Source organism: Triticum aestivum, chromosome 5A (assembly GCF_018294505.1).
Source record: "Triticum aestivum cultivar Chinese Spring chromosome 5A, IWGSC CS RefSeq v2.1, whole genome shotgun sequence".
NCBI lineage: Eukaryota > Viridiplantae > Streptophyta > Magnoliopsida > Poales > Poaceae > Triticum > Triticum aestivum.
The window spans coordinates 436,182,949-436,318,096 of NC_057806.1; the positions used below are offsets into that span (position 1 = coordinate 436,182,949).

At 44.8% G+C, this 135,148-nt stretch overlaps 4 protein-coding genes and 2 pseudogenes across 6 annotated transcripts; 2 read left to right on the forward strand and 4 right to left on the reverse strand.

The window, feature by feature from the left end:
- Positions 1 to 40,236: 40,236 nt before the first annotated feature.
- LOC123103800 (transcription initiation factor TFIID subunit 10) lies at positions 40,237 to 44,989 on the forward strand. 2 transcript variants are annotated; one of them, XM_044525479.1, is made up of 7 exons: positions 40,237 to 40,568; positions 40,893 to 41,098; positions 41,171 to 41,235; positions 41,637 to 41,699; positions 41,842 to 41,899; positions 42,007 to 42,057; positions 44,708 to 44,989. In XM_044525479.1, exons 2-7 carry the CDS (start codon positions 40,964 to 40,966, stop codon positions 44,786 to 44,788), a joined length of 453 nt encoding a protein of 150 aa, XP_044381414.1. In that variant the 5' UTR covers positions 40,237 to 40,568; positions 40,893 to 40,963; the 3' UTR covers positions 44,789 to 44,989. The 2 variants fall into 2 exon arrangements, with proteins under 2 accessions (XP_044381414.1, XP_044381415.1); XM_044525480.1 differs by having other exon boundaries at positions 40,928 to 41,098.
- A 7,411-nt stretch (positions 44,990 to 52,400) lies between these two features.
- Positions 52,401 to 53,698, forward strand: LOC123107082 (transcription factor MYB36). The gene is made up of 2 exons (XM_044529086.1): positions 52,401 to 52,644; positions 52,756 to 53,698. The coding sequence occupies exons 1-2, from the start codon at positions 52,509 to 52,511 to the stop codon at positions 53,547 to 53,549; spliced, it is 930 nt and encodes a 309-aa protein (XP_044385021.1). The 5' UTR covers positions 52,401 to 52,508; the 3' UTR covers positions 53,550 to 53,698.
- A 237-nt stretch (positions 53,699 to 53,935) lies between these two features.
- On the reverse strand, positions 53,936 to 60,288 carry LOC123103801 (glutamate receptor 2.9-like; annotated as a pseudogene).
- A 1,713-nt stretch (positions 60,289 to 62,001) lies between these two features.
- Positions 62,002 to 66,002, reverse strand: LOC123101351 (glutamate receptor 2.8-like; annotated as a pseudogene).
- On the reverse strand, positions 65,989 to 71,521 carry LOC123103803 (glutamate receptor 2.9). Of its 2 annotated transcripts, none has more exons than XM_044525482.1 (4): positions 71,159 to 71,521; positions 69,081 to 70,378; positions 67,506 to 68,213; positions 65,989 to 66,861 (listed from the first exon to the last, which is right to left on the reverse strand). In XM_044525482.1, exons 1-4 carry the CDS (start codon positions 71,478 to 71,480, stop codon positions 66,247 to 66,249), a joined length of 2,943 nt encoding a protein of 980 aa, XP_044381417.1. In that variant the 5' UTR covers positions 71,481 to 71,521; the 3' UTR covers positions 65,989 to 66,246. The 2 variants fall into 2 exon arrangements, with proteins under 2 accessions (XP_044381417.1, XP_044381418.1); XM_044525483.1 differs by lacking the exon at positions 71,159 to 71,521 and adding an exon at positions 70,824 to 71,003.
- A 1,802-nt stretch (positions 71,522 to 73,323) lies between these two features.
- Positions 73,324 to 89,597, reverse strand: LOC123101352 (protein AUXIN RESPONSE 4). Its single transcript, XM_044522844.1, has 3 exons — positions 89,379 to 89,597; positions 74,833 to 76,104; positions 73,324 to 73,978 (listed from the first exon to the last, which is right to left on the reverse strand). Exons 1-3 carry the CDS (start codon positions 89,595 to 89,597, stop codon positions 73,835 to 73,837), a joined length of 1,635 nt encoding a protein of 544 aa, XP_044378779.1. The 3' UTR covers positions 73,324 to 73,834.
- Between the last annotated feature and the right edge of the window lie 45,551 nt (positions 89,598 to 135,148).

Genomic DNA, 135,148 nt, shown 5'->3' on the forward strand with positions numbered 1-135,148 from the left:
TTTATTTTAGAATTTTGGTGTTCCAGATCTTGCGCTAGCTACAGATTACTACAGACTGTTCTGTTTTTGACAGATTCTGTTTTTCGTGTGTTGTTTGCTTATTTTGATGAATCTATGGCTAGTAAAATAGTTTATAATCCATAGATAAGTTGGAATACAGTAGGTATAACACCAATATAAATAAAGAATTAGTTCATTGCAGTACCTTGAAGTGGTCTTTTGTTTTCTTTCGCTAACGGAGCTCACGAGATTTTCTACTTTAAGTTTTGTGTTGTGAAGTTTTCAAGTTTTGGGTAAAGATTTGATGGATTATGGAACAAGAAGTGGCAAGAGCCTAAGCTTGGGGATGCCCATGGAACCCCCATGATAATCTAAGGACACCTAAAAGCCAAAGCTTGGGGATGCCCCGGAAGGCATCCCCTCTTTCATCTACTTCTATCGGTAACTTTACTTGGAGCTATATTTTTATTCACCACATGATATGCGTTTTGCTTGGAGCGTATTTTATGATTTGAGTCTTTGCTTATTAGTTTACCACAATCATCCTTGCTGTACACACCTTTTGAGAGAGCCATACATGATTTGGAATTTGATAGAATACTCTATGTGCTTCACTTATATCTTTTGAGCTTTATAGTTTTGCTCTAGTGCTTCACTTATATCTTTTAGAGCACGGTGGTGGATTTGTTTTATAGAAACTATTGATCTCTCATCATATCATGCTTCACTTAGATTATTTTGAGAGTCTTAATAGCATGGTAATTTGCTTAAAATCCTAATATGCTTGGTATGCAAGATTAATAATAAAACTTTCGTATGAGTGTGTTGAATACTAAGAAAAGTTTGATGCTTGATGATTGTTTTGAGATATGGAGGTAATAATATCAAAGTCATGCTAGTTGAGTAGTTGTGAAATTGAGAAGTACTTGTGTTGAAGTTTGCAAGTCCCGTAGCATGCACGTATGGTAAATGTTATGCAACAAATTTGAAGCATGAGGTGTTATTTGATTGTCTTCCTTATGAGTGGCGGTCGGGGACGAGCGATGGTCTTTTCCTACCAATCTATCACCCTAGGAGCATGCGCGTAGTGCCGAGTTTTTTGATGACTTGTAGATTTTTGCAATAAGTATGTGAGTTCTTTATGACTAATGTTGAGTCCATGGATTATACGCACTCTCACCCTTCCATCCTTGCTAGCCTCTTCGGTACCGTGCATTGCCCTTTCTCACATTGAGAGTTGGCGCAAACTTCGCCGGTGCATACAAACCCCGTGATATGATACACTCTTTCACACATAAACCTCCTTATATCTTCCTCAAAACAGCCACCATACCTACCTATTATGGCATTTCCATAGCCATTCCGAGATATATTGCCATGCAACTTTCCACCATTCCGTTCATCATGACACATTCATCATTGTCATATTGCTTAGCATGATCATGTAGTTGACATAGTATTTGTGGCAAAGCCACCGTTCATAATTATTTCATACATGTAACTCTTGGTCCATTGTATATCCCGGTACACCGCCGGAGGCATTCATATAGAGTCATCTTTGTTCTAGTATCGAGTTGTAATCATTGAGTTGTAAATAAATAGAAGTGTGATGATCATCATTATTAGAGCATTGTCCCAAGTGAGGTATAAAAAAAGAAAGGCCAAAAAAAGAGAAGGCCCAAAAAAGGCCATAAAAAAGAGAAGGCCCAAAAAATGAGAGAAAAAGAGAGAAGGGACAATGTTACTATCCTTTTACCACACTTGTGCTTCAAAGTAGCACCATGATCTTCATAGTAGAGAGTCTCTCATATTATCACTTTCATATACTAGTGGGAATTTTTCATTATAGAACTTGGCTTGTATATTCCAACAATGGGCCTCCTCAAGTGCCCTAGGTCTTCGTGAGGAAGCAAGTTGGATGCACACCCACTAGTTTCTTTTGTTGAGCTTTCATACATTTATAGCTCTAGTGCATACGTTGCATGGCAATCCCTACTCCTTGCATTAACATCAATCGGTGGGCATCTCCATAGCCCATTGATTAGCCTCGTTGATGTGAGACTTTCTCCTTTTTTGTCTTCTCCACATAACCCCCCTCATTATATTATATTCCACCCATAGTGCTATGTCCATGGCTCGCGCTCATATATTGCATGAAAGTTTATAGGTTTGAGATTACTAAAGTATGAAACAATTGCTTGGCTTGTCATCGGGGTTGTGCATGATGAGAGCATTCTTGTGTGATGAAAATGAAACATGACTAAACTATATGATTTTGTAGGGATGAACTTTCTTTGGCCATGTTATTTTGAGAAGACATAATTGCTTAGTTAGTATGCTTGAAGTATTATCATTTTTATGTCAATATGAACTTTTGTCTTGAATCTTTCGGATCTGAATATTCATACCACAATTAAGAATAATTACATTAAAATTATGCCAAGTAGCAGTCCGCATCAAAAATTCTGTATTTATCATTTACCTACTCGAGGACGAGCAGGAATTAAGCTTGGGCATGCTTAATACGTCTCCAATGTAGCTATAATTTTTGATTGCTCCATGCTATATTATCTACTGTTTTAGACATTATTGGGCTTTATTTTCCACTTTTATATTATTTTTGGGACTAACCTATTGACCGGAGGCCCAGCCCAGGATTGCTGTTTTTGCCTGTCTTAGGGTTTCGAAGAAAAGGAATATCAAACGGAGTCCAAACGGAATGAAACCTTCAGAAACGTGATTTTCTCATCAGATAAGATCCAGGAGACTTGGACCCTCCGTCAAGAAAGCCACGAGGTGGTCACGAGGGTGGAGGGCGCCCCCCCCCCTAGGGCGCGCCCCCTGCCTCGTGGGCCCCTTGAAGCTCCACCGACGTACTTTTTCCTCCTATATATATATATATATATATATATATCCATGTATCCCCAAACGATCGGGGACGGAGCCAAAAACCTAATTCCACCACCGCAACTTTCTGTATCCACGAGATCCCATCTTGGGGCCTGTTCCGGAGCTCCGCTGGAGAGGGCATCGATCACGGAGGGCTTCTACATCATCATCCAAGCCCCTCCGATGAAGTGTGAGTAGTTTACTTCAGACCTACGAGTCCATAGCTAGTAGCTAGATGGCTTCTTCTCACTTTTTGGATCTCAATACAATGTTCTCCCCCTCTCTCGTGGAGATCTATTCGATGTAATCTTCTTTTTGCGGTGTGTTTGTTGAGACCGATGAATTGTGGGTTTATGGTCAAGTCTATCTATGAATAATATTTGAATCTTCTCTGAATTCTTTTATGTATGATTGGTTATCTTTGCAAGTCTCTTCGAATTATCAGTTTGGTTTGGCCTACTAGATTGGTTTTTCTTGCCATGGGAGAAGTGCTTAGCTTTGGGTTCAATCTTGCAGTGTCCTTTCCCGGTGACAGAAGGGGCAGGAAGGCACATATTGTATTGTTGCCATCGAGGATAACAAGATGGGGTTTTTATCATATTGCATGAAACTATCCCTCTACATCATGTCATCTTGCTTAAGGTGTTGCTCTGTTTTTAACTTAATACTCTAGATGCATGCTGGATAGCGGTCGATGAGTGGAGTAATAGTAGTAGATGCAGAATCGTTTCGGTCTACTTGTCTCGGACGTGATGCCTATATACATGATCATACCTAGATATTCTCATAACTATGCTCAATCTGTCAATTGCTCAACAGTAATTTGTTCACCCACCGTAGAATACTTATGCTCTTGAGAGAAGCCACTAGTGAAACCTATGGCCCCCGGGTCTCTTTCTCATCATATCAATCTCCATCACTTTATTATTGCTTTGCTTTTACTTTGCTTTTACTTTTTACTTTGCATCTCTACACCAAAAATACCAAAAATATTATTTATCATCTCTATCAGATCTCACTTTTGTAAGTGACCGTGAAGGGATTGACAACCCCTAAGCGTGTTGGTTGCGTTGAGCTATTGTTTTTGTGTAGGTACGAGGGACTCAAGCGTAGCCTCCTACTGGATTGATACCTTGGTTATCAAAAACTGAGGGAAATACTTACGCTACTTTGCTGGATCATCCCTTCCTCTTCGGGGAAATCCAACACAGTGCTCAAGAGGTAGCAGAGCACCAGCCGTAGTAGTACTCTTTGCTTTGTTTAATTAAGAGCGCCGGTCTTTAATTTGTTAGAGTAATGTTTGGGTCAGCTAGCTTTGTTTAATTGCTGAACTTGCTCGATTAAGAAGTGTGGGTGTGTTGTAGTCTCCTTTGTGTACCCAAATTATGCAATGACATGGATGACCACTGTAACCAGGGAAATTCAAAACAATTTTTTTGACGTTCAAACTCATCACACACGGGTTAAGCTATCTGAATCGTTTGTGATGTTCACATATCGTACACAGTTCTGAATAAGGGACTGTGTCTGATGACACTTTGCGCGCTAGTTTTTTCGCTGAAGCGATTCCAAATTTTTGGCTTCCGTGGAAATATCTACCTCCCCGCCCCCTCCCCCTTACCAAAAGCCACATTTTCCCTGTTTCGGCCTTCCTTTCCAAGTTGAAACCTTCACTCCTTGTTTGCAGCGCCGCCTCCTTCCCAGTGACCCTCCTCCATGCTGCTTGGCCTCGCCTATCCAGGCAGGTAATCCACACCCGACCCCCATCATCCTTCTCCTTCCACATCCCACATGCCCCGAACGCCGGTGCGACACCTTCCACCCAAATCACCAACCCCTCCACCAAATAAGTGCCGCCCTAAGCCATGGTGCGCATAGTATAGCCAGGATCCCAAGGACCATTTGGCAGTGGAGAAGCAAATCACGGCCGTACGCACGGATGAGGTCACGATGGCTGCCATTCGTGTCGACCCCCAGATATTGGAGGAGCACCTCGCCATCGAGGCCACCCTCGAAGCCTCACGCGCCGACGACGCGACGCGGTTGGCTGTTTGGTTCAATTATGCAATGTGATGTTCAATTATTGTGGGTGCATTCTTTGATTGTATACCTTGTGAGAAATAAATCTAATTTGGTTGTACTAAATACATGAGAAACAAATACAATTTCTATATTTCCAAGTTGTTAAGCATGCTTGGTTTGGTTAACTGTCTGATCTTCTATTAGGAGTATGTTATATTGTGCAATGTGGTGCTCAGTTAACGTTTGGTTCATTTGTTGTGGTGTTTAGTTAACTGTTTTGTTTGGTTCAATTCTGCATGCGATGTTCAATAGTTGTGGGTGCATTCTGTTATTATATACCATGTGAGGAATAAATTGAATTTGGCTGTAGTAAATACATGAGAAACAAATACAATTGCTATATTTCCAAGTTGTTAAGCATGCCTGGTTTGGTTAACTGACTGATCTTCTATTAGTAGTATGTTATATTATGCAATGTGGTGCTTAGTTAATGTTTGGTTCATTTGTTGTGGTGTTTAGTTAATTTCTTGGTTCAATTCTGCAATGTGATGTCCAATTGTCGTGGGTAGAATTTTGTATTATTGTGCATGTGAGGAATAAATCAAATTTGGCTGCACTTAATACATGAGAAACATATACAAGTGCTATATTCTCTAGTTCTTAATCATGCTTGGTTTGGATAAATGGGTTTTCCATGTGGCTTGAATTAATTTGATGAATCTGCAATGTGCTTATTTTTCATCAACATATTTTACTGATAGATGCGAACCCTCACTTAACCTGATGACTAACTACCTTATATGTGTTGAAGGGAAACAATGGGATGCACTGAGATTTACAATCGAGGTTAACACGTGCATGGTCCGTTGTCTAATAGCACATTATTGTGCAATTGCAGGAACCATTCTAATATTTAGGTTTTTAACAATTTGGTCTTGCACATGTAGGTCCTGTTGTCAGAGGTTTTGACCCACTGTTCGACCCTTTTTGCATATGGGGAAATGAGTTGTCCATGAATATCAGTCAAGTCAAGAAACTCAGAAAGATTGTTAGGATAAAGAAATTAGCGACAAAAAAACAAGATCTTTGTCTGCAAATGAAGAAGACATCAGTTTACTACATGATGGTACTAACTAGTATACCTTGCCTTTTGTATTCTTTTACCCCATTTCCAATATAGAGAAGATATTTATGCACATCCTTGTTTTCAGGCCTTTCCAAAGCAGTTCACTGATGATTACCTCTCAAACCACATGTATGGTCAGGAGGCGAGGAAGGTATTCATACAACACACACGGTTCAATATTAAAGTGTTCCTGAAGAGGGCGAAGGATGGACGGTCAATCATCCACAGGCACTGGCCTAAAGTTAAAAAGACCTTCAACATCAATGAAGGCTCAATATTCGCCTTCTACTTCAATGGTTTTCGAGATGAGATACACATGTCTATGTATCATCTATGATGCTAATTTCGAAAGGTTATAGATGTTGCATGTGAAACTTGGTGCTGGTGTAGTTCTGTAATGGGGTAGATGAGTGCTGAAGCTATATGATGTTGTACTCTGATATATTTCAATTATGAAAATGAAATATATTGTGTGCTTAATATGAAATGTCAATTAGATTAATAAATGGATTATTAATAATCAGATAATTAGCCTGCTGATTGTGTTTTTCTATTGCAAACGGTTATTGAGAAAACACCGTGTGCGATGCATTCAATAACGCACGCAGTTTCTAGGAATAAACCGTGTTAGATTAATAGACATCCTCTTAAAAACTGTTTGCGTTAGGCCACCTGGCGCAAATGTTTACTACATAAAAACTATGAGTGATGGATAGCCCTTGACACATAGTTTCTTCTAGGCATCGTGTGTGATGCATTCAATAACGCAAACGATAAAATTATTAATACCATGTGCAATGGAAACGATATCACAAACGATTTAACAGGGAAAATTGTGTGTGATGTACTACCGAACAAAAATGTTTTCCTTGGAGCGACTGTGTGGGATGTATATACGAACGGAAATGTTTAGCGGTGACTGATTATGTGGGATGTACTTACGACCAGAAATGATTTCGCCTGTATAATTGTATTTTTTAGCACTATTGTACGTATTTTCTGTATTTGAGTGCTTGCCGGTCTCACACGACCTCATTTTGTCGAGCGTGTGTGCCAGGAGGGCATATCCCTGACGGTTTCTGGGTTGTGTGGGAAGGACCCCCTATCGCCCACACTCACTAGGCGACGGTTCCAAATGCCATCATGGAAAGGGGTTAAAACCGTTTGTATAGCACCTCGTTGTACTAGTGATTAATAAACATTTATCATGATATAAGAAAATATAAATAACAACTTTATTATTGCCTCTAGGGCCTATTTCCTTCACAAACTAGCTTTCACCCGTTGTATGTGAACGTAGAGCTTATCGCAACTGATCATCATGTGGTGTCTCGGCACGACGAAATGTAGCAATGGTGCATACTCAGGGAGAACACTTATACCTTGAAATTTAGTGAGGGATCATCTTATAATGCTACCTCGTACTAAACAAAATAAGATGCATAAAGGATAAACATCACATGCAATCAAAATATGTGACATGATATGGCCATCATCATCTTGTGCCTTTGATCTCCATCTCCAAAGCACCGTCATGATCTCCATCGTCACCGGCTTGACACCTTGATCTCCATCGTAGCATCATTGTCGTATCGCCAACTATTGCTTCCACGACTATCGCTACCGCTTAGTGATAAAGTAAAGCAATTACATGGCGATTGCATTTCATACAATAAAGCGACAACCATAAGGCTCCTTCCAGTTGCCGATAACTTCTAAAAAACATGATCATCTCATACAACAATTTATATCTCATCACGTCTTGACAATATCACATCACCACATGCCCTGCAAAAACAAGTTAGACGTCCTCTACTTTGTTGTTGCAAGTTTTACGTGGCTGCTACGGGCTTCCAGCAAGAACTGTTCTTACCTACGCATCAAAACCACAACGATTTTTCGTCAAGTGTGCTATTTTAACCTTCAACAAGGACCGGCCGTAGTCAAACTCGATTCAACTAAAGTTGGAGAAACATACACCCGCTAGCCACATGTGTGTGAAGCACGTCGGTAGAACCAGTCTCATGAACGCGGTCATGTAATGTCGGTCTGGGCCGCTTCATCCAACAATACAACCGAATCAAAGTAAGACGTTGGTGGTAAGCAGTATGACTATTATCGCCCACAACTCTTTGTGTTCTACTCATGCATACCATCTACACATAGACCTGGCTCTGATACCACTGTTGAGGGACGTAGTAATTCAAAAAAATTCCTACAATCACGCAAGATCTATCTAGGAGAAGCAAAGCAACGAGACGGAGAGTGTGTCCATGTACCCTCATAGACCGAAAGCGGAAGCGTTATGTAACACGGTTGATGTAGTCGAACATCTTCACGATCCAACCGATCCAAGTACCGAACGTACGGCACCTCCGTATTCAGCACACGTTCAGCACGATGACGTCCCTCGAGCTCTTGATCTAGTAGAAGGACGAAGGAGAGTTCCATCACCACGACAGCGTGATGACGATGTTGGTGATGTGATCCGCGCAGGGCTTCGCCTAAGCACTACGACAATATGACCGAGGTGGTAAACTATGGAGGAGGGCACCGCACACGGCTAAGACAAATCTTGATGTGCCTTTGGGGTGCTCCCCGCCCTCGTATATAAAGGGGGGAGGAGGAGGCCGGTGGCCTAGGAGGGGCGCGCCAAGGGGGAGGGGAGAGTCCTACTTGGAGTCCTAGTCCAAGTAGGATTCGCCCTCCCCCCCCCCCACACACCTTTTCCTTCCAACAGAGGAGGAAAGGAGGGGAAGAGGCGAAGAGGAAAAGGGGGGCCGCGCCCCTCCCCTTCCTATTTGGACTCCACTTGGGGGCGTCTCTCGCTTGTGGGTTGTCCCCTCTTCTCTCCCATGGCCCATGAGGCCCATGATTTCCCCAAGGGGGTTCCGGTAACCCCTCAGCACTCCGATAAAATACCCGGATCACTCAGAACCATTCTGATGTCCGAATATAACCTTTCAATATATGAATCTTTACCTCTCGATCATTTCGAGACTCCTCGTCATGTCCGTGATCTCATCCGGGACTCCGAACAAACTTCGGTCACCAAAACACATAACTCATAATACAAATCGTCATTGAACGTTAAGCGTGCGGACCCTACGGGTTCGAGAACTATGTAGACATGACCGAAACACATCTCCGGTCAATAACCAATAGCGGAACCTGGATGCTCATATCGGCTCCTTCATATTCTACGAAGATCTTTATCGGTCAAACCACATATCAACATACGTTATTCCCTTTGTCATCGGTATGTTACTTGCTCGAGATTGGATCGTCGGTATCATCATACCTAGTTCAATCTCATTACCGGCAAGTCTCTTTACTCGTTCTGTAATGCATCAGCCCGCAACTAACTCATTAGTCACATTGCTTGCAAGGCTTATAGTGATGTGCATTACCGAGAGGGCCCAGAGATACCTCTCCGATACTCGGAGTGACAAATCCTAATCTCGATCTATGCCAACTCAACAAACACCATTGGAGACACCTGCAGAGCATATTTATAATCGCCCAGTTACGTTGTGACGTTTGATAGCACACAAAGTGTTCCTCCGGTATTCGGGAGTTGCATAATCTCATAGTCAGAGGAATATGTATAAGTCATGAAGAAAGCAACAACAATAAAACTAAATGATCATAATGCTAAGCTAATGGATGGGTCTTGTCCATCACATCATTCTCTAATGATGTGATCCCGTTCATCAAATGACAACACATGTCTATGGTCAGGAAACTTAACCATCTTTGATTAACGAGCTAGTCAAGTAAAGGCATACTAGGGACACTTTGTTTTGTTTATGTATTCACACATGCACTAAGCTTCCGGTTAATACAATTCTAGCATGAATAATAAACATTTATCATGATATAAGGAAATATAAATAACAACTTTATTATTTCCTCTAGGGCATATTTCCTTCAGATAAATGTTCTAGCAATTCAAACACCGTCTTTTCCCTCCGTGACACCATTTTGTCTTTCAAATCATAATGAAAAAATAGGGTACACCACAAACAGTTTACTAGAAAGAATCGTGTGCGATGCGATATAAAATATCTTGGTGCACCCTCTTGTATGGCTTACACTGGAAGCTTCATCGTCTATAGTCCACCGCCCGCGCTTCAACCATACTACACAGCAGTTTCTCGCGGCACCGAGTGAAAAATTTTGGCAACCGCGGAAATATCTAGCAACCCGCCCCCTTCCCCGACCAAATTCCACATTTCCATTGTTCCTCCTTCAATTCCTCTGCTTACTTGTAGCGTCGCCTCCTCACCGGCAACCCTTCTTCTGGTTGCGCGGCCTCGTCGATATAGTCCGGTAATCCACACCCCATCCCCATCCTCCCCCTCCTTCTCCATCTCACATGCCACGACTAATGATGTAACACCTTCCCCCAAATCACTGCCCTGTCTTCCATATAACTGCCATCCACAGCCATTTTGCACGCAGTATAGCGAGGAGCTCAGGAGCATCTAGCAGTGGAGAAGCAAATCACGGCCGCACACGCGGATGAGGTCGTGATGGCTACCATGCATGCCGACTACCAGATCTTGGAGGAGCACCTCGCCTTTGTGGCCACCATCGACGCCGCCACGGGATTGGCTAATTTAAAATACATTTGGTGGTATTTTCTCGAGGCCACTGATACGTCTCCGTCGTATCTATAATTTTTTATTGTTCCATGCCAATATTATACAACTTTTACATACTTTTGGCAACATTTGTTATGATTTATTTGACTAATATATTGATCCAGTGCCTAGTGCCAGTTTCTGTTTTTTGCATGTTTTTTGCTTCGTAGAATATCCATATCAAATGAAGTCCAAACACAATAAAAATTTACGGAGAATTATTTTTGAATATTTGTGATTTTTGGGAGGTGGAATCAACGCAAATGGGGGCCCACATCTCCCAAGATACACCAGGGTGCGCCCCAGGCCCCAGACGCGCCCAGGTGTCTTGTGCCCTCCTCGTACATCGTTTGGATCTCTACTTCGGGCACGGGGAAACTTATATCTGGAAAAAAAATTGTGTTAAACTCTCGGCGCAATCGTAGCTACGGATCTCTGGATATTTAAGAAACGGTTTTCGACAAGATCTGGGGGAGCGCAAAACAGAAGAGAACATAGTGGGAGATTCAATCTCGGAGGGGCTCCCGCCCCTCCGCCACAATGGAGCCCATGGAAAAGAGGGGAAACCCTCCTCCCATCTAGGGCGGAGGCCAAGGAAGAATAAGAAGGAGGGGGCTCTCTCCCCCTCTATCCCGGTGGCGCCAGAACGCCGCCGGGGCAATCATCGTGTGATGACGATCTACTCCAACAACTCCATCATATTCACCAACATCTTCATCACCTTCCCCCATCTATATTCAGCGGTCCACTCTCTCGCAACCCTCTGTATCCTCTACTTGAACATGGTGCTTTATGCTTCATACTATTATCCAATGATATGTTCCCACCCTATGATATCTGAGTAGATGTGTGTTGTCCTATCGGTAATTGGTGAAGTGCTATGGTTGGTTTAATTTGCTTGTGGTTATGTTGTTGTACTTTGGTGCCCATCATATAAGCGCACGTGTGGATCACATCATAGGGTTAGTTGTATGTTGATAGGACTATGCATTGGAGGGCAAGGGTGACAGAAGCTTCAGCCTAAACATAGAAATTGATACATACGAGATTGAAGGGGGACCAATATATCTTAATGCTATGGTTGGGTGTTTTACCTTAATGAATGTTAGTAGTTGAGGATGCTTGCTAATAGTTCCAATCATAAGTGCATAGAATTCCAAATAAGGGACGACATGCTAGCAGTGGTCTCTCCTACATAAAAGCTTGTTATCGGTCTAGTAACATAGTCAATTGTTAACGGACAATTCCGCAAATCCTACCAACACTAATCCACACTTATTTTACTAAACTTAATTGTTTCTTTATTTAAACAACACCTAACTTTAATTTTTCATGTTCTTTATTATCTTGCAAACTTATCCACACCTACAAAATACTTCTAGTTTTATTCTTCACTACTAGGAAAAGGCCTACTAATGGCGCACCTAATTTGGCCATTAATGGCGCATTAGTGGTGTGCCATTAGTAGCACGCCATTAGTATATTTTACTAATGGCGCACCACAGATGCGACATTAGTATATACAAGAGTGCGCCATTAGTATGCCTCCCAGGGGGCCATGTATACCCAGGTGCTTTGGCATACTAATGGCGCACGACAGCAAGATGCACCATTAGTAACTTCGGCATACTAATGGTGCACTGTTTAATGATGCGCCATTAGTATCCTTTGGCATACTAATGGCACACTATGATGTGATGCGCCATTAGTATGAATATTAGGTTTTTTTATTTTTTAATTTTCTGTTTTTTGCACAGGTTACAAAATGTATAATTAGACAAAATATAGACAGCACACATCAACAACAGATTCATCGAATACAATAGAAGATTAGACTCTGAATACAATTCATCATTTTAGTCTCCGAATACAAGTCATCATATTAGTCTCCGAATTGAAAAGACCGAACAAAGATAGAACATTATATTACAAGTCTCGAGACCGTGAGTTTGTCTTCACATTACAAGTCGATATCGATCATCTAAACTACCATCACATAGAAGAGAGCTGCGGTCATCACGATGAGCATCATCACGATGAAACTCGTCTTCATCCGGTTCCTCCAACGCTCCCTCCCCTCTCCCGCTAGATAGCGGGCGTATCTAGATTTGGCCTCGGCCCTAGTGGCGTACCCTTTGTAACTGTTACCGCTGAATCGGTGAACCTATCTCCGACACTCCTCCCAGTCGTCGTAGACTCCGGGAACCTTACCATTGTACACGACATACCACGGCATCACTATGCAGTAGCCAAACAAAATGTTAGTACCAATTCACAGACAATACATAAGCAATATATAAGTATGCAACAGAACGATCGGAAGAGAAAAGCAAGACATTAATAGCATCGATTACATCTTAAGTTAAACGACTCTCGAAACCAAAGAGACATACTACAAGTTCATTAAATTTTAATTACAACATGAGCCAATCGATGTTTCAGAACTAGACACAGCATCACTGCTTTCGACTCGACTCAAGGGACCGGAGCGTGGATGAAGCCGCCGTCTATCGTGGGAGTCATGAAAGAACGGGCGTTGTCAGCCTGCATTTGTAGGATTGTGTCGATGTCACTGTTGGACGGTTGATTTCTGAGGTAGAACTGCCCCGCGGTACGAAGGACATCTTGATGGATGATTTCTGCAAACTCCGACTGGATGCGAAAGAATTCTTGTCTGATGTCCGCGTCCTGGATTGCCGACACGCTCGCGGCCTAATCTTTGAGTCTACTCGGTAGCAGAAGTTGATGATGGTCCCGTACGATCGCCCGCATGTGATGGATGGCGTAGTAGGCACCCTTCTGACCGCCAGGCGGCTGCTTGACGCAGCAGAACGTCGTATTGTGGGAGAACACGTGCTTGCCGTACTTACGAATAGGCCTGGTGAAGGTGCCTCCAGATTTGACGTAGCCGGGGAGAACATCATCAAGAACCTTCTTGACATTTGTGTAGTCTACGTTCGACTGACGGTCCGGGTCGAAATACGTGGCCATGGAATATTTGGGGCTTAGGAGGATGAGCGTGCAACGTGTGTCACTACAGAAAACACGGAATGTTAAAAGAAAAACGATCGAAATCTAAGAATTCATATGTTACGGGGCGGTTGAGGGGAGGACTTACTCGGGAAAGTAAGGCACGAGGAAGTTATCCTTATCTTGGTTTGCCAGAATGATGCCTTCGAGGTAAGAACTCGCGACTTGCCGGTCCCCAGCGCTGCCCAAGATCTTGGCACGCATGTAGAAGGGTTCGACTATCACGATGCCCGGGGTCTTGTCGCGAATGATCTGCATCTCCATACTCAGCGAAAATAGCCGAATGAAGGTGTAGTGCAGTAGATGAAGGTTCAACATAGCGTGGATGTCATCAAACCGCAGGACGATCGTACCCCCGATGGAGTTATCCACAAAGCCCTTGCCCTCTGGCACCTTGGCCGCGAAAACCGGGTATGCCACATCCTTCTCTCCGAGACGCCGCTTCTCCAAAGAAAGAACACTGTCATGCAGACTCCGCATAGCACCGGTTGCAGCATCGAGCATATTTCTCGGTAGCATCGGCCTACCCGCCACATGCACCCTCCTCGAGATATCCTCAGGTGAAGGTGGCCCGTCCTGAGCACGGATCGTACTCGGTGCCGGCTGGCCCGCACCCTTGTTAGTCTTTCTTTTGCGTGCCTTCTTCTTCTCCTGTAATGGGACCGAGTTCTGCTCACAAACCGCCTTCTTGAGTGTGTTGGGGCTGATCATATTTCGCACCTCGCCTATCTGAGGCTCGGTGAAGTCGGCAGCTGGAGGCGTCTCCTGAGAGCTGAACTGCAGACGACGCCTGTTGCAACTTGGCTTCTCCGTGGTACCAGCTAGATCGCGCACGTCTTTTGTTGGGTTGGGTTCTTGAGAAGGAGGCCCCATGAAGTCGCCACCGTACCCATGATCGGCAAAGTACTGATCGACGTTGGCAAATGTATCGTCGTCATCGTCGTTCTGATCCTGTGCCATATGCATGTTTGGATCCAGTGGCATAGGGATGTCCGGCACCATTGCGGCGGTCTTGCCATGGGGCCGACTTGGCGCCGGCATGACTGGCGGTGTTGTCTTTGGGGTGGTGTCCCCCGCCCCCAAACGAATCTGGCTCTTCGGCCAAAGCAGGGGCCAGCTCAGGCAAGCGCTGAGGTTCATCATCGTCGGCCCTGACGGGTCGAATCAGAGGTAACAACTCGTCGCAGCCTGGCAGCACCCGAACCAGTTGAACCCTAAACAAGTTGGGTGGCATCTGGGTACCGTGGAACAAGGGGTTGCCCAGTTGAACGATTTTTCCCTTGGCGACATCGACCAACTCATTGTTCACGAAGTGCAGGAGAGTGCACGGAACGTCGGTGGCGCCCTGCGAAAACATGTAGGGCGTCAGGGATGCCCAGTCAAAGGCAAGGAGATGAAGTCCCCGGCCGAGAGAGGCTTAATTAGTTACCGTGATGATGGCGTCGAGCTCGGCTAATGTCGAGGCACCGCCAACGGCGGGCGTGCAGTTAACGGAGGGGCCGCTTGCTGCAGAGGTGCCGGCCGACGTACACCCGGGTGCATTAAGCTCCTGTGCCGGCGTCGGAGACACCAATGCCGCCTCCGCCGGAGACACCAATGGCCCCGCCATCGCGTTCTGCGAGTTGCTGGTCGTGAAGCTAGGAATCGGGGGCGGCCCCTGTTGGCCGCCCGCAATCCACGCACTAATCCCTTGGATCAAGGTAGGCACAATGGCGGTGATCGTCGCTCCGAGTTGTTGTTGCACTTGCTCTTCGACAATCTCCGGAATCCACGCCACATGTGCCCTGAGTTCTTGAACCTCGCGCGCCTAGCTTTCCGAGCTGGTCTTTTTCTCCTTTCGCCCACCAGTGTTATAGTATGACGACCATTTTGTCGACAAGCCTTTGCCGGCCACACGACCAGCTGACGTCAGCTTACTGAGCTTATCCTTGTTCTTCATTACATTCAACGCCCTATTTAGAGTGGTGTCCCAAGGGATGCTCTTAGTCGACCCCGCGCTACTGCTTTCAGTCGCCTGCGGAAGGAATGTGAACCATTTAGAAATTTGGCTTCATTAATTAGAATGCAACCATATGGAGCTAATTACGCGGGGGTGTATTCCTTACCAGAACAAGCTCAAGCGCCCTGGTCTTCGGATCCGTGGTAAGCTCCTTTGTTTTCGGGTCCTTCTTGTACCGGGCCCTGACAAAGTTCCTGGTCTGCTTGTCACCATATTTATCGAAGAGGGGCGGTAGGCCTTGCTCGGCATGGTCCGCCTCCTCCTTGTCCCATATAGGCTCCGCCACTCTGTAACCGCCGGGACCGAGTGTGTGTTCCCCTAAGTTCAGCTATCGCATTTCTTTCCCCCACTTACTTGATTCAGAGCTTGCGGTGCTCGAGCAATTGATCTTGAAGTCGTTGTAGTCATCTTCGGTGATCGAAGGATTTTTCTCCTTGATCTTCTCATAACTCTCACCTTTCTCGATCATTCTCTTCACATTGCTTTTGCAAGTAGACAGGGCCGTGCTCATCTTCGTGAGGGCAGCATTGTTCACTTTATTCCCTTTGAGGCTTGTGTTTTCAAATTCAGCGGGGAACTTGTATCGTTCGTGCAGCTTCGTGAAGAGGAGGTTGCGCAAATTCCCTCGGTCAGGATGCCTGAGGTTCTCGGTATTGATCGAGACGGTGCTCCGAAGAATGCACCCGAGCTGAAGCGAGTACCCCTTGACTATTCGTTCGGGCGCCGTTGGATTCCCGTTGGAGTCCACTTCAGTAACTTCCTCCTTGAGGGTGCGGAGCACGGTCGGGCGCTGGTCCTTCCGTTGCCTCTTCGGTTGGCTGCCATCAGTGCGTGCGCCGCCATCATCAGTGGTGGTATCCTCGGCGGCACCATCAGTGGTGGCATCAGTGGGGTCATCCTCGGCGGTACCATCAGTGGTCTCAGGATCGGTGGGGAAGGCGGCATCCTCATACAAGTGAGGTTGTTCCTCCATCTCCTGGGACAGCTCCCAGAATTTCTTGCCGCCCGAACCCCCGGCCTCATCGTTGTTGGCCATGTTTCTCTATAAATAGGAACAAAGTTTGGTCAAAAAGTTGGTTATTGTCAAGGAACAAGATCATGGTCTCATCATTTAGGGTTTGTCGACACCGAGGCATCCTAAAAGCTAAGCTTTTATCATTGAGGGTTTTTCGACGCCGAGGCACCCTAAAAGCCTAAGCTTTCATCATTTCGGTTTTTATTGACACTGAGGCACCCTAAAAGCCATGCATTAGTCACAAGTATGCCGGGGCACTTGATCCTACTTAATTAACTACTAAGATACCCCGGCCCATGCATTAGTCACAAGTACCCCATATGTCCTATTTTTAGCAAAGTCATGCTAAAATTCACGGAAAATTTCAGCATGACCTTTGCTGAAAATAGGACATATGGAGTACCCGAATTTGCCGGAACGGAAGTTAATCGACATTCCAGCAAACTCAAGGGCCTCTCGGGTGGACAAGGCAAAAAAGGACACGATGGTCGGAGACATGACCTTTGCCTAACAGTTCTGAACTCCTGCCAAAACTGAACACAACATTGCATAACAATTCCGAACTTTTGCCAAAGCATCTTGCCATGGCACAAAGTCCATGACCCAGAACAGGAGACATCTGAAACTATACAACTATACAAGCCTACACTAGCCTACACTAGTATTACCACAGTATATATATATTGCTGTGAACAATCAGGCCAAAGCACATCCAAAGCACAATATGCAGGACAGATAGGCCATCAATATTTCCTCTATGCAAATACAATGGTAGCATCCAGAGGGCAACAACCTTGTACTACTACTTGACACAATCAGCACATCCATATCAAAATTAGTTCTAGCATATATAAGCAGTACCACAGAGCAAATTCATAGGAAAACATCATACATTAGCAGCAGTTCATAGCAAAACTAGATGAATGTTTGGCCTCTTGATAAAAATCAGCTAGGTTTGCTTGGAATCAAAAAGCCCCAAAGTAGAACCCTCAGCATTATTAGATAGAACCAACAATTGAACCAACAAAGCCCCAAAGTAGAACCCTTAGCAAGATGGAAACGAGGCCGTGATCAGTGCTCTGCAATTATGGAAATGGCAGGGGAAAACAGAACCTCCAATTCAGCCTATTATAACAACACCAAGACTTGGAGAAGCAAAAATATTGGTCAAATTCTCCAAACAGAACCTCCAATCCTACTTAAAATATTGGTCAAATTCGAAGATCCCACCCATCTCTCTACGAACAGCAAGAACTTGGAGAAGCAAAAAGCTTTTCCTAGAGCCAAGACCCAAGAACGCACAAAGAAATACTTTTGACCAAGAACGACAGCCAGACGCGCGACTTGGAGAACCCGATGACAGGGAAACCTGCGCTTCTTGCGCAAAGAAAGCAAATTAGCAACAAAACCCCGGGCTCCTGTTGCCACCAACAAGAGCAGATGCGAGTACGAAATTCAATAACTACACCAATTGGAAAGGAGGCCAATGCTACAGCCCCCCTACACCAATTTTTTTAACCGCAAGAAATTTGTTTAACCAGGTCCTTGTGTTGATCTTAGTCCCACACCTTAAAGTCCATAGTATAAGAATATTGTAGGAATCCAATATGACCAATGCAAATTAAAATAATTACTAATGGTTGCTAAAAATAAAAGTTTGGAATCCTTTAATTCCCCTTTTCTCCTTCCATTAATCATATAATTACGATGTACATGTGTGCAAGTAAATATACCTGTCAATATATACACTGTGATGGTTATAGAGTGATTGTTGAAAGGGGAAAAATGGCTGAAACCAGAAAAAAAACAATAAGCCACATGTCACATAGGTGCTACCAAGTTTAAAATGCCGTCTAAATATTTGCACTTGAGACCAGGTGCCAAGTTTATGTATACACAAGTTAAATATGTATTATTTCCGTCTCAAAATATAAAACACTTTTGTAAGCTAGTTTAGCTTATAAAATGTCTTATATAAAACACAAGCACTACTAATATGTTTGCAGCTTCATAGATGTCTGCTGAACAAACATCAATTAAAACATTTTTGTTTCGTTTGCCCACGGTACTGTACTCGATTGTCTCCTGAGCATGAAACAACGAAGCCACATAGCAATGTCTGCTGCATTGTGTATCTCACGAATCCGAGGCTGCAAAATTTGATGATCTATCGGTTGCATAAACGAGCAAAACGATCAGCCCCCCTACTACGATCCGAACCAGTCAAGAGGGGGAGAGGGGGAGAGGGGGAGAGGGGGAGAGGAGGAGGGGGAGCTCACGGGGGCCGTAGGGATAGGGCAGTGGGGCGCGGGGAGGATGTCGGGGACGAGGTCCGGGTGGTGGTGGTGCTCCGGTGACGGTGGTGTGGACGGGGCGGCGTCCGGGCGGCAGGGTCGCGTCGAGGCGGCGGGGCAGCGTCGAGGTGGAGGGGCAGCGTCGAGGCGGCGGGGCAGCGGCGTCTGGGCGGGGTCGAGGCGGCGTCGGGGCGGCGCCGGGGCGGCGGGGCAGCATCGAGGAGGCGGGGCAGCGGCGAAGGGGATCGAGGGCGAGGGCGAGGGAGAGAGAGGGGATAGGTTAATTTGGGTCGGGGAGGAAATATGGATGGGGGCGGCACAATACTAATGGCGCACCACACCTCGGTGCGCCATAAGTACATCCATACTAATGGCGCACCTCACCGTGGTGCGCCATTAGTAGTTTTTTTTCTTATAGCAATGGCACAATACTAATGGCGCACCACCCCTCGGTGCGCCATAAGTACATCCATACTAATGGCGCACCTTACCGTGGTGCGCCATTAGTATTTTTTTATAAGACAGTAATAATTTTTTAAACTTGTTTAAATCATAACAGTAATATTTTTTTATAAGACAGTTACAGTAATATTTTTTTTATAAGACCGTGGAGCGGGGGAGGGTGCGCGGGGTGCGGGGGGTCGGCGGCGGCGGTTGAGTAGGGGAGGGGTGCGGGGGGTCGGCGACGGCGGTTGAGTAGGGGAATCGAGGGTGCGGGGGGTCGGCAGCGGCGGCCGATGGACCGGGGGGTGCTCGGCGGCGAGGGGGACCGGATCTGGCGAGGTGGGATAGCGATCAAGATGGAGGGGGATCGAGATCGAGTGTCCATGAAATTTAAAAATATTCATGATAGTTCAAAAAGTGCCCATGAAATACAATCGAGAAATGAAGGCTACGATTTAAATACAATCGATCTTAGCTAGCTATTTGTTCACAATCTTCTTGCCCTTCTTTTTCGCAAATGGAGTTCTTCTGTGGAACGGACGTCCTTTAGGTAGGGTGGTCCTGCTTCTTCTTGTGGTGTATGCTGCTACTTCATCATCATCGTCATGTTCGATCCTCGGGTCGCCGTACTTGTCGAAGTCTTGCTCATTGGCTACTCCATCCATTCCGATGATCTTCCTTTTGCCTCTCCTCACGACAACACGACTGTGCTTTGACGGGTCGGTAATGAAGAAGCATTGGTCCACTTGGGAAGCCAGTACCCATGGCTCATTTTTCGCGGTGACGTTTGCGCCCGCGGTCTTGGATTTGGCTTCGGGTATAACCATGGTGGTGAAATACCAGTCTTCTTTTAGGACGCTTTTGGCCCATCTGACACGGAACATCGGTACCTTCTCTCCAGCGTAGCTCAGCTCCCAGATCTCCTCGATCCTTCCGTAGTATCTGTCCTTGTCATTACCGGTGTAGGATTCCATCGTTACCCCGGAGTTCTGATAACCATCGCTCTTCATGTCCTTGTCCTCGGTGTAGAATGTGTAGCCGTTGATATCGTACGCCTCATAGGTCATCAGGTTGTGCTCGGCGCCTTGTGACAAGGCGAATATGAGTTGTTCTTCCGCGGAAGAATCCTCATGTAAAGGGTACGACAGAAGCTTCTGCTTGAACCAACGCGTGAAACATGAGTTGTGCTCTTTGAGTATATCTCCGTCCATCCTCCGTTGGCCTCGGTCATTGTACGTCTTCTTAATAAAGGTTTTGTGCTCTACCACCCAAGGATCGACCACGTCTATGTGTTGTAGCGCAACTAGGTTTGCTCTTTCAAAGTCGGCGAGTCGACCCTTGAAGTCGACATGCATTTCGCGGCAACCCTCACGGTGACCCCATCCAGCGAGCCTGCCGAGGTGCCTGTTGACGGGCAGACCAACAGGGTTCTCGATGCCTAGATAATTCGTGCAGTAGGAGATGCACTCTTCGGTCAGAAAGCCCCTGGCTATGCTTCCCTCTAGAGGTGACATGTTGTGAACGTATCCTTTGATGACACCATTCATCCTTTCGAACGGCATCATGTTGTGCAGGAACGTCGGCCCGAGTTGGATGATATCGTCCACGATATGGACCAGCAGATGCACCATAACGTCAAAGAATGCGGGCGGGAAGTACATCTCAAGCTCGCATAGTATCACCACGATCTCTTCCTGTAGCCTTCTGAGTTGCCTCACGCCAACAGACTTCCGAGAGATGACATCGAAAAAGTTGCATAGGCCAAATAGGGTTTCACGGACGTGCGCGTCCATGATCCCATGGATTGCAACTGGAAGTATCTGCGTCATCAGCACGTGACAGTCGTGAGACTTCATCCCGCTAAACTTCAGCTTCGCTGGGTCTAGGTATCTGCTTATCTTCCCCGCGTAACCGTAAGGAAGTTTTACTCTACGAGGCAGGTGAAAAACTGCTCGATCTCCTCCTGACTTAGAGTGAAGCATGCGGGAGGGTAGTCATTTCCGGTCTTCTTGGCCTTCTTGCCTTTGTGATGACTTTCCGTGTCCTGCTTCGCCTCATCATCATCATCATCATCATATATAGCGTGAAGCTCCTGCCTGATGCCCATTGATTTCAAGTCTGCCCTTGCTTTCGGCCCATCTTTGGTCCTCTCTGGCATGTTGAGCAGGGTACCAAGCAGACTCTCGCACACGTTCTTCGTGATATGCATGACATCAAGGCTGTGAGGCACATGGTGGATCTTCCAGTACGGCAAGTCCCAGAAAACAGACCTCGTTTTCCATACCTTCAGCAGCGGCTCTGGTGCCTTTCGCTTCTTTCCTGGCTCTGGCGCCTTTTGCTTCTTTCCCGGCAGTGGGCAGTCTTTCCAATTTTTCAACAGCTCGTCTATTTCCTCGCCGCTCCTCGTACGCGGGCGTCCTCGGGGTTCGGTTTCACCATCGAACAGATCCTTGCGTTTTCTCCACGGGTCATCGTCGCGAAGCCACCTTCGCTGTCCCATGAACACGGTTTTCAAAGACCCGGGATCTCTATCTAGCTGGCGATACGTTGTGTCATCCATGCACCTGACGCATCCAGAAAATCCGTGGACCACCTGCCCCGCGACATATCCGTAACCGAGATAGTCATGCACCGTCGTGAGCAGTGCGGCTCTCATAGGGAAATATTCTTTCTCTGCGGCGTCCCACGTATTGGCTGGCGTTTTCCACAGCGTGTCAAGCTCCTCTTTCAGCAGCCCCAGATACAGATTGATGTCGTTCCCTGGTTGTTTCGGTCCTTCAATTAGCATACTCATGTCAGTGTACTTCCTCTTCATGCACAACCAGGGGGAAGGTTGTACATCCACACAAACACAGGCCAGGTGCTATGTGTGCTTCTCTGGCTGCCAAACGGATTGATTCCATCGGTGCTCGCGCCCAGCACAATGTTCCTTGGATCGTTCCCAAATTCTGGGTCTTCGAAGTTCATCGCTTGCCATTGGCTCGCATCCTTAGGGTGACTCAGCATCTTGTCTTTTTTATCTATCTCCGGATCATTTGCGTCATCTTCTCGCTTCTTCTCCTCCCTATCCGCGTGCCAACGCAGGAGCTTTGCTACCTTAGGGTCCGCGAAATTCAGCTGCAGACGAGGAGTGATCGGAAAGTACCACACCACTTTTCGAGGAGTTTTCTTCCTCTTCTTGTATCGAGTGACGCCGCACACCGGACATATGGTAGACTCCGCGTGCTCGTCCCGATAAATGATGCAATTGTTCATGCACACATGGTATTTCACGTGCGGTAAATCCAGAGGACACACGATTTTCTTCGCCTGCTCCAAACTGGTCGGGCACTTGTTCCCCTTGGGAAGACGTTCGTGCCAGAATGACATGTTCTCGTCGAAGCATGCGTCGGTCATTTTGTGTTTTACCTTCATCTCCAGAGCCATGAGCGTTACTTTCAGGCGGGTATCCTCAGGCCTGCATCCTTCATACAATGGAGTAATCGCGTCTAACTCAAGTTGATTCATCTTGGCTTTCTCTCGGGCGGCAGCTCTTGCGTTATCCGTCTGCTTGAGAAGCAGCTCTTGAATATGAGGGTCCTGCACCCAGCCCATCGATGGTCCAGCGTCGTCTGCTCCGCCGGCATCATCATCTTCATGATCATGCCCGTCGTCTGCTCCGGCATCTTCCTCATCATCATGTCCTGCATCTTCTACATGATGACTGTGTACAGCATCACCGTCGTGATCATCTCCTGGGGATTCTTTGTCTTCTCGCCCGCCCGAGCCATGGTGGTTGTCTTGCTGCCCTTCCTTATTTCTTGCCCGGCCCCCATGGACGACTTCGTAGTCATCTTCATCACCTTGCCACCGATAGCCATCCATGAAACCACGCAAGAGCAGGTGGTCCCGCACTTGCCCGGATTCCGGGTCCGCAATAAGGCTCTTTAGCTTGCATCTTCGACACGGACATCTTATCTCCGTCTCGTTCTTTTGAAGCATCTCGGCCTTCGCGGACCTCAAAAACCTATTCACGATGCCTTCGGTCATCATGCGGACCATGGTCGCCTGCGGGGTAGAGCAAAACGATATTTTAGAACCAAGAAAAAATTTGGCATGACTTTCCCTAAAAATAGAACCAAAAAGAATGCTTAATGCCAAAATTCTCGCCGAAACGGAAATGAATCAACATTCCGGCAAAATATTGGCAACTATCGAATTTCAAATACCGGTACACCTCCAAACACAAACACATATGCAACACCACAAACATATGCAACACCACGAATATACATAGATCTAGCTAGGCCATAAAAAGTGCATGTGCACATTGTTGTAGGGAGAACAACATAAATATAGCTTCCCCCCTTACTTACCTATCAAAACAAGGTAATTTAACCACTTAAATTGAATGAATCTATGGTGGAAATGAGGTGAAAAAGAGGAGGCACCCGAGACAAGGAGGAGGTGGAGAGAATGAAGTGGGGAGAAAGTGAGTGTGGGTAGGAGAGGCTGTCCAAAATATCTTGTTGCTGCCCACTTACTAATGGCGCACCAACTCTAAATGCGCCATTAGTAATTCAGGTTACTAATGGCGCACCTCCGGACGGTGCGCCATTAGTAGTTTTGCAAAAAAAAATACTAATGGCGCACTGTCCCACAGTGCGCCATTACTAGTTTAAACTAGTAATGGCGTACGGTGGAACAGTGCGCCATTACTAGTTTTGCAAAAAAGGGAATAAAAAATATAATAAAAAAATAACATTAGTGGCGCACTTTCTGGCAGGTGCGCCATTACTAGTTACACAACTAGTAATGGCGCACTGTGTCTGGATGCGCCATTAGTATGTTTGGACAGGCGCATTAGTTAAAAAAAATTGATACTAATGGCGCACCCGGGGCCAGGTGCACCATTAGTAGTTTCAACTCTAGTGGCGTATCAGAAGGTGGTGCGCCATTAGTATATACTAATGGCACACCGCTTGTCTGGTGTGCCATTAGTGTCAATCCCATCTATAGCCCTTTTTCTAGTAGTGCTTGTTCTAGGTAAAACAAACGTTAAGTGTGTGTAGAGTTATATCGGTGGTCGATAGAACTTGAGGAAATATGTGTTCTGCCTTTAGCTCCTCGTTGGGTTCGACACTCTTATTTATCAAAAAAGGCTACAAACGATCCCCTATATATACTTATGGGTTATCAGCCACTGCCGGTGCTGTAATGTTAACATGCAATCTGATCTTCTGAAATGTAGTGTTCAGTTAACAGTTTGCTCCAACAATTGCTGCATTTCCTAGTAGTTATCAAGCATTCTTGGTTTGGTTAATTGTCTTATCTTCTAGTATATGTTCAATTCTACACTCTGATGTTCATTTGTTGTGGGTATAGTTTTGTATTGTTATGCATGTGAGAAATAAATTGAGTTTAGTTGTACTAAATACACGAGAAACATATACAATTGCACTATTTCCAAGTTGTTTAGCAAGGTATGTGTTGTCCTTGGGTCTTGGTAGTGTTGTAGAGGTCTTCGCGTTGGTGTGTAGTGGCTTGGCTGCTCTGTGAGTTGCCTCATCACCATTGGCATGAGGCTGGTCTAGGTCGAGCATGTATTGTAGTACGCATGGTGGGTGTATTTTGTGGATGTGGTTGCTAATCCTTGTGATTGGCGTTGTATCCGGCTTCTTTGCCTCTTCTTCTATCAATGTATGATACGCATGCTTGCGTGTATTCTAGAAAAAAGTTGTTTAGCATATTTGGTTTGGTTAACTGACTTTTTCCATGCGTCTCGAGTTAATCTGTTAGATCTACAATTTGTCTATTTTTATTAACATATTCCACAGATAGTAGACCTGGCCATGGGATACCCGGCCCGACCTTGTCCACGAGCCGGCCCTGGGCCTGAGATTTCAGCTCGACGCCCGGGCCGGGCCGGGCTCAGGCCCGACAAATTTGCAATTTAAGGAAGGGCCTGACCCGACGGCCCGAGGCCCGGCAGGCTTTTGCTCTGATGGGCCGGGCCTGGGCCTGATATTTAGGCCCGACGTCCGACCGTCGGGCTTTTGCTCTGATGGGCCGGCCTGGGCCTGATATTTAGGCCCGACGCCCGGGCTGGGCCCGAGCCCAGGTTTTTTGCAACGGGCTTTATTTGGCCCGGCCCGACATTTGGCCAGGTATAACTGATAGTATGCCAACTCTCAGATATCTTGATCAGAATCGGCCTTATACTACTACCGTTACCATTGCTACTGTTACTAGTTCTACCTAAACTATCATAGTATTGTGCTACTAATATTTTGCTACAGGGAAATAATTTATCATATGTGGTTGAATTGACAACTTACTACTAAGGCTTATAAATATTCTTTAGTCCCCTTGTGTCGAATCAATAAATTTGGATGAAATACTACCCTCAAAAACTGTTGCAATCCCCTATACTACTTATGGGTCATTAATGCACCGTCCTGTGCGAGCCGAGGCACCGGCCGCAATGGTTTCCATGAGCTCAGCTTGCACTCAAGCTGCACACACAGCACACAACACTTGCAATACCCGCACACGCCCCACATGCTCTCTGCTTCACATGCACGCATCGCCGGCTCGCTCCCGTGGCTGCTCTGTGTGACAGCCACAACCAAAGCCTTGTATTGATTCTGTTCGGTCGAGCTCCACGTTCATCAGAACATAGCAGCTAGTCTGCTGGCTAACAACTCATGCGCACATCCCGGCTCGACTAACTATTCATATAAAAAATTATATTCCCTTTTTTGGGAGCAGCCAAAAAATCTGGTTTTTGAAAAATATTGGGAACGCTGGATTTTTTCACCCAGATTTTTCAAATGGATTTTGAATTCAAAAAACATGAATATTAAAATACATTGGATTTAACCCTCTATGCACAAGAAATACTTGTTATAATGATGTAGTTCGAACCCTATTTAACATTACAATGTCGCTTAATTTAAAAAAATTGGGGCGGTAACTTCAAAATTCAGAGGTACCGGAAATTCTGTTACCGGTATTTCTATGAAAAGTATTTTTTAAATAAGCTTGAATATAGCAAAAAAATGATTATTCAGCGAAGAGGGAATCAAACTCGTGACGTGAGAATAGTAGACCGCACGCCGAACTAAGCCAAGAGATGGGTTTTTGTATTGTATGCAGTATGAACCCTATTTAACATTAGTCTTTCGTTTAATTAAAAAAAATGGGGCGATAATAGAAAAATTGAGGTCACCGGAAATTCTAGTTACCAGTATTTCAGACCGAGGAAAAAAACCCTGATTCATATACTATATTTATATATTAACTAATAAATGATTTATTTGTTTGAAATTCTTTTTGCAGGCATCATGGCGAGGGATTCCATCATCGTCTTTGGTCTCTCTCCCAGCCGATAGGAGGAGCATCGATGGGCGACATTCTCTAGGCAGTGGAAGAGATATTTTTAGCAACCATCTCTTCCTCGTCTTTGGTCACTTCCTGTGAAGATCTAATCATCAGCTTGACCACAGAAAACTCATAGATTAAAAAGCATACATAGCTATAAAATTATACATAAATAAATTTTGTAAAATACTCAAACATATTCAATGAATAATTTGATTATAAACCCATAATTTATCGGAATCTAACAAACACATTATAAAAGTTTACATCAGATTGATATCAGATGAGATCATTGTATTGAAGATCAAGAGAGAAAGAGAAAGCCATCTAGCTACTGCTATGAACCCGTAGGTCCCATGGGAACAACTCACACATCATCATGGAGGCAGAAAAGGTTGATGAAGATTGCTTCCCAAATGGTTTGCCCCTCCGACAGAGTACCGACAAAGGCCTCAAGATGAGATCGCTTCTGAAGAGAGGCCTGCGACGGTGGAAGAATTGTTCAGGACCTCTCCTGGGGGTTTCTGGATATATGAGATTTTATAACCCTAGAATTAGGTCAAATGGACGCAGAGGGGCCCACAAGGCACGCCCCTGCCTTGTGGCTCCCTTGTCCAGTGGTCTAGTGGTTAGCGCGCGTCGCGGTTCACATTGGCGTCTAGAGTTCGAGCTAACGGGCGCTTAAAACGCTGAATAGGAGCTCTTGTTGGGTTGACGTGCGCGTGCCTGAGTGTAGCCTATGTTTGCCCTATATTTGGGCTGGATATAAGAGACGCTAGACAGTCCGGACATTTAAGGCTGGTTTAAGATGCTCGATTGGGTCGTTCTTTTATCGGTCAGTGACCGGTGCGCCCGCCCACGCATTTGAGGTCGGTTTAAGATGTGGGGTGTGTATAGATAGATGGGAAGACCTATATGAAGCTCTTTCCGTCAAGTTGTCAGGTCTTCGCATAGAGCGTCCAGTTGGCGGGCTTTCTGGGCCGTTTTCCCTTTCAAGTGTAGCGACAGGATGCGAACAAAAGGTACCCAAACAGGGCATCAAACCCAGGATCTCGTGCTGAGAGAGAAGGCGATACAACCATCTAAGCCAGCGAGCTTTAGTGATTATAAGACAACACAAACTATTAAGAGCCAGACACCAACGCAGATTCAATAAAATTCTGAAATTACGAACATATTTTTTCTAAGGCAGCTCAACTCATTAAATGCTGAATTTTTTTTCTAAAAATCATGAACACTTTTTTTAAATGGGAACATATTTTGTATTCCAAAACAAAATTCAGAAAAGCAAACATTTTTCAAAATCCTAAAGAAAATTTGAAAACATGAACAACTTTTTAAACTTGTGAATAATTTTTGAAACGGGAACACTTTTTGAAACTCCTTCAAAATGGAAACATGAACATTTTTAAAAATGTTTAAACATTTTTTAAAATTTCAAATAATTTCTAAATAACATTCCGAACAATTTTTGAAAAACACAAGCAAAATTTGGAAATACAAACATTTTTTCAAATTTGGAACAATTTTGAAACGTGAACAAGTTTCTAAAATCCTGTAAAAATGAAAATGCAAACATTTTTGAAAATTTGTGAATTATTTTTGAAAGCAGGAACATTTTTTGAGATTCCGAACAATTTTTGAAAAAGTTATGAACAGTTTGAAGGAAAACATACCGAACAAAATTTGAAAATGTCCATTTTTAAATATTTTTTGAACTCCTGAAATAATGGAACTTTCGTGAACAATACTTGAAACGTGAATATTTACTGAAATTTGTGAACGTTTATAATGGGAATATTTTTTGAAATTCTGAACTTTTTGTAAAATATTTTTTTTGAAAATCTTAGAAATTTATCAGATTTATAAACAAAACAATAAAACACAACAATTTTTAGAAAATTGGAAAAGAATGAAAATTGAAAATTAAGATGAAAAGAAAGAAAAGAAAAAAAATGTAATAGAAACAAGAGAAAATTAAACAGAAAAAGGAAAATGGAGAGAAAATAAAAACAGGAAAACGAAAACGAAAAAAAACAGATCAAGGAAAAAAATGGTTTAGGAACCTTCGAGAAGTTTCCCCAAACTAGAAAAGTTCCCAAAACCGGGGACGTTGAAACGCTTAAACAGGCTGGTCCAGCAAGAAACAGAACAACGACAGCGTCGAATAGGAGATTTCCTAGATAGATGACCTAAAAAGAGAATAGTCATTCCCGCATAGGCCGAGAAAGAAGACAATAGTCATTCCTAGATAGATGACCTAAAAAGACAATGATGCTGGATGATGTAATTAAGCTGGCACTTGAGAGTGCGGCCACCGAACAGACAACACAGCTGCGGCTCCTCATCGTTTGCACCCACAAAGCTGCTGGTAATTAAGGTCCCCTAGCGCTCTGTGGGTCGATTGATTTGTAGGATTCGTATTCGTAGGATTTTTTAATGGTTTCTTAGCTCTCTATTTGTGAGAAAATTTCTATCAATTTGTGATTCAAATTCTTGTGCTTCTCCAATCTTGGGCAGGCATTGCCGCAGTAGGAGGAGCGCGAAGGAAGGCGTCTGGCACGTGGTTGTGGTGGCCGTGAAGGCTGGAGAAGAGGTGGATGGGTTCTCACCAAGTTTCTGTGGCTCACACGGTGTTCATTCGACTCTCTAGAATAACTAGAAGATGAGTAAGCATGACTTCTACGTCAAAGGTTGAATCTTTCAGGGCGTGTCTACTTACTAATTTGATTTGATAATTCAACCTAGGAAACTGCCGATAGGGTGTGAATGAAGTTGTTAATATGATTTCTTTCGTGTGTGTGCTACTGATAGATCTCTAAACTTGCATTTCTCTATTATGTTTGTCTATGAGAGCTGTTGCGGTGGATAAGGCTGACATTTTTCGATGTAAACTTCAGATTCAGCTTACAACATGGCAAGGGATAACCTTGATTTCTACATGAGTTACATCTTGTACTAGTAATGTATCATGTCGTGTTCCTGGACTACCAACATTTCAGAATGATAAGCATTATGCATCAGATTTTTCTCTGCATGACAACTAAAATGGTAATTGCTTGACTAAATGATTAAAGGCGTAAATTGATTAGACAACATGGCATTTGTTCTAATTTCTTAATCATATAGTTCACATCAATATTTTGAAGCTGCAGTATATTGGTTTTTAAGCTTGCCACTAACTGCCCCTACACATGTACATGCTAAATTTGTAGCATTCTTACCTTACAATAAAAGGAATCAGATAAAAAAACTAGATGTAACAAAGTAAATTTTCCTAACACGTATGACTTTCAAATTTATATTTGAGCTCATTGCCAGTTCAAATACCTTTCTTTTGATGTTATTAGTGATGTAATAAATTGCTATTTTTTCCATTTTATACATCATTGCAATTTTAAAAAAAAATTGGTTGACACTGCTTCGGAGATTCATTAGGTCTCCAATGTAATTTGACATTGTTATGATGGAATAGCTTCGTTCTCCAGTCTTCACAACTGAGTTTTGTTTTCAGTCAGTCATATGTTACTTTAGGAGAATTCGGTAGCATACTTGCAAAGAGAATGCTTTCTCTGAACTTTGTACCTAACCAATCTGTTAGAACATAGCCCTATGTTACTTTAGGGCAATTCACAGTGTAGTATACCTACAAGTGCATGCTTTCTCTGAACTTTGTAGCTGAACCGTCTGTTAGCACATAGCCCTATGTTACTTTAGGACAATTCACACAGTAATATAACTGCAAGCATAGTATTTCAGTTATTTTCCTGCGAAACATACATCAGACTTAATGCAGATCGACCAGCTAAAAGTTTATTTTTATGATATGTTTATTGCTTGGTGATTCCAGTTGAATTGAAGGTTGAGAATTGCTTTGCAGCTTGTGTGGCTGATGTACAACACTTACACTGGAAAAAAAATTAATCGGAGGTGCTTCTGTTTATTTATTCTCTAATGATCTAATCATTTAACGTGTATGCTTTTTCTTGTCAACAAGCAGGTACTTCTTTCAGCAACTACTTTCGAAGGTATGCTACTGCCATTTCATGGTACACTTTTCTTTTGAAAATTGTCTAAGGAAACCAATGCAAAAACAATTGTGCATGAACTGATGCTAGAAATGCAAGAAAGATGTCCCCGTGATCTTAAACCGTAAAGGGCCCTCTTGGATGAGAGTCCAACATCTCGAGGTAAAGATTGCAACTTTGGATACTCAAAGGTGCTAATAGTTATGTTATGTATAATGGATCGCTAGAATTGACCTTTCCCTTTTATGCTCTTCAATATATCATATAGGGCTATCTTGCTCTTGCTTTTCATACACTCATTTAGTAGAACATAATCATATATTTTGTTGCTTAACGACAACGACATTCATTGAACGGTCCACAACTCTGAATGGAAACTGAGTAAGGACATTGAATATTATCACAACCAATATACTTATTTGTTCTACTCTTCCGAACTTTTTTTTTGAAACGGAGACAAAAGTTTTGCCTCATCTCATTAATAAAGAAAAGGGGTAACAAGGTCTCAAGAGGGTCATTACTCCTCGACAAATGAAAAACAAAAGCCTACTCTTGCGTCATCAAATATCCCATGTGTTTTGCCCCGGCCAGAACCCAATTTCTAGACTCCGCCTTGTTACGATCGACCACAATGGTCGGCATCGTTGCTTTTTTGGAACACGCTCGCATTCCTCTCGTTCCACAGCTCCCATGATACAATCATACAAGCATTATAAGAGAGGACACGGCTCTTCTGAACTGGAATACCCTAATTGCTAATAGTTTAATTTAGATGACACCTGAACCCGTGTAAGTCATGTTTGTTGCCGTGTAATTTTTTATACACTTAAAGTTAATCATATAGGTGTAAAATAGTTGCTTCATTGAATTAAAGTTGTCTGCTTACGAGAGATACAAAACAACCCGGTTCTATGACCATGAATAATGTGGGAAGTTTCACTTTATCTGATGAAAAAATCAACATGCTTGAGAAGTAAAGATGGGTATTTTTTAAAAGGAAGATTCTATGACATGCATTTAAATTCTAAGTTGCCATACTCTGCCTTGACCTGCACAATAACACTGCTAATATATGTACTCTGCCTTGGCATCCACAATAACATTGCCTTGATGTACTATTTAGAAGGAATACACAAAATTACATTTGCTCAGAGAATAATTTTAATTGCCTTCTTAATCAATATTTTAGTGGCACAGTATGCCTAACTCCAGAAAGAATGTACCATTGTGAACGCTTATACTTGAATTTTATATTTAATCATTTTTCCTCAAAGTGCATTGAACACCCCTATATCTTTCTTCAAGTGATGGGTATCACTGGACTTCGACAATTACATTTCTGATATGGTATTTTGACTGTCATTATTTGATAATTTATATATTGTTACATGTTGTAAAATGCCCATAACTGTAGTGTTGGCACTCTGCTCGCCTGTACGGTCATGCCTGGATCAGTATTGTCCGCATCCCACCATGATGTGGCTCTGCATGCCAAGGGCGGTGCGCGGCGTGGTTGGACAGGGTACAACAGGGTACAGATTCTTGACGGTGATGAAAAGACGAAGGAGAGCGTAAAGATGTTGGTGCTGGTATTCGTCGTGATGATGCAAATGACAGTATAGTGGCATCTGATGTGATTGAGTACACTTTGTAGCCGGTTAAGAGGACAAACGAAAGAGTTGGATGCAGCTGAAGCTAAACAAGTATTACCGGAGCTACCTTCACATTGTCGGGAGCCTAAATTAGAGGACCTATTCATTCATTCGTTATCTTGATTTTGTGACTGTTCAGCAAGTTTCTTGGGTTATCTTTTTATGAGCAAGGTTTGGGGGTTTTGTGTCCTTTAACACAAGTTGCATTGCATTATGAAATGAATGGGTATACCTATTATTGTTTATGTGATCAGCAGAATTTTCACAAATACTATGTACGATCTTAACAATGGATGAAAATCAGTTTTAGTTGACACAATATTTGAAGTTATGATAAAGGGTCTCTCTAGATCTTAGTCGAGTGAGACTTCGTGAAGTCTCAGTCAGATGACATCATTCAACAATAGCCCAGCCCATTTTTAATTTCTCATTTAGTCTGCTATTTTTTTAGTGTTGTTGGGCCGGCCCTACTATGCGTCTAATGCCTTTGTCTTTTTCCGGTTGCTCTGTGCTTTTCGGCGAGTGATTTTTTTGACTCTATCGAGAGTTTCTGTTTTCTGGAGATGCTGCTCGTTCTGGCACACTCGTCGGCCCAGTAGCTAGTAAGTTTGCATGATTTTCCTTCCATCCGTTTTTTGTTGTTTTTGTTTGTTTTTCTGTTTTTCCTCTTGTCTGTTAAATGTCTATTTCCTTTGAAAAATTAGTTATCGGCTCACTGTAAAAAAGAAATGGAAGCAGTTTGTTTACATTTATCACGATATTTTGGAAAACATGCTTGTTTATTCTTAAAATTATCCATCATGTGATGGAAAAAATGTTCCTAAAAAACATCATGTATTTTAAAAAATGTTCACCATGTGCTTAGAAAAGAAAAAATAACTCAAAATACAACAAGGAAATAAAATAAGCATAAAATATAAAATATGATAAATAATAATAGTAGTAGTAGTAGTAGTAGTAGTAGTAGTAGTAACAACAACATGTAGTTATAGCCGTGGCGACACTGTGTTTAGTGAAAAGATATGCAAATGCCCTCTCCTGACAAAAACATCACTCAGTTGCAGTCGCGTTGAAGACATGCAATCCCAGTCCCCTCCGACAAAACAAAGGTCCCTAATTGCGACCAAGTTAAAAGACATGCAGTTGCGTGCCTAGTGTGGACATGCAATTGCCCCCCTCTCTCTCTCGATGTCGCCCCCTCCGACAAAACAAAGGCCCCCCAATTGCGACCAAGTTAAAATACATTAAGTTGCATGCCTAGTGTGGGACATGCAACTGGCCCTCTCCCCATACAACACAAAATGAAAGTCGAGTTACGACCAAGTTATAAGACATGCAATTGCGACCATGCTAGAAAGAAATGTAGTTGCGTGCTTGTAGTTGAGCATGCAACTGGAACTCCTCTCTCTTGACGCAGCCACCTACGACAAAACAAAGGTCCCTAGTTGCGACCAAGTTAGAAGACATGATGTTGCGTGCCTGTTGTGGGACATGCAACCGGCGCCTCCCCCCGTACAACAAAAATGGAAGTCGAGTTGCAAACAAAGTTATAAATACATGCAGTTGCGACCATGTTGGTAGACATGCAGTTGCGTGCCTAGTGTGGGACATGCAACTGACCCTTTCTCTCTCTCTCTCTCTCTCTCTCTCTCTCTCTCTCTCTCTCTCTCTCTCGACGCTGCCCCCTCCGACAAAACAAATGTCTCCCTAGTTGCGACCATGCTGGAAGACATGCAGTTGCGTGCCTAGTGTGGGATATGCAACTGGCCTCCTCTCTCGATGCCGTCCCCTACGACAAAACAAATGTCCCCAGTTGCGACCAATTTAGAAGACATGAAGTTGTGTGTCTAGTGTGGACATGCAACTGGCCCCCCTCTCTCTCTCTCGACGCCACTCCCTCTGACAAAACAAAGGTCCCCCAGTTGCGACCATGTTAGAAGACATGCAGTTGCATACCTAGTGTGGGACATGCAAATAGCCCCTCTCCCCGTACAAAAAAGAATGAAAGTCGAGTTGCGACCAAGTTATAAGACATGCAATTCCGACCATGCTGGAAAGACATGCGGTTGCGTGCGTATAGTTGATCATGCAACTAAGCCCCTCTCTCTCGACGCCACCCCTTCGACAAAACAAAAGTCCCCCAGTTGCGACCAAGTTAGAAATACATGCAGTTGCGTGCCTGTTGTGGGGCATGCAACTATCCCATCTTCCCGTACAATAAAAATGAAAGTCGAGTTGCAACCAAGTTATAAGACATGCAATTGCGACCATGCTGGAATACATGCAGTTGCGTGCCTAGTGTGAGACATGCAACTGGGCCCCTCTCTCTCGACGCCGTTCGCTCCGACAAAACAAAGGTCCCCAGTTGAGACCAAGTTAGAACGACATGCAATTACGTGCCTGTTGTGGGGCATGCAACTGACCCCTCTCGTTGTACAACAAAACTGAAAGTCGAGTTGCAACCAAGTTATAAGACATGCAATTGCGACCATATTGGAAGACATGCAGTTGCGTGCCTAGTGTTGAGACATGCAACTGGCCCCCTCTTTCTCGACACCGTCCCCTCCGACAAAACAAAGGTCCCCAGTTGCAACTATGCTGAAAGACATGCAGTTACGTGCCTAGTGTGGGACATGCAGTAGGGCCCCCCTCTCTCGGCGCCACCCCCTGCGAGAAAACAAAGGTCCCCAAGTTGCTCTTCTCTCCTTTAATATGATCCTTGTTTTTTGAGAAAATGAGCTCCGCTGTCAGAATCAGATACAACAAACAAAATTGGTTTTTTCTTAATCCTTGGTAAAAACAAAAAATTAAATGCAAAAGAAGGAAATAAATTGTATATAATTTTTAAAAAATAAGAAAAACCACAAAGTAGTTGTGAGATCGGGTGCTTGATTTGTGTTAGCGGGCATGGCAAAAAACGGCGGTGTTATAGTGCTCGTGTGACATTCCGACCAAGCAAATAAGACTAGTTGCAAACCATGTTGGTTAAAAAAGTCCCTTCGTAAAAAGTACTGGAAAACAAAACCCCTATGAAAAGGAAAAAAAAGCATAGTAATTCTTAAACAAAACGATTGTGCAAAACAAACTCTAAACGATTGTCCAGCATTTCCTTAAAAAACCCTTAAAAATGAACAACACATATATGCATTGTTATTTTCGTTTCAGAACATCATCTCTCAATTGTTTCTCTCGTTTGTGGGAGCATTTTGAAAAAATAATGAAACTACAAAACACAATAAATGCATATAAAAAAGAAGATATAAAGACAGCCTGAAACATAGATGCTTCATCATGGTCATCATGGGGGGAAAGAAAAAAAAAAGATTTAAAACATGGATAGAAAATACACATAGTTTTCCCATGAAAAGCATAACAAACATAGAGTGGCATTAAATATCAACACATAACGACGGTTCTTGAGATACGAGTTAACTAACAAAGAGTTTAACATAGCGTAAAAAAAGGCTCGTCGGGTCTTGACATATCATAGATGTACTGTCTTTCGTTCCCCTGGTCAAAGAGTGCCTAGCCTAGAATCTTGATCCCGAGCAAGACATCAACACCGCCGGTCATGCTCTCCTTGAAGCCAATGAGAATTGCTGAATTGACCGCAAGGCCTCTGCTAGCTGCGAACTCCTTCCACTTCTTGCTGTCCAACACAATGCAACCGTAATCAGAAGTGTCAAGTGTGGTATGGGATTTTTTCTGAATTTTCCACCATCAACATAAACACCCACAACACCCTGTTCCTCAAATGGCACAGCAACAACAACTTTCTTGGGGATTTTCTGTGCGCCACAAAAAAGTTTAACAAAAAGAAAAATTAAAAAGCAATTTCAGATTAAAACTAGCAACAAAAAGTAAAACCCTTTCCATATTTAATAGATTTTAAAAAAGGTTTAAGTTATAGTTAAACTAATAAAAACAAAATTTAAAACAAATTTCAGAACTAACAGTTTCGTTAATGCAGTAAATCCAGTTTCAGGATTGACACAGAAACAAAAGTGCACTGTTCCCCTTGACACATGACTAGATTAATTTTTGCTATCATGCTAGGAAAAGTGCACTGTTCCACTAAAGTGTTCAGAAAATAAAAAGTCATAGCATGAATTAATAAAAGTGTTGACTAGTACTTTTGCTGAATGCTAGACCAGAATATTCTCAGCTAAAAAAACCCTAAAAAAAGAACAAACTTCTCTAGAAAAGTACCTACAAGCATAGAAAATGGTGGTGCTACTAGTTCTAGGAAAAAAAATCTATTATAGCTACTTGGCTTTACTACTAATTCTATAAAAAGAATCTTAACTCGATATACTCCCTCCTTTCCGGTTTATAAGGCTTATCTCAAAATTTTAGTTTTTCCATTTTATAAGGCTCAATTTAGTTGTTTCCCATCACATGTTCAGACTTCAATGTGCATTAACTCATTGCATGCAAGTGTTAAGAGAAAACTGACCAATACATGCACTTTATGCATGCATGCATTGCAATTAATGCATTCGTAAACATAATTTTTTGAGAAAAACAAGAGCATTAATTGGGTGCTTTTGCAAACTACAAAAAATATTCCACTACTCATCATCTACCTTGGTTGGTGAGATTTTTGAATTGAGCCTTATAAACCAGAAAGGAGGGAGTAACCTCCTAAGAAGAAACTTACAAAAAACAAATTGAAAAAATAAATAAAAAAAACAAGTGCCACACAAGTAAATGGGTTGGGATTAAAAAAATCTGAGAAACGAGACGCCACATACACTGCTGGTAAAAAAATGGGTCCACTGAAAAAGATTCATCATGCTCTACTTTCCATGGGCATGATTTCAACTTCTACTGAGACACAAAAAAGATTTAGTAACAAAAAAACAAACTCCTAGTAGAAAAAAATAGTCTCAGTAACCATCCAACACCTTTGTCCATGAAAAAACATAGTTTTAGTAACTCTAGATTACTGTAATCAAAATTCAGCATACATCTTAATACACACGAACACAAAAAAATTATATAATCTAATAAAAAAAGAGCTACACACTGGGGGGCAATTCTCTTACTTGAAACTACTAAACCAATAGTACTTGATACAAAACAAAAAAACCTGGAACCCATACAAGCCCAATCAGATCTATGATGTGCCATGAAAAAAAAAGCAAGTAAGCTTGTGGATGACTCACCTGGCTAGCAGCATCGGCCATCCCTGCAGGAGCGCTCGGATCTGTCCGTCAGGGAACAACTGCAGGAGCAACGAGCACTTCTTTGGATTTGGGGAGAGGGAGAATGGAGAGAGATGAAATGACTGCAGTTAACTGACCCCTCCCCTCCTCATATTTACCACGGTAGCATCTTCCCCTTCCCCTCTTAATTACCACGGTGCCTGCTTCCCTTCCCTCCCAGCGGCCCGATAAAAAAAACAAATTAAAACAAACAAACAAAAAAGCCCGCCCCGCACAAACGCTCACGCGCGGCCACGCTGCGACAAGCAAAATGAAACGGGCCGGCCCGCGCCTTACACGGGCCAAAAAGAGGGACAAAGCGCCCCAACGCGAATCTTCCCGCGAACATAGATCGGACGACTGGCAGGTCGACTAAGACTTCGCAACGAAGTCTTAGTCGACTGATTTTTAGCAGATTCGTATGATAAAACTATACAACATTCAATGTATTTTTATAAATTTGTCTGATTGTTATCATTTACTTCCTCCGTTGCTAAATATTTGTCTTTTTAGGCATTTCAAATGAACACAACATACGGATGCATGTAGACATATTTAGAGTATAGATTTACTCATTTTGCTCCGTATGTAATCATTTGTTAAAATATCTAGAAAGACAAATATTTAGAAACGGAGGGAGTATATTAAAGACAATAGTCAGGGCATCTCCGGCCGCCCAGGAAGGCCTCCCCAAGCGTTTTTTCACGCAGGCGCCAAAAAAACGGCCCAGTCGCGCCCTCAGGAGCTCGATTTTCGCCGGCCTGGGCCGAAAACAGCGTCGGTGGACTCAGGCCGAACCCGGCGCGCTGGGGCGCCCGGGGGCGCCGGGGCGAACTGTTTTAGCGCGAAATAGCCGCGGGCCCGCCGCGTCAGCGACACGGCGCCTCGTCTTCCCCCAACGGCCTCGATTCCCGCGGGGAATCAATGGCAAGGCTGCATCCGGTCAGCCTTGTCATTGATTCCTTCACGGGCGGCGCGTCACGGGACGACGCGCCGACGCCTCCCCTCCCTCGCACGCGTACACATGGGTGCGGCGCGGCTATATAGCCGGTGGCCTACACTCGCCTGTGCCCACACCAGCCCCACCCCTCGTCGCCGCCCAGCTCCTCCCTCTCCCTACCTCTCCCGAGCGCCGCCGCCCAGCCCCTTCCTCTATCTCTCTACCTCTCCCGAGCCCGTCGCCATGGCGGAACGCTACCCCGGAGACGAGGCAGCCGCCAACGGCTTCGGCCGCCGTTCGCTCCGCGAACAGGAGTCCTGGCTCCTGTTCCAGGCGAACACCCCGGCGCCGCCTGACATGCGCGCCGGGCCGACGGGGTGGAGGCTCAGCGCCGGGGGAGTGCCCATTCCCCCGTTGCCCGACGCCGTGGCGAAGCCGAAGTACTTCGCCGAGGAAGTCGAGGTCGTGCGCGCCTCCCTCACCGACGCCCAACTCTCCCTCCCCCAGTACGTCGCCGACAACCACGCGGCTTGGGCGGCGTATTTCGAGCGCCGCCAGCAGCAGCGCTTGGCGTCCACCAACGGCGCGCCGGTAGTCGGCGGCCGGCAGAACAGCGAGGGGCGCCACCTATGGTGGGGCGTCCCTGGCCGCACACTCGAGGGCGTGCTGACGTACCTCGAGGGCGGCAATGACCCGCCGTTGGCGTACCCGGCGAGGGCGGCCGCCCCGGCGCAGCACCCACGCGCCGGGCCATGGGCGCCAAGGAGGTTTGGGTCCTCCTCCTCTTCTTCCTCCTCCCGATCTTCATCGCACTCCTTCGGCACTCCGGCCCTGCTCGGCGTCAAGGCCGAGCCCGCGGCGGAGCCGCCGCTCGGCCGGCGCACTCGCAGTGTCAGCATCGTCATCAACGAGGGCGGCCGGCGCGCCTACTCGTCGGCTCCTCCTCCGCGCTTCGTCAAGCCAAAGACGGAGCCGGGGCTCGCGCCGGTGAAGAAGGAGCCGGCCGCGCCGATGACGACGGAGCTCGATGACGACGACGCGGCCCTGGAATGGGCGCGCAGGGACTCCATAGCGATGGGGAAGGAGCGCCTAGAGAAGGCGAAGGAGCGTCAGCGCGCCGCCCTGCTTCGCTTCACGGAGTATCGACGCGGCCGCGACGAAGGCGGAGTCGTCGTCATCTGCAACAGCGACGACGACGACGATGCGCCGCCACCAGTCCGCCATGGCGACGCCGGGCAGGGGTCCAGCAGGGGTGCCCGTGTCAAGGAGGAGAAGGCCGCCGACGACGACGGCGGCGACGGCGGCGACTTCAGCCAATTTTTCCTTTAGATTAGTTTATGTATATGTGCTATGTAATAAAAATCCGCGAACTTCGCCGAAATGTGCCGAAATTTATCGTGTTTAGCCGAAATTTATCATGTTTGGCCAAATTTTATCGTGTTTAAGCCAAACTTCGCCGAACTTCTTTTATTTTAAAATATGCCTGGAGCGGCCTTGGGACCTGCAGCTGGGGACCAACTCGTCCCCAGGTCCAATTTTTACGCCGGCTCACCCCTAGCTGCAATTTTAGGCGCTTCCGGGGGGCCAACGGCTGGAGATGCCCTCGTTCCTGCATAGGCCGAGAAAAAACTCACCGCAGCTAGCCCCTACCGCCGAGACACATCGAGCCAGCCGCTCGCTTCCCATCCCGACCTCCCGTCTCCCCGCTCGCCGGACGCCCAGAGCCGCAGCCTCTCCGTCCCGCCCGCTCGGCGTTTGGGGCTCGGCAGCAGCCGCGCCACCGCAACTGTGCGGGCCGTGCCCCTGCCTCTGGCCGCCAGGCGCCCCTGCAAGCCGGCGCACGCCGCCCACTCCGCACACCGGCTCTCGGCCGGCAGGCAGCAGCAAGCCAGCAACCATCCTTATTGATTTGAGGTACCAGTTCAGCTCGTCCACTGCCCATTCGGCCATTCCCCAATTTTGGATTTAGGGTTTGCTCTTCCCTGTGCTACCCACCATCCAGTACGTAATTTGTGTTCAGTTATGTCATTGTATGAATTCATGATTGATAGAAAGTAAATTAGTTAGAACGTTTATAAGCCTTCTTTGGTGCAAAACTGAGACTCAATTGAGAATTTTAGTATGCTTGTAAGACCATATTGATCTATTTCTATGTGGTATTGGTAGTTAGTTAGAACGTCCACATGTCATATTTATTGTCAATGTTTTTTAGGAAAATCCCCTGTTTTCAAATTCTAGATCTGCCACTGTCGTCACTCCTCTTCACCACTCAGACCCAGCATAGCAGCAAGGAAGCGGACGGGAGGGTGATGGGAAGCAACAACCCCGGCGGCGCAGGCGGAGGGATGGCTCCGGGCATGGGAGCGGGCAGCAGCGACGGGCGGCACGATGACGAGGCCGTACTCACTGAGTTCCTCTCCTCCCTCATGGACTACAACCCCATGGTATGCCGCCGCTGCCTGCCCTAATCCCCTTTTGTTATGCTGAGTTCCGTGTTTGACTCGGTGGCGTGGCAGATTCCGGACGAGCTCGTGGAGCACTACCTCGGCCGCAGCGGCTTCCACTGCCCTGACCTACGCCTGTGAGTATTCCTTACACCTCCAATTCCTCTCCCGAGAAGACTTCATGTCTGAATCGGTAGTTACGCTGAGACCCCCTTTGTTTGGGTGCTCTGTGGTGGTTTGCTTTATTTATAACATGTTTGGGTACCATGCTGAATCAGTTGTGGGTTCATGTTTGGGTGCTCTGTGGCGGTTTGCTTTATTTATAAAGCGGGGCGAAAGCCTTTTTCGGTAATCTCAAACTGAAGTTTGCTAAGCATAGTGATATATGGAGCCACAGAGAGGTTTTTTAGCACGTTGTTGTTTTAGTCTGAAAGAAATTGCTAAGCATAGTCTGAGAGAAATCTTCAACTCAGGTGATTATTTGTCCACATGAATGACATGTTTTTTTTGTTTTCTTTCCTAATTTTGTGGTATGCAGTACAAGGTTGGTTGCTATAGCTACTCAAAAGTTCATTTCAGACGTCGCAAGTGACTCCCTTCAGTACGTGAACCCACAACTGCACTAGTTTGTTTTTTCACCTCAATGCAATTCGTCTATTGGTGTCAGCATGACATAACATATAGCAATTGTAGTATATCTTTCACACCAATTTGATATTGCACTATCCTTTCCCTTGAATTAGGCATTGCAAAGCCAGGGTTGCAGCACCTATCAAAGACAACAAGAGCAAACAACCGAAGGTGAATTTACTTCTTAATTAAAAATTCCATGTTACTTCTACCATGAAACCTGGCATGCCATTCTTACTTCTTATGGCTTACTGATGACATGCTTTATTGTACTTCAGGATAGACGTCTTGTATTGACAATGGATGATCTTTCAAAAGCCCTGCGTGAGGTAAACCATTTTTCTATTACATCTGAGTTTTTGTTTTATTTTTATATGAAACAGCACACCATTTACTTCTTTATTTCTCATGTTTGAAGCCCACATTATTTTGTTTGAACGCAGAATAACACTCAGCCAGTTACATTCTTAGTTGAATCCCTGCACTGATAAATCCGTTGAAAGGCTTTAGTTGATCCTTGTAGACCAAGCGGATTGCTTGATGCGGGTTTTTTCTAAGAGGCAAAACCAAATTCATATGGATTCAGTTTTACATGTGCCAAGCTTCTCACAGCTCACCAAAGTTCATACTAACAAACTGACCAATCGGTGGCAGCTAGGAACATCTTACCAGCATACCAGTACAAAGGCACCTTACATGAAATCAGCATTTAAGCTCCTGACACTTACATGTCTAATTGACAAACGATTTCCTACAGTTTTGCCTTCTAACCATGTTTTGGAGGCCATACTGGTGGCAGCTCCTTAACATTGAGTTATAGGGTCTGTATATGTAGAAAGAACGAACCACACAGACATCTACTATTATGGATATTGCACATGCTCCAAAGCAGCCAAAGCATACAAGGGTATGAAGAGATAACAATAAATATATATATCATGTTCTCTGTCCTGAACAGATGGACTCAATTGTTTATTTCCGCCCTAATTAGAAAAGCAGTTAAAAGAAAGGGAATCTGAGTGATACTACAAAGGTTTAAATCATGTCCATCTCCCAAGTAACACGGGGAATGGCGCAATCACTAAAGATGACATGAGCAGAAAAAGCAGTCTACACATGTCTAATCTAACCACCATTTTCTTATCATCTTTAGTGAGAATGCTCATGCTTATGAAAACCCGCCAAACCATTATTTTCAAGCAATTGCTCATTTGTCGGACGAAGTTGCAAACTTAAAATGGTATTATCCAATTTTCTACAAGCATATATTCGCCAAAGTATATCTTCTGTGCACACCTTCGTGGGTTGCTAGTTCTTTGGTAATCAAGTTCTAGTTATGTTCAGTTGCATGCAAGTAGTCAGGTAATCTTCAGGTTATCAATATACCTTCAACCCAAACCTCACATAACAGGGCATTCTGCTCATGCCTGCTCAAGATGTTAGACATGGAAATATCTTCCAGCCACTTGTCAGACATCCTCCTGAAAATTTTAGCTTGATATTAAAAACTCTAATTTCCACCAGACATGCTGTTGCAAGTGCAACATGCCTCTGATTGGAGAAATTCATTGTTATTCTCTCTCTCAACAACGCCTGCTGCAGCAGCTCATCATTGTTAGTGAATGCTACCAAGCATTTAGGCTCTTAAAATCTTTATCCTGTTTCGGCTTAGCTGACCCACTAGTCCACAAACAGCACCCTAGTCTGGTGATCTGATACATTTTAAAGAAAAGGCATTTATGACTCGCAAATACTAAAATACCATACCGATACAGGTCATCAATATACTCATACTTTGTCACAAACATGACCTGTTTAGGCTAAAACCCCAGTTATTTGGTGGTTATCACTGACGCATACCATGCTAAAATCCACCGCATTCATGTATCATATGTTTGCAACTGTTGTCTGTACAAAGAACAAGGTGGTGCACCAGCCTGTGCTACTGAGAAATGTGCACCACAGAGCACTGTTCTAAAAGATGTCCGACTAGTGGAACACACTCTCACCTCACATGTTCAGCCTACGTAGGTAGCCGACTAGTAGGTGAGGAGACTCTAGCCTCTAGGTGCCACCCCAACCCCCACTGAGTGCCTAACACCTTTAGGCCTCATTTGATTGCACGGGATCCCTCCGGGATCCCAGACTTTATCCCTGGGCACAAAAAAACCCACGAGACACATTAACCCTGGAAATCTATATGGCCATCTGGTGGCCAACTAGATGGGGTTTTCCCCGGCCCAGTCCGCGTCATATCCCAGGGAAGATTCCCACGTCTCGGTACATCCGGCAAAAATTCCTCGTCTTTTGCCCGAGTCGGACGCCTCCACCTTCCCTTCCACATGAGTCTGCTTAGTTTCCCTCTCTCTAGTGCCGGCGCCGCCGCTGCTGTTCTGTGTACATGTGTCTGCTTCTCTCTTAATTGACCTCCACCACGTCTTCAGTGTTGTTCCACGGGAGGGTTCCACTTCCGATGTCTTCCCCGACAAATTTTCCGTGATGAAGTGTTCCAGATCCGGCGATGAACCAGAGAATGTGAGGGAGGTTTCGCCAGAGCAGCAACAATGCAGTAGACTACAACGAACTCGAACATGGCGACGGCGAGCCGCGCCATCTTGTTGGAGATGCTGAAGCAGGCTCCTCGCATGCTGACGCTTTGCCAGTTGTTGAGGGCGAGCTGCCCCAGTTCATGGCACCTTCTCTTTTTTTCTTAATTTTTTTGGCGAAGTATTCGCTGTAGTACGGAGTAGGGGTCTCCCCCCTCTGCCAAACGATGACAGGGAATGGATCTTCGATGTGGTTTTCTCCCCCTAGGTTATTGAATGACCAGAAAAAATCTAATGACCAGAAAAAATCTCACCCGCACTTTGTTTGCCCTGGGTGTTATTTCCCCAACGACCAAGCCTAGAGTTTCTGTGTACGTGCGAGCATATGCTTCATTTTCTTTTGATTTTATGCTTTTGTACAAATTTCTTGCAGCATGGTGTTAACCTGAAACATCCGGAGTATTTTGCGGACAGCCCATCAGCAGGGATGGGCCCTTCAACAAGAGAGGAATAGAATCAATCACTTCCCGTACCAGGACATGCCCTTACAACTTTATGTACCGTTGCAGCCATCGTGTATTATGGACCAGCAGTGTGTGGTTGCCACCATTTTGATGCGTATGTATAGTATTGCTGATCATGTTCTCCAAGTCACCACCTATGTTGGATTTGATTGCATCTTGAAACTGTCGATTACATGAAATTGGCTTTGTGTAGCAGGTAAGTTTGATTCCTGATGGTTGGCTAGTATGGCACCCATGGAAACTGGAGATCAGATAGACCTAGCTTCTCTTCAGCATCTAATTGCAAGAACATAAGTCAAAATTGCATACTGTGTCCTATAAAAGAAGTCATATTCAGGATGCCATCTGAATTTCGAGATACAACGCTCCATGAAAAGCATCAATAAAATATGGCAACACACTGAAAGGAACAAGGCATATTTTGTTGTTGACTTCTTATCCAGAAGCAACTATTGCATCAACTGTCACCTCCATATTGCCATGACAAAGACTGTCTAATTGTAAAACAAATTGCGTGCGTTTAAATGAAAATTATCGCTGCAAGGATACAATCCAAGCACCGGCTCTTTTGGAGGGTTTCCAAGTTTATATAGTTCTTATTCATCAATCATTGAATGATTGATTAGTGTGTACTTGTCATGGCTAAGCTATTGGACGTACACTTGATTTGTCAGTTTGTCCATACAACAGCACCTCCAACACTTCAAAGGTCGCCTCATACTTCTATCAATCGTTCATACATGGTTGACCTTGAGTTGTTAATTCGTCAAGCAGGAAGCAAATTTCTTACTGTTTCAACAAGTAAAATTATCCTATTCATATATTCAGAAAAAATAGTACTAGTGTTTTCAGTGCAGCTGGATTTTTGAAAGCGACCAGCCCTAATATCATAATTAGGCCACCAGCCAACTATCATGCATTATTACAAAGCCAACATATTTTATATGCTGGTCACGCCCCGGTTTCATTTACAATTTCTACTGAATCAAGTCATTGATGGTTATCGCTTGTGTGGACTTAAAAAAGTAGATAAATTCTTGACTTAATCGCGGGTATTTCTGCATCTGATGATACAGAGGAGACTTAACAAAAGATGGCCGGCGCAATGATATCATTTAAGACATCAATAACATGGTAACTTACGTGTACTATATAAGGTATTATAATTGTTTGAATACAAAACAAATTCACTAATCACGTCATGATTTGACACAACAAAACAAAAGGAGCCATGTCATGTTTTGTAGCTTTGCGAGGTCAGAAGGAAAAAAGATCAGTTGGTTTAACCTCAAGTGTCACGTCGGAATGAGTTAAAACACTTAGATCCTCATGGTTAACCTCTTAAGAAATTACCCTGATTAAGATGCATGCATGAACACTGACCATCTAACAGTATTGTATTCAACAAGAGGCTAGCAAGTGGATTAAGAGCTTTTGACTTTACTGTCATATTCATCACTTGGCAAGAGATGATGACATGGCCTTATGCCATGAAGTCATGCATGAAGGTGCAGCAGCCTCTGCACGCGAGCACTTTCCTTGTCCGCGTGCTAATCAAGCCATTGTTAAAATATATGTCAAATTTATGTGTACAAGTTGTGCTGTAGTTGGACATGTAATTAACGGAGGGTTAGCTGTTTGAGTCGGAAAGGTGTAATTTAGAACTATTATACAAGGTCACTGCGAGTAGGCAAAATAGACTAGACATCATAAGTTACAGGTTGAGATAGAGATCATGAGAGGGACGGTCCGGGCGTCCGTGGATCATGTGATTTGCTATATGGAGAGGTGCGCTTATAATCATACCTCAGGGATGTAACCATACATGTTGGTGAACCTTGTTAACAAGTATCGACGTCCGTTGCTCGTGCTGTGTGATTGCTTGTCCTCGATGGATCCACGTACACCTCGACTATTCTAACATCCATGACGGCATGATGATGAGAGGACGGAAACTAATCAAATAACCGAAACTAATCAGACGCCGATCCATGGATCCATGCGGAGACAAGACAAGGAGAGGAAAACACCCACATCCGCAGCCACTTTAGCTAGCCACCCTGTGATACGATCCATGCATCGGCTTGGCCAAGTCGTTGCCGCTTTGCTCGATCGCTTTGGAGTAAACAACACGGCGCGCGGGAAGGCGGATCGCTCGCGGTCCGGCCACATTCCTTTGTGGAAAGAAGATTTCCAGCAATGATCCCCGCCTTTCTCCGGCGCCACTTTCATTCTTTCAAGCCCGGGAACCGGACCAGGTCAATGTGGGCGTGGCTCCTTTTGTGCCGGCCGGGGCCGGCATCGGGGAAAAGCGCAGGGTGTTCTCATCTGGTGTTTGTTGTGGTTGTTGCCTTTCATTTGGTGTGGAAGTACCGGTACTGCCACCTCCACCTGCATTCTAGATCCTCCTTTTTGCCCTCCAAAGTGTTATGATTATCGGGTTGCTAAATCTCAGTTGACAAGTCTCAGTTGAGTCTACATCCGTGAGATCTTACGTGAAGATCTGTGCAAAAGTTTTTTTTTCTTTTTATTTATATGTTTTGTCACTTGACTGAGACTTTATTAAGTCCCACTGATATCTAGCCACATCGTATGATTATTATCCGGCTCTGGTGTCTTCTCGAGAGATTTCACCCCTTGTGTCCCACAATAGGACACATCATGCATGCATCCCCTTTCACCACTTGGGGAGCCATTCAACTCACAACGGGAAAACATGCATCCTGTTGTGAGTGGAATGAGGATTTACTTTTACCACAACAAGAATTCGTCATATATACCCAAAAGAAATCACCATATATAACAAGCAAGCGTCCTACTCTGTGACACGCATGCTTGCTACTAGCGATTGGCATAGTGGAAACTATGCATGTTTGCTACAACTTTCATGCATGTTGACTTGGATTTGATTGGCATAGTGGAAATTATGCAAAGCTGTCAATGACAGCGATTACAACACTTTGGTGACACATTTGTCACGGCGTATTACTTGGGTTAGTATCGTTGGAGAAAGTGATACTAGCTAGTGTTCTCTAAAAAGAAAAGAGGAGAAAGTGATAGTGATCTTGTCCGATCCTCTCATTTCTAAAGGGGAAAACAACTTGAGAAAGTTTTCACATGCATGGCCAATAATCAGGTCTGCACTAGTACATGTGATGTACCAACTATGCGGACAGAAGCGTACTAAAAATCCCGTAAACTTTTTTCTCTATTTAATTTTCCAGTATCTTCCCTTCCTGTTTATATACCCCTACAACTCCTATGGACGAGAGCTCCTAGCGGAGGGTTCCCTGCCGCCTCCCGCCGCCGCTGGATCTGCCTTGCCTCCCGTGGCCTTACGGCCATGGGTGCGTGGTGGATCTTGGTCCTTGCCGGTGGGAAGGCCCCTCCTTCGTTTTTAGATGTCTTTTCAAGTCTGTTTAGGGTTCGTGTCCTGCCCAGAACGACGAGGCGGTGGCGGTTTTCTGAAGATGAAATAAGGTTCTCCCGTCCAGCCCCCGTTCCGATGATGCATCAAGCATCGTTGGAGGGCATGTGGAGGTGTGTCTCTGTCGGATCTCGCGAGATTCGGTTGACGTTTCTCTTCGGTGGATCTCCTTGGATCCGGTCTTTCTCCTTTTGCGTTCGTGTGTCTACATGTTGGATCTTTTTGATCTACGCTTCTCTTTATCAGTGACGGTTGCTGTTCTGGTGCGCTGGTTCTTTGAGGCCTTAGCAGGATGATTTCCTGACTGTTTACTACAACAAGGTATGCCCGGCTATGTGAGAGAGGGGTGATGACGACTGCGCGCCTTCGGCTGGTTCTAGTTATTGTAGTCATCACTGGATGGTCTACGAATTTGGATGTAATTTTTTCTTACTTCTTATTTTCTTTGTAGTGCCATAATGTTTGATGAATACATCGAAAGCAAAAAAGTAAAATAAAATAATATAGCTGGTATACGTGCAAACATCTATCTGTGCTACAACATCATGTCTGGCATATTTTCAGTGTCAGTATAAAGTTGACACTGGTTTAGTATAAAGTTGTAACTTTGTAACCAATGTCAATTAATATCAGCTAATATCAACTGTACACTAAACTAGTGGCAATCAATATGGATTGGAGGGAGCGCATACTTTTGTAAAAATCACATCAGAAAATATGATAATGGACAAGAAGTGCTCGTTAGCTGGATCGACCGTACCGGCGAAGAACAACGGGGTGTGAAACCTCAGCTCAACGGAATATAAATCGTTACGCCACGAGCCACCAGATTAACAACGCAGATTGATCGAGCTCTATCCATAGCCTGGCCGGTAATGGCCGCCGGCTCCACTAAGCACGTACTTTGCGACTATATACCTCCCCGACGTCCCGTCGTCGTCGTCGGCGAAACGGTCAAAATCAACAGGGAAAAGAGGTCGTCGACGCCGCAGCAACTTTGTGCGCCGGACGACGTTTTCTCACCGCATCTTCCGCGGCGAGTATCTTTTGCCGATCAGGGGAAGGTTTTCGCCGGACTTTCGTTTAGCACAAGGGAGAAAGAAGAAAGCGATTCCAGGGCTCGTTGAAACTTGGCGTGCGTGCCGAAATATTCTTGCTTATACACTTGAGAAATTAATAAAATATTCTCTCTGCTGAGTTCGCCACTGCAAATGATGAGAAAAAAAAACATTGTCTCCCAATCATAATCATAGGGATTGGCGTACGGACGTGTATCATGATGCGTGTATCATGATGTCTCCCAATCATAGGGATTAATTTGGTTTTGGTTATTAGACGCGTCGTCGATAATATAATTTTATACTGTTGTCGATGCGTTATTGGCGTACGGACGCAGCTGACTTTTGCTCGATGCCTGTACGTACGCTGTTTGGCATGGGAAATGCTACTCTATTAGTTTTCTTAATACTCCGTAGTTAATAGCTGATCCCAGCACCGGCCTTATGTTTTTTTCTAGAAAAATGATGGTAGACTATGTAATGTAATCCAAATTGTTTCCAGATGTGGGCGTTCGTACCACTTGGTAAGGTGTGGGGTATTTGTTTTACTCAAAACTACTGCCCACATGAGGAATGGCCTCTTTGGTCGTCAGAACAAATATATACTCCCTCCATTTCAAAAATAGTGGGTCCATGCTTTTTGAGGTCCAATTTTGACCATAAATTTAACCAACGAGACCAGCTGCGGCGGAAGAAAAAAATTATAGGGAAAATTTGTTGCCACTCTAGTTTTTGCCAATTTTTCTTATGCCATTCTAGATTTTGACATTTCATTTTTGCCACTCATAGCTTTTGATAATTATCATAATTGCCATTCTATGGCAAAAGCAAAATAATTTTATTTCATTTTTGCCACTCTCAGCTTTTGAAATGTATCACAATTGCCACTCTGAAAATTTTGGTTTTGCCATGAAAATGGCAATTATGAAAATTGTCAAAAACTAAGAGTGGCAAAAGTGAAATGTCAAAATCTAGAGTGGCATAAGGAAAATTGGCAAATTTTAGAGTGGCAAAAACAATTTTTTGCCAAAATTATATAATTGAAAACTTCTTTCGAATACGAATTCACTGATATAATTTTTGCTACCGCCGCAATCGGTCTTGGTAGTTGAATTTACGGTCAAAGTTGAAGCACGTGGATAGATGAAGCACTACATTATGGAATGGAGGGAGTACCTCATGATGATTCCGTGTTGTTGTGAAGTCCTTCCGGTGTGGGTGGTTCTCATCAACGACAACTCGCGAAAGTTAAAAGGGTTATGGTTTTACTGTCTTGCAGAGCCCTTTACGTAAAGCCACAATTCCTATCCAAATGAATCAACCTTTTAAAGAAAAAGAGAACACTTGCAGACATGCAAATACAGTTGTTACACAAACAAGTGTCTGAGAAGAACATTCAAACAGGGGGTGTTTGTAAATCTAATCTGGCCGCATTGCCAAGATTAGTATTTTCGTCTCGCGCCGCTAAAAGGGCCACATACTAATTAATGTAGAAAGTCTTTGGTATGATTTATCTACCAAACCTTTAATCTAATTTGCTATTTTTCTTCATTCTTTAGTTTACCTCAACGAGGGCTTTAAACCAAGATCACATTGTATTATGTTTCCATGAAATTTGTTATGTCACCACCAACTACCATCTTATAGCTAGTATGTCGTCCAGTGGCGGAGCTATGTTGTAAACTACAGGGGCCATGGCCCCCCCAGCTTTTGTAAAATATGTGAAGGAAATTTTTTTTGGAGAGAAAGATGAGGACAAGAAGAGTTTTTTGGCCCCCTCAAATGTCCACATTTATGTTTGGCCCCCCCAAAAGAAGTTGCCTAGCTCCGCCAGTGATGTCGTCCATCATATTTTCAGTAATATAAACGGTTACCACCCTAACAGTATGATGTCCACTAGTTAAAAATTCATGTGTGATTAGGCATTTCATTGCTATGCAAGTCCAGAGAGTGAGTACTAAAGAGACATCAGCAAATAAGAGATTATATCGTACCATAGAAGTATTATCATACAAGTGTTACATGGGTGGAGAGTGTCGTGCAACAACCAAGCGATTATATTCTGGTAACCAGATGGCCAGTACATTGCGTAGTTTACAAACCCAAACCAACGAATAAACTGCTTGGACAACTAACTGGTTCACCGATCGGACTACCGACTCTGCCGGTTTTCCATTGATGAAAGAAAACAGCATTTTAAGCTAATTTTCTTAAGAAGAGACATTAAATCCCGGGAATGCATTAATATTGAATGCAGTCCATCAACAAATCAAAAAAGCTGTCAATCAATGTTTATTTCGAATACTAATTTAATTTGCCATTCTTGAACTTTATCTTAAAACCCTTCACTGGAAAATCTCGCAAAAAAACCTTCACTGGAGAGAAGCTACATTGGAAACAAAATTTCTGTTTCCTAAAAGACATTTCCTTTTTTTCCCATGTTCAAGTTAGTTGAGTTATTATTTATAAAACTAATAATCGTGTACGTGCAATGCACGTTAATATTAGGCAATTTTTTCTCTAAGAGGATATTAGGCACTTGAGAGACCAAAAATTTGTGGTATTGAGTTGGGAGAGCAAAAAATAGAGTTTTTCCTTGAGTGGCAGCCTGGTGCGCCAGAGGTCGCCGACTAACTATGCCTATAGTTGAAAAAAAAACATTCCCCCCCTTAGAAAATATGTGCATGAAAACTGAATTTTTTGGACCCCGATAAATCTGAACGTTCAACTAAAACTTGCCACCTGCGTCAACTAATAAGTTGCCATGAAAAACTTTCGGGTTGCCATTTAAAATCCAAATATTCGGGATTAATCTTTCCGGTTTTTTTAATATAAAACATACATAGATCTTTTAGCCTTTTCCTAATCATGTGTTACAGTTTTGTTAGGGGTAAGACCCTTGTAAAAGACTAGAAAACCACTTTGTTCCGACTTACGACGGTACTTAATTTGGCCGGCGAAAAAAAATGAAGCACATGAGATGCAGAAGTCAAGAGCACAGTACAGTACAGTACTACTGGTACTTTCTCCTCCCACGTCGTGAGGGCTAGATCCTATGCCCTCGCTATAAAATGCCCGGTCCTCGCGGCACAACCTCACCAGCCATCCATCGCCGTCGGCTCAGTCACTCCGCTGCTAGCTGGAGGTGCTCTAGCCGGAGGTGAACCGAACTGGAGGCGGCCGGCGGCCAGAGCGGAAGAGATCCAGCTCGAGCTGGGCGTCGAGATGGGCAGGGCGCCGTGCTGCGACAAGGCGAGCGTGAAGAAGGGCCCGTGGGCGGCGGAGGAGGACGCCGTGCTCAGGGCCTACGTCGCCGAGCACGGCACCGCCGGCAACTGGATTGCGCTCCCCCGCAAGATCGGTACGTACCTACTGCCGTGCTTCCCGGCCGCGGCCTATATATCCCTTTCTGTCACCGGGGCGATCAAGGGTTAGGTATGATATGAACTGAACACGTTGATGCTGGGTGCAGGGCTCAACAGGTGCGGCAAGAGCTGCCGGCTGCGGTGGCTCAACTACCTCCGCCCCAACATCCGGCACGGCGGCTTCACCGGCGAGGAGGACCGGCTCATCTGCAGCCTCTACGCCAGCATCGGGAGCAGGTGGTCCACCATCGCCGCGCAGCTGCCGGGGAGGACGGACAACGACGTCAAGAACTACTGGAACACCAAGCTCAAGAGGCGCCTGCTCGGCGGCGGCCGCCGCCCCATCAGGTACGCGCTGCCGCTGCCGCAGCAGCCGCGCCTCCTCCTCATGAGCCCCACGGGTGGCGGCGCCGCCTCGACGGCGCTGGAGCGGATGCAGCTAAGCGTGCAGCGGCGCCACGTCGGCCTCCAAGACACGCCGGGGCTCCCCTTCTACAGCAACCTCTGGCCAGCCCAGCAGTCTGTACTCTCTCCTGCCGCTGGCTACTCCGGGTTCTGGTCTCATATCCAAACCAGTACCTACCCGGGCCGCGTTAACGTGCAAGATCATCAGCGCGCCTGGGGCAGCGGCGGCACCACGCCGCTGTCCACGAGTTCCACCGGCGAGACAGCGGTGGGCGTAGGGAGCTCGAGCTCGACACCGGCAGCGAGCTCCGTGACTTTCGACGGAGACATGGAGGACGAGATCGAGATGCTGCTCCAGCAGATAGGGTGCTTGGAGGAGGAAGACAGCCGCCTGCTGATCGGCGGCGAGGCGGGCAGCGCTGGTTCTTGGAGCTCCTGCTCTACCCCAGGAGTGGACTCAGTGTTCCAGGGCTATGTACAAGGGCACGGGCAGTAGAATTATATGCATTTCAGACCTGAATATGATCCGCATACCATAGTCTATAGGCATGTAAATATGTATGCTAGCTTCTTTTTTCAAGATCTGGATTGATACGAGTGTATCGTAAATGCAGAACAAATATACAGTATACATATGGGATATCAGTTGATTGCCCTCATCCATGAAACTCATGCTCACCGCATCAGTTTAAAGCCAGGGGATGCTTCTTTGGCTAAGCTGCCTGTCCATAGGGGATGCTTCGTTTCATTCCTATCACAGAGGTACTGATAGTTAAGTACCTCATCAGTTACCATCACCAAGCACGCATGCGGTGACAATGGTAGAAAGATCGACAAAAAGTTCAAGAGGTAACAACTAAAGCGTGCAGCAGCTCCATTGCAAGATTAAAAGTTCAACAGCTTGCATACATATCTAAGTACACATTGCATTCCATATGTGATATGTAACATATCTGAAAAACAGCATCAGGTGGCACCTTATAATACAGATCTGGATGCCAAATTAAATGTTCTTGCATCAGTCTATCTATGTGTTAAAAGACCTAAACAATAAAGAATTGCGACCATCAGTAGCTAAAACGTTAACCGTGTAGTATTACACGCTTATCTGTCCCGGGCATTTTCAGCTCCCACAGCGAGACAAACAAGGCACTGATCAATCATGCCCCCTCTCGGGAGGAGCCAGGCTGCATGCGTACAACTACAAACAAAGGTGGTTTTGCTCTTCACACTCGTGATCCTTGTCCTTCTGGCGGGCTTCCTGTATTACCAACATCTGCCACTGGCCTCATCATTATTTGGAGTGTATTATTCTTGCGGAAGAGCTTGGACCAAATGGCGGCAAGCCATCTGCTGAATACACCTTTATCGGTTATGAGAGCATGCAGGATTAATGCCAGGATTGAACATGCTCCGGAGATGCTGAACAACCCCTGAAAGCTGTGCAACGTAAGGCTGCTCGAAGTTTGGGAGTCATCTTTGTCGGGGCATGACTTATCACCATACAAGTCTTTCTGAAGCTCAGCCATTTTGCCACTCGATGCGAGCTTCAGTATGCCCCTCGTGATATCAGCTGTGAGTGGAGAGCCTAGAGGGAACGCCTGCACAAATGAGGATCGGAAAAGGCATCAGCGGTGAAATAAAAGCCTGGTATAACACTGATATCCAGTTATATAAACATTTATACCAGCCCAGGATAACTAACGGTGAGGCAGTTATAATAGTCATTCATGCAAGCAGCTTGGTAAAGTGAGGCAATCATATGGATCATACTTGACGAACTTCAGACAGTTTAGTCTAATACAAAGATAAAATTCAAGCAAACCAGTTGAAAACCTGATCAAGTAGATTTATCATGTTATTTAATACTTCAAGGAGCAAGAAAGCATTCTATTTCCCAACATAAAACCAATAATATTTCCACCACTTTCCGCACAAACATGATGATGCAGTTTAGGTTCCTGACGAACAAATTTAATCTTGCATTCGTCCTTTAGCATGTGCACATCCGACAAGTTCAGAAATTTCAAAGTACAATTCATAGATTGGCTGAAACTATAATCTTAATAAAAAAATTACTCTGATTTTTTGTTTGTTTGAGAGATATTTTGATGGTATGTGAAATTACAAATATAGAAATTTGAGCTACTAGGACGATCCTACTAGAAAATAGCGGTGGAAACTGATTCATCATATAGGATTTAACAGTGCCAGAAATGTGCTACTGTACAACCAGCTGGAAAGATGGTACTCACATAACCAAATCCATCGAACCTGTAGATTGGTCCTGTCATAGTGTAGTTGTGGCAATATTTTGAAAGGAACAACTTAAGGTATGGTATCTCATCAACAATGACGGCAACTTTTCCAGTTGACAAGGCGTCATTGTATTCCTCGGCAGAGTTGAGCGCAATCATCTTTGATTCATCAATTTTCAAACTTTTCAAAAGCCCAGGCAAGAATGAATCATTGAGGTAGCCGACATAGCTCCCTTTCCTGATAACCTCATCTAAATTGGTAACTGCTGGTTGAAGTTGTTCCACTGTGAGAATTGAGCTTAAACTTGCAGTATAACTCTGCTGCACTATCAGCACCACAAAAAGCCAAACAACTACAACAATTCTTGACAAGTTGTTCTTAATCTTCTCCCTGTGTGCAAATACAAGTGTTGAAAAGGAAAAGTAGAAGACTGATCCAATTTGATTAGCTGGGGTACCTTTGAAATCTTCGTGATTCTCAATACACCAGACTACAAAACCAGTGAAAACAACAAAGGCCCCAGTTCCTAACCAAAGGTCAGCTGTCAGAGGCTTTAGGAATGTCCATGCAGTTTTCTGTCTCCGGTCCAGGACCGGAACCAGCATGCGCACCCCTGACTCTGTATAGGGAAGAGTAAAGTCCACATATAAAGAGCGGTTGGCCAAGATTGTTACATCACCTACCACTGCATCGAATCCCTGTCAGGAACAGATATAATGTGGGTTGAGAAACTTTCGAGCACAAGGGTATATGGATCTACAAGTTTATGCAATAGAAATATATATAGTTAGGCTAAACAATTATTCATCATAATTCAAAAGCATTTGTCTCACAAATTAAGAGGGGTGCTGATTATTCTATTGGTTATGTTTTCTTTACTGCATGCACTTGTGTCATGTCCGAGAGAAAAATAATCCGTACAAGGAGGAATTATATGCTTCTTTCTGATTGGAGCTTGTAATTAAAAAATTAGTACTCCCTCCGATCCATACTAACTGTCGCTGATTTTGTACAACTTGGTATAAATCAGCGACAATTAATATGGATCGGAGGGACTAGTTGATGAAGTAAAAACCCAGGAAACTGCGCTCTGCTTGGAACATTCAAATAAAACCACCACGCATAATGATGCAGATCTGTTTCAAATGTACGCATTTACGCCAATAAGTTCCCTAGAAGAGAAGGCAAATGCTTTTAAGACCTCTCATGTAACTTAAGTGTACAAAAGAAGGAACCTGACCCAATGCGATATAATATCAGTAAAATTGGCACGGTACACTGATATTTGATGCACATGGACTAAACACATTGTATGGTAGGCTCTCTCTAACAAGTACCCAGATGTGATCATACATGTTTGCACACTAAAGACGAATAATTGATTGGGAGTAAACTATTAGTTTTGTATACTTGAGAAAACAACAAGAAAAACACAAAGTGAATAGTTATTTCTGATCTTCTCAATTATTATTTCCAAGCTTTAGCTGCCCTGTCTAGGAGAGATTGTGTCGAAGCACAAAACAGAGCAAAGAGAAGACAGAAGAGTACATACCTTAAGATAAAGCTTGTAGATAAGTTCATCATATGTTCCATTACTATTTCCGTGCCCGTCATCAAATCCATGGTAGTCATATAGTACTTGGTAAGGTAAATTATCAACTACTTCATCAAAAACTTTGATGCAGAACCCTTTTTGGCCTTCGGGGCCATTTTCATATCTTACAAGTTGGCCAAACCCAGGATTTGCAGGTACACCTATTTGGAGTCTTTTATTCCTCGGCAACAGCCAGCCTCTAGGCACAGTTTCATGATCTCCTCCTGGCCATATGATGGTGTTAATATCAGACTTCATATTTAGACTACCAGAGATGCCAAATTCTGGAGTCCAAAACCCGACTTCTCTTCTCTCCTGACCAACAATGTTGATTATCATATAATATGATGATGCTAACTGTGTGTTTTCAATACGAAATTTCCCGCTCATGCCCGAAAAGTTGACCTTCAGTAGTGCACCTCGCAGTTTTTCAGCAGCCTTTGAAGTATCTATTCTGTCAAAGTCAGTGGACCCATTCTTTGTTACAGACGGCCCAAAGTCTAAATTCACATATGTAGCATTCTCTGCTGCTGATGCTAACGCCCATATGGTATCATAAGCATAGAGACCGGACACTGTGGGTTCACTTAACGAGGTGCCTGGATTTTCTAATCGGTACTTGCTGTGCCATTTCTGTGCAAAGTTTTGAAGTTTCAGTATCTTGAACATGAGGTTTCACCCCAAGAACTCCTTGCATCACATCTAGAGCGGGAGAACCAACCACATCAAAGATATCTGTCAAGCCGTACGCGGTGATCCAGACAAATCCCTGGCCCATCATCCCTTCGTCCTTAGCAAGCTGGAAAAACTTGAGGGCTAGCGCATGCGACATACGCACAATAAATACACTTGTCCAATTGTGTCTTAAGCTTGAGATAGCTGCCTTCATAGCATCCTCTGTAGCTGAAGGATGGATCTTGCACCTGTAAGAGACACGCGTGTCAACTTGTTTGAGGGCATCAACGAGGTCGGGAATGAACTTGGTATTAGTATCATCGTCCTCAAAGACAGGGACGACTTCTCTCCAATTGTGTTTCTGAACAAGCGAGGCGATAGCTTCTGCTTGAGAGGAGTCGTTCCATGCGGTCCGGATGAAGTATGGAGTTAGTCCGGCTCGTGACGGGCAATCTGCGGAGAACGAAATGATCGGAACCGATGATTTGTTCCCGAGCCGCGCAAGAAATTTAGCCTGAGTCGACGTCTGCGGCCCAACGATCGCTTGCACGCCCACATTTTTCAGTAGATCAACACCTGCAGTGCTGATATTGCTTAGAAAGAGATTTCACAGCAGTGGCTCTCGTTCATAATACATGATTAATAAATTTGTTGCAAATCCGCGGTGGAAAAGAACACGCAATGCAGGATTTACCCTCACTAACGGCGCACTAATAATAATCAAAAGTTGGAGAGAGCTCGGTTGGCTAAACGGCTCTAATGTTGCAAGTGTTCAAACGCCGAACTCCAATGTCTGCCATCCACCGCATGGGTACGATTTGGAACATCAAGAAGGCCTTCGAATTGGGATTCAAGGGCTACAGCGCTTTCTAAATCGATTGGAGATGGAGGTCGGGAGAAGAAAGAGTAGAGTACCGTAACTGTGCGCCGCCGGGGGTGGAATCAGGACGAGAAGGAGGCAGGAGCCCCGGGCGAGACTAGCAGCGGAGCTCGGACCGCCGGCGGGATGGGGAGAGAATACTAGAAAAATGCAACGGCTGAGGCGAGCGCCGCCGCCGGACTTGCAGTCGACGGGTAAGATAGGTTTTTTTTTTTTTTTGAGAGAGAGAGAGACAAGGGTCGGATAGCTCTCTAGGCCAGATTGTGGGGTGAATCTCTAAGCGCTGAACACACGCAGAAGATTTGGCCCATATCCAGCCCATAACACCAAGGCAGTCAGAAGTTTCCTTTTCTTGCGGGGAGGGGGAGCCACCAGAGCAACTCTAGCAACCCTAAAAAAAATAGAGCAACCCCAGCGAAAACGCGTCCCGCAAAAATAGTATACAAGTTTCTCTAAAATGAATTTATGGCACCACACGGTATGGGGCGAAACAAATTCCGTAAACCCTAATTTTTGTTCTCCTTTTTCTTCCCACGCTTGTTCCCCGGATAGCACACATGGATGAAATCGAACTCTGGTCGACCGAAACGCACGCATGCAGCTATTGGCCGGCTGTAACACACACACATGCCGCCAGTGGCCCCGTGCTAGGCCGCTTGCTCCGGCGATGCTTTGGCCGGCAGCTGTCGAGCTCCTCCGCCTGCTTGCTACTCGCGCGGTGTCAGCCAAGCTAGGTCGCTTGCTCCGGCATTGACCGATTTACGGTTTCCCTTCAAAACAACCCGCAAACCTCCAAATATGAGGTATATAGGGAATAATACATGGGGACATGTAATTTTTTTATAGGATCTATACGATGCTTTTTCAGTTTAAATGTTTGACCATTTTTACGGGATTTATTAATCTACTCCCTCTGTAAAAAAAAATATAAGTGACCTACACGCTGTTATATTTCTTACACAGGGAGTACTAGATGCTCTAACAGCGGTATATGGTTTCACTTGAGGGAGTGAACCAAGACTCGATTGAGATCGGTAGACTAGATGAAGGGACTAAACATGGAGAAACATTTGCGTGCACAAAGCATAGGTCTAATCGTTGACCGCGTCCAATCTTTTGGGATATGAAACTACTCACGTCTCACTTAAAAAAAAAACATGGGTCCTAGCTAGGTACAGTGCTTTTGCTTTGATCCAATGAGAAAACAGCAACAAATACATACAAATGGTGGCGAAACACAAGGGAAACCTAGGCTAGGCATGAGCTTAATTAGCCAAATCTCCCCAGGTACTAGCAGCAGCTAGCTTAGTTGATGTTCGATCGGGTTGAGCAGGGAGGCGCGGCGCGCACGCACGTACCTGCGGCAGCGGCGTCGACAGCGTTGGGGCCGGTGTCCCTGAGGTGGAGCTTCAGCCTGGTGAGGTACCGGGCATGGCTATCGTCGGCGTAGAAGTCGTCGAGGGCCAGCTCCATGCACGTCCAGCTCATGTTCCCCACCCATGTCGACCTGTCCAGGATCACCCCCACGTCCACCGTCCGCTGCGCCGCGGCACCGGAAGCAGCGCCGACGAGAAGCACGAGAGCGAGGAGGAGGCCGTGGCGGCGGCGGAGGACCTGGAGAAGCGTCGTCGTCGCTGCCTTCATGGATCGATGGCGTGCTCGGGTTAGTTATCCAGGGTCGTCCGTCTACGCCCCAGTCAAGATTTTCTCAAGTCTCAATCAGTTAAGAAAAGCCTATTTTTAGTTTGAGGAAAAACTCATGATATATTTCAAAAAAGTGCAAATTGTAACTTTTTAAAACATAATTGTTTCTGGTCTTTTTGATATAACACGCTAGTAGAAATATACTGTAATAGGTAATTCACACGTTGCACCAAAGGTGATGAAATAATCCGGTGTGGCTGCAGCGGCACAGAAGCCGCGTGGGCGTTCAAATTAAGTTTGCTGACCCGACCAGTAGTCCGCCCCCTCTCCTCCATCCAACACCGGATGACTGCAATGGTTGACCGTGAATTAATAGTCAGCCTTTTCTGCAGCAGCATCAGCAATCAACCACACACGGAGTATATTTATAAAATTTTCATTTTTGTTGTAATGTATTACTCCCTCTGTTACGGAATATATGACGTTTAAACAGTTCAATTTAAGCTGCTTAAACATCATATATTTCATAACAGAGTGAGTACAAACTTAGAAGAAGAAATCAAGGGACAAAAATGCTGCGGAATTGATAATTGCCTAGGGTCCGCCCTGAGTGGCACGTGAATTTTCTCTTTCGGGGCGGACTACTCAATAACTAAATTTCTGTGACTTGATAGAGGAACAATAATCCTACACACACGAAGCCATTACGGGCTTTTACTTAATTTCCTTCTAACTAATCTATCAGCCCCTCTGATTTTCAGTGGGGGTGGGGCCCATCCTCCTCTTGTATCCAATCCCAATCGTCCACACCAGCTAGTCCGTGAACCCCGTAATAGATCCCTCTGTGAGTGTAGCATTGCTCGTAGAGGAAAGTATGGAACTAAATTTGGGACAGAGATCCCACGGCTTAACTGGCGGTCAGCCAGCCGTTGGATCAAGGGGGGGGGGGGGGGGGGGGGGGGGGGGCTCACATCGAATACTATAGCGCAGAACACTGTACAGGGGACTGTAGACCGAACATTGTAGAACTGCCACTGTTCACGCAGATCTGGCCGTTGATTCTGGCTCGGACGGTGTGGAAAGGGGGGCCAGTCACCGTACTGTTCATCGGTGCCTTGCTCACAGCAAGGCACTGGATCTCATTCCCTAAATTTGTACTCCCTCCATTCCTAAATATAAGTTGTTGTAGAGATTCCACTATGAACCACATACGGATGTATATAGATACATTTTAGAGTGTAGGGGGGGGAGGGGGCTCACACCGAATACTGTAGCGCAGAACACTGTACGGGGGACTGTAGACCGAACACTGTAGGTGGGGTACTGTAGACCGAATATTGTAGAACTGCCACTGTTCATGCAGATCTGGCCGTTGATTCTGGCTCGGACGGTGTGGAGAAGGGGGCCAGTCACCGTACTGTTCATCGGTGCCTTGCTCACAGCAAGGCACTGGATCTCATTCCCTAAATTTGTACTCCCTCCATTCCTAAATATAAGTTGTTGTAGAGATTTCACTATGAACCACATACAGATGTATATAGATGCATTTTAGAGTGTAGATTCATTCATTTTGCTCCGTATGTAGTCCATAGTAAAATCTCTACAAAGACTTATATTTAGAAACGGAGGAAGTAATATTTACAACATCAAATATTTTCAATTAATTTGAAACAAAAGGGATAAGTACAATGATACGACAATACGAATCCACCTAAAAGAAAACTCCCCACAACTAATTTCTTCTTCTTACAGGTTAGCAAAAGAAAAACTTTGTACAAAGTCTTTAATACGTGTTCACAGGGCATCAAGTAATAGTTCTCGTTTGTTGTTTACTACAAGGGATATACTTCCATCCGTCCCATAGTGTAAGACGTATTTTGACACTAGTGGAAGTATTTTGGACTATGGCAGTTTGAAGTAGTTGCTCAGTCTTTCTTTCCATAGACGTTAGCCGGTTAGCGTGACGAGCATGATCTACCTCCTCCGCCGGCGACCGGCTCGATCTCACTGGTTGTCTGGGTTGCCATCTCAACAGACCCCTCGTTGGTGTGTGGCGCACAGGGCAGTCTACCGACGATGCTCACATGGTCCGAGGTATGAGGGGAGGCAACCGCTCCCACATCATTCTGGTTCCGACCGGGCATAGTTTCACTGCAGACCTTTCTGTCAAAAAAAGAGCCTGACCTTCCACGGCGGGCGTGACATGATCTGCGGGAGGGGTAACCAGTAGCCCTCCTTATGGAAGAAAGCAAGGTGGATGGTGAGGCAAATGAGCGAGGTGGCGCCGGTGATGACAAACAGGCTTCGGAAGCTGCTGAAGTTGAGATGGTTCGTCGTGAACGGTCCGCCGCCCTGTGACCTGTGGTCATCCTGGTCGCCGAGCCACTTGCGCTCGATCCTGTTCATCTCGCCGCTCTCGGTGAGGTTCAGGATCGCCTGCGACATGTCTTTCACGTACGGTGACCCCCTGGGGAACGCGAACGCGAAGCCGCCGGTCATGTTGGGTTGGCCAGTCACGGTGAAGTTGTCCCGGTAGGTCTGGAGGAAGATGTTGAGGTAAGGCGTCTCGTCAATGACGGTGCCGATGCTGCCGTTCAACAGTGCCTCTTGAAAGCTCTCCGCCTGCGGGAGCCCAGACTGGTTTATGACTTGCGGTGTCAAGGAGTTGTTGAGGATCCCCACCTTCTCCGTGCCTAGCAACAGCGTGCGGTAGTCCACGATGGTTGGCCCGATCTGCGGCACCGTGAGCAGGGAGGTGAGGCTGGCGGTGTAGCTGGACTGCAGGAGGAGCACCACGAAGACCCACACTACCACGACCAGCCTCGATAGGTTGCTTTTAACCTTCTCGTTGTGGGTGAAGACGAGGGTGGAGAAGCCAAAGTAGAGCATGGTGCCCGCTTGGCTCGACTGCGTCCCGCCGAACCTCTCATTGTCACGGCGCTCGATGGCCCAGACCACGAAACCGGTGAAGATGAAGAAGGCGGCGCTGACGAGCCAGAGGTCATAGCGAAGCGGCTTGAGGAAGACCCACGTCCACTTGTTGCTGCTCCGTTGGTCGTGTAGCGGTACAATCATGGTGATCGACGTGGCGATGAAAGGCATCGTGAAGTCCACGTGCTCCGACCGCTTCGCCGTGATGGTCATGTCCGCCACACCAGCGCGTCGTATGTCTGCAGCAAAGGGCAAGGCCACAAAGGTTTATTTATCCAAATTTTGCTCAACTGAAATACTTTGGTATGTATAAACACATGAATAGTGTGTAACCAAGTACGTAATGTATGAAGAGAAGCCCAAAGGTAGACCCTCTATAAGCATTGCTATTTCGCCTGTAACTGGGAATTCAGGGGCCGACTATACATAGGATGCCTAAAAACTAGGGTCAGTCGAATTTCGAACCGATGAATTGAAATCCAACGGCTGGCATTCATCTTTCTCCCCAACGGCCTACTCCCTCCGTTCCAAATTACTCGTCGCAGAAATGGATGTATCTAGAACTAAAATACATCTAGATACATCCATACCTGCGACAAGTAATTCAGAACGAAGGGAGTAGGTTATTGTTCATCTTCATTCACGTCATATTGATATGCGCTAGGTCAGGCCTCGATCGAGTGGTTGGAAAAACACACTGCAGATTGACCGGTTTTCTTTTTTGCGAATGAGGTTGTCTGGTCTATGGTATACGATTATAGCCAACTTGGTAAGGATGACGCTCTCCTCTCAATTCATAGTGATGAACTGGCTATGAATATTGAGGAAAAGAACAACAGTCTTGCTAAGTCTCAGTTGATTGAGACTTTGTTAAGTCTCAGTCGATGTTAGGATCTTGGATCTTACTTTAAGAGGGAAAAACTTTATTTAAAAAAAGAAGAAGACATGATTAGACTTGATGAGGTGGCTTAGTTTGAAACTTTGAATTGATAGATTAATGCAAAATGTAAATGATTTGCAAAAAAAATGCAAAATGCAAATGAATGCATGCATGACTTGAAGAAAAACGACATGCATGATTTGACGAGGAGGCATGGTTTGCGATGGAAGAAATGACTTACCCCATTGTTAAGTGTTAACCGCCTGGGCCAAGTGGTCGTAGGGCATGGGGTCCGCCTTCACGTAGTCGAACGGCAGAGCGTACGGAAGCAGCCGCACCGCCGCCTCGAACGCCTCGATCACGAACCCGCCGGCCGTTGTCCGGTTCGTCACCGGGTCCACGTCAATGTGCATGATCGCCCGATAGCTGCGCGGGATCCTCCCCGGCACCGCCACCCGCAGCTTCGCGGCGCTCGTCGGCTGCGCCCACCCACTTGGCCGGACCGTCGACTCTCCCGGCCAGATGAACGGCGAGAGCTCGCCGCCCGCTTTGCTGGAACCGCGACCGACATGCCGGCTCAGCCCGTGCCGCGGCGTCCAGAACCCGATGCCCTTGGCTTTCCCATCGTCGATGTTTAACACGCGGAACGCCGGCACCGCGAGCTCGCCGTCGATGAGCTCAAACCTGCCGCCGAGGCCCTCGAACGTCGTGTCGTTGATAGCTCGGAGGAGCTTCTCGCCCGATCTTGACTTGCGGAGCCCGGAGATGTCGGTGGGGCCGCCCTTGCCGCCCACCAGCCCCGGCGGCGATGATAGGTCGCCGGAGCTGAGTCGCTCTGCCGCGGACGCGACGGCCCATGCGGCGTCGTACGCCCACACGGCGTAGCAGCCCACCACGGCGTGCTCCGGCTCGTCCTGCGGATGGTCACGCATGTACCGGCGCACCCACCGCCTCTTGACCTCGCGCAGCCGCGGCGTGGTCGGCACGTAGGGCGCGAGCCCGATGACGCCCTGCGGCGGGTCGACGAAGCCGACGAGGCCCGTGAGCCTGTCGGTGATGATCCACGCGTAGCCGGCGCCCGTCATGCCGGCCTCCGCGGCGGCGGCGAACACCTTCTTCGCGAGCCCGGGGCGCGTGTGCAGCACAAAGACGCGCGTCTGCTCGGACTCCATGTGGTACAGCTCCGCGGCGATGGCGTCGTGGGCCGCCCCTTCCGGGAGCGCGCAGCGGTAGGGGACCTCGGCGCGCGCGTCGGCGAGGGCGTCCACGAGGAAGGGCACGAAGGCGGCGCCGTAGTCGTCGTCCTGGTAGATGGGCACGACGCGGCGCCACCCGAAGTGCGTGGCGAGCGCGGCGACGGCGCCGGCCTGCGCCGCGTCGCTCAGCGCGGCGCGGACGAAGAAGCCCGCCGAGGCGGGCGACACCGACGGGCTGGTGGCCGAGAAGGAGACGACGGGGACCTCGGCCCGCGTGGCGAGGTCGGCGACGAAGGCCGCCTCGACGGACGACTGCGGGCCGAGGATGGCGCGCGCTCCCTGGCTCGTCATCAGCTGCAGCGCTGCACGCGACACGAAGGCAACCAATCACGACCATGCACCGATGCACGTGACGTCAAATGAAACGAGCCGCCGAAGAGGCTGTCGGTCATACATACCGGCGGACGCGGCGACGACGACGTCCCCGCCGGAGTCGCGCTGCAGGATCCGAACCCGAGCGGAGGAGTTGGGGAAGGCGGCGTAGAAGTCCTCGAGGGCCATGGGGATGGTGGTTCTGGCGACCTTGCCGACCGGCGTGCGAATTTGATTTGTCGCGTGCGGGTTTGACCTCCCTACTGTTTGCAGAACCGCGCGCGCGCGAGAACGTGCGGGTTTTGCATTCGTTTCAGTAGTTTCTTTCCTCAAGGTACATGTGTGTGTGGGAATCAGAGACAAATGTGACGTCTCATCAGCTCATCAGTTACTGTCAGCAAAAGCAAGCAGTGACAGTGCCAGAATGCTCGTTGCATATTTTTGTATACTTTGCATTTGATAAAAACAAAACAAGTAAAACCAGTACTGGAAAACAGCATCAGGTGGCACAACGTCATTCGATAATTTCTTCGAATTTGAGGGGGGTGAGAAAACCAGCATACAGGCTAGCACTTTACAGTTTTTTCAGAAACCACACGCATCAGAACCGCTTGATCCTCGCAGCTACCAACAATCGCCAATGTGGCAATGCACATCAAGCATTGCGTTTCAAAAGAGATAAACTGCAAACATGTACAGACAGCTAAATGAATAACTAAATCCCAGCGATCAGTAAGCTATGCACTCGTCAAGTACAGTAGTTCATTCCATGCTAATCTGTCTCCTGCGGATCGAGCTCCCACTCCGAGACAAGGAAGCTGCTCTATTTTGCCCCCTCTCAGAATGCATGTAAGCAAACGACAGCGGTTCCGTGTCCTGAACTGAGAGCTCCCTGCCTGGTGTTCCTTCCCCTTCTGGTGGGCTTCCTGTGTCCGTGTCTGACATGTGCTCGACGATGTGACTAGGTATGCGTATGCTTAGTGGGGTCTCAACCGCACTACCAGCATTTTCCGCTGCGGCTTCATCTTTATCTGGAGTGTTAGAAGGACTGTCGTCCCCGTGGAAGAGCTTGGAGAGAATGGCAGGCCATCTGCGCCATGGACTCTGACTGCCGTCACTGTTGAATTCGTGTCGGTTGTTATAAATGGTTATGACAGCGTGCAGGATTAATGCCAGCACTGAAGATGCTCCGCTGATGATGAACAGCCCCTGGAAGCTCTGCAATGTAAGGCTGCTTGAAGTCTGGGAGTCATCTTTGTCGGGGCATGAAGTCTCGCCATACAAGTCTTTCTGCATCTTAACCATTCGGTCATCCGATGCGAATTTCAGTATTCCCCTCGAAATATCAGGTGTGAGTGGCGAGCCTCGAGGGAATGCCTGCAGAGTTAGCACACGATGAGGATCAGAAAAGGCTTCAGTGGTGATATAGTACAAGTCTGGCAAAATGCTGAGCCAGTCATATTATTATTAATTTAAACCAGCCCAAAATAACCGGAGGCAGTTATCTTAATCACTCATGCAAGCCCTTGGTAAGGTGAGACAATCATATTGATCATAATATTCCATCGTTCTGAATGAACTTCAGAAAGTCTAATATAAGGATAAGGTTTAACCGTTTAAGTAAACTAGATGAAAACCTGATCAAGTAGATAGACTTATCACGTTACTGGATACTTGAATAAGCAAGCAAGTCTTGTAGTTCCCAATAGATAACCATAGAATCAGCACTACTTCCCCAGAACATGATCGCGCATTTTAGATTCTTGACAAAACAAGTATAATCTTGCAGTTGTCCTTTAGGCTTTAGCATGTTCACATACGAAAAATTTAGGAATCTCGAAGTACAACTCAAACATGAGCTGAAACTGTAATCTTAATCAAAAGTTTAAACTGATGGTATATTAATATGCAAATTTGAGTTACTAGCAGGATCCTGCAACAACTTAGCATCGAAAATTGATTCAGCATATAGGATTTGACCGTATTAAAAATGGGCTACTGACTGGAAAAATGGCACTCACATAACCAAATCCATCAAACTTGTAGGTTGGTCCAACCATAGTGTACTTCTGGCAATACTTTGAGAGGAACACCTTAAGGTATGGTATCTCATCAACAATGACGGCAACTTTTCCACTTGATAACGCTTCATCGTATTCCACAGGGGAGTCAAAGGCAATCATCTTTGATTCATCAATTTTCAACCTTTTCAAAAGCCCAGGCAAGAAAGAATCATTGAGGTAGCCAACATTGCCCCCATTTCTGACAACTTCTTCTAAATTTGTGACTGTTGGCTGAAGTTGCTCCACCGTAAGGATCGAGCTTAAGCTTGCAGTATAACTCTGCTGCACTATTAGCACAACGAAAAGCCAAACAACTATTGCAATTCTTGAGAAGTTGTTCAGGATCTGCTCCCTGTGAGCAAATACTAGTGTTGAGAAGGAGAAGTAGAAGACTGATCCGATTTGACTGGCTGGGGAACCTCGGAAGTCTTGATTTATTCTATGCTCAATACTCCAGACTACAAAACCTGTGAAGACAAAGAAGGCCCCAGTTCCTAACCATAGGTCAGCTGTCAAAGGCCTGAGGAATGTCCATGCAGTCTTCTGTCGCCGGTCCTGGACTGGAACCAGCATGCGTACCCCTGATTCTGTGTAAGGAAGAGTGAAGTCCACATACGAAGAACGGTTGGCCAAGATTGTTATATCACCTACGACTGCATCATAATTCTGCCACCAACATATAAAAAGTAAGTGGGAAACTTCGAAGTACAGGCTATACGGCTTTACAAGTGTATATAAAAAAATTACAGTCAGGCTAAACCATTAATCACCGGAGGCAAGTCATACACAAGTATATTCTACAGATTAAGAGTGGGTAATGATTATTTTTTTAGAACACAATAAAAGGTGGTACTGTAGCTTTTGCTGTGGAACTGGTAACTTGGTACTTAAGAGTCAAACTTATCAATGTAGACTGTTTCACTATTGTACATGGCTTAAACAAGTTCATAACAAAGAAAGCTGCTTGAACCCAAGTCCTATAGTGATGGATAGAAGCGCAACTGAAATTCCAGGGAAGTTATACATATGTGTATTGAAAAGACCATACACAATTCCATGAAGCTCGATCCCCACCCTCTCAGGCCCTCACCTCAGCTTATGGTGGTGACTTTACCTATTTAGGAAGTATGGTCTATATGCCTATATGTCATCATACCTTGTCAGAAGGAGTGTAATGATACCCTACTGGTCTATTTGTCCTGATCTTCCTGGTTGACTGGAAAGATGGGTTCCATTGAATGGGAATATAGCTCGATAGCAACCGCAATGCTGCTTGTTTAGTTTTGAGAGTAGCGGAAAAAAGAGATATGCTACTGACCGCCCCTCTTGTACTTGCTTCAAATCAATAGGCCTATCATTTTTCATGAGGTGGGCTAAATAGAGAATGAAACGCAAAAATAGGGAAAGACGGGATGATCACGAATTGATTTTGTTTTAAATGCGAACATGTGCAGAGATACAGTCTTACATGTCTGCATACTAAAGACCAATGATCAATGAAGCAGAATGAAACAGAAAACAGTCCATGCATACCTTAAGATAAACTTCATAGACAAGCTCATCATAAGTTCCATTACTCGATCCTTTCCCGTCTCCAAACTCCCGATAGTGACGGGGTACATGATAGGGTAAGTCATTAACTACCGCCTCAAATACATCGACGCAGAACCCCGTGGCAGTACCATTGTCAAATCCTACAAATTCTTCAAACCCAGGTTTCACAGGCATGCCTATTGTGAGATTTTTATTCGTTGGAAATAGCCAGCCTCTGGGTGCAGTGGGTGCAGTTTCATTATATCCTGGCCATACGACGGTGTTAAGATCAGACTTCATTTTTGGACTACCAGAGATGCCAGATCCTGGAGTCCAAAAACCAACTTCTCTTCTCTCCTGACCAACAAGGTTGATTATTGTGTAGTTTGATGATACTAACTGCATGTCTTGAATGTGAAATTTCCCGCTGATGCCAAAAAAAAGGACCTTTAAGAGTGCACCTCGCAGTTTTTCAGCAGCTTTTGAAGTACCTATTCTGTCAAAGTCAGTGGAACCATTCTTTGTTAAAGACGGCCTAAAGTCTGAATTCACAAATCCAGCCTTCTCTGCTGCTAATGCTAACGCCCATATGGTATCATAAGCATAGAGGCCAGATACTGTGGGCCCACTTAATGAGGTGCCTGGATTTTGTAATCGGTACTTCTTGCGCCATCTCTGTCTAAAGTTTTGAAGTTCCACGGTATCTTGAACATGAGGTTTCACCCCAAGAACTCCTTGCATCACATCAAGTGCCGGTGAACCAACCACATCAAAGATATCTGTCAAGCCATACGCGGTAATCCAGACAAAGCCCTGGGTCATCATCCCTTCATCTTTGGCAAGCTGGAAAAACTTTTGAGCCAAAGCATGCGACATACGCACAACAAATACGCTTGTCCAATTCTGTTTCAAGTTTGAGATAGCTGTCTTCATATCATCCTCTGTAGCTGAAGGATGAATCTTGCACCTGTATGAAACACGAGTGTCGACTTGTTTGAGGGCATCAACAAGGTCGGGAATGAATTTGATATTGGTATCATCATCATCCTCATAGACAGGGACGACTTCCCTCCAGTTGTATTTCTGAACAAGTGAGGCAATAGCTTCTGCTTGAGAGGAGTCATTCCATGCAGTCCGGATGAAGTATGGAGTTAGTCCGGATCGTGACGGGCAATCTGCAGAGAATGAAATGACTGGAACCATTGATTTGTTCCCAAGCTCCGCAAGAAATTTAGACTGAGTTGACGTCTGTGGCCCAACAATCGCTTGCACTCGGACATTTTTCAGTAGATCAAGACCTGCAATCCTTATATAACTTAGAAAGAGATTTCACAACAAATTAAGGCTTTCTATCAAACAACTGCAAGGAAGAAGCATCTATACATATCAGCTTTTTGAATGGTTCTCATTCATAACAAATGATAAATTGATTAAAAAAATCTCTCAGAATAGCAATGTCAGATGTACCCTAACTAACAGCACAACTAATAACAAATTCACGGGTGCATTATCCGTTGAAAAAATAAAGATCATTCTTGGTTGACGGCCCTAGCTTTTCAAGTGCCCATAAAATCAGGAGACCGGCAAACTCATATTATACTCCAGCTCCAGATCTAATGTCTCCCTGGCATGGATTTAAACCGGAACCGCGAGTTCACAACAGTCTTCTAGCTGGGGCTCGAGGTCGAGGGTTGCCAAATTACTTGGCGCGACGAGCTGGGGGCCACGGGGAAGAAGGGGTACCTTCTCTCTATGCCGGAGCGGGCGGCGTGACGGTGTGGCGAGAAGCAAGACAAGAGCCGATTAGCCGAGGGCGAGGCTAGCAGAGCTGCCCCGGCCGCCGACGGGGAAAATGGCAACCGCGCCGCCGCCACGCCGATGAGCCGATGGGCCAAACGAGATACGGAGGGCTCGGAAAGAGAGAGAGGAAGAGGATTCTAAAGAAAACACCCATGCTCGGCCCACGGCAGAAGATTCGGCCCATTTCTCAGCCCACTCCACTCCGTCTTCCTCCTTAGCTTACTCCGTCTGATAATCTAAAAAAAAAACTTACTCCGTCTGAGAGACGGCGCAAGTACCTGAGGACGCGGCGTCGACGGCGCCGGGGCCGGTGTCCCGGAGGTGGAGCTTCAGCCTGGTGCGGTAGCCGGCGTGGCCAGCGTCGGCGTAGAAGTCGTGGAGGGCCAGCTCCATGCACGTCCAGCTCATGTTCCCCACCCACGTCTTCGTGTCCAAGATCACCCCCACGTCCACCACCTGCCGCCGCCGCCGCGGAGGAACCACACCACCCCCCTGCGCCGCGACACCGGAAGCGCCGATGAGCAGAAGCAAGAGGACGAGGAGGCCGTGGCGCCGGAGGGCCGGCGTGGAGGCCCGGAGAAGCGCCGGCGCCGTCGTCATGGATGCTACGCTAGCGCTGGTGTGTCCCTAGGTAGTATTTTTGGTGAAGCGGTGGCTTCTGTGGCTCCCTTTTTCGTTTACATGCCCACGCCAGCCAATTCGTTTCCTCCATCGGCCATTGACCGCCACGCGCTTGTCTCCCAAGCTGACACTCCGTTGGCTGCGTGTGAGCGACAGGTTGATAGGTACGGACAGATTAATGTGAGTTGATACCGTTGCTGCCGGCCATGGAATTCTCCAATCATACTTGTCGCACTTTTGATTGGCTGACAAGTTCAGAACGATGGCGTGGTCAAGAAGTTCTTCGGGTAATTTTGAAAGTACTCCCTCCGGTCCTTTTTAGTTCGCATGTAAGATTTATCTGTTTTGAAGATGGATCAGTGAGAGAAGGCGGCGACGACATATGTGAGTGCTCGGACCGGATTGTACCCCGGACTCGGTATGTGGCTCGGTCGAGGCCTCCGGTTTTAGATGTTAGACTTAGGTGAGAGGTCTGGGTATTTGGTCCAGCTTGCATCCCTTCATCATATGGATAGGAGTAACGGCAGGTGACGTCAAGATGACGGATTCAGACAGATTGTCGTACTACTTTGTAAGGTCCTCAATAATAATCAATAAAATGACCGCATGTATCTTGCAGATGCAGAGGTCGGGGGCCATCCTTCTTTTCTAAAGAATATATATAAGGTTTCGTAAAGTTTGACCAATTTTATAGAAAAAATACCAGCATTCACAATATAAAATCAATATTAGTAGATGTGTCATGACTTAAATTTTCGTATTGTAGTATAACTTTAGCATAGTAGATATTAATGTTTTTTTTATAAAAACATGATTAAATTTTGTTAAGTTTGACTTTAGACAATTTTTATATTCAGAGTAAAAAGGACCGGCGGAAGTAGTACCTAATGAACAAAAGTGCGACGATAAACAAATGCAGTCCATGGCGTTCCCAGGACCAGGGGTGCGTGGCCGTTGCGACGTGGGAGCTGCGTGTTGGGTCAAATTAAGTTGCTGACCATACCGATGGTCTGGGTCTGCCCCTCAACATCAAGGACCACCCCAAGATTGCCAAATCGCCGGGGTTCGCCGTTGAAATATTCAGCTCACGGCACTACGTATACTGTTCATACCGCTGGAGTTTTCTGCAGCAGCGATTAATCTGCTGATGAGAATTCAAGGCCGTTTACGCGCTAAATCAAAGTCAGCGGGTAACGAGCCAGAGATAAGCTCGACTTTCTTTTTCAAGGGAACAAGCTCAAGGTCACAGATAGAGGATTTCAGAGCAGGGAGTGTGTGGAGGAGAAGGAAGCTATCCTATCACGCGGTGGGTTGGACATGGGATTTTCTGGTCGTGTGGACCAACAGTCAAACTTTAGTCGTGAGGCTAAAGAGAAGACCAATTTTTTTGCTCATCCGTTCCCAAATAAATGGGGTATGAACTCTATCTCCTACACTAGAAAAGAGGAAGAAACAAGGGTCTGACGATAAGGGTATTTTAATCATATAACATGGTCAATGGGTTTTGGCCCGAAGATAATGGTAGAACAAAGCATACCATCATAGTACGCGTCTAACGCAATGATGGCATTTTTTTTAGCATTTTGAAATATTAGAGGCAAAACTGAATAGTATGGTAAAACCCCTTATGTATAAAGCTTCTCAATATTCTATGAACATTGGTTCCAGTTTGATCAGACTACTAATCTGAAGAGCCGCAGAGATACTGATGGATATACAGCAGCAAGAAAATAGCTTGGACATGTTTAGCATAAACCAACTTAAAAGATAGGAGAAGAATGTGGATTCAAACATGTTTGGGACACGGTAAATTTTCTCCAACTTAACAAAATGAACTATTTTTTATACTCAGCTACAATTTCCAACTGCCTGGTGGCCAGCTAGAGAATACAGTGTACTTTGCATCGCATCGCAGCACTGATTACAAGTGCAAGTAAAACTTATCTGAGCGTACAATGCACTGGTTAGTACAGGAGTACATTTACCTATCCATGGCAACAAAACAACGTTACACTAAATCAGGTTATGCGAGCGCAGCCTCATTACAGAATACCTACTTCCCTGAGGCAAAACAGTCTCAAGTTACATTTTGACAGCATCACCTGAAAGAGGAATAGAAGAGGCCCTACAGGTGAAGTTTTTTCAAACTTTCACCGGGAGATATCATTTTACATGAAGGGGGAAACAGATAGCAATGGGGCGATTGTAAGGAAGAGACCATCATCCCCTTCTAGCAGAACAAGCTTAAGACTTGTCCAAGGCAGAAGAACATCGCTTGGTCATATGGATGCTCGCAAGGCATTTCTTAACCATGAATCAGATAGTTCTGGTTTTCATGAAACTGGATGATCGCTGTGAGCATCTGCTGATTCGCCGGATGATTGGTCCATATTCTCCGACCCGTGCTCTGTCGCAGTTGTTGGTAACATGGTCACAAACTCTGCTATCAACTTTGAGATTTCCTCATATGCATCCACCTGAAATTGCAAAATAAGGGAAAAACCAGCCATAATCTCAGCTTGCTTCTTTGCTATATAATACAGTAGTACGTTGCAAACCAAAGGCTAATTAAAAATACCACCACGATGACGGCAAGATGACCCTAGTTAAGCTCTTTAGCTATAAGGGGAGACTAGAGACAGTCATATATCAGTTATAGCTTATAAGGGGAGCTCTTTAGTTGGTTGGTTTCCTATAAAATACAGGAATGAGATTGGGGTTACTAACTCGTTTCTCAAAATGCCAACTGAAAACATGATAACAATGCTAGTAGAAACAGTTCAGGCCGGTATATTAGCATGTTACAGAGTGTGCATTGTGCTATACTACCAAATGGATATCATCCTATACCATTTAGCAGTTTGATCGACATCATCTCATTCTGAAATCTCTAGAAGTCTCACTTTGAGCAAGTACGTACTAATTTGGTTCAGTTCTAACTCAACTCTTTGAAACAATGATGCAGAGAAATAGTGATCTACATAGAGGCAGAGGACCAATCATGATTATGTCTGTATCTCAATATCAATCAACTAAGCTAACACAAAAAAGACAATCGGTCCATCCATGACTACAACGCATAAGGGCAACCTGGTGCATGTAGCTCCCGCTTGCGCAGGGTCCAGGGAAGGGTCCGACCACTTTGGGTCTATAGTACGCAGCCTTTCCCTACATTTCTGTAAGAGGCTGTTTCCAGGACTTGAACCTATGACCTCATGGTCACAAGGCAGCAGCTTTACCACTGCGCCAAGGCTCCCCTTCCATGACTACAACGCATACTCCCCAAAAATGAAATTGGTAAACATGGGTAGACACTGACAAACAGACTGACCTGAGGCCACCGGCCACCGTAATGGTAGATGAATTTGGCGTCCGGCAACGCCTTGGTCACCTTCTTCCCCTCATCGATCCACATATCCGACCAAGAACCCGACCACAGAACCATCATCGGCAGCCTCTTCACCTCCTCTGAAGAGCTCCTCCACTCTCTCAGGTCAAAACTATGGTTCATGGCCTTCCAGGCCTCAAACACTGCATCCCTCTTCCCCTGCCCCCGCACCGCCGCCCTGTGCGCGTCAGCCTCCTCTGCATCCATCCCCCGAGCGCAGGACAGACGCACCAGCCCCTTGAACAATGCCGGCACCCGCAGCACCAGCCTTCCCAGCGCCGGCACGCCGAGAACGGCCGCCGGGAAGGCCGGCAAGGTGGTGGTGGCGTCGATCAGAGTGACGCTCTGCACGGCCGCCGGGTTGGCCGACACGAAGGCGGCGCCGGCGGCGAGGGCGGAGTCGTGGAGCACGAGGTGGACAGGCGCGAGGCCGAGCGCGTCCACGGCACGGGCCACGGCCGCGGCCGCCTCGCTGGCCGCGTAGAAGGAGCGGGACGGCTCGGGGGCCGTCTCCTGGAACGGGACCTCGCCGGTCTCGACGAGGTGCTCGAACGCGTGGAAGATGCCGCGGTCCATGATCTCCCGGAGCGGGTTCGTGCGGGCGGGAGGGGCGGCCGGAGGCGGCGAGAGGCCCTGTCCAGGGAGGTCTACGGCCGCGGCGACGAGGCCCCGGGACGAGAGGGAGGAGAGGAGGCGGCGGAAGGAAAAGGATCCGGCGGCGAGGCCCGGGAGGACGAGCACGGGGTGGTGGTGCGCGGCGGAGTGGGCGGCGGGGCGGGAGGTGGAGGCAAAGAGGTCCGGGCCTGGGTGGAGCTTGAGGAGGCGGCCGTCGGAGAGGTGGCGGCGGAGGAGAGGCGGGAGGGGAGGGGGGTGGTGGGGGGAGAGGAGGTGAGGGAGGAGGAGCGCGAGGAGGGAGACCGCGGCGGTGAGGTAGAACCAGAAGGGGAGGGCGGAGACGACGGAGAGCGGCCTCGGCGGCCGGGCCGGCGGCGGCGCTTCTCGGCCGGGCCCCGCGGCGGCGGGATCGCCTGTCATTGCTGGCTGGAGTGAGGAGTGGGGAGTTTTTTTTTTTTTTTTGAGAGGGAGGAGTGGGGAGTTGGGGACGGGGAGTGGGGAAAGCTGTTGGGTTTGCTTGGGAAAGCAGGGTTTTGTCCCCTGCTTTTGGGTGCGCGCGATGATGTCGCCGGTTTGCCATCCAAGCCAGGATAGCAGGCACTTCACATGGACAGCAAAGCAACTTTGCTCGTACTAGATGGATGCCAATCGGCGACGCTTTGCTATTTCCTGGACAACCTAGTTTTTGTACTATATAGGAGGAGAAGAAATTAAATGTGTTGAGGGAGGTTGAATCTCGTCTTATTTTGCATGATGTTTATGCTCATTTTGTTGCTGTAGTTGTTGGTTGAAACTATCCTCAAAGTTTCAACACCATCAATGTAATATCAGAGCAAGGTTTATTTGTATTTTGCTAAAAAAATATATGGTGAAAGATGAAACTGAATACAAGCTGAAAGGTATCTTCGAATGGTGCAGATTATTAGATCTCAAAGGGCAAGATGGAGTGCTACGTTTCAAAAGTACTAGAAGCCCGTGTTCACCCTATGATGTCGTAGGGCATTAGTTAAGATCAGTGAAAAGCACTTCATCGCCAAGTTTCAATATTAATTCCTTGCGGATCTTGTTACTCTTGGGTGTTTGAGCACCCTAGACGGTTGAGGTCACCGCGGAGCCATATTCCATTGTGGTGAAGCTTCGGGGTGTCGTTGAGAGCCTACAATTAAGTTGTGGAGATAGCCCCAACCTTGTTTGTAAAGGTTCGGTCGTCGCCTTCAAGGGAACCAATAGTGGAATCACGGCATCTCGCATTGTGTGAGGGCGTGAGGAGAATACGATGACCCTAGTGGCTTCTTGGGGAGCACTCTGCCTCCACACCGCTCCAACGGGGACGTACTTCCTCTCAAAGGGAAGGTACTTCGGTAACACATCCTTGTCTCCACCGTCTCTACTCTTGGTTATCTCTTACCTTTACTTGTGTAAGCTTACCTTGTGTTATATCCCTTGTTTGCTTGTGTGCTTGTTGTTGTTGCATCATATAGGTTGCTCACCTAGTTGCATATCTAGACAATCTATTTTGATGCTAACTTTAATTTGGTAAAGAAAAGTTAAAAATTGCTAGTTGCCTATTCATCCCCCCCTCTAGTCAACCATATCGATCCTTTCAGCAATCAAGAAAATTAAAAATCCACTTTCTTTACTATGAGTTACGCTTAAATTTAAAGTGAGGCCTTGCTGCTACTAAGCTCATTGTCGGACAACCAGGAGACCTTTAGCGCCATATTTTGCAATTCAGCGCCTAATGGAGTTTTCACTTGGAAATCATGAGATAAACTAGATTATCTCATGAATGTAACAAGGATACAAAATAAAGATTCTAGAAAGTTAGTTGAAGCTAGTTATTCCTCACATTAATAAGTGTTAGTCACTCAATCCAGGGGAGAAGCAAGAGCAGGTTTTCAAGTAAAGGAGCAGAAAGAGGCAGTAGCAAATTACGAGGAAAGTATGTTGATAATGAGTGTGATCAATGTCATGAAAAAGGACACATCAAGTGGCAATGTAAAAAGTGGAAGAAAGACAAAAAGAAAAACCATAGAGTGATAGCGAAACCATGGGAACTAAATCACTTCTGTAGTTGAGGACATCAAGCTTGTTATGCATAAAAAAAATAAGGTCATGTGCTATTGAGTGGATCGTTATAGTCTCTAATGAAGTTGTGAACCTTGTGGATGGTGAAGATACTAAATGGTTATTAAACAACGGTAACCATTGACATGTCAAGATGAAGAATGGCCATAAGGGCCATATGTAGATGAACTTTGGCATTGGAAAAAGGGTTTTTGCTCCGAGCTTTTAGTTGTCGGTCATTCTAGCTTTGAAAGAGAAGTTGTCATGACTCAATGTGGCTCGACGGCTCATTCCAAGAATTTTGGACAACGTCCAAGAAGCCGGGCATCTTGATCAATAAATTTTCAAACTTGAAGAATCTAGGTTTCCTTGGCCCCTTGTTGCACGCTTGTGAGGAGGAGGGGGCAATGGATCTTCATTGCAAAGAAGATGCCAAGCTTGCTAATGGTTGGATTAACCCTTTCATTAGACCAAGTGAAGCAGTAGTATTGTAGGTGGATTTCCTTGAGCTCGTAGTAGTGTGAGGTGGATCTAAATCTATTAAGGCGGCTACAATTGATGTTGTAACTATCTAGGATGAGGAATCGACTAGAGGAGGGGTGAGTAGGATATTTGTAATTTTCTCCGAGATAGTAAATCTATCAACACAACACAAATAGAATAAAATGACTAAGGCAATTCTAAGCAGAGGAATAACAAAGGAAGGGATTGACTAGATGAAAAACAAAAAGGCACTACAACGAGATATCTATCATAACAAAAGCTAGTAGGGTAATTAGGTAGCAGTAGATGTAAAACATGAGAACATAGAGACACATCACATTGTGTACAATGAGATGGAAAACAAACACAAACATGATTGCGGCACAAATGTAAATGTTCTTCTATCTCAAAGGACTGAACACAGATAAACAACACAACAGGGATAACCCAACAAACTGTACATACCAAAAGTAATATAGAAAGAGAAAGAACCAGTGTTGCTCGATGGCGACAAGCTATTTGTTTGACCTGTTTACACTTATGCCAAAGTGCAACGTCTGGTTGGAGTGACGTGTGATTGAACACAGGAGCAAAACTCTCTCCATCTTATTCTCCTTAACTGTAAGTTCCTCGACCTCCAATCAATTTACTCGGGTAGATTCCTCAAGGCAATCTCCAAACCTTCATAGACAAAGTCCTTGGCACACCACAATAACTCTCAGTTGCTCAGCCTGATACCTAACTGTCTAGTGAGTGTGCAACTCACAAGAGTATTAGGCACAAGCTAAATCTAAACTTAGTTCTCTACAATTGTTCAATCACTTCACTTTGGGGTCTGGTTTTTACTCTAGGCGAAATATCTCAACAAAGGGGTTACTCAGACAAACTCTTGTCAATTCAAACGGAGCAGCCAACCAGTGAAGGTTGGGATGGGGTGCTATTTATAGCCGTAGCAATGACGAGGGTAAAATGACCAATAGGGGCCTACGCCACACAATGGTCAACCAACACGTGTCCAATGGGGGGATTTCAACTCACGTGACAACTTTACTTGAGAAACAAGTTGACTCGACTGCCCATGATTTTCTCTTGCAGCCCAGAAAACACATCGTCTCTGACTCTGAGTAAAAAACACAACACACTAAGAGACTTCTCTTGAGTTCACTGGGAGATTGGTTAATGATTGAACATTCAACAAAGACCTAAATCTCGACTATCTTGAACCTTCCTTAATAGTACAGTTGCCTTATGACTCAAACGAAAGTAATGAATTTATGAAAAGGACTACGTTAATTGTTCCTCGAACAACACACTAAACTAATTGCTCACACAATAATTTTTAGGGGTCGTCTCTGTCATGCAATCTTCTCAATAGCAAACTCCTTGTAATGCCCCAAGACCGATGTGCCAGGTGTCCTCCAGTTATTCGTTGTTGTTGCGTTGTCATTGCTTGCGTGTCATGCATTGCATATCATATCATCATGTGCATTTCATTTGCATACATGTTCGTCCCATGCATCCGAGCATTTTCCCCGTTGTTCGTTTTGCAATCCGGCGCTCCTATGTCACCCGGTGTCCCTTTCTACCTCTTTTCATGTGCGGGCATTAAACGTTTTTGGATTGGACCGAGACTTGTCATGCGGCCTTGGTTTACTACCGGTAGACCGCCTGTCAAGTTTCGCGCCATTTGGACTTCGTTTGATACTCCAACGGTTAATGGATGCTTTTCGAAGGTTGGGGTAGATGATTTCCGAAGGTTTCTTGGTTATGTGTTGAAGGATGGATACAGCTGGATGTAGGATTTGTTAGTTTTGGGTAAGATATTATGCTTCCCCTGTATCCCCAACACCTGATTGCATAACCGGAAAATTTCGGGAGTTTATAAGTGGGAATTCAAGTAGCTCTTAGGATATCTTTCCGATAGATGTATGATATGAAATTGGGGTTCGCCGTCTAGTGGTCCGCCTATTCACGGTTGGTTTTACAGTGGTCTCATTGTGTCTTAAAGAGTCCTTGGCTATGCCGACTCGGGGACGCTTCGTATGTCATGTGCACTGCCTTGTACATGATTGTAACGCCCTCGATGCGGCTATATCTCCCACGTGTCGAAGCACGACTTAGAGGCATAACCGCATTGAAAGCAATGTCACAAATGAGGTAATCTTCACACAACCCATGTAATACATAAGGGAAAGAGATACATAGTTGGTTTACAATCGCCACTTCACACAATTACATGAATAAAGCATTACATCATCCAGATACAATCAAGGTCCGTCTACGGAACCAAAATAAAAGAAGAACCCCAAATGCGACAAAGGTCCCGATCGACCCCAACTGGGCTCCACTACTGATCAACTAGAACGAAACAACACAAAGGGCAAGATCTTCATCGAGCTCCTCCTTGAGCTTGGTTGCGTCATCTGCACGGTAACATAGGCACCTGCAAACTGGTTTTGGAAGTATCTGTGAGCCACGGGGACTCAGCAATCTCGCACCCGCGAGATCAAGACTATTTAAGCTTATAGGAAGGATGGAGTAATGAGGTGGAGCTGCAGCAAGCGACTAGCATATATGGTGGCTAACATACGCAAATGAGAGCGAGAAAAGAAGGCAAAGCACGGTCGAGAAACTAGGATCAAGAAGTGATCCTGAAACTACTTACGTCAAACATAACTCCAACACCGTGTTCACTTCCCGGACTCCGCCGAGAAGAGGCCATCACGGTTACACACGCGGTTGATGTATTTTAATTAAGGTCAACTTCGGGTTTTCTACAACCGGACGTTAACAAATTCCCATCTGCCCATAACCGCGGGCACGACTTTCGAAAGATAATACCCGGCAGGGGTGTCCCAACTTAGCCCATCACAAGCTCTCATGGTCAACGAAGGAATAGACCTCCACCGGAGACATTCCGATCAGACTCGGTATCCCGGTACAACAAGACATTTCGACAGGGTAAAACTAAACCAGCAACACCGCCCGAATGTGCCGACAAATCCCGATAGGAGCTGCACATATCTCTTTCTCAGGGCACACTCAGATTGTCTTAGGTGCGGGTAGGCCAACCCAGAGTTGCCCCTGGTGGCCACCGGCAGCTGACAGGTTGGACCAACACTCAGAGGAGCACTGGCCCGGGGGGGGGGTAAAATAATGATGACCCTCAGGAGCGCGACTCCCAAGGAAAAAGAAAAGGCTAGGTGGCAAATGGTAAAACCAATGTTGGGCATTGCTGGAGAAGCTTTACTTAAGGCGAACTGTCAAGGGGTTCCCATTATAGCCCAACCGCGTAAGGGACGCAAAATCCGGGAACATAACACCGATATGACGGAAACTAGGGCGGCAAGAGTGGAACAAAACACCAGGCATAAGGCCGAGCCTTCCACCCTTTACCAAGTATATAGATGCATTAATTAAGTAAGATATATTGTGATATCCCAACAAGTAAACATGTTCCAACAAGGAACAACATCTCCATGTTCCAACAAGGAACAAACTTCAATCTTCACCTGCAACTAACAATGCTATAAGAGGGGCTGAGCAAGGCGGTAACATAGCCAATCAACGGTTTGCTAGGACATGGTGGGTTAGAGGTTTGACATGGCAATTTGGAAGGCTGACAAGCAAATGGTAGGCATCGTAGCATTGGCATAGAAAAAAAGCGAGCAAACTAGCATAGCAAAGATAGTAGTGATTTCGAGGGTATGATCATCTTGCCTGCACAGTTGTCAGAGTTGACTGGATCCTCACAAGCAAACTCAACGGGCTCCTCGGTAGTGAACTCGTCTCCCGGCTCTACCCAACAATACAAACAAGCAACAAGGATACAATCAACCACGTGCAAGAACAAGCAATATGATGAAATGATGATATGCTATGCGGGATGCGATGCGGGATGCAAAATGCAAGATATGACAGGAAATGCATGAACCTGGCCTCAACTTGGAAAACCAAGTGTGCCACTGGATAGAGGGGATGAAATCGCTTGAAAACGATATAAAGATCATTGGAATCGGAGCTACGGTTTGGAAATGGCAAGCGTTTTAAGATATGACACCGGTCTGCGATTTACAGCAAGTAGGCATCTAAATGCAACGAAATGAACATGCTACAGCCACCAAACATGAAAACAAAATACATGGTGGTGATGTACACAAGATGGTTAACAAAACACTAGCACTGAGACATAGGCAAATTCATCCATTACGAGGTTCAAACAAGCATGGAGAAAATGAATATGCAAAACAGATTTCAGACTTAGTGAAATTAACACTAGCCTGAAATTTCAGATCACGAAGCCCTCTTCGTAGCAGCAAAACAACATGATACAAAACCTGAACATGACAAGTAATAACATGGCATGGAGCTACTCAACAACTTAACAAAACACCCAAAGTGACCTGGGGCCAAAAGGGTTCACAAAATACTCTACCGAGCTCACGAACATAGCTCGAACACAATCAGTTTTCAGACTTAATGAAAACTGAGGCATGCAGAAATTTAACTCACGAAGGCATGTAAACGAGCTCGATGCACTCACTACGGTGCAAGTCATGGCAAGGAAAGAATATGACCAGCAAGAAGGCACAATGTGCTAGCTACACATGGCAAGAACAAAGGCATAGCATGCATGGAACACTAACGGTAGCATCGGCAAAATCGCAAACAAGTTGACGATCTGCCCAGATTAACAACGAAGCAAAAGTTGAGCTCGATTGAGTCAACCTAGAGCACTCCACATATGCAAACAAAGACATGGATGGATAGAGCATAACATAAATATCAAAACTCCCTTACTGATCATCCTCAACAGAGGCACGGATCACTAGGAAACAAGCTGGACATATAGCATCATGAACTAAAATATCCCAGACTTAGTGAAAATCACTAAGTCTCTGAAATCAGCAATCTCAGGTACCTCTCTTCGCAAGCTTGCACAAGAGAACACACACATCCTAAAAATGCATGGGTGGCACCTCTGGAAAGAAGGCAAAATGCTTAACAATTCATCCCAAAGGGGCACATGCATATCATGCACGAATTAAACATGGCAAAAATGACAAAAGTGCATGATGAACTAACGGATCTGCAATTTAACTCACGAAGCCTCCTTCTAACAGCATTTTGGGCATCAAGATTACCTCAAATGCAAATGATGCAATGGAATGAAATGATGTACATATCGAGGCGAAGATTTTGATATATCGTATGCCCAAAACGGAGCTACGATTGCGGAGACGCAAACAGTCAAAGGTAGCACGAAAAATTAGGGTTAGAGGTAAAAAGTCAACCCGAGATCCAGATCTGGATCCGGGTACTGTTCACCTGCGCGTCTCCCGAGGATGACCAGCGCCGGAGCTCGTCGGTGCCGGCCGGAGTGGGGGAAGAGGAGGCCGGGGTGAGGGAGAGGAGGTCGGGCGGCGCCGGAGGAGGAGGCGGCGACCGCGGGCGGCGGCGTCCGGGGCGGCGCCGACCGGTAGCGGGCGGCGGCGGCCGGCTTGCGGCGGCCCGGCGAGGCGACGAGCGGCGGCGGGGCAGCGGCCGGAGGAGGAGAAGAAGGGCGGCGGCGTGCGGGCGCCTCTGGCCCGAGCGGTCGGCGGGGAGGGCCGGCCCCGGGCCCTCGCGGGCCGGCGATGTGGGCGCGGGCGCGGTGGCAGGAGGGCCACGTGGCGGTTAGCGGCAGGCTGGGCGCGGCGGCGGACGTTGTCCGGCTCGCCCGGACACGTCCGTCGGCGGCGGATCTGGCGAGGAGATGTTTTTTTTTAGGAGGAGGACGGGGAGGAATCTGAGATCCGAAAGGGGGTGTATATATAGGCATAAGTGGAGCTAGGAGAGTCCAAACGAGGTGTGGTTTTCGCCCACGCGATCGTGATCGAACGATCTAGGACATGGAGCAGGGTTTGGTGGGTTTTGGGCCAAAATGGAAGGGTGTTGGGCTGCAACACACACGAGGCCTTCTCGGTCCCTCGGTTAACCGTTGGAGTATCAAACGAAGTCCAAATGGTACGAAACTTGACAGGCGGTCTACCGGTAGTAAACCAAGGCCGCATGACAAGTCTCGGTCCAATCCGAAAATGTTTAATCCCCACACAAGAAAGAAAGGTAGAAATGACCACCGGAGGAGAATGAAGCGCCGGATTGCAAAACGGACAACGGGGAAAATGCTCGGATGCATGAGACGAACACGTATGCAAATGCAATGCACATGATGACATGATATGCAAAGCATGACACGCAAGCAATGACAAGGCAACAACGGCGAATAACTGAACGACACCTGGCACATCGGTCTCGGGGCGTTACAATGATGGTGTTGTACGATTGAGCCCGTGTAGGCCCCACCACGAAAACTTCGGACGAAATCTCTATCATATGTTTGTTCCGGCTTATTCCGCAAGCCAATCCTTTGTTTTGTTTTGAGTTGTGGTATTCGAGTTGCTTCAATGTCAAGTGTTGATTCCATACCTTCCCCAAATGGTGTTTTCATACTCCGATGTGAATACCAATCCTTCATGATAATCGAGATTGTTATGTCAATCCTTTTCACCGGTGTGTTTCTCTTCTAGTGGATCCGATCACTTCAACATTCACAACATCAATTATCAGTTCTTCTCAACGGTGTTTGCTTCATTCATGCCAAGTTGTCTTTGGTTTCCCACCCACCCACCCTTTTTCTTCGAGGACCCAGATTTCTTTTCCAACTATCCATTTTATCGATGGAAGTCTCTCCATTCTTTTCTTTCACGCTCCTACACGGTGGTTCTCTTGAAGATGCTCTACTCGTTCGTCATTCTTCATTCTTTTCTTCTCCGGTGGATTCAAGTCAAGATTTAAGTGTTGATCATATTCTTTTTCCGTATTTCAAATGCTTTTCTTATGCCGGTGCACCTCATAATCATTCCCCGCTTGATATTCATTTGTTCCGGAGTGCTCAAGATATCTCGAAGATTCGTGTTTCACTCTGCTTTCGTTCCATTCAACCAATGCTTTCTCTCTTTCAAATCGTTCTATGATGTATCTTTTGAGTGGGCCCTAACCCACATGTCTTTTCCCAGGATCTTACCTGACTCTTCTTATTCTCCCGGAGTTTTTCTCAAATCTTCTAAAGTGTGACGTAAGTATGAATTATCATCAGTCAAATGCCTTTCTCCAAGATCTTTCAAAATTCTTTCATCAGTGGCTCAACCTCTTCGCTTTTGATTCTTCCGGAGTGTCTCAACAATTCACGGTGTTGTTTCTCGTCGTCATTCTCAGATTTTGACGACCGAAGAAGAGTTTTTCCTCCATATCTTATCCGTTCTCTCGAAGATTCGTCATTCTAGCTTGTTGCCTTCCTCTCATAACTGTTTTCGATTGTGAGAATTCTTTTCACCCATCCGGAGCAATTCAAGAGTCTTCTCAGTTTGATTATCCGGAGTCCATAAATTCAGGTTTATTCATTCCAGCTTTCAGCTCTCATACTCAAAATCTTACCGGTGCGTCATTCAACTATGCTCTCTAATCAGCTCGTAATCTCTTCGTTCTCATGGATCTAAATTCTCTCAAACATATTCGTTCATTTGCTAATTCTTACCGGTGATTCACCCCTTTACTTCGTACATTTCCAATTCTTACGGTGGCTATTCAGGATTTTTCTTCCTTGCTATAACATCTAGTTATTCGTTGTCAATCCTAACGGTGGTTCGTGCAAGAGTTCTCGTCATTCGTTATCGTATATATTCATTCATTCTTCCCAATTCTACCGGTAACTTGTTGAAGACGTTCTCAAGTTATGCTATATCTATCTTAATCCTTTCTACGAGAATAAGTAGTGTGCCAAATCCATTGTTTATCATCAATTTAATTGATGAAGGACAAGCATAATGTAATTCTTATTCTTGTTTCATCCTAATGATTAATTCTTTATTCCGGAGGCCCTTCAAATTCTCGGTTTCATTTGTTTCATCTTCTCTTTTTCCCGGAGTTCCAACCTCTTTCAATTATATTATCACGGAGATCTCTATTTAAATCATTGCAAGGCTTCAATCCTATTATTTTCATCATTCAATTATTTTGGATCATTCTTTTATTACCGGAGTTCTTCATGAAGGTTCTACATGATGGATTCATCAAGGATTTAATTCCTTCTCGAAGTGTTCATCGACATTCTTTGCTAAGAAGCTCAAGTTTTCTTCATCTTGCCATCCGGAGTGCAATTCTTTCTTCCGTATCATTGGAGGTGGTATTATGTCATTCTTGATAATTTGAGTTCATGTTTCATGATTCACACGTTGTTAAGAATGAGGTATTTTAAATCCATCAATATCTTCATTGGAATTATCTTGGGTTATATTTCACCTAAAACTTTCCCTAAGGATTGTTGCTAATTATGGTGCTTATAAATGACTCAAGTTCTCCATTTATCCTCCTGGTGGAATAAGTTTCTCGTCTCCTTGTTCTTATCAATCCAATTCTTTTTCCCGTGAGTGGCAGGTTGTCACCTCATAATTTGAGATGTATTCCATAAGACCATATCAAGCTTATTATTTTCGTTGTTGGTTTTCCAACAACTCCGTTCTAGCATTTGTTGTAAGCGTGCTCCCTTAAGATCTTGTTTCTCGTAGTTCATTCCATTTCATTCTTACTTTTGTTTCGGAGGCTTTGTGATGTTGCTCTCTTCAACCCATCTTTTCGTTTTGTCAGGATCATGTTCTTTTCCTGGTTTATCCATTTAACCGGAGTGTTGTGCGCCTTTGCCCAAACTTTTTCATTTTATCAAGTCTTGCATCCCTTCTCAACCGGAGTGTTGTTCGAATTTGTTCTTCCTTGTTCCTCTGTCTTAACGGAGTGCTTAAAACTTTGTTCTTCTCCATGGCTTTCTTTCTTTCATTTTGCTCAACCTTTTCAAGGTTCTTTGGTTTCAACCGTTTGTCAAAGAAGCAACTTAGTTTTACCTCTTCTCTTTCTCTTTCGTTTTTCCCTCCGGTGCCATTCTAGATCTCGGGACGAGATCCTCTCGTAGTGGTGGAGTGTTGTAACGCCCCGAGACCGATGTGCCAGGTGTCCTCCAGTTATTCGCTGTTGTTACGTTGTCATTGCTTGCGTGTCATGCATTGCATATCATGTCATCATGTGCATTTCATTTGCATACATGTTCGTCCCATGCATCCGAGCATTTCCCCCGTTGTTCGTTTTGCAATCCAGCGCTCCTATGTCACCCGGTGTCCCTTTCTATCTCTTTTCGTGTGCGTGCGTTAAACGTTTTTGGATTGGACCGAGACTTGTCATGCGGCCTTGGTTTACTATCGGTAGACCGCCTGTCAAGTTTCGCGCCATTTGGACTTCGTTTGATACTCCAATGGTTAACCGAGGGACCGAAAAGGCCTCGTGTGTGTTGCAGCCCAACACCCCTCCAATTTGGCCCAAAACCCACCTAAACCTCCTCCATCATCTCAGTCGTTCGATCACGATCGCGTGGCCGAAAACCGCACATCATTTGGACTCTCCTACCTCCCTCTACCTATAAATATGTGGCCTCCCCCGAAATTCGCGGACGAAACCCTAGCCTCCTTCCTCCGCGCGCCGGACAACGTCCGCCGGCGCCGGACATATCTGGCTTGTCCTGCCGCCGCCACTGATACGTCTCCAACGTATCTATAATTTTTGATTGCTCCATGCTATACTATCTACTGTTTTGGGCAATATTGGGCTTTATTATCCATTTTTATATTATTTTTGGGACTAACCTATTAACCGGAGGCCCAGCCCAGATTTGCTGTTTTATGCCTATTTCGGTGTTTTGAAGAAAAGGAATATCAGACGGAGTCGAAACGGAACGAAATCAACTGGAGAAGTTATTTTTGGAAGGAAACACACCTGATGGACTTGGACCACACGTCAGAAGATACGGGAGATGACCACGAGGGTGGGAGGCGCGCCCACCCCCCTAGGGCGCGCCCCCTGCCTCATGGGGCCCCCGTGGCTCCCCTGACGTGCTTCTTCTGTCTATATAACTCCATATACCCTAAAACTTCCAGAACACACAATAGATCGGGAGTTCCGCCGCCAGAAGCCTCCGTAGCCACCAAAAGTCAATCGGGACCCTGATCTGGCACCCTGCCGGAGGGGGGGATCCCTCACCGGTGGCCATCTTCATCATCCCGGTGCTCTCCATGACGAGGAGGGAGTAGTTCTCCCTCGGGGCTGAGGGTATGTACCAGTAGCTATGTGTTTGATCTCTCTCTCTCTCTCATGTTCTTGATTTGGCACGATCTTGATGTATCGCGAGCTTTGCTATTATAGTTGGATCTTATGTTTCTCCTCCCCCTCTTCTCTCTTGTAATGAATTGAGTTTCCCCTTTGAAGTTATCTTATCGGATTGAGTCTTTAAAGATTTGAGAACACTTGATGTATGTCTTGCCGTGGATATCTGTGGTGACAATGGGATATCACGTGATTCACTTGATGTATGTTTTGGTGATCAACCTGCGGGTTTCGCCCATGAACCTATGCATAGGGGTTGGCACATGTTTTCGTCGTGATTCTCCGGTAGAAACTTTGGGGCACTCTTTGAGGTCCTTTGTGTTGGTTGAATAGATGAATCTGAGATTGTGTGACGCATATCGTATAATCATACACGGATACTTGAGGTGACATTGGAGTATCTAGGTGACATTAGGGTTTTGGTTGATTTTTGTCTTAAGGTGTTATTCTAGTACGAACTCTAGGGCTGTTTGTGACACTTATATGAATAGCCCAACGGATTGATTGGAAAGAATAACTTTGAGGTGGTTTTGTACCCTACCATAATCTCTTCGTTCGTTCTCCTCTATTAGTGACTTTGGAGTGACTCTTTGTTGCATGTTGAGGGATAGTTTTATGATCCAATTATGTTAGTATTGTTGAGGGAACTTACACTAGCGAAAGTATGAACCCCAGGCCTTGTTTCAACACATTGCAATACCGTTTACGCTCATGTGTATCACTTTCTACCTTGCTGTTTTTATTATTTCAGATTACAAATACCTTTATCTACTATCCATATACCACTTGTTTCACTATCTCTTCACCGAACTGGTGCACCTACACAATTTACCATTGTATTGGGTGTGTTGGGGACACAAGAGACTCTTTGTTATTTGGTTGCAGGATTGCTTGAGAGAGACCATCTTCATCCTACGCCTCCTACAGATGATAAACCTTAGGTCATCCACTTGAGGGAAATTTGCTACTGTCCTACAAACCTCTGCACTTGGAGGCCCAACAACGTCTACAAGAAGAAGGTTGTGTAGTAGACATCAGCCACGTGTCCTCCTCCCATTGGTTCGGATGCCACCTCTCACCGCGCGGCCCGGGTAGCCCGGAGCCGGCCCCCGCGACCAAGCGCGCCGCCGCCCGAGGCCCAAGGCCGCGCTGCCCGCGCTCTTCCTCACCGCGATGGCCGTCGTCGTCGTCCGCCTTCCGCCGCCACCGCGCCGGCTCGCCACGCCGGTCCGCCGTCCTCCACCGCCGTCCCGCGCCTCCACGCCTTCCTGCCGGGCGCCGACGCCATGTGCCGCCATCACCGGCGCCGAGCCCCCCCGGCGAGCTCCTTCCTCTCCCTCACTGCTCCGACCACCTCTCTCGTCTCTGGCAACCCAACTCCGGCGAACTGCTACAGTAACGGCGAGATCCAGATCTGGATCTGAGAATCTCCATGATTGACTTTTTCCCTACTAACCCTAGAATTTTTGCAATCTTCATCATGTTGCATCTCTGCATCCATAACTCCGATTTGCGCGTGTAGCATATCAAAATGTTCGTCTCGATGAGTAAATCATTTCATCTCATTGCATCATTTTTATTTGAGCTCATCTTGATGCCCGAAATGCTGTTCGAAGAGGGCTATGTGGTGAATTTGTCAGATCTGTTTCAGCAAATAGCTATTTGTCTTTTTTGCCATGTTTAATGTGTGCATGATTTGATCCTGAGCTCTACATGTGTTTTGTTATATGCCATGCCATCTTTACAGGGGTGTATGCCATGTATTTTTGTGACATTTGTGGTGATTAGGACAAGCATGCAAAGTAGCATAATCGGTAATGCTGATTTCAGGGACTTAGAATTTCACTAAGTCCTTGTTCTGTTTTTGTCGTTATGCCATATGTTCATGTTGTTTCCTAGTGAGCCGTGCCTCGTTTGAGGATGATCAGTAAGGATGTTTTGTTAACATTGTGGTGCTCTATCCATCCATATCTTTGTTTGCATTTATGGAGCACCCTAGCTTGAGCTAATCGAGCTCTACTTTTGCTATAAAATGTTCCAGGCAGATTTTTAACTTGTTTAGCGATTTTGCCGAGGATGTTGCTATTGATCCGTGCATGCTATGTTGTAGTTCTTGCCATTTCTAGCTTTTATGCCATGTCTTCTTGATGGGTGTATGCTTAGTTTGTCATGCCATGCTCTGTAGTGTGTGCATCGAGCTCCTAAACATGACTACTCGTTAACAGAATTGCATGCTCTAGTTTTTCACTAAGTCTGAGATCTGTTTATGTTTTTGCTATGTTCATATGCTTGCAATTGTCTTATCTGATCCCTTTTGGCTCAAGGTCACTAAGGGACTTTTGTTAAGTTCTTTGAGTAGCTTCATGCCATGCTTGCTTTGCCATTTTAAGTTCCTGTAGCATGTAGTTTTCGTGCTCTAAACATTGCTTTCTGATGATAAATTCCAGACTTGTGTTAATTTCACTAAGTCTGAAATCTGTTATCGTTTGCACTTTTGCCATGCTTGTTTGAACCTGTTATTGAGTGAATTAGCCATAGCTCAGTGTACATCTTTTGTTAAGCTTCTTGAATGGATCCCTGCCATGTATTTTGTTGCCATGTTTGAGTGTTGTAGCATATTTATCTTGATGCATTTAGATGGCTACTTGCTGTTTATCGCAGACCGGTGCCATATTTGTTTTGCTTGCCATTTCCAAACCGTGCATCCGATTCCGGTGATCTTTATATCGTTTTCAACCGAAATCACCTCATCTTTCCAGTGGCACTCTTGGATTTCCAAGCTGAGGCCAGGTTCAATCATTCCTTTGCAAATCATGCATATGCATCACATATCGCATCCCGCATATCATACCATGTTCATATGTTGGTTGCTTACTATGTTGTGTGCTTTTTTCGGTGTTGCTTCTTCGGGTTGGTTCCGGTAATGTCGCGTTTGTGAGGACCCGTTTGACTACGTCCGTATGTCTTCTTCATGGACTCATTCTTCTTCCTTGCGGGATTTCAGGCAAGATGACCATACCCTCGAAATCACGTCTATCTTTGCTTGCTAGTTGCTCACTCTTTTTCTATGCCTATGCTGCTATACCTACCAGTTGCTTATCATGCCTCGCTTATTGTTAAACCAAGCCTCTAATCCACCTTGTCCTAGCAAACCGTTGTTTGGCTATGTTACCGCTTTGCTCAGCCCCTCTTATAACGTTGTTAGTTGCAGGTGAAGATTGGAGCTTGTTTCATGTTGGAACATGGATATTTTGTTGGGATATCACAATATCTCTTATTTAATTAATGCATCTATATACTTGGTAAAGGGTGGAAGGCTCGGCCTTATGCCTGGTGTTTTGTTCCACTCTTGCCGCCCTAGTTTCCGTCATATCGGTGTTATGTTCCCGCATTTTGTGTTCCTTACGCGGTTGGGTTATAATGGGAACCCCTTGACAGTTCGCTTTGAATAAAACTCCTCCAGCAAGGCCCAACCTTGGTTTTACCATTCGCCACCTAGCCTTTTTCCCTTGGGAGTCGCGCATCCCGAGGGTCATCTTTATTTTTAAACCCCTGGGCCAGTGCTTATCTAAGTGTTGGTCCAACCCAGAGCACCGTGCGGGGCCGTCCCTTGGCAACTTGGGTTACGTTGGCTCCCGTACGCTTAGCTTATCCGGTGTGCCCTGAGAACAAGATATGTGCAGCTCCTATCGGGATGTCGGTGCATCGGGTGGTCTTGCTGGACTTGTTTTACCATTGTCGAGGATGTCTTGTAACCGGGATTCCGAGTCTGATCGGGTCTTCCCGCTAGAAGGAATATCCTTCGTTGACCGTGAGAGCTTGTGATGGGCTAAGTTGGGACACCCCTGCAGGGTTTAAACTTTCGAAAGCCGTGCCCGCGGTTATGGGCAGATGGGAATTTGTTAATGTCCGGTTGTAGAAAACCTGAAGTTGACCTTAATTAAAATACATCAACCGCGTGTGTAACCGTGATGGTCTCTTTCCGGCGGAGTCCAGGAAGTGAACATGGTGTTGGAGTTATGCTTGACGTAGGTTGTTTTAGGATCACTTCTTGATCATAGTTTCTCGAACGTGCTTTGCCTTTTCTTCTCGCTCTCATTTGCATATGTTTAGCCACCATATATGCTAGTCGCTTGCTGCAGCTCCACATCATACCTTTACCTTACCTATAGGCTTAAATAGTCTTGATCGTGAGGGTGTGAGATTGCTGAGTCCCCGTGACTCACAGTTACTTCCAAAACCAGTTTGCAGGTGCCGATGTTACCGAGCAGGTGACGCAACCAAGCTCAAGGAGGAGCTCGATGAAGATCTTGTCCTTTGTGTTGTTTCGTTCTATTTGATCAGTAGTGGAGCCCGGTTGGGGTCGATCGGGGATCTGTGTAGCTTTTGGGGTAGTCTTCTTTTATTTTGGTTCCGTAGTCGAACCTTGATTGTATCTGGTTGATGTAATGCTTTATTCATGTAATTGAGTGAAGCGGCGATTGTAAGCCAACTATGTATCTCTTTCCCTTATTGTATTACATGGGTTGTGTGAAGATTACCTCACTTGCGACATTGCTTTCAATGCGATTATGCCTCTAAGTCGTGCTTCGACACGTGGGAGATATAGCCACATCGAGGGCGTTATAAGTTGGTAATCAGAGCCTTCCCGACCTTAGGAGCCCCCTGCTTGATCGAATCGCTGGCATTATTGAGTCTAGAAATGTTTTGAGTCATTTAGGAATTATATATATCGGAGAGTTTAGGAATTCTTTTTACTCCTCAGTCCCTTCGTCGCTCTGGTGAGGCATCCTGACGTAGAGTTTTGACTCTTCTCTTCTAAAATTTCACTAAAAAAATTTTTAGGATCACGCGGGTATCTTGGAATCGTTCCGATGGTTTTGTGACGAGAACATTGTTCTTGGTGCCTCCTGACATTTAGGGGTTGTGGCGGCGTCCCGCGGAGTTGAGCTCCGAGGTGTTGTCGTCACAATTTTATCGTTGCAGTTCTGGAATACCTGAGATTAGTTTCACCGAGATCGAAAATCTCTTTTATGCAGTTGTTGGTGAGATAACCTTGACGCCACCCAGTACTGGGGCGGGAGTTTGGGAGTATTGCCATAACTCGTATAACGGGTGCTTTTCGAAGGTTGAGGTAGATGATTTCCGAAGGTTTCTTGGTTATGTGTTTTTTTGAATATGGTTTCTTGGTTATGTGTTGAAGGATGGATAGAGCTGGATGTAGGATTTGTTAGTTTTGGGTGAGATATTATGCTTCCCCTGTATCCCCAACACCTGATTGCATAACCAAAAAATTTCGGGAGTTTATAAGTGGGAATTCAAGTAGCTCTTATGATATCTTTCCGACAGATGTATGATATGAAATTGGGGTTCGACGTCTAGTGGTCCGCCTATGCACGGTTGGTTTTACAGTGGTCTCGTTGTGTCTTAAAGAGTCCTTGGCTATGCCGACTCGGGGACGCTTCGTATGTCATGTGCACTGCCTTGTACATGATGGTGTTGTACGATCGAGCCCGTGTAGGCCCCACCACGAAAACTTCGGACGGAATCTCTATCATATGTTTGTTCCGGCTTATTCCGCAAGCCAATCCTTTGTTTTGTTTTGAGTTGCGGTATTCGAGTTGCTTCAATGTCAAGTGTTGATTCCATACCTGCCCCAAATGGTGTTCTCATACTCCGATGTGAATACCAATCCTTCATGATAATCGAGATTGTCATGTCAATCCTTTTCACCGGTGTGTTTCTCTTCTAGTGGATCCGATCACTTCAACATTCGCAACATCAATTATCATTTCTTCTCAACGGTGTTTGCTTCATCCGTTCCAAGTTGTCTTTGGTTTCCCACCCACCCACCCTTTTTCTTCGAGGACCCAGATTTCTTTTCCAACTATCCATTTTATCGATGGAAGTCTCTCCATTCTTTTCCTTCACGTTCCTACATGGTGGTTTTCTTGAAGATGCTGTACTCGTTCGTCATTCTTCATTCTTTTCTTCTCCGGTGGATTCAAGTCAAGATTTAAGTGTTGATCATATTATTTTTCTGTATTTCAAATGCTTTTCTTATGCCGGTGCACCTCATAATCATTCCCCGCTTGATATTCATTTGTTCCGGAGTGCTCAAGATATCTTGAAGATTCGTGTTTCCACTCTGCTTTCGTTCCATTCAACCGGTGCTTTCTCTCTTTTAAATCGTTCTACGGTGTATCTTTTGAGTGGGCCCTAACCACAGGTCTTTTCCCAGGATCTTACCTGACTCTTCTTATTCTCCCGGAGTTTTTCTCAAATCTTCTAAAGTGTGACGTAAGTATGAATTATCATCAGTCAAATGCCTTTCTCCAAGATCTTTCAAAATTCTTTCATCAGTGGCTCAACCTCTTCGCTTTTTATTCTTCCGGAGTGTCTCAACAATTCACGGTGTTGTTTCTCGTCGTCATTCTCAGATTTTGAAGACCGAAGAAGAGTTTTTCCTCCATATCTTATCCGTTCTCTCGAAGATTCGTCATTCTAGCTTGTTGCCTTCCTCTCATAACTGTTTTCAATTGTGAGAATTCTTTTCACCCATCCGAAGCAATTCAAGAGTCTTCTCAGTTTGATTATCCGGAGTCCATAAATTCAGGTTTATTCATTCCAGCTTTCAGCTCTCATACTCAAAATCTTACCGGTGCGTCATTCAACTACGCTCTCTAATCAGCTCGTAATCTCTTCGTTCTCATGGATCTAAATTCTCTCAAACATATTCGTTCATTTGCTAATTCTTACCGGTGATTCACCCCTTTACTTTGTACATTTCCAATTCTTATGGTGGCTATTCAGGATTTTTCTTCCTTGTTATAACATCTAGTTATTCGTTGTCAATCCTAACGGTGGTTCGGGCAAGAGTTCTCGTCATTCGTTATCGTATATATTCATTCATTCTTCCCAATCCTACCGGTAACTTATTGAAGACGTTCTCAAGTTATGCTATATCTATCTTAATCCTTTCTACGAGAATAAGTAGTGTGCCAAATCCATTGTTTATCATCAATTTAATTGATGAAGGACAAGCATAATGTAATTCTTATTCTTGTTTCATCCTAATGATTAATTCTTTATTCCGGAGGCCCTTAAAATTCTCAATTTCATTTGTTTCATCTTCTCTTTTTCCCGGAGTTCCAACCTCTTTCAATTATATTATCATGGAGATCTCTATCTAAATCATTGCAAGGCTTCAATCCTATTCTTTTCGTCATTCAATTATTTTGGATCATTCTTTTATTACTGGAGTTCTTCATGAAGGTTCTACATGATGGATTCATCAAGGATTTAATTCCTTCTCGAAGTGTTCATCGACAATCTTTGCTAAGAAGCTCAAGTTTTCTTCATCTTGCTATTCGGAGTGCAATTCTTTCTTCCGTATCATTGGAGGTGGTATTATGTCATTCTTGATAATTTGAGTTCATGTTTCATGATTCACACGTTGTTAAGAATGAGGTATTTTAAATCCATCAATATCTTCATTGGAATTATCTTGGGTTATATTTCACCTAAAACTTTCCCTAAGGATTGTTGCTAATTATGGTGCTTATAAATGACCCAAGTTCTCCATTTATCCTCCCGGTCGAATAAGTTTCTCGTCTCCTTGTTCTTATCAATCCAATTATTTTTCCCGTGAGTGGCAGGTTGCCACCTCATAATTTGAGATGTATTCCATAAGACCATATCAAGCTTATTATTTTTGTTGTTGGTTTTCCAACAACTCCGTTCTAGCATTTGTTGTAAGCGTGCTCCCTCAAGATCTTGTTTCTCGTAGTTCATTCCATTCCATTCTTACTTTTGTTCCGGAGGCTTTGTGATGTTGCTCTCTTCAACCCATCTTTTCATTCTGTCAGGATCGTGTTCTTTTCCTGGTTTATCCATTTAACCGGAGTGTTGTGCGCCTTTGCCCAACCTTTTTCATTTTATCAAGTCTTGCATCCCTTCTCAACCGGAGTGCTGTTCGAATTTGTTCTTCCTTGTTCCTCTGTATTAACGGAGTGCTTTCAACTTTGTTCTTCTCCATGGCTTTCTTTCTTTCATTTTGCTCAACCTTTTCAAGGTTCTTTGGTTTCACTCGTTTGTCAAAGAAGCAACTTAGTTTTACCTCTTCTCTTTATCTTCCGTTTTCCCCTCCGGTGTCATTCTAGATCTCGGGACAAGATCCTCTCGTAGTGGTGGAGTGTTGTAACGCCCCGAGACCGATGTGCCAGGTGTCCTCTAGTTATTCGCTGTTGTTGCGTTGTCATTGCTTGCGAGTCATGCAGTGCATATCATGTCATCATGTGCATTTCATTTGCATACATGTTCGTCCCATGCATCCGAGCATTTTCCCCGTTGTTCGTTTTGCAATCCGGCGCTCCTATGTCACCCGATGTCCCTTTCTACCTCTTTTCGTGTGCGGGCGTTAAACGTTTTTGGATTGGACCGAGACTTTTCATGCGGCCTTGGTTTACTACCGGTAGACCGCCTGTCAAGTTTCGCGTCATTTGGACTTCGTTTGATACTCCAACGGTTAACCGAGGGACCGAAAAGGCCTCGTGTGTGTTGAAACCCAACACCCCTCCAATTTAGCCCAAAACCCACCTAAACCTCCTTCATCATCTCAGTCGTTCGATCACGATTGTGTGGCCGAAAACCGCACCTCATTTGGACTCTCCTACCTCCCTCTACCTATAAATATGTGGCCTCCCCCAAAATTCGCGGACGAAACTCTAGCCTCCTTCTTCCTCTGCGCGTCGGACAACGTCCGCCGGCGCCGGACATGTCCGGCTTGTCCCGCCGCCGCCACGTGTCCTTCTCCCATTGGTTCGGACGCCCTCTCTCACCGCGCGGCCCGGGGAGCCCGGAGCCGCCCCCCGCGGCCCAGCGCACCGCCGCCCGAGGCCCGAGGCCGCGCCGCCCGCGCTCTTCCTCACCGCGACGGCCGCCGTCGTCGTCCGCCTTCCGCTGTCACCGCGCCGGCTCACAACGCCGGTCCGCCGTCCTCCACCGCCGTCCCGCGCCTCCACGCCTCCCTGCCGGGCGCCGCCGCCGCCATGCGCCGCCATCGCCGCCGCCGAGCCCCCCCGGCGAGCTCCTTCCTCTCCCTCACTGCTCCGGCCACCTCCCTCGTCTCCGGCAACCCAACTTCGGCGAACTGCTACAGTAACAGCGAGATCCACATCTGGATCTGAGAATCTCCACGGTTGACTTTTTCCCTACTAACCCTAGAATTTTTGCAATCTTCATCATGTTGTATCTCTGCATCCGTAACTCCGATTTGCGCGTGTAGCATATCAAAATGTTCGTCTCGACGAGTACATCATTTCATCTTATTGCATAATTTTCATTTGATCTCATATTGATGCTCGAAATGCTGTTGCAAGAGGGCTATGTGGTGAATTTGTCAGATCTGTTTCAGCAAATAGCTATTTGTCATTTTTGCCATGTTTAATGTGTGCATGATTTGATCCTGAGCTCTATATGTGTTTTGTTATATGTCATGCCATCTTTACAGGGGTGTATGGCATGTATTTTTGTGATATTTGTGGTGACTAGCACAAGCATGCAAAGTAGCATAATTGGTAATGCTGATTTCAGGGACTTAGAATTTCACTAAGTCCTTGTTCTGTTTTTGTCGTTATGGCATATGTTCATGTTGTTTCCTAGTGAGCCGTGCCTCGTTTGAGGATGATGAGTAAGGATGTTTTGTTAACATTGTGGTGCTCTATCCATCCATGTCTTTGTTTGCATTTATGGAGCACCCTAGCTTGAGTCAATCAAGCTCTACTTTTGCTATAAAATGTTCCTGGCAGATTGTTAACTTGTTTAGCGATTTTGCCGAGGATGTTGCTATTGATCCGTGCATGCTATATTGTAGTTCTTGCCATGTCTAGCTTCTATGCCATGTCTTCTTGATGGGTGTATGATTAGTTTGTCATGCCATTCTCTGTAGTGTGTGCATCGAGCTCCTAAACATGCCTACTCGTTAACTGATTTGCATGCTCCAGTTTTTCACTAAGTCTGAGATCTGTTTATGTTTTTGCTATGTTCACATGCTTGCAATTGTATTCTCTGATCCCTTTTGGCTCAAGGTCACTAAGGGACTTTTGTTAAGTGCTTTGAGTAGCTTCATGCCATGCCTTGATTTGCCATGTTAAGTTCCTGTAGCATGTAGTTTTCGTGCTCTAAACATTGCTTTTCTGATGATAAATTCCAGACTTGTGTTAGTTTCACTAAGTCTGAAATCTGTTATCGTTTGCACTTTTGCCATGCTTGTTTGAACCTGTTATTGAGCGAATTAGCCGTAGCTCAGTGTACATCTTTTAATAAGCTTATTGAATGGATCCCTTACATGTATTTTGTTGCCATGTTTGAGTGCTGTAGCATATTTATCTTGATGCATTTAGATGGCTACTTGTTGTTTATCGCAGACCGGCGCCATATTTGTTTTGCTTGCCATTTCCAAACCGTGCATCCGATTCCGGTGATCTTTATATCGTTTTCAACCGAAATCACCTCATCTTTACAGTGGCACTCTTGGATTTCCAAGCTGAGGCCAGGTTCAATCATTCCTTTGCAAATCATGCATATGCATCACATACCGCATCCCGCATATCATACCATGTTCATATGTTGGTTGTTCACTATGTTGTGTGCTTCTTTCCGGTGTTGCTTCTTCGGGTTGGTTCCGGTAACGTCGCGTTTGTGAGGACCCGTTCGACTATGTCCGTTTGTCTTCTTCATGGACTCGTTCTTCTTCCTTGCGGGATTTCAGGCAAGATGACAATACCCTCGAAATCACTTCTATCTTTGCTTGCTAGTTGCTCGCTCTTTTGCTATGCCTATGCTGCGATACCTACCACTTGCTTATCATGCCTCCCATATTGTTAAACCAAGCCCCTAATCCACCCTGTCCTAGCAAACCGTTGTTTGGCTATGTTACCGCTTTGCTCAACCCCTCTTATAACATTGTTAGTTGCATGTAAAGATTGGAGCTTGTTCCATGTTGGAACATGGATATTTTGTTGGGATATCACAATATCTCTTATTTAATTAATGCATCTATATACTTGGTAAAGGGTGGAAGGCTCGACCTTATGCCTGGTGTTTTGTTCCACTCTTGCCGCCCTAGTTTCGGTCATATCGGTGTTATGTTCCCGGATTTTGCATTCCTTACGCGGTTGGGTTATAATGGGAACCCCTTGACAGTTCGCTTTGAATAAAACATCTCCAGCAAGGCCCAACCTTGGTTTTACCATTCGCCACCTAGCCTTTTCCCCTTGGGAGTCGCGCATCCCGAGGGTCATCTTTATTTTTAAACCCCTGGGCCAGTGCTTGTCTAAGTGTTGGTCCAACCCAGAGCACCGTGCGGGGCCGTCCCTTGGCAACTTGGGTTACGTTGGCTCCTGTACGCTTAGCTTATTCGGTGTGCCCTGAGAACGAGATATGTGCAGCTCCTATCGGGATGTCGGCGCATCGGGTGGTCTTGCTGGACTTGTTTTACCATTGTCGAGGATGTCTTGTAACCGGGATTCCGAGTCTGATCGGGTCTTCCCGCTAGAAGGAATATCCTTCGTTGACCGTGAGAGCTTGTGATGGGCTAAGTTGGGACACCCCTGCAGGGTTTGAACTTTCGAAAGCCGTGCCCGCGGTTATGGGCAGATGGGAATTTGTTAATGTCCGGTTGTAGAAAACCTGAAGTTGACCTTAATTAAAATACATCAACTGCGTGTGTAACCGTGATGGTCTCTTTCCGGCGGAGTCCGGGAAGTGAACACGGTGTTGGAGTTATGCTTGACGTAGGTTGTTTTAGGATCACTTCTTGATCATAGTTTCTCGAACGTGCTTTGCCTTCTCTTCTCGCTCTCATTTGCGTATGTTTAGCCACCATATATGCTAGTCGCTTGCTGCAGCTCCACATCATACCTTTACCTTACCTATAAGCTTAAATAGTCTTGATCGCGAGGGTGTGAGATTGCTGAGTCCCCGTGACTCACAGTTACTTCCAAAACCAGTTTGCAGGTGCCGATGTTACCGAGCAGGTGACGCAACCAAGCTCAAGGAGGAGCTCGATGAAGATCTTGTCCTTTGTGTTGTTTCGTTCTATTTGATCAGTAGTGGAGCCCGGTTGGGGTCGATCGGGGATCTGTGTAGCTTTTGGGGTAGTCTTCTTTTATTTTGGTTTCATAGTCGAACCTTGATTGTATCTGGTTGATGTAATGCTTTATTCATGTAATTGAGTGAAGCGGCGATTGTAAGCCAACTATGTATCTCTTTCCCTTATTGTATTACATGGGTTGTGTGAAGATTACCTCAATTGCGACATTGCTTTCAATGCGGTTATGCCTCTAAGTCGTGCTTCGACACGTGGGAGATATAGCTGCATCGAGGGCGTTATGCTCCTCAATAGATCAACAATCTTCTTTGTAGCACAGATAACCTTTGCATAAGTTTTAGCAAATTTCTCGATAAGTCCAGGACCATTTTACTCTATGTGTACTAGCAAACACATTAGTCCCTCAATTGATTAGTCCAACAATTTCTAAAACACTCAAGGGGCACTAGATTGCACCTACAGATTATTTTTGTCTGGGGCATGATAGATTTGGTTGAAGCCTCTTAGGGTAAGCCATTGAGTTCCGACAGGGGGCTTGAGGGCAGCATGCTCCGTGAAGAATGCATCCTTCCAAGAGTAGTCTTTTTGAGAAACCACCCTTAGGGCTCTTTATTCATACGAAGGTAGAATCAAATCCGATTGTACAACGTCAATAAGATAAACATGAGTTACATCAAAATCCAAAGAGATCGCTTCCAAAGACAGCGCCTCCCTAGCACAAGTATGAGCTACCGAGTTTGCTACTCTACTCACAAACTGTAGCTTAAACCCATGTAAACGATGGAGATCAACTTTCATCTCCCTAAACACTTGACCAACTACCGATTTAGCACCTCCATTTTATTCACTGATTGCACAATTTTGGCAGTCCATCTCTATGATCACGTGCGAGAGACCCTTCGCTAAGGCAAGTGGTAGGGCGTCCCTACAAGCCAAAGACTCGATCACCATCGGGTTCTTTATAGATTCGTACTTCGTTACCCTTCCCACTAGAACTGAACCATGATCTTCCCATGCCACCACTGTGGCTGCTACCCTGTTGTGCATTGCAATGGCCCCATCAGCATTGATCTTCGTCCATCCTGCTTCCGGTGGAGTCCATCTTGCTTGCACCTAGTTTTGAACTAGTGCATCTAATTCTCGCACTGCTAACACCTCATGGATGATTTGCATAGATTTCGCTGGTTGATACTTAATATCCTCATGGTCATACTTGTTTCGATTAGGCCAAATAGCCCACATCATCGAGACAGCCATTGTTGTTGTATATGTTTTGACACAAAACTTGTGTTCAGAATATCCCTCGGCCGTGTAGCTGGGTGCAGCTGCAGCATCTTGATACGTCTCCAACGTATCTATAATTTTTGATTGTTGCATGCTATATTATCTACTGTTTTAGACATTATTGGGCTTTATTTTCCACTTTTATACTATTTTTGGGATTAACCTATTAACAGGAGGCCCGACCCAGAATTGCTGTTTTTTTGCCTGTTTTAGGGTTTCGAAGAAAAGGAATATCAAACGGAGTCCAAACGGAATAAAACCTTCGGAAACGTGATTTTCTCATCAGATAAGATCCAGGAGACTTGGACCCTCCGTCAAGGAAGCCACGAGGTGGTCACGAGGGTAGGGGCGCACCCCCCCTAGCGCGCCCCCTGCCTCGTGGGCCCCTCGAAGCTCCACCGACGTACTTCTTCCTCCTATATATATCCACGTACCCCAAAATGATCGAGGACGGAGCCAAAAACCTAATTCACCGCGCGCAACTTTCTGTATCCATGAGATCCCATCTTGGGGCCTGTTCCGGAGCTCCGCCGGAGGGGGCATCGATCACGGAGTGCTTCTACATCATCATCCAAGCCCTCCGATGAAGTGTGAGTAGTTTACTTCAGACCTACGGGTCCATAGCTAGTAGCTAGATGGCTTCTTCTCTCTTTTTGGATCTCAATACAATGTTCTCCCCCTCTCTTGTGGAGATCTATTTGATGTAATCTTCTTTTTGCGGTGTGTTTGTTGAGACCGATGAATTGTGGGTTTATGATCAAGTCTATCTATGAATAATATTTGAATCTTCTCTGAATTCTTTTATGTATGATTGGTTATCTTTGCAAGTCTCTTCGAATTATCAGTTTAGTTTGGCCTACTAGATTGGTTGTTCTTGCCATGGGAGAAGTGCTTAGCTTTGGGTTCAATCTTGCGGTGTCCTTTCCCAGTGACAGAAGGGGCAGCAAGGCATGTATTGTATTGTTGCCATCGAGGATAATAAGATGGGTTTTTTTTATCATATTGCATGAAATTATCCCTCTACATCATGTCATCTTGCTTAAGGCGTTACTCTGTTTTTAACTTAATACTCTAGATGTATGCTGGATAGCGGTCGATGAGTGGAGTAACAGTAGTAGATGCAGAATCGTTTCGGTCTACTTGTCTCGGACGTGATGCCTATATACATGGTCATACCTAGATATTCTCATAACTATGCTCAATTCTCTCAATTGCTCAACAGTAATTTGTTCACCCATCGTAGAATACTTATGCTCTTGAGAGAAGCCACTAGTGAAATCTATGGCCCCCGGGTCTCTTTCTCATCATATCAATCTCCATCACTTTATTGTTGTTTTGCTTTTACTTTATTTACTTTGCGTCTTTATACCAAAAATATTATTTATCATCTCTATCAGATCTCACTTTCGTAAGTGACCGTGAAGGGATTGACAACCCCTAAGCGCGTTGGTTGCATTGAGCTATTGTTTTTGTGTAGGTACGAGGGACTCGAGTGTAGCCTCCTACTAGATTGATGTGACGCCCTCGATTCAATCGTACACTAATCATACACGCAAATGTGTACGATCAAGATCAAGGACTCACGGGAAGATATCACAACACAACTCTGGACACAAATTAAAAAAATACAAGCTTTATATTACAAGCCAGGGGCCTCGAGGGCTCGAATACATAAGCTTGAATACACAAGAGTCAGCGGAAGCAATAATATCTGAGTACAGACATGAGTTAAACAAGTTTGCCTTAAGAAGGCTAGCACAAAAACAACATCGATCGAAAAGGCAAGGCCTCCTGCCTGGGAGCCTCCTAACTACTCCAGGTTGTTAGCGGCCGTCACGTAGTAGTAGGCATCCTCGGGATAGCAGTATTCATCAGTGGTGTCGTCTAGCGCCTGGGATCCGTCATCTGGTCGCAACAATCGGGTATGGGGAAAGAGAGGTGGCAAAGCAATCGTGAGTACTCATCCAAAGTACTCGCGAGACTTACATTAGACCTAAACTAAGTATGCATCTGTATCAAAGGAAAAGGGTTGTATCTGTGGACTAAACTGCAGAATGCCAGAAGGGAAGGGGAAAGCCTAACCTATCGAAGACTAGCATCTTCTGGAAACCACCATCTTACAGCAACAAGAGGGAGTAGAGTAGCATAAAGTAAAGTAGTAGAAGTGTTATCAACCTCGGCCAGAGATCCTTTCTCGACTCCCTGCGAGATCCCAGAGCCATACTATCCAGTTATCATCTCATATCCAAGTCTCATCTCCATGTCTCATCTCAAGTATCCAATTCTAGTTGTATCGATCGGGATACAACTCCAAGTGTCCGTTGCCGTAGGACAGGCTATCGATAGATGTTTTCTTACTTGCAGGGGTGCACCAACTTACCCACCACGCTCGATTAACTCCGGCCGGACACACTTTCCTGGGTCATGCCCGGCCTCGGCCAAACAATACGCCGCTACCCGACCTAGGCTTAATAGAGAGGCCAGCACGCCGGACTAAACCTATGCCCCCAGGGGTCATGGGCCATCTCCCCGGGAACTCCTGCACGTTGCGTGGGCGGCCGGTGAGTAGACCTAGCTACCTCCTACAACAAGGCAGGTTCTTATGCAGTCCAACCCGGCGTGCGCCGCTCAGTCGCTGACGTCTATTAAGCTTCGGCTGATGCATACGACGCAGAACGCCCATACTATGCCCACGTGATGGTTAGTGCTATCAGGCCAGAGGCCCCTCGGATCAAATATCCAAACCGTAGTGGATTAGGAACGCGTGGTAACAAGCAGAGACTCACGAAAGATGTGACCCCGTTGCCCCGTCTCGAGGACTTGCGGCAAGGGCTAGGAATGCCCGGCCATGCCTCGTAATTATCTCGCGGGCACCCTCCAGGTCAACCTGTCTCCACATCACTCGCAATTAAGCTCGCGCGGGTACCCCTTAGGGTCGACCCGTCTTTAGTAACATGGTTCAGTATAAAGTCATAGTAACCATAGTAACCATGTGTCCAAACATCAAGGGGAAAACCCGAGGAATCACCCCTGGTGAATTACACTCGATGTAATCATCAAGGTGAACGTAAGAGGGACCACCCTCGAGGTTCACACTTGAGGGGTTGCACGACAGAGTCGTATCGGAAGTGGTTAAGGAGGAAATCACCCTCGATGACCACGACCGAATAGCTACACTACAGGGTTAACATCAGAAGTGTTGAAGAGGTCTCACCCTCGGCACTCGATAGTAACCCAGTAGTGTCGAGCAACTAAGGGGAAAGTGATGTGCGGTGCCGGGGCCTGGTCTTCGATCACGTTGATCGAGTCATCGAACATAAAGCGGGGCAACTAGGACAAGGCGGGGGGCCACTGATGGATCTCTAACCAACATATACTAAGCAGTTTAGGATAAGCAAGTAAGGTATGAAAGCAGGTAACAAAAACAGGCTATGCATCAGAGTAGGATCATACATAAAGCAGTAGGAGTTCTAATGCAAGCATGAGAGGGAAAGAAATGGGCGATATCGGAATGCTCAAGGAGGGTTTGCTTGCCTGGTTGCTCTGGCAAGGAGGGGTCGTTGTCGACGTAGTCGATCACAGGGGCGACATCTGTCTCGGGGTCTACCAGAGAGAAGAGGGGGAAGAAACAGTAAATACAGAGCAAACAATGCATCACAAGGCATAACATGACGAAAGGCAAAGCTAGGGTTGCCCTAACGTAGTACTACACGTTGCAGACAGAGGGGATAAACATCCGAGGATGAATTCCCAACGTTAGTTGGATTCCGGACAGAGGAAAAGAGAGGGAAAGTTTCATGTTCAGCATGCTAGGGGCATGTGACAGATGAACTGACCGCGTATTCGGATTCGTTGGATTTTTCTGAGCAACTTTCATGTATAAAACTTTTTCATCCGAGTTGCGGATTATTCTCTATGAATTTTTAAATTTTTAAATGATTTTCTAATTTTCTGGAATTATTTTAATTCAAAAATAAATTAATACGTAATTGCTAAGTGTACACAGAGAAGTGTACACAGCAGCGGCTTTAGTGCCTGGCAGGTGGGGTCCAGTTGACTGCCTAGTCAGCAGTCAACTAAGACCGTTGACTAGTCAAAGGCCCAGGGGACCCGAATGTCATTGACTGGGTTATCCCAGTCAGCAGTTTGACTGGTCAATGGGACCAGCGGGACCCAGGTGTCATTCACACGTATTTTAGCATTTTCTTTTTAAGTGGATATTTAAAGGAGGGGGTCCACCTGCCATAGGCTAGTAGCTAATCTAACTAGCAATTAGCGCTAAACTACTTTGCACATGGCCGGCCAGAGGCACAACCAGCCTCACGGCTTGTGCGCACACATGCGCAGCACATGGCCGCATCGGCCATGGCCAGGGAGCAGCAGGTAGCAATAAGCGGCAGTAGCAGCGGCGCTATAGGCAGTAGGTAGGGCCGCGAGCGGCTGCGGGGGCACGCCTTGGACGCGGCCAGGGCGAGCGGCGGCCAGCGCCAGGCGCAGCGGGCACGCACGCGTAGAAGGCCGTGGGGCGACGGCAAGTGTGACCGGGGGCGAGGTGCGCAGGGCTGGGTGCGGGTAAGGGCGGCATCTTGCGGCGAGCGGGGCAGCAGCAACACAAGGACCAACGCAAGAGCAGTAGCAACATGAAGCAACAGAAACAGAGAGCAGCGGCACCAAGCACGCACGTACGCGTACACGGGAGACGAGCTCGGGGATGGTGGCTACGGCAACAAATCAAAGCGGCAATGAAGGGGGATGGATGCGGCTCACTACGAGGGAGGTCGTGGACGTGCTCGAAACCGCGGGGAGGCGCCGGTGGTGGAGATCGACGGCGATGGCGCCGTGGCCATGGCGGGGAAGAAGACGGCTGTGACGAGCGTACGAGGAAGCCCCGCTCGATACGACGCACGTAGACGAAGCAGATGACGGCGGTGAAGCTCCTGGTCATCCTCCCAAGCGCCGGGGAGCATGGTGGCCATGAGGACGAGATCGACCATGGCGTCGGCAGTGCGTGTGTGTGTGTCCGCGAGAGAACGGCGCATGAAGGAGGGGATGAGAACTAGGGTTTCCTGGGAGGGGGGTGTCTGGGTAGATGTAGGGGGAGGAGCTGGCGGATGGCCGACGCGTGGCAAGGCACGACCATGGCCGGGGGATGCCTGCCACGACCCCTGCCTCCTGTACCGAGGAGGGAGATGAGTCAAGGGAGTTGGGCTGAGCCTTCCCTTTTGCTAGATGGGCCATAGCGCCAATAGATTAGGACCTCTTCTTCCTCTTCCTCTTTCACCTTTTCCTCTTTTTTTAAATTAAAATAGAGAGAGGAAATGATTTATTTGAGCCTCAAAAGGATTTAGGAAAAATATTTAACTTGTCCCATTAATTCCTCGACATTTTTTTGGTATTGCCACTAATAGTTTGGAGGCAAGAGGAATTGTCTAGGAATTTTGGAAATTGGGAATGGCATATTTAAATGCTGCTTGAACACTAATTAATTTCCAGAGGCAATTTGGGTACTCGAAAGATTTTGGTTTTAACATGAAAAATACTTAGTGAATATTGGTCATATTGTGAACTATTTTGATTGCATGAAAGAAGAAGCAAATATTTGACATGCAATTTGAATTTGAATTTGAAGCAGATTTTGGACAAGTGGCATTTTGGCATGATGATCATGATGACATGACCTTTATTAGGGGGAGATTACTGTAGTGTGATGTTGGGGATGTTACAATTGATACCTTGGTTCTCAAAAACTAAGGGAAATACTTACGCTACTTTGCTGCATCATCCCTTCCTCTTCGGGGAAATCCAACGCAGTGCTCAAGAGGTAGCAAGAAGAATTTCTGGCGCCGTTGCCGGGGAGTCTGCGCAAAAGTCAATATACCAAGTACCCATCACAATCCCTATCTTCCGCATTACATTATTTGCCATTTTCCTCTCATTTTCCTCTTCCCCACTTCACCCTTGTCGTTTTATTCGCCCTCTCTCTCTCTATCCTCCCTCTCTTTCTCTATTTGCCTCTTTTGCTTGTTTGCTTGTGTTACCATGTGCCTTCCATTTGCTTGCATCTTTGCTTGCTAATAATCTATTTTTATGGATCCACTTAAAGTGTTCTACTTGGATCATCTTCGATCCTTATGCGCTCGTGCTGAAACCCCAACTAGCCTAGTTGATGGGAAATCTTTAGATGAGCATGCTCATTTTGTGCGTCATTGTTTGTCTGAAAAGGGGAAGCTCTTATGGTATCATATAAATAGTTTGCTATGCTATGCTTGGAATCTTTGTGATATTTGTGATTTTACTTGTTGCTCTAAGAACCCTAAAAAACACCTTCCCTACCTATGTGAGTTCAATGATAATCAAATCTTATCTTCTTATGCAAAGGGTGTTTATAGTTACTATGATATCGAACAAATTAAAGAATTTGTCATTTTTAAGGGTGCTCATGAAGTTGCTTCTTTGATTGAAAAGTATGATTTCACTCTTAATAAATCTGAAAATTCCGTCATACTTAAATATTGCAATGAAAACCTTGCCCATAATGTCTATATCCAAGAATTTATTGAAAGAATGACCGTTGCTTCGGAAGAAAATAATGATATGCATGAATCTATAGATAATGATGATTCCGATGATTTGGTTGAAATATCCCTTGATGAACATGATGCTTTCTATGCTTGTGGCCATGATGCCAATATTTATGAAGATGAATCTACTATAGTTCCTTATGTTACACATGAGATCGTTGCTATTGCACCCATACTTGATAGTTTCTTCGATGAAAAGCATGATTGTAATGATGTTATTATAAATTCTCTTGATGTCAATTATGTTAATGATTTGCAAAAACCTAATCTTGGGGATGCTAGTTTTGCTATGACTACTATTTGTTGCAATGATCATGATTGGGGTGATTCTTCTTTTGATCTTGAAAATTCTATTTAATCCCCATGATGAATATGAGATTGATAATAGTGTTTGCAATATTATTGAAAGTGGGTTTGGGAGAGTGTCAACTTTAGATCCCACATATTTGGAGAATGTTCAATCTTATAATTTTTTTGATAAAAGTGGATTTGGAAAGGTCATGACTTTAGTTAATGTTAATCCCACTATTTTGGAGGAGTGTCAACTTTGCATGCATGTGGATCATGTTGAAAATATTTGATGTGATAGCTATTTTGTTGAGTTTGCTTATGATCCTACATGTAATTATTATGAGAGAGGAAAATATGGTGGTAGAAATTTTCATGTTACTAAATTACCTCTCATTATGTTGAGATTGCTATTGTTTCTTTCCGCTTCCTTGCATATGCTAGTTTTTGCTTGCCTTGACAATTTGTTTGCCTATAAAATGCCTATGCATAGGAAGTATGTTAGACTTATATGTGTTTGTCACTTGTTTTATGATGCTCTCTTCGTGCTTCAATTCTTGTCTTTCATGTGAGCATCATTGAAATATTATGCCTAGCTATAAGGCTTTAAAGAAAAGCGCTTGTTGGGAGTCAACCCAATATTTATCTTTGCTGTTATTTAATAAATAATTTATTTAGCCTCTGTTTTGGTTGTGTTTTTTGTGTTTAATTAGTGTTTGTGCCAAGTAGAACCGTTGGGAAGACTTGGGGAAAGTCTTGATTGAACTTGCTGTAAAAAACAGAAACTTTAGCGCTCACGAGAACTGCTGTAATTTTTATTTGGAAAGTTCTATTTAGTTATTTCTTTTTGCATATGATTAACAGATAAATTCCTCACGTCCAGAAATTTATTTTAGAATTTTTGGGGTTCCAGATCTTGCGCTAGCTACAGATTACTACAGACTGTTCTGTTTTTGACAGATTCTGTTTTTCGTGTGTTGTTTGCTTATTTTGATGAATCTATGGCTAGTAAAATAGTTTATAATACATAGAGAAGTTGGAGTACAGTAGGTATAACACCAATATAAATAAACAATGAGTTCATGACAGTACCTTGAAGTGGTCTTTTGTTTTCTTTCGCTAACGGAGCTTACGAGATTTTCTACTTTAAGTTTTGTGTTGTGAAGTTTTCAAGTTTTGGGTAAGGATTTGATGGATTATGGAACAAGGAATGGCAAGAGCCTAAGCTTGGGGATGCCCATGGCACCCCCAAGATAATCTAAGGACACCTAAAAGCCAAAGCTTGGGGATGCCCCGGAAGGCATCCCCTCTTTCGTCTACTTCTATCGATAACTTTACTTGGAGCTATATTTTTATTCATCACATGATATGTGTTTTGCTTGGAGCGTCTTTTATGATTTGAGTATTTGCGTGTTAGTCTACCACAATCATCCTTGCTGTACACACCTTTTGAGAGAGCCATACATGATTTGGAATTTGATAGAATACTCTATGTGCTTCACTTATATCTTTTTAGCTTTATAGTTTTGCTCTAGTGCTTCACTTATATCTTTTAGAGCACGGTGGTGGATTTGTTTTATAGAAACTATTGATCTCTCATGCTTCACTTAGATTATTTTGAGAGTCTTAATAGCATGGTAATTTGCTTAAAATCCTAATGTGCTTGGTATGCAAGATTAATAATAAAACTTTTTTATGAGTGTGTTGAATACTAAGAAAAGTTTGATGCTTGATGATTGTTTTGAGATATGGAGGTAATAATACCAATGTCATGCTAGTTGAGTAGTTGTGAAATTGAGAAATACTTGTGTTGAGGTTTGCAAGTCCTGTAGCATGCACGTATGGTAAACGTTATGCAACAAATTTGAAACATGAGGTGTTATTTGATTGTCTTCCTTATGAGTGGCGGTCGGGGACGAGCGATGGTCTTTTCCTACCAATCTATCCCTCTAGGAGCATGCGCGTAGTGCCGAGGTTTTTGATGACTTGTAGATTTTTGCAATAAGTATGTGAGTTCTTTATGACTAATGTTGAGTCCATGGATTATATGCACTCTCACCCTTCCATCCTTGCTAGCCTCTTCGGTACCGTGCATTGCCCTTTCTCACATTGAGAGTTGGCGCAAACTTCGCTGGTGCATCCAAACCCCGTGATATGATACGCTCTTTCACACATAAACCTCCTTATATCTTCCTCAAAACAGCCACCATACCTACCTATTATGGCATTTCCATAGCCATTCCGAGATATATTGCCATGCAACTTTCCATCATTCCGTTCATCATGACACATTCATCATTGTCATATTGCTTAGCATGATCATGTAGTTGACATAGTATTTGTGGCAAAGCCACCATTCATAATTCTTTCATACATGTCAGTCTTGGTTCATTGCATATCCCGGTACACTGCCGGAGGCATTCACATAGAGTCATCTTTGTTCTAGTATCGAGTGTAATCATTGAGTTGTAAATAAATAGAAGTGTGATGATCATCATTATTAGAGCATTGTCCCAAGTGAGGAATAAATAAATAAATAAAAAGAAAGGCCATAAAAAAGGGCCCAAAAAATAGAGAAAGGCCATAAAAAAAGAGAAGGCCCAAAAAAATGAGAGAAAAAGAGAGAATGGACAATGTTACTATCCTTTTACCACACTTGTGCTTCAAAGTAGCACCATGATCTTCATAGTAGAGAGTCTCTCATGTTATCACGTTCATATACTAGTGGGAATTTTTCATTATAGAACTTGGCTTGTATATTCCAACAATGGGCCTCCTCAAGTGCCCTAGGTCTTCGTGAGCAAGCAAGTTGGATGCACACCCACTAGTTTCTTCTGTTGAGCTTTCATACATTTATAGCTCTAGTGCATCCGTTGCATGGCAATCCCTACTCCTCGCATTAACGTCAATCGGTGGGCATCTCCATAGCCCATTGATTAGCCTCGTTGATGTGAGACTTTATCCTTTTTTGTCTTCTCCACATAACCCCCCTCATTATATTCTATTACACCCATAGTGCTATGTCCATGGCTCGCGCTCATATATTGCGTGAAAGTTTATAGGTTTGAGATTACTAAAGTATGAAATAATTGCTTGGCTTGTCATCGGGGTTGTGCATGATGATAGCATTCTTGTGTGACGAAAATGAAACATGACTAAACTATATGATTTTGTAGGGATGAACTTTGATACGTCCATTTTGCATCATGCTTTTATATCGATATTTATTGCATTATGGGCTATTATTTCACTTTATGTCACAATACTTATGGCTATTCTCTCTTATTTTACAAGGTTTACATAAGGAGGGAGAATGCCGGCAGCTGGAATTCTGGGCTGGAAAAGGAGCAAATATTAGAGACCTATTCTGCGCAACTCCAAAAGTCCTGAAACTCCACAGAACATCTTAAAATAAATAAAGAAAAATCCTCGCCAAAGATGAAGGCCAGGGGGCCCACACCCTGCTCACGAGGGTGGGGGCGCGCCCCCTACCTCGTGGGCCCCCTGGTGGCTCTCCGACGTCCATCTTCTCCTATATGAGGTCTTTCGATGAGAAAAAAATAGGAAGGAACTTTTCGGGACGAGACTCCGCCGCCACGAGGAGGAACCTTGGCGGATCCAATCTAGAGCTCCGGTGGAGCTGTTCTGCTGGGGATACTTCCCTCCGGGAGGGGAAATCATCACCATCGTCATCACCAACGCTCCTCTCATCGGGAGAGGGCAATATCCATCAACATCTTCACCAGCACCATCTCATCTCCAAACCCTAGTTCATCTCTTGTATCCAATTCTTGTCTCAAAGTCCGGGATTGGTGCTAGTAGGTTGCTAGTAGTGTTGATTACTCGTTGTAGTTGATGCTAGTTGGTTTATTTGGTGGAAGATCATATGTTCAGATCCTATATGCATATTATTACCCCTCTGATTATGAACATGAATATGCTTTGTGAGTAATTACATTTGTTCCTGAGGACAAGGGAGAAGTCTTGCTATGAGTAGTCATGTGAATTTGGTATTCGTTTGATATTTTGATAAGATGTATGTTGTCTAGCCTCTAGTGGTGTTATGTGAACGTCGACTACATAACACTTCACCATTATTTTGGCCTAGAGGAAGGCATTGGGAAGTAATAAGTAGATGATGGGTTGCTAGAGTGACAGAAGCTTAAACCCTAGTTTATGTGTTGCTTCGTAAGGGGCTGATTTGGATCCATATGTTTCATGCTATGGTTAGGTTTACCTTAATACTTTTCTTGTAGTTGCGGATGCTTGCAATAGAGGTTAATCATAAGTGGGATGCTTGTTCAAGTAAGAACAGCACCCAAGCACCGGTCCACCCACATATCAAATTATCAAAGTATCGAACGCGAATCATATGAATGTGATGAAAACTAGCTTGACGATATTCCCATGTGTCCTCGGGAGCGCTTTTCCTATTATAAGAGTTAGTTCCGGCTTGTCCTTTGCTACAAAAGGATTGGGCCACCTTGCTGCACTTTATTTACTTTTGTTACTTGTTGCTCCTTACAATCTATCTTATCACAAAACTATCTGTTACCACTTATTTCAGTACTTGCAGAGAATACCTTGCTGAAAACCGCTTATCATTTCCTTCTGCTCCTCGTTGGGTTCGACACTCTTACTTATCGAAAGGACTACGATAGATCCCCTATACGTGTGGGTCATCAAGACTCTTTTCTGGCGTCGTTGCCGGGGAGTGTAGCTCCTTTGGTAGGTGGAATTTGGTAAGGAAAAATTTATATAGTGTGCTGAAATTTACTGTCACTTGTTACTATGGAAAGTAATTCTCTGAGGGGCTTGTTCGGGGTATCTTCACCCCGTCTAGTAGAGCAAAGAATTTCTCCTCAACCTGCTAAACCTATTGAAAATGAAACTCCTTTTGAATTTTCTTCGGGTATGATGGAAAGACTGCTAGCTAACCCTTTTATAGGAGATGGAACAAAGCATCCTGATGAGCACTTAATATATCTGGATGAAGTTTGTGGATTATGTAAGCTTGCAGGTATACCCGATGATGTTGCTAAGAAGAAGGTCTTCCCTTTATCTTTGAAGGGAGACGCATTGATATGGTATAGGCTATGTGATGATATGAGATCATGGGACTATAAAAGATTGAAGTTGGAATTTCATCAGAAGTATTACCCTATGCATCTTGTTCATCGTGATCGCAATTATATATATAATTTCTAGCCTCGCGAAGGAGAAAGCATCGCTCAAGCTTGGTGGAGGCTTAAATCAATGTTATATTCATGACCCAATAATGAGCTCTCAAGAGAAATGATTATTCAAAATTTATATGCTCGGCTTTCTGATAACAATCGCACCATGCTCGATACTTCTTGTGCTGGCTCTTTTATGATGAAGACTAATGAATTCAGATGGAATTTATTGGATAGAATTAAACGCAACTCTGAAGATTGGGACCTCGACGAAGGTAAGGAGTTAGGTATGACACCTAAGTTTGATTGTGTTAAATATTTTATGGACACCGATATTTTCCGTAAGTTTAGCACTAAATATGGACTTAACTCTGAGATAGTAGCTTCTTTCTGTGAATCTTTTGCTACTTATGTTGATCTCCCTAAGGAGAAGTGGTTTAAATATCATCCTCCCATAGAAGTAAAAGTAGCTGCACCTATTAAAGTTGAAGAAAAGACTGTCACTTATAATGATCCTATTGTTCCTACTTCTTATATTGAGAAACCACCTTTCCTTGTTAGAATAAAGGATCATGCTAAAGCTTCAACTGTTGTTCATAAAAGCAATATTAGAACTTATACACCTCCTGAGCAAGTTAAAGTAGAACCTAATATTGCTATTGTTAAAGATCTCTTGTCTGATAATATTGATCGGCATGTTATTCAGTTCGAAGGTGAAACTGCTAGAATTGCTAAACCTTGTGATAAAGATAAACATAGACCTGTGGTACACTACTATAAATCCACATTTTACCTAGAGCCAACCTCTTTACCTAGAGCTCATTAGCTAACTCAAGGGATAGAAAAGAAATGAACAGGACCCTCTAGGGAAAGATGTCTTTCCAGCCAAAAAAATTAGAAACTAAACTTTCCCTAGGGTGGTGCCACGTACGTACCATCGAAGCCAAAAAAGACCGAAGAGATGCCCTCGATGTGGCCACGTAGGTTGCCTCCCGCGCTCCTTTATTGACACAGCGCGCCAAGTTTTTCCCCTCTCACAAGTTGGGCCCACTGGTCAGTGAGAAAAGGAAGGGAAAAAGGGCGCGTAGAGGAATTTATTTGGCTAGGTCCCTCCTTCACGCTTCACCCATACCCCAAGCGCTGCCAAACTAAAAAATCCCCTCTTCTATCCCCGCCCACCCCGCGCCGCCGCGACCTGCTCCGCCACGTGCCGCCGCGACCTACTTCGCCCCGCGCCGCCCCGCTCCGCTACGCCCCGGCCCGCCCCGCTCCGCTGCACCCCGGCCCGCCCCCCTCCGTCGCGCCCCTTCTCCCCCCTGTACTGGATCGGTGACATTCGCGACGGGCGTGGCGGCCATGGACACGCCGGCCGGGGTGACGGAGTCATGCTTCCCGTGGTGACCGCATCCGCGACGCCCTTAACTCTGCTGACTGGGTAGCCCTTTGGATGTGGAGACGGTGCTACCCCCGCTGATTGGACGAGCACCCGGTTTGCTCTGTTGTACGCAGCTGCTTCGGTCCAAAAGGTTGTCTCTATCTCTCTTCCCCTCTAGTTTAGAAAGATGTTTGATTGTTGGCTTAGATAGTTGTACTTGTGTATGTCTAGCAAAATTCTGAAACTGTTGTTTTGGTTTTAGCATCCGAAGGAAGCAGTAGGTGGTGCGCTATTCAGTACATGTGGATGTTGTTCAGTATCTTCTCCAGCAGGTGGGGTTTTCAGTTTAAACATCTTGGTTAAAAGGTGTATGAAAGGTCCTAGGAATAAAAGAAATTTCTAGCAAAAGAAGAAATAGAAGAACTGATTGATATGGAGATGCATGAACACATGAATGAACCATTCAACCATGTAAATTGTGGTCAGAATGCAGACACTAAACACAGTGAACAGGAAATGTTTCATGTAGTTTATCTGTTAAATTTGTTCATAGCTACTGTAATTGCACGAATGACAGAAACAATAGCTTCATTGATTACTATATATGCTCATGTTAACAGTGGTCAGATTACTGCATTTTTATGATTGTTGTAGTTATCTACACAAAATTGCGTGTGCATTTTACCATTGTTGTTTAGTTATCCATATGAAAGCTAGTAGCCGCAATTGTTGGGCTTTTCCACCCCAGTCTTTGTTTTATGTTATGAATAAATGGAAGTCCTCTAATATTCTTCATTGGTTTTCTACATTTTTTCAGAAACTAACAAGTGTCGGGTGTTGTTTGCTTGAAGAAAAGTTCCCTGCTCGTGGTAGAAGACCATCAAGTGTATTGACATGCCTTCTAAAAAGTAACCATCCTGGTATTCTGGATTATGATGGTGCGAAGATGGTTGCAACAGAGTGGGAGCATTATCATGCGGTGAAGGACACGAATGGTCATTCTGTTGCAGACAAAATTGAAGATGCTTTTTGGGTATTAACTATTTAAATTGCTCTCTTTTGTTGACCAAGGTAATTTGCTCTTATTTATATTAAACCATCTATCAATTCTCATTGCAGCTAAGGTGCAAGTATGAAGATGCATACTCAGAGAAGGCAAAGCAACATGTTCGAAGATGTTGCAAGGCACTTTTGCCAAGTATATTTTACTATGCAAGAATCCAAGCCATAATTGATCATTTTCCAAAAAACTGAGAACACTAACATGAATGACAAGCTTGCTGGGCAATACTATTTGGATAGAGCTCAGTATTTGGTGCAAAGACAAGGTTGGTTAGGAAAAGAAGCTTGGGTTATTGTAGTTGATGAGTGGTGCAGTGAAGAGTGGATTGCAAAATCAAAGAAATATCGTGCCAATCATTGCATCTCAAAGTTCAAGCCTCACAAGGGTGGTTCCAACTCGATGACTACTATAAGTCAAAAAATGGTTATCAACTAAACTTAGTAGTTTCCTTTATTATCACTTATCATACGAAGAATTATAAATATCTTACATGTCTTGAATCTTGTGTAATGCAGTCCGAACAAACCGGCGAAGATGTTAACTAGATTCAGGCTTGGGTGCATACACATAGAGGATTGGACAAGAGCAAACCTTTAATTCTCAACACACCAGAAGCAACTAAATGTTTGGTATGTGTTTTTTAGCAATACCATGGAATAATGCCAATATATATCCTTTTCTCAAACCAAACACATCCTTATGAAGTCCGGTCTGAATTTAGTGTTTTTGCATGTCAACTTGTTTGTCCAATTTGTATGTCAATTTTTCTGCCCACTTGTGCAATTGTGTAATAGGAGCTTTACACAATTATTTGAAATTCCTAAACATTTGTGTACCTTTGTTTTCTTCTTGAGTAGGCACTTTACATAGAAAAGGCTAAAGAGTTAAATGGAGAGGACTATGATATCCTGAAAAATGATGTTAGTTCTAAGGCACTTTATGATTGCTCTAATGGGAAGCCACATGGTACATGGTCTCTATTTAATGGCATTATCAATGACATCGAGGTCATTTCTCAGGTGAGAGCTACTGGTACATCTTCAGCAGCCTTGAAGCATCGTCAAGCTGAAGAAATTGAAGATGTGCGTCAAAAGGAGTCCGAGAAGACTCGAAAAGCAGAGGCTTATGCCAACAATGTCTTGTCATGGGGTGTTGGGATGTACAAGCACTGCAATGAGATACAAAAGTTTCTTCAGGTGCTGGTTATACATTCCATGTTTATCAATTAATTTGCTAGCATTTGAAAGTAACCACTATGTGATTTTTCTTTTTTTTGCAGACTTTGGCAACTAAGCAAGGAGTGCCTATTGGAGAAATACCACTGCCACCGGTTCCACCTCCTTTTCGTTCGCTTTCTCCTCCTGGATCTCCGCAACAATCTACCATCCAAGTATGTAATCATCCATCTCAAGCAAACACACACACACACACATTAATACATTTAAAGGATGATAAGGGTTACTTTTAAAACCTGGCTCTTGTTTTGCAGATTCTAGAAAATAGCGAAGAATCGCCAGCTTTGTGTGCTCAAAAAGAAACAAATCCGAGCTCTATTAATGTATGTATTTCTCAAACTGATCTCAAATGATACAAATAGTAATGGTCTGTTCGTTGTGACCTTCCGGGGTTAAATAACTTAGTAAGAGGGGTATATTGAACAATGCATGTTTGCCTTCTTTCCTTTTCAGAAGAGAATGTTAGAGCTGTTTGTAGTATAATTTCTTGATTGGGATAAAACACGAATGCAATGCACCATAGGGTGCTTCAAACATAGGAGTACATATTGTTGTTTCTGTGTGCAAATAATAGTTTCACATGGCTATTGTTGGTAGTAAATGTTTTCCTTCCTTCGGTATAGTCTTTGGTCTCATTTATTTGTACCAAAACAACCAGCAAACTGATTCAGAACGATGCAGCGTGTGTAGTTGCATTGCTTATGTGTGTATGGATAAGTTGAGAGATACCTATTCACATACTTGTGACAATATGCATGCTTATGTGATGTGTGATGCTAGACTGTGTGGTGCTGGATCATTTGGGATTAATGTTGATTAATGGGGCTGTGTGAGGATGTTGGAGGGATCATAATATATTTTTTGTCCAATTATCCAGTTTATAGTTGTTATGCTGCCAAAATTTATACCAGATTTTGCATGCCTTTGTTCTAATTACTGGAAATAGGAAATTCTGTTTAGACTTTGTCGACTTGATGTAACTCACTAATTTTCATTGGAACATAGAGTTGTGTGTAGTTCCTCTAATAAGTTCTTATTGTCATGTTCCAGCTTTTGAGAATTTGCGAATCTTTCTTCTCAAGAACATGTTATTGCTGCAAGTGTTCCTGCTGTAGATGATGAAGGGATGTTTGGGGGATTTTTCAGTTAGTCTGGAACCGGTGCACTAAGCCTATCGCTATTGAGCAGTCAGTTGGTTCCTTGATGTTCTTGGATGTACAGTGCGTGGAGTAATATTTTGGTGCATGTATAGTTAACATGCTAGTACATGTTCTGCAATGTAGGAAACTCTAGTTGACCTACATCAGTGTGTACGTGCTAATTGAGATGCTTAATCAGTTAGATGTAGCAAACTCTAGCTAGCAAGCCTATTTTTTGGTCAAACATGTGGTGGCTGGTGATGTCTTGGCATCTATTGTATGCATGTGACGATTGGTATCTATCTATCTATATATATACACTAACTATTTGATGTTATTTTTCATTTTATAATTATGTCTCCATTTTGAATTATTTGAATTATTGGTTATGAATTCAAATTTAAATTACACGTTTGAATTATGTCTGCATATGGGGAATGTGTTTCCCTACAGTATGTAACTCTAGGGAAAGTATGGTGATGTGGCACGAAAGGGCCCCACAATCTTTCCCTAGGGCCTGGCTGTAGGTAAACAACCTATCCACGTGGATTGCAACATACATATGGAAATCTTTCCCTAGGGCTTGTGCCTCTAGGTAAAGAAAATTTCCCTAGAGCTTGCTGGATACACCCTAGGAGAAGGGGTCTTTACCGACTATACTATACCTAGGGTTCTTTACCTAGGGCAAGCCCAAGGTAAATTCTTTCCCTATGGTTTTTCCTATTTCACCTAGGGTATATGACTCTAGGTAAAATGTGGATTTCTAGTAGTGGTAGGCGTCCCTGTTATTTCTGTTAAAATAGGAGATCATTGTTATCATGGATTATGTGATATGGGTGCTAGTGCTAGTGTAATACCTATTGACTTATACGAAGAAATTAAGAATGAAATTGCACCTGCTGAGTTAGAAGATATTGATGTCACAATTAAACTTGCCAATAGAGATACTATTTCACCAATTGGAATTGTTAGAGATGTTGAAGTCTTGTGTGGGAAAACTAAATATCATGCTGATTTTCTTGTTCTTGGTTCCCCACAACATAGCTTTTGTCCCATTATATTTGGTAGACCATTCTTAAATACTGTCAATGCTACCATAGATTGCACAAAGAATGTTGTTACTGTTGGCTTGGATGATATGGTTCATGAGTTTAATTTCTCTAAATTTAGTAAACAACATCGTGAGGAAGAATTACCTAGTCAGGATGAAATTATTGGTCTTGCTTCTATTGCCGTACCTCCTAGTGATCCTTTAGAACACTATTTGGTAGACCATGAAAATGATATGTTCATGAATTAAAGAAGGGAAATAGATGAAGTATTCTTTAAACAGGAACCTATTCTGCAACATAATTTGCCTGTTGAAATTTTAGGGGATCCTCCTCCACCCAAGGGTGATCCCGTGTTTGAGCTTAAACCTTTGCCTGATAATCTTAAATATGCTTATCTTGATGAAAAGAAGATATATCCTGTTATTATTTGTGCTAACCTTTCAGAGCATGAAGAAGAAAGATTATTGAAAACTCTGAAGAAGCATCATGCTGCTATTGGATATACTCTTGATGATCTTAAGGTCATTAGCCCCACTTTATGTCAACATAAAATAAATTTGGAAGCAGATGCCAAACCAGTTCGTGATCCTCAACGACGTCTGAATCCTAAAATGAAAGAAGTGGTAAGAAAAGAAATACTAAAGCTTCTGGAGGCAGGTATAATCTATCCCGTTGCTGATAGTGAGTGGGTAAGTCATGTCCATTGTGTCCCTAAGAAGGGAGGTATTACTGTTGTTCCTAATGATAAAGATGAATTGATTCCACAAAGAATTATCACAGGTTATAGGATGGTAATTGATTTCCGCAAATTAAATAAAGCTACTAAGAAAGATCATTACCCCTTACCTTTTATTGGTCAAATGCTAGAAAGATTATGCAAACATACACACTATTGCTTTCTAGATGGTTATTTTGGTTTCTCTCAAATACCTGTGTCAGCTAGAGATCAATCAAAGACTACTTTTACATGCCCTTTTGGTACTTTTGCTTATAGACGTATGCCTTTTGGTTTATGTAATGCACCCGCTACCTTTCAAAGATGCATGATTGCTATATTCTCTGACTTTTGTGAAAAGATTTGTGAGGTTTTCATGGACGATTTTTCCGTCTATGGTTCCGCTTTTGACGATTGCTTGAGCAATCTTGATTGAGTTTTGCAAAGATGTGAAGAAACAAATCTTGTCTTGAATTGGGAAAAGTGCCACTTTATGGTTAATGAAGGTATTGTCTTGGGGCACAAAGTTTCTGAAAGAGGTATTGAAGTTGATAAAGCCAAGGTTGATGCTATTGAAAAGATGCCATGTCCCAAGGACATCAAAGGTATAAGAAGTTTCCTTGGTCACACTGGATTTTACAGGAGGTTCATTAAGGACTTCTCAAAAATTTCTCGGCCTCTGACTAATTTATTGCAAAAAGATATACCATTTGTCTTCGATGATGATTGTGTAGAAGCATTTGAAATACTTAAGAAAGCATTAGTCTCTGCACCTGTTGTTCAGCCACCTGATTGGAATTTACCCTTTGAAATTATGTGTGATGCTAGTGATTATGCTGTAGGTGTTGTTCTAGGGCAAAGAGTTGATAAGCAATTAAATGTTATTCATTATACTAGTAAGACTCTATACAATGCTCAAAGAAATTATGCTACTACTGAAAAGGAGCTTTTAGCAGTTGTATTTGCTTGTGATAAGTTCAGATCTTATATTGTTGATTCTAAAGTAACTATTCAAACTGATCATGCTGCTATTAAATATCTTATGGAAAAGAAATATGCTAAACCTAGACTTATTAGATGGGTTCTCTTGCTGCAAGAATTTGATTTTCATATTGTTGATAGAAAGGGAGCTGAGAACCCCGTTGCAGACAACTTGTCTAGGTTAGAAATATTCTTGATGACCCGCTACCTATTAATAATAGCTTTCCTGATGAACAATTAAATGTTATAAGTACTTCTCGTAGTGCTCCATGGTATGCTGATTATGCTAATTATATTGTTGCTAAGTTTATACCACCTAGCTTCACATACCAGCAAAAGAAAAAGGTTTTCTATGATTTAAGACATTACTTTTGGGATGACCCACATCTTTATAAAGGAGTAGATGGTGTTATTAGACGTTGTGTACCTGAGCATGAACAGGAACAGATCCTACGCAAGTGTCACTCCGAGTCTTATGGAGGACACCACGCTGGAGATAGAACTGCACATAAGGTATTGCAATCTGGTTTTTATTAGCCTACTCTCTTCAAGGATGCCCGTAAGTTTGTCTTGTCTTGTGATGAATGTCAAAGAATTGGTAATATTAGTAGACGTCAAGAAATGCCTATGAAGTATTCACTTGTTATTGAACCGTTTGATGTTTGGGGCTTTGATTATATGGGACCTTTTCCTGCCTCTAATGGATACACACATATTTTAGTTGTTGTTGATTACATTACTAAGTGGGTAGAAGCTATTCCAACTAGTAGTGCTGATCATAACACTTCTAGTAAAATGCTTAAGGAAGTTATTTTGCCGAGGTTTGGAGTCCCTAGATATTTAATGACTGATGGTGGTTCACACTTTATTCATGGTGCTTTCCATAAAATGCTTGCTAAATATGGTGTTAATCATAGAATTGTATCTCCTTATCACCCACAGTCTAGTGGTCAAGTAGAGTTGAGCAATAGAGAGCTCAAATTAATTTTGCAAAAGACTGTTAATAGGTCTAGAAAGAATTGGTCTAAGAAACTTGATGATGCATTATGGGCTTATAAAACTGCATACAAAAATCCTATGGGTATGTCTCCGTATAAAATGGTTTATAGAAAAGCATGTCACTTACCTCTTGAACTAGAACATAAGGCATACTGGGCTATTAAAGAGATCAACTATGATTTTAAACTTGCCGGTGAGAAGAGGTTATTTGATATTAGCTCACTCGATGAATGGAGAACCCAAGATTATGAAAATGCCAAGTTGTTTAAAGAAAAAGTTAAAAGATGGCATGACAAAAGGATACAAAAGCGTGAGTTTAATGTAGGTGATTATGTATTGCTATACAACTCTCGTTTAAGATTTTTTGCAGGCAAACTTCTCTCTAAATGGGAAGGCCCCTATGTTATCGAAGAGGACTATCGTTCCAGTGCCATAAAAATTAACAACTTCGAGGGCACAAATCCGAAGGTGGTAAACGGTCAAAGAATTAAACATTATATCTCAGGTGATCCCATAAATGTTGAAACCAATATTATTGAAACCGTAACCTCGGAGGAATACATAAGAGACACTTTCCGGAACGTTTCAGACCCCGAAAAGGAATAGATATGTAGTACGGTAAGTAAACCGACTCCAAAACAATTTTTAAGGCAATATCTCTCCATTTTGGAATATTTAGAAAAATAGAAAAATAAGTAGCAGTCCGGGAAGGACACGAGGGCCCCACGAGGGTGGTGGGCGCGCCCCCTACCTCGTGAGCACCTTGTGTGCCTTCCGGACTCCGTTTTCTTGCACGTTACGTGTTTTGGTCGGTAAAAAATCATTATATAACCTCCCAAAGGTTTTGACTCCCGTATTACGCAAACCTCCTCTGTTTTTGTTTTGAGCTGTTTTCTGTCAGGGTTTTCCAGGCTAGGCATCATGTCGTCTCCCTCCTCCATCATTGGTGACAATGATGCTTGGCTAATGAAGATAGATCTGAAGGGGGGAGAACCCACGAGGGTCAACAAGGATGAAAGGATCAAGAAGGCCACGGAGGATCAAGCTCCAGCAGCAAAAGACATACTTCAACTTGATCATAACCTTCTTACCCCAACTGAGATCGAAGCCTTCAAGATGATTGAGTTAGCTCGTATACAAAACAAGTATCTCACACAAGAAAAATTTTTGTTGAAGGAGCATATTGTTGCACTCAAGGGCATTATTCGCAAGCTGGAGGACCTCTTACGCTCGATGTGCGACTATCCGCCACCTCCACCTTCTTCACCGACAAAGGAGATTAATCACATGGGTATGGGCACTCCCCTTGGCAACTGCCAAGCTTGGGGGAGGTGCCCTGGTATCGTATCACAATCACAACTCCTATCTTTACCGTTTTTCTTAGTTCGATCCTATTAGTAGTATCTTGATCTAGTAGAATAAAGTTTATGGCATGATCTAGTTTTGAATTTTGCTTTATGATCTTTCTTTGTAATCGAGTCCGTGAGCTATATATAATAAAGATTAGTATTGAGTCAAGGGCTTGATTATTTTGCCATGATCTTAGATGAATAAAAGAAAAGAGAAAAAGAATAAAAAGAAGCAAAGAGTTCATATTGATCTTATTAAGAGTTATGACTTCACATAGAAAGAGTATGATGATTAAAAGTTGTTGGGAGTTGGCAGACATAGCTTTGGTCATTGTTGCAATTAATAGGAAGTAATAAGGAAAGGGAGGTTTTCACATATAGATATATTATCATTGACATCTTTTATGATTGGGATCACTCATTAAAATATGACATGCTAAAGAGTTGATGTTGGACAAGGAAGACAACGTAATGAGTCATGTCTTTCTTATATCTGAGATAAAGTATGTTGTCATGGATCCTCTAACTTGTTGAGCTTGCCTATCCCCTCATGCTAGACAAATTCTCAGCACCAAGTAGAAATACTACTTGTGCTTCCAAATACCCTTAAACTAGTTTTGCCATGAGAGTCCACCATATCTACCTATGGATTAAGTAAGATCCTTCAAGTAAGTTGTCATCGGTGCAAAGCAATAAAAATTGCTCTAAATATGTATGATTGATTGGTGTGGGAGAAATAAGCTTTATATGATCTTGTGATGTGAAAGTAATAAAAGCGACGGACTGCATAATAAAGGTTCATATCACAAGGGGCAATATAAAGTGACGTTCTTTTGCATTGAGATTTTATGCATCCAACCATAAAAGCGCATGGCAACCTCTGCTTCCCTCTGCGAAGGGCCTATCCTTTATTATTATCTTCTACCTTATGCAAGAGTCATGGTGATCTTCACCTTTTCTTTTTCATTTTATCCTTTGGCAAGCTCAGCATGTTGGAAAGAACATGATATATATATATATATATATATATATATATATATATATATATATATATATCTAATTGGATGTAGGGGAGCATGAACCATTATTGTTGACATTACCCTTGAGGTAAAAGGTTGTGGGGCAAAACTATAAACCCCTATCTTTCTCTGTGTCTGATTAAATCTCCGTAACCACAAGTATTGCGTGAATGTTAGCAATTATGGAGGACTAAATGATCGTTGAGTATGTGGACTTGCTTTTTAGCTCTGACATAGACTCTTTCCGATGTTATGATAAATTGCAATTGCTTCAATGACTGAGATTATAGTTTGTCGGAGCCCAATAAGGTTTATGATTTATACTTTTGCATTGTGAATAGATCATCAATTGAATATAAGTAATCATATGACAAAATCTATATATGTTGCTGTTATGAGAATAATCATGATGCCTTCATGTACGTATTTTATTTTATTTTATCGATGCCTCTACCTCTAAACATGAGAACATATTTATTGTTATCGGCTTTTCGCTTGAGGACAAACGAGGTCTAAGCTTGGGGGAGTTGATACGTCCATTTTGCATCATGCTTTTATATCGATATTTATTGCATTATGGGCTGTTATTTCACTTTATGTCGCAATACTTATGGCTATTCTCTCTTATTTTACAAGGTTTACATAAGGAGGGAGAATGCCGACAGTTGGAATTCTGGGCTGGAAAAGGAGCAAATATTAGAGACTATTCTGCGCAACTCCAAAAGTCCTGAAACTCCACGGAACATCTTAAAATAAATAAAGAAAAATCCTTGCCAAAGATGAAGGCCAGGGGGCCCACACCCTGCTCACGAGGGCGCCCCCCCTAGGGCGCCCCCTACCTCGTGGGCCCCCTGGTGGCTCTCCGACGTCCATCTTCTCCTATATGAGGTCTTTCGATGAGAAAAAATAGGAAGGAACTTTTCGGGATGAGACTCCGCCGCCACGAGGCGGAACCTTGGCGGATCCAATCTAGAGCTCCGGCGGAGCTGTTCTGCCGGGGATACTTCCCTCCAGGAGGGGGAAATCATCACCATCGTCATCACCAACGCTCCTCTCATCGGGAGAGGGCAATCTCCATCAACATCTTCACCAGCACCATCTCATCTCCAAACCCTAGTTCATCTCTTGTATCCAATTCTTGTCTCAAAGTCCGAGATTGGTGCTAGTAGGTTGCTAGTAGTGTAGATTACTCCTTGTAGTTGATGCTAGTTGGTTTATTTGATGGAAGATCATATGTTCAGATCCTATATGCATATTATTACCCCTCTGATTATGAACATGAATATGCTTTGTGAGTAATTACGTTCGTTCCTGAGGACAAGGGAGAAGTCTTGCTATGAGTAGTCATGTGAATTTGGTATTCGTTTGATATTTTGATAAGACGTATGTTGTCTAGCCTCTAGTGGTGTTATGTGAACGTCGACTACATAACACTTCACCATTATTTGGGCCTAGAGGAAGGCATTGGGAAGTAATAAGTAGATGATGGGTTGCTAGAGTGACAGAAGCTTAAACCCTAGTTTATGCGTTGCTTCGTAAGGGGCTGATTTGGATCCATATGTTTCATGCTATGGTTAGGTTTATGTGACGCCCCCGATTCAATCGTACACTAATCATGCACGCAAACGTGTACGATCAAGATCAGGGACTCACGGGAAGATATCACAACACAACTCTAAAACATAAATAAGTCATACAAGCATCATAATACAAGCCAGGGGCCTCGAGGGCTCGAATACAAGTGCTCGATCATAGACAAGTCAGCGGAAGCAACAATATCTGAGTACAGACATAAGTTAAACAAGTTTGCCTTAAGAAGGCTAGCACAAACTGGGATACAGATCGAAAGAGGCGCAGGCCTCCTGCCTGGGATCCTCCTAACTACTCTTGGTCGTCGTCAGCGGCCTGCACGTAGTAGTAGGTACCTCCAGAGTAGTAGGAATCATCGTCGACGGTGGCGTCTGGCTCCAGGGCTCTAGCATCTGGTTGCGACAACCAGGTAGAAGGGAAAGGGGAAAAGAGGGAGAAAAGCAACCGTGAGTACTCATCCAAAGTACTCGCAAGCAAGGAGCTACACTACATATGCATGGGTATATGTGTAAAGGGCCATATTGGTGGACTGAACTGCAGAATGCCAGAATAAAAAGGGGGATAGCTAGTCCTATCGAAGACTACGCTTCTGGCAGCCTCCGTCTTGCAGCATGTAGAAGAGAGTAGATTGAAGTCCTCCAAGTAGCATCTCCAAGTAGCATCTCCAGTAGCATCGCATAGCATAATCCTACCCGGCGATCCCCTCCTCGTAACCCTGAGAGAGAGCGACCACCGGTTGTATCTGGCACTTGGAAGGGTGTGTTTTATTAAGCATCTGGTTCTAATTGTCATAAGGTCAAGGTACAACTCCAAGTCGTCCTGTTACCGAAGATCACGGCTATTCGAATAGATTAACTTCCCTGCAGGGGTGCACCAACTTACCCAACACGCTCGATCCCATTTGGCCGGACACACTTTCCTGGGTCATGCCCGGTCGCGGAAGATCAACATGTCGCAGCCCCACCTAGGCTCAACAGAGAGGCCAGCACGCCGGTCTAAACCTAAGCGCACAGGGGTCTGGGCCCATCGCCCATAGCACACCTGCATGTTGCGTACGCGACCGAAAGCAGAACTAGCCCCCTTAATACAAGAGCAGGCTTACGTTCCAATCCGGCGCGCGCCACTCAGTCGCTGGCGTCACGAAGTGCTTCGGCTGATACCACGATGTCGAGATACCCATAACTACTCCCACGTAGATGGTTAGTGCGTATAGGCTCGTAGCCGACTCAGATCAAATACCAAGCATGTTAAGTATCCGCGAACGCCGAACAGGGCCAGGCCCACCTGTCTCCTAGGTGGTCTCAACCTGTCCTGCCGCTCCGCCACAAAGTAACAGTCGGGGGCCGTCGGGAACCCAGGCCCACCTCTACCGGGATGGAGCCACCTGCCCCTTCAGCCCCCATCTTCGAACAGTATCACAGGTAATGTAACTGTGTAAAGTATAGTATATGCCCGTGATCACCTCCCGGAGTGATCACATCCCAGTAGTATAGCATGGCAGACGGACAAGAGTGTAGGGCCACTGATGGAACACTAGCATCCTATACTAAGCAGTAGGATAGCAGGTAAAGGTAACAACAATAGTAGCAAGGACAGGCTATGCAGCAGTATAAGATTAACTGGAAGCAGTAACATGCTACACTACTCTAATGCAAGCAGTATAAAGGAGAATAGGCGATATCTGGTGATCAAGGGGGGGCTTGCCTGGTTGCTCTGGCAAGAGAGAGGGGTCGTCAACTCCGTAGTCGAACTGGGCAGCAGTAGCGTCGGTCTCGTAGTCTAACAGATGCATATCGATGCATGACAAGACAAGTAACGATGCTAGGCGTGACCTAACGTGGTATGAGGTGATGCCGGTTAAGGGGGGAAACATCCGGGAAAATATCCCCGGTGTTTCATGTTTTCGGGCAGAGGAGCCGGAGGGGGAAAGTTGCGAGTTCGATAGGTTAGGGGTGTGTGGCGGACGAACGGACTGCGTATCCGGATTCGTCTCGTCGTTCTGAGTAACTTTCATGTTGAAAATATTTTAATCCGAGTTACGGATTAAAAGTTATGATTTTCTAAAGATTTTATTAATTTCTGGAATTTAATTAATTATTTAAATTAATTCTAAAAAATAGATTAATGACATCAGCATGATGTCATGCTCACATCAGCAGTCAACAGAGTTGACTGGTCAACCTGACCAGTGGGTCCCACTGGTCAGCGACACATTTTAATTAACCGATTAATTAAACTAACCATAATTAATTAGGGGGTGGGCCCCACTGTCATTGTTTGATTAATTAACTAATAGTTAATTAGGTTAATCTAATTGTGATTAATTAGCTTAATTAATTCTTTAACTAATTAATTAATTTAATTATTATTTATTTATTTTTATTATTTTTTAATCTTTTTTTATTAAAACTTTTGGGGGGTGTGGGCCCCCACTGTCATCGGCCCACAGGGGCATAACGGGCGCGCGGGCTTTCGGGGGCGGGCGTGCGTCCGAGCGGGCACAACGGGCGTCGGGCGCCGTGTGCAGGGGGTGCGGGCGCAACCCCGAGGGCGCGCGGCGCACGCCGGCGCCGGCGGCCAGGCCAAGGGAGGCGGCGGAGGGACGACGGCTAACGCAGGGCGGAGGGGTCGGAGCTGGGGTGGCCGGCGCGCGACCGGGAGGGAGCGGGGCCGTCGCGGGGAGGCAGGAAGAGGCGGGCGCGTGCTCGCGCACGATGGCGCGTCGCGCGGGGCGAGTGCGGTGGCCGGACGCGCGAGGGGCGCACGACGCGCGCCGTCGGGCGTGGCGACCGCTGTGCGGGGCCGCGCCTGGGTGCGGATGGCGCCGGCGACAGAGGGAAAGGGGGGAGAGGAGGGAGCTCACGGGGGGGGGAAGTAGGGTCAGGGCAGCGGGGTGGCGAGGAGGTTGTCGGGGACGACGTGCGGCGGGGAAGCAGGCCGGCGGGGGAGGGGCTCCGGTGAGGCGGCGTTCTCCGGGCGCGGGGCGGCGAGGTCATCGCGGCGACGGGCGATGGGATCGGGGGGGGGGGGGTTCCCCGATCCAGATCCAGCCGAGGGAGGGGGAGGAGGCCGGGAGGTGCTGCGCCGGCGAGGTGGTGGCGAGACGAGGACGAGCGGCATCGGGGCGCCGGGGTCGAGCTCCCGATCCAGTACGGGTCGAGGGGGCAGGCGCCGTGCGGGAGGAGACGGAAGGCGGGCTGGCGTGGTGGCTCCGGCGACGGGAGGCCTTCAGCCGGCGGCAGACGAGGCGGGCCGTCGGGGGCGACGCGGTAGGCGCGGCGGGGTTGAGCCCCTCCCCGATCCAGATGGGATCGAGAGGAGAGGGGGAGAGACGTGGGTGAGTGGGGCGAGTGGGTGGTGTCGGGGCTAGGGTTCGGTGGGGAGTGGGGGTTAAGGGGCCATGGGGTGGGCCGGCCGGTTGGGCCGTGGGGCGGCCTGGTGGCCAGCTGGGCCACGAGGCCCAGCGGGGGGGGGTCTGTTGTTTCTTCTCCTTTTTTTTAGCTTTGTTTTTTTTAACTTTTTATTATTTTCCTTTTTTCCTTTTTGTTACTATTTATGTTAGTTTTATAAATTATAAAATTAGTTCCTAAAATTGTATTACTACTTATTCTAATGCCACAATAACTTGGGCGCCCAAACAATTTAGTTTAACATTTTATATATTATAAAATGAATTTAATTACTGGTTTTAGCTACTGTTTATTTACTTTAGAGCATTTAGCTATTTTATAAAAGTGTGGTTTCTCCACCATAATTACCTATGCAATATTTGGTTCACTCCGAACATTTTAGTTTTAATATTTGAAAACTTTTATTGTTTGCTTGATTTTGAATTTGAATTTAAATCGATTTCAAACTAACATGAGAGTAGCAACAGTAATTGAAGTGACGTGGCACCATTAGCAGAGAATTACTGTAGCTTAATTATCCGGGCGTCACAGTTTACCTTAATACTTTTCTTGTAGTTGCGGATGCTTGCAATAGAGGTTAATCATAAGTGGGATGCTTGTTCAAGTAAGAGCAGCACCCAAGCACCGGTCCACCCACATATCAAATTATCAAAGTATCGAACGCGAATCATATGAACGTGATGAAAACTAGCTTGACGATATTTCCATGTGTCCTCGGGAGCGCTTTTCCTATTATAAGAGTTTGTTCCGGCTTGTTCTTTGCTACAAAAGGATTTGGCCACCTTGCTGCACTTTATTTACTTTTGTTACTTGTTGCTCGTTACAATCTATCTTATCACAAAACTATCTGTTACCACTTATTTCAGTATTTGCAGAGAATACCTTACTGAAAACCGCTTATCATTTCCTTCTGCTCCTCGTTGGGTTCGACACTCTTACTTATAGAAAGAACTACGATAGATCCCCTATACTTGTGGGTCATCAAACTTTCTTTGGCCATGTTATTTTGAGAAGACATAATTGCTTAGTTAGTATGCTTGAAGTATTATCATTTTTATGTCAATATGAACTTTTTTCTTGAATCTTTCGGATCTGAATATTCATACCACAATTAAGAAGAATTACATTAAAATTATGCCAAGTAGCACTCCACATCAAAAATTCTGTTTTTATCATTTACCTACTCGAGGACGAGCAGGAATTAAGCTTGGGGATGCTTGATACGTCTCCAACGTATCTATAATTTTTGATTACTCCATGCTATATTATCTACTGTTTTAGACATTATTGGGCTTTATTTTCCACTTTTATACTATTTTTGGGACTAACCTATTAACCGGAGGCCCAGCCCAGAATTGTTGTTTTTTGCGTGTTTTAGGGTTTCGAAGAAAAGGAATGTCAAACGGAGTCCAAACGGAATAAAACCTTCGGAAACGTGATTTTCTCATCAGATAAGATCCAGGAGACTTGGACCCTCCGTCAAGGAAGCCACGAGGTGGTCACGAGGGTAGGGGGCGCCCCCCCTAGGGCGTGCCCCCTGCCTCATGGGCCCCTCGAAGCTCCACCGACGTACTTCTTCCTCCTATATATATATCCACGTACCCCAAACGATCGAGGACGGAGCCAAAAACCTAATTCCACCGCCGCAACTTTTTGTATCCACGAGATCCCATCTTGGGGCCTGTTCCGGAGCTCCGCCGGAGGGGGCATCGATCACGGAGGGCTTCTACATCATCATCCAAGCCCCTCCGATGAAGTGTGAGTAGTTTACTTCAGACCTACGGGTCCATAGCTAGTAGCTAGATGGCTTCTTCTCTCTTTTTGGATCTCAATACAATGTTCTCCCCCTCTCTTGTGGAGATCTATTCGATGTAATCTTCTTTTTGCGGTGTGTTTGTTGAGACCGATGAATTGTGGGTTTATGATCAAGTCTATCTATGAATAATATTTGAATCTTCTCTGAATTCTTTTATGTATGATTGGTTATCTTTGCAAGTCTCTTCGAATTATCAGTTTGGTTTGGCCTACTAGATTGGTTGTTCTTGCCATGAGAGAAGTGCTTAGCTTTGGGTTCAATCTTGCGGTGTCCTTTCCCAGTGACAGAAGGGGCAACAAGGCACGTATTGTATTGTTGCCATCGAGGATAACAAGATGGGGTTTTTATCATATTGCATGAAATTGTCCCTCTACATCATGTCATCTTGCTTAAGGCGTTACTCTGTTTTTAACTTAATACTCTAGATGCATGCTGGATAGCGGTCGATGAGTGGAGTAATAGTAGTAGATGCAGAATCGTTTCGGTCTACTTGTCTCGGACGTGATGCCTATATACATGATCATACCTAGATATTCTCATAACTATGCTCAATTCTATCAATTTCTCAACAGTAATTTGTTCACCCACCGTAGAATACTTATGCTCTTGAGAGAAGCCACTAGTGAAACCTATGGCCCCCGGGTCTCTTTCTCATCATATCAATCTCCATCACTTTATTATTGCTTTGCTTTTACTTTATTTACTTTGCATCTTTATACCAAAAATACCAAAAATATTATTTATCATCTCTATCAGATCTCACTTTCGTAAGTGACCGTGAAGGGATTGACAACCCCTAAGCGCGTTGGTTGCATTGAGCTATTGTTTTTGTGTAGGTACGAGGGACTCGAGTGTAGCCTCCTACTGGATTGATACCTTGGTTCTCAAAAACTGAGGGAAATACTTACACTACTTTGTTGCATCATCCCTTCCTCTTCGGGGAAATCCAACGCAGTGCTCAAGAGGTAGCACATCTCAATGCCAAAGAAATCATATGTTGCATCTCAAAAAATATTTGCATGATCACACTGAGTGAGCACATGAAATAATGTTTCATACTCCTGTCCACACATCAGACGGAATGATGTTTCCATAACATGTCTCTGCCGGAGCTCCCATTAGACAACATGTTCTTAAGCACACGCCACCACAAGACCCAAATTTTTGGCTGCACTCCGAGCTTCCACAACGCCTTCCAGATGTCCTGTCCTCCTGACGAGTTGTTCAGTACAGACCCTGCTTGGCACCTTCTTTCCATCACCTATCGGTAGGCAGACCAGACTGAAAATATCCCTGATGTTTCCCGCTCCCATGCCCAGAAATCTCCCATGGCAGCCCGAGGCCTAGGCAAACTCATTATTGCTTCAGCATCCGATGGGATAAATAGTTGTTACACCAGATCCTTGTTCCATTTCCCAGTTGGAAGAACATGCGGTGCCCCCATGTTTGGTTTTGGTAATTGATGACAATCTCTATGGACTAATGGTTGCCTTGAGTTATATTTTAAGGTTTTGTCCATAGGCTTTTCTTGAAGTACATGTGTTGGTTTCAAGGAGAGTTTGTGTCGACCAAGGTGCTATTCAAGGAATTACCTAAAGATTGGTCTTGTGAGAGGTTGATCAAGACTAAGTCAAAGAGTGAATCAAGTTGATCAACTCACAAAGCATAGAAGATGTACCGAGAGGGATCAAGTGATCCCATGGTATGGTAAGCATTATCAATTACGCTTTGTGTACTAACCCATGGTCTTCGTGAGTGTTCTTTGTGGGTTTAGGTTGCGGTGTGCAAGTTCAAGTGGAGCATCATGAAGAGATCAAATGCTTGAAGCTTGCCGTCCATTGTGGTAACAATGGATTTGTGAAGATATGTGGAAGAGTGGCTCACCCATAGTGGAGTATGGGGGAGCAATCAACTAGTCTTCATCGAGCCAACGCAATCAAGAAAGGTGGTCCAACTTGAGGGAGTCAAGATTGTCATCATCTAGCTCAAGTGGACCATGTGCAAGGCAAAGATTTGCCCTTGATAGGTTTTCTATTTTTTCGGTCTCATGGTGGTAGTTGGGAGACCGGGTTATAGGATCGATTGCCGTACTATCAAGGGGGGATCTCGATGAGTAGCTTGATCGTATCATTCATAGAGAGATCAAACCATTGCATCCTTGCATTATCTTTCTCGGTTCTTGTTTGTTTCTCTTTGTGAGTTTTGGAGCTTATGGTCATCTTGATGACAAGCTCGAGTTCATCGAAAACAGAGTTCACTTACATCTTCTATGATGTTTTCGATGTTGGAGGTTATGCCCATTCTTCTCTGTCGGAGGTTTCACTGTTTTGATGCTACTCGTCGTCTTGTATCCAACAAGCTTGAGTTTGCTCAATTCAGAGCTCATTTGCAGAAGTTATGACAGTTCTGGTTTTATTGGATCCGTCTGTTGTCTTTAGCTGCGTTTTGAAGGCATCCAAGTGCTAAAGCCTCTGTGGCGTGCGGTAGTACTACTTAAGGGAGCGGTAGTACCGCAGGGGCCAGCGGTAGTACCGCTCCTGGTGAGCGGTAGTACCGCTACCTCTAGCCCAGAACGCTGACGCGCACGGAAGTAGGCGCGAAAGTAATTTTTTACTTTCGCGCCCTACGCGGTAGTAGCGCTCCTGGTGAGCGGTAGTACCGCTGCCTCGTGTCCTGGCGCTGTTGCGTGCGGTAGTAGGCGCGGATGTAATTTTTTACATCCGCCCTTATGCGGTAGTACCGCTCCCTGTGAGCAGTAGTACCGTGCCGACTTTTTCTCGTAGCTAGCACCAGCGGTTGTAGGCGCGGCAGTTTTTCTTTTCATCCGTGGTCGTGTGGTAGTACCGCAAGGGCATGCGGTAGTACCGTTCCTACAGTAATACCGCCCTGTTACCCCTTTGCAGTGTTGTTTCATTGGGCTTCTGTTGCCCTAGCGGTAGTACCGCTCGTAGGAGCGGTACTACCGCTCTGTGCGGATTGTCAGCATAACGGTTGGATTTTTTCCCTCCTATAAAAGGGGGTCTTCTTCCCCAATGAACTTTATCCCTTGAGCTTGCGTTCTTCCCTCATTGTTGACCTTCTTCGAGCTTGCTAACTCTCAATCCCTCCATGGATTCTTGCTAGTTTTTGAGGGAAAAGAGAGAGGAGATCTAGATCCACTTTTCCACCAATCACTTTCTCCTCTATGTGAGGGGAACCCCTTGGAACTAGATCTTGGAGTTCTTGGTGTACTCCTTGTTCTTCCTCTCATTTTCTTCCCTAGCATTAGTTGCTTTGGTGGGATTTGGGAGAGAAGGACTTGGGCACTCCGTGTGCCCTTGCCATTGCATTTGGTGCATCGGTTTGAGTTCTCCACGTGATACGTGGAAGTTACAAGTTGAGAAGCTTATTACTCTTGGGTGCTTGGTACCCTTGAGCTTGTTCCTCTTGGGTGCTTGGGCGCCCTAGACGGTTGGTGGTGTTCGGAGCTCAATCATTGTGGTGTAAAGCTCCGGGCAAGTGTCGGGGTCTCCAATTAGGTTGTGGAGATCGCCCCGAGCAATTTGACGGTTTCGGTGACCGCTCCCAAGGGTTGCCAAAGTGTACGGGTTCAGTGACCGCCCACAAGGGGTGTCATTTGTACGGGTTCGGTGACCGCCCTCAAGGGTCCCTTAGTGGAATCACG

Excerpts from the sequence above, each read along its gene's own strand:
- LOC123103800 (XM_044525479.1), top strand. The coding sequence starts at position 40,964 with ATGGGAAGCAACAACCCCGGCGGCGCAGGCGGAGGGATGGCTCCGGGC. Across the intron at positions 41,900-42,006 it reads ACAAGAGCAAACAACCGAAG|GATAGACGTCTTGTATTGAC; the intron begins GTGAATTTACTT and ends ATTGTACTTCAG. Across the intron at positions 42,058-44,707 it reads TTTCAAAAGCCCTGCGTGAG|CATGGTGTTAACCTGAAACA; the intron begins GTAAACCATTTT and ends AATTTCTTGCAG.
- LOC123107082 (XM_044529086.1), top strand. The coding sequence starts at position 52,509 with ATGGGCAGGGCGCCGTGCTGCGACAAGGCGAGCGTGAAGAAGGGCCCG. Across the intron at positions 52,645-52,755 it reads TGCGCTCCCCCGCAAGATCG|GGCTCAACAGGTGCGGCAAG; the intron begins GTACGTACCTAC and ends TGCTGGGTGCAG.
- LOC123103803 (XM_044525482.1), bottom strand. The coding sequence starts at position 71,480 with ATGACGACGGCGCCGGCGCTTCTCCGGGCCTCCACGCCGGCCCTCCGG. Across the intron at positions 70,379-71,158 it reads CGTCGACGCCGCGTCCTCAG|GTCTTGATCTACTGAAAAAT; the intron begins GTACTTGCGCCG and ends TAAGGATTGCAG. Across the intron at positions 66,862-67,505 it reads AGTTTGATGGATTTGGTTAT|GCATTCCCTCGAGGCTCGCC; the intron begins GTGAGTGCCATT and ends CTAACTCTGCAG.
- LOC123101352 (XM_044522844.1), bottom strand. The coding sequence starts at position 89,597 with ATGGCGGCACATGGCGTCGGCGCCCGGCAGGAAGGCGTGGAGGCGCGG. Across the intron at positions 76,105-89,378 it reads CGGGCTACCCGGGCCGCGCG|TGCCTGCTATCCTGGCTTGG; the intron begins GTGAGAGGTGGC and ends GTCCATGTGAAG. Across the intron at positions 73,979-74,832 it reads ACGGTGGCCGGTGGCCTCAG|GTGGATGCATATGAGGAAAT; the intron begins GTCAGTCTGTTT and ends TTGCAATTTCAG.